This window comes from Microchirus variegatus (assembly GCF_963457635.1).
Source record: "Microchirus variegatus genome assembly, chromosome: 18".
Classification (NCBI taxonomy): domain Eukaryota; kingdom Metazoa; phylum Chordata; class Actinopteri; order Pleuronectiformes; family Soleidae; genus Microchirus; species Microchirus variegatus.
Window position 1 is genome coordinate 20,749,201 of NC_139819.1, and position 144,179 is coordinate 20,893,379.

A 144,179-nucleotide genomic window follows, 5' to 3' on the forward strand; every position below is an offset into this window, starting at 1 on the left:
AATAATAAACACAGTGAAACTATCGGGTGTGCACTACCCGTATCTATAATAAACTCTGAATAAACTATTTGCCCAGACACAATTGCCGCTTACTATGAGTCGTCTTCTGGGCAAGTCAGGGGCTGCCGCTTCGCCGTTACGATCCTCGGTCGATGCCGGTATTGGGGAGAACGAGCGGGCACTTTGTTGCGTGCCCAGTGTGGCTGTATGATGCGTAGTCCAACGACTCACGACAGGGACAGCTGGGGCCTGTTTCAGAAAGCAAGTTCAACAAACTCTGAGTTAAAACCTTAACTCTAGGTTGACCAACTCTGAGCTGTCAAACTCTGAGTTTTCGGTTTCAGAACAGGTGAAAACCCTTAGTTCAATCAACTCTGAGTCAAAGTAACTCTGAGTGAAGCTCGTGCATGTGGATATAAAAAGCCCTCATCGATGGATCCCAGATATCATGATTCACTATGGAAAAAATTGAGAAGAAGTCGAGAGCCTCCTACTTCTCCCCTGTAGAGTTGGAGATGCTCATGACTGCATATGTAGAAAGTGCACAAATATTTAAAAAAAAAAGCAATACTGCAGTAGCAGCAAAGGAGCGGGAGCTTGCGTGGCAGAAAATTGCTGACCGAGTCAATGCGTGAGTATTAATTGGAGAAAAAAAATCAGAGTTTCATCTTGATTATTCCACTTCAACAATTATAATCCTTTTGTGTGTTTGTGTGCACAGGTGCAACCCAACAGGCACCAAAAGGACTTGGCAGCAACTGAAGATGAAATACAGAAATATAGTTCAAACAGGTAAGGTGTCATTTAAGTAAAAGCAATTTTGTTTAGCCTGCCCTCATTAAACAGCATTTAGTCGCTATTCAACATTTGATAGATATATTTAATTAATTAGGGAAATATGCTACACAAAGAAAAATCACTGTCAATATTTATTTTTGTCCATATTAAAGCAACACCTAAATGCCTTCTACACATACAAGTGTCCAAATGTGTATTTTCTGGATATGTTTGAATTTGATCTACATTATAGCCAACAGAAAAAAGCCACCTCCACCTCTCACAGCGGCTGAAGAGATGGCCCTCAGTCAGAACAGTGGGCGACCCATTGCTGAGGGCATCTCTGGGGGGAGCTCCTCGGACCCAGCCACGCCCCAAGACACAGGGGCCTACATAAGAAGTAAGTTATTCAGATGATTGGCATGTACATTGATCCTTTTCCGAGTGTTCGCTCAGTCATGTCCTCCCATTCATCTAAGACACAACTTGGCACACTGATTTTTCTTGTAGCAGTAGGCTACAGTTCTTTGTAATTGGCTGCTGCTTCTTTCCAATATCAATCTATGACTCAGAGTTAGAAAATTGTGATTAACTATTGTTTTTATATATGAAAAAAAATTTAATTAGGTGGGGCACTTTTCTTGGTATTCGTCTAATCTTCATCTTCTGTTTCCAGTTACTGATGGTGTGATCTGCCTGGTGGAGTCCTCTGCCATAACAGACCTCCATGCTATTGTAAGTACTCTTAATATTACACAAATTTGTCATAATGGGAAGAATAAAACTCATGCATTCTGTTTCATTACATGATGATGATGAAGACACATTATCAGCTGCCACAGAGAGGGAAGATGCAGAGAGGCCTGTTGAGGTTTACACCATTTTTTTATATATAAAAAAACGTTGGTTTCAGTTAATAGTGTTGTTCCACAATACAACTTCTTTCTCTCTAGCAGAGCAATGCTGGACATTACATTGAGGAAGAAGGCACATCAACCTCCACAGCACAGCTTACCTCAGTAAGATGTTCAGCATTGACCCACAACTTACAATGACACTAAGTGGACAAGGCACTGTGAAATTCAACATTTGTTATGTTCCTACAGCTCCCTGTGTAACATCTATACAAAGTGTATTTAGAGGCACAAATCCAAAAATCACAACTGGAAATGGAATATATAAGGCTGCAGATCACCAAAACACAAAAGGATATACAACTGCTGGACCATTAGTTAAAGGTGGGTGACGTGCCCATGGGTGGATGATTTTTAATTGTTTCAAAAACAAATGATAAACAACTGTACAACGTTTGTCCTTGTAGGAAATAAAGAAGACCTCATAAAATGAGAGGCATATTGTCATTCTTTGACATTGGGGAGGTGATGGGTCAGAAATGATTGAAGCATATCATGTCTCTCACAGCTCTTCCATCTTGTGCATCAGCGGGGGGGTCAGGATGAAGATTTGCATCACTGGCGGAAAGAGTAGGACACTGTTCTCCTCTAATAGTTGCAAAGTTGTGGAGAACCACACATGCCACTATAATATCACATGCCCTTTCTGGGGTGACCCTGAGCCTACGAAGGCACTGGAACCGGGTCTTGAGTATTCCTATGGTCATCTCCACCCTGGCTCGTGTCCTGCAGTGAGCAAGGTTGTAGTGTTGCTGTGGGCCAGGTTCAGGTTCAGGTAAGGGGTCAGCAGATACTGTTGGCAGGGGTACCCTCTGTCTCCAAGGAGGTAACCATCGAACTCTCCTAATACAAGATACAGTTGAATGCTTCAGTTGCAATAGGAGGAAACGATATTGATCATAGGATATAGCTATATACTGTATATAAACTCACCACGGGCAAATCTGGCACTCAGTGTAGACTCACGAAACATCCGTGAGTCATGCACAGACCCAGGCCACTTCGCTTCCACATTGTTTATCATGTGGGCTGCATCACATATGATCTTCAGTGGAGAAAAAAGTTAGCTGTATAGTGAAGTATATTCCATTTGGATTTTTAAAGGCTATTTAGGCCTACCTGTACATTAATGCTGTGGACAGATTTCCTATTCACATAATCTCCTTCATTTATTGACCCACCAGACTTCTCAAAGAAGAGTTCCACAGAATTGCTGTGGAACTCTTCTTTGAGAAGTCTGGTGGGTCTGTGACTCGGGAACACTACAAAACTGTAAAGTAAGCGTTTCAGTGCAAGTGTTACATTTCTGACTGTCCAAAATACGGTTGCCTTAGACACATGCTCTGCATCACAAATGTTGTATAAAAAATGCACCGCAGTGGTTTGTGGGGAATGAGTCCATCACAGACTGGACCCCCTAGTGGGTCAGGATTTTCCTTTGTCTTCAACATGTGGTTTTTAGGCTATTATGATTTCAAACTTTTCACCAGGCCTGAGTTCAGGCTTTTACGACCCTCACTTTTCGGACCAGGCCGCATTTAGGCTATATAACTTTCCAGTAGGCCTCAACAGTCTACAATGGCTAGGCCCAACAGGTAGATAAGAAATGTGGATGATGGCAAAGAAAAGCATAAAATCCAATACATTATTGTCAATATTTGCTTAGAAATGACTGATAAAGGTATTGTTTGATTAAAATAGTAAATATATCAATTTGAAAGGAACAAATTGAAATTGCATAGTCTGCTAAAGGCAAGGCGAGGCTAAAGGCAAGGGCTACAAGCCCACTGTTACCTAGCTTGCTGCTAGCTTCTAGCTTCCCCACCAAATTTTTGTTTTTTATTCTCTAACAGGAGTGGTAGAAGAGGTGGTGGGACTGCAACAATTATCTCAAATTCTATAATAACAAAGAACATTTCTTTTAACAACTATACATCATTTGAACACCATGCCGTTGTTTTTAGCAGTCCTCCGATTTTATTTATATTTATATTTATAACCATCCCTCTTTTATCAGTGAGTTTTCTGAACTTTTATCGATTTTACACTCAACTTACATTAGGGTTTTAATAACTGGTGATTTTAACATACACACTGATAATAATTCAGATCCCACTGCGACTGAGTTTTTAAAATCTTTTAAACTACCTGGATTTTAAGCAGCACGTCACACAGCCCACTCACAACAGAGGACACACCCTGGACCTGGTCATACCATTATGGCCTGTCCACTGGTGTGTCCTCTGTTGTCGACCTGGCTGTGCCTGACAATTATTGTGTGTTTTTTAATATCTCCTGAAGTGGCTGCAAATTTTATTGAAATTTTACACAATAGCACTGCTCACGTTTTACCTACACCCTGCGATTTTATTGTCAGCCCTAGACTCAGTGGCCCCACTTTCCACAAAAACAATATCAATCAAACCTACACCACCTTGGATAAACACCTTAAATAAAACAACTGAAAAGAAACTGCAGGAGTGCAGAGAAAATGGAGGCAGACAAAATTAACAGTTCATTTCAACATTTTCGGGTACAAACTCAAAACCTACAATAAAGCAGTAAAACAGGCATGAACTTCCCGTTTTTCACAACTCATCTCAGACAAAAAGAATGTCCATAAATTTCTCTTCTCCACAATCGCTTGTTTAATTAATACTGATTTTAAGAAGTCCTCCATAGTTCCAACAAACAATCAATGTGAGGATTTTGCAGACCACTTCAGAAGTAAAATGTTTGGCATTAGATCCACTCTTTTAGAACAAAACAAGGTTACTTTTAACAGACCTGAACCATTGCTTTTATCTGTGAAGACAATGGACCATTTTGTCCTGGTTGATGCAGAAACACTCGGTAGAGTTAAACCAACAACCTGCCTTTTAGACCCAATCCCCACATCACTTTTAAATCAATTGTATGCGTTCATTGAGTCTGAACTTTGGTGGTGAGGCCACTTCTGAAGAAGAGCAATTTGGATCCTGACATTTTTACCAACTACCGACCTGTATCCAACTTGCCCTTTTTAAGTAAAGTTTTAGAAAAGGTGTTTTTTATCCAATTAAATTATTTTTTAAACAGCAACAATATTTTAGAACAATGTAAATCTGGTTTTAGGACGAGCCACAGTACCAAGACAGCCCTCGTAAAGATCATTAATGATCTCAGGTGTAACATGGACTCTCAGAAACGGTCAGTCCTGTTGCTACTTGATCTAAGCGCTGCTTTTGATGCATGATCACCACATCTTGTCAAATAGACTCGGAAACCTGGTGGGCCTCTCTGGTACTGTTCTTAACTGGTTTGGATACATGTTCTTCAGGGACGCAGGAACTTAAATGTGGGGTGCCCCAAGGGTCAATTTTAGGTCCAATACTTTTTAGTTTATATATCATCCTGCTTGGGGACGTCATCATGGGGCATGGCATCAATTTTCACAGCTACGCTGATGATACACAGCTTTACGTTGCCGTGTCTCCTGATGACATGGGACCTATTGGTTCCCTTTTAAACTGCATCTTAGATATAAAGTCATGGATGGCAGAGAACTTCTTACAGCTCAACCAGGACAAAACAGAGGTTTTAATTATTGGTCCTGAAGGCAAGAGAGAGAAACTTTTAACAAAACTAAATGCTTTTAAACACTCACATTGTGTGAAAAACCTTTGGTGAAGCCTCATTTTATTATTACGGCCCTCACCTGTGGAACAGCCTGCTGGAGGGCCTCAGGGCCACGGAGTCTGTTGATGCTTTTAAACGCAGGCTCAAGACTCAACTTTTTAATGTAATGTGTATGTGTCAGTGTAGCACGTGTGTGTATGTGTGTTACATAAGGGAGGCATTCTATTTTAATGTAAAGCACTTTGTGCTACATTCCTATGTATGAAAGGTGCTATATAAATAAAGTAAATTTGAAATTTTAATTTGAAGTGTTTCCAGAGGATAGTCATGACCCACATCAAGAAGACCATCCCAGACACCTTGGACCCTTTACAGTTTGCATAGTGCATACCGTCAGAACCGGTCCACCGACGATGCAAATAACACGTACGTCAGACTGCTCTTCATACTACAGACTACAGCTCAGTTTAACATGGTCATTCCACATAAAATCTCTGCTAAGCTCCTCACTGACTGACACCTGGTCTCTGTAACTGGGTGCTGAGCTTCCTCAGAGACTGACCCCAGTCTGTCAGAGTTGGCATCTGTACATCTCTAAAAAGAACTGTAAGCATAGGGACCCCCCAAGGTTGCATGCTGAGTCCCCTGCTGTACACTCTCTTCACCTACGACTGTGTGGCTACCCAGAACAACAATAGTATAGTAAAATTACTGCAGTCATCGAACTGATCACTGGTGGGTCGGAGACGGCGTATAGAGAGGTGACAGAACTTGTGGCCTGGTGTCAGGACAATAATCTCTCCTTGAATGCAGAAAAGACCAAGGACATGATCATTGACCCAAGGAGGAAGAGAGTGCGGCACATACATCGGTACATACATCAGCGAGGACTTCACCTGGTCTCACAATGCACAGCAGAGGATTAAAAAATCCCAGCAGTGAATGTTCTTCCTCAGAAAACTGAGAAAATTTGGCATGTCATCCACAATTCTCAGCAACTTCTACAGATGTACGGTCGAGAGCATCCTCACCTTGACATGGATCTGTTCTAAGATTCCATTTTTATTTGACATTTCTATTTTTATACTTCAGTCAAGTGTTTGCCAAGTTTATATTATTAGTCTGTACATTTTAACTTAAATGGAGACGTGCACAGTAAGAGTGCAGTGTGACATCTGTGACAATAAACATCTTGAATCTTGATAAAATAATATAAAGTTCCTCATATACAAGGTGTGTCAGCTTTTATGTGGTTTGCTCTAAAGGCAGCAAGTGCTCCTGTGTCATCAAGCACTGCAGATTTAATATTGGTGCTGCTGATAAAATATTCATCTGCACTGCATGGTGAGTGGCCATTTAAACCACGAGAAGATGAGACTCACCCTGCCATTCCTTTCACCCAGGTAATCAGACCCAAATTGAAAATATCCGACCACCAATTTCAGTCTGAGTCTCAATATCTCTGGCTGCCAGTTTAATGTCACATTTCCTGCAGATCATGCTGGCTGTAAAAGTGGATACAATATAAGAAGCTTATGAATGAGATTTGAATTTCATGGCTCAGTATCATTTAGAGTCAGTAATTGGGCAATATGTATTCTGTTTCCCTAAAAGGCATCGTTTGAGCGGTGAAAGAGTTAGGTCATAGCAATGGCATCACACAACACTCATACATGTGTCCCCATCAACTAGGATATTGCCCTTTCATTGTAGATGCCAGGTCCTATTCTGTCAGGGGAAATGAGTTGAAGAAAGATTGAACATCATCCCAGAGGACTTAACGGCAGGCTTACAGCTTGACACCTCCTGTGAGCCTGCACAACTGCTGCTCACTGTATTCTGGGGAATATTTTCTTGCAGTTGCTGCATATGGAGAAATAGCAATATAGGTGGTCAATGATGGAAGCTTTTGCTAAAATAGCTTAGAATATTGTTGCAGTTAAGAGACGAATTCACCCAAGTACATTTTCACCACTGATCCATGATTTATTGATGTATTCATCTCAAATTTAGATTTCAGTCCTAAAGAAAATGAGGACAGTGTTATGAATTTTGCATTATTGTCATTTAGAATGTGCTTTTAAAATAACTGGTGCTATCATATTCAAGGAAATGAACCAGTCTAACAGGTGTTTATCTGGAGACCTGGCCAAATGAAATTAAAATTGTCTGCATGGCCCAAATGATATAATCTTTATTATAAACAAATCCAATTAAATCACATAATCCAACATAGATCCCGGTCTGTTGCTCTTGGGGTTTGAATTGTTTATTTGTGCTAATCAAATGGAACATGCATTCTGAGGAAAAGCTGCAGTGCAGGCAGAGGTAATGCTCATCTAAGTGGCTCGACTTGGAAAATGGAACTGTGCAAGCTACAGGGTGCAGGTTTTCTTTGCAATGCTCCTTTGCATTCACTCCATTCACTTGTAATATATATATATATATATACAATTTGTCATAAATTGGCACATGCAAAATTTTCAGAATTTGCAAATGCTTCAGAAATAAATAACCTGTCAGTACGGTGAATGAAGAATGACAGGATATTGTGTTGCAGCCAGTGTAGAGATTCACCCTGATTCTCAGGCCCACCAGCAGCTTCCTTTACCTTTAAAGTTAGAATATTTATTTTTATACATTGTGAATCAGTCAGTATAACATCTTTTATACTTTCTTTTTTCCTTCTGCTGCACCCTTTTTTAAATTATGTTTCGATCTCTAGGAACTTTATAGATATGTATGAATTATTTAAACTGATAATTCTATTCTCTCGTTTGGAGAAAAAAGTGTGTCTTTCTGGTGTGATCTGGCAGCACTTCCTCTGTAGGCCAGTGAGTATTTACAGCAGCAGGAGTATGTGTGGGAGTCAAAATACAACTGTACATTCCATGTTCAGCATGAGGAAGGAACTGGTCTCGAAGAGAAATTATCTGTAACAATGGACGTCTATGGAAGAAAAGGAATAAGACACGGTATATCAAAGGAATCCTAATTTCAATGTATTATTGTGGACTTATTGAGATTTCCCCAAAAAATATGTGATTTTTTTTATTTATTATTTTTTTTTTTTAGATTTGTTGAAGAAATTGTTTGTATTATTTGTCCTTTGACTGACGTAACTTAATTCTATAGCCATGGCATGCACTGTTATCACACTTAATTTAAGCCAAACCACAACAGTTTGTAAAGGTAATGGTTATTTACACTGGGTTACAAAAAAAAGTGTCTATGTCTTATTTTCAACTGAATACGGACCATTTTGCACCACTGAATCCAAAAATGACATCCATTTTTCTCAATCAGGTCAGGTTTTTATGCTAATTTGATTCTGAAAAATCATCTCTTCTGACTAAATTGATTACATTTAGCACATCTTTATCCTGGTCACCAAGTTTAATACCAAAATAAGCATGCTTTATGAAACTTGTGACTAGATTCCTGTTAGGAACAACGGCGTATTCACCACAGATGTAGCAGAATACGTCAGGCTTATTTTTGCAAGATCTTCTCGTTGAAGCCATTTCATTCACTTGTAATAACATGCAAATTCTACAGAATTTGTTTATTGCAAGAAATATAAAAGAATATTGCATCAAAAACAAATATGTAGCTTTGTTCAGAGAGTTGACCTGACTGAGCAAAACCAATGTGATTTTTGGATTCACCAAAATTAGCGATTAAGGTCCCTTACCAGTCACGTTTTGCATGAATCATTCGGCTGCACCCATTCATTTTCTTAAGGTATTGCCGAAGAAGAAACACAAGTTGAAAGAACACATTCAAGAAGGGATGTTCGAAAGCAACAATATGTTTCTTACTAAGCTTGAGAGAGAACATTATGTCCCCAGATTATACAAGGCTATGGTTCAGCACAAGAGAGGCAATGTGATGAGATACTAGGTGTGATGAGGTACTTCAGAGTGTCTCCAGGGGCAGATTCCTATTCCTTTTTAGTTAATCCTCTTCCTGTCCAGAATGAAGCTGAATGGGTCAGAGCCTCTTGGTTAATGTACACACTTCAAAGAATGAAAGTGTGAAAGCAAGACCTGGACACACAATTTCTTTGACTTGAAAGTTATATGATTTGACATTTTAACACTATTTCTGTTATCCTAAAAAAACAAGCACACATTATATTTCTTTGAGGAGAAAATAAACAAAGACCAAGGAGCGTTAAGAATAAACATTAATATGACACAAAGATTAATTTCCCATGGTTGGTATAGTGGTTAGCACTCTCGCCTTTGCAGCTAGAAGGCCTGAGTTCCTGGGTTCAAACCCTGGTTGGAACAACTTCGAGCCCCTGTTGGAACTGCTCAAGAGCAGCTGTGGCTACACGTAGCTGCTCTGGATGTGTTCTTTCAACTTGTGTTTCTTCTTCGGCACTACCTTAAGAAAATGAATGGGTGCACGGACCAGTGAGAATGTGTTAATTAATAATAGCCCATTTGTAAAGCGCTTTGGGTGTCCTAAAAATCGCTCTAGAAATGTAATGAATAATAATAATAAAAAAAAAAATAATAGTCAATGGTATAATTACTGTCAACAAACAAGAGCACGGTTGAGAGGATCACAGCTGTACCCGATGCCTGCAGCTTCAATAGAGCCACTGTTTTTCAAATTTACGCGACACTTTTATTTATTTGCCAAAGAGGCACAGAGAGAGCAATGAGAGAGTACAGCCCCCACCCCAACATCCGAGCCGTCCGCTTCAACTATAAAGTAACGGGAGGGGTCAGGTTGGCTTAGGATCGGAGCTGAATTGAAACAGCTCTTCAGGTCATTAAACGCTGCTTCAGCAGCTGGTGACCAAGAGAACTTCACTCTTGAGGAGGTTAGAGTGGTTAGAGGAGCCGCAATTGATACATAATCGCAAATGAACCGCGGTTAAAAGTTTGCAAACCCCAGAAATCTATGTAGCTCCCGCTAAGTGACAGCTCTTACTTTATGGCAGTCCATCTGTACCTCTCCTGTCGTGATGACATATTCCAGGAAGGCAACAGTCTCTTTGTGAAACTCACATTTCTCCGCTCTGATGAACAGTTAGTTCTCCAAAAGGTGCTGCAGGACACTACGGACATGCTGGAAGCGCTGGAAAACAGATGGGGAAAACATTAAAATGTCATCCAGATAAACAAAAACAAACTTATTAAGCATATCTCTAAGGACATCATAAATAAGACCCTGGAACACAGCTGGACATTTGGAAAGGCCGAATGGCATGACTAAGTACTCATAGTGACCGGAAGGAGTATTAAAGGCAGTCTTCCATTCATCTACCTCCCTTACTCTGACAAGGTGATAAGCACTCCGAAATTCCAATTTGGTGAAAATCTTGGCCCCCTTCAACAGCTCGAAAGCTGAGGATATCAGAGGCAGAAGGTAGCGGTTCTTCACCGTGATGTTGTTTAGGCCCCTATAGGCTATACAAGGATGCAGGGAGCCATCCCTCTTCCCTATTAAGAAAAACGAATTAACCCAGCCGCTAGTGATTCCCCAATGTATCTACCCATAGCTTTGGTCTCGGGAGGAGACAAGGAGTACAGGTGGCCCTAAGGAGGTGACGTACCGGGTAGAAGATCAATAGCCGGGTCCTAGGGTCGGTGTGGTGGCAGGGAGGTCGCTCGGGCTTTACTGAACATGGCCTTAAGGTCCAGCCTAGGATGGTGTTATTAGTCCATTTGTTATGTGGATTGTGCCTTACCAGCCAGGGCCAGCCAAGGACAATGGGAGCAGCAGGTTAGTCTAACATATGGAACACGAGGTGCTCTTGAAGATTGCCAGAAATGAGTAGACCCACTGGGGGCGTGACATGGATTATTCTGGAAAACCTTGCTCCAGTTACTGCTCCTGCCTCCAGGGGTGTCTTCAGTTTGGCTGGGGAGAGGTGTAGTTCAGACGCCAGAGAGGTGTCCATGAAATTACCATCAGCTCCAATAAGTGCAGAGACGAGGTCGCGCTGAGCTCCTGTAATGAGTGTGGTGGAGACAAGGGTACGGACGGCAGAAGAGGGATGAAGAGGAGTGACACTAACCTGTAATCCCTCCTCTACGGGTGAGCATTGCCTTTTGCCAGACACTGAGCAGAGTAATGGCCAGGTTTACCACAATACATGCAGGAATTGGTGTTCCTTCTTCTTTGTCTCTCGGCTAGAGAGAGATGCGTACGGTCCACCTGCATGGGCTCTAGCACGCTGGGGTCTGCCAGCACTGGCAAAGAGAGGGGAGTGACTCCAGAGGCGAATGATCTCGGAGAAGGATGGAACTCTCGTTCCCCGGTACGCAACTTCAGACGTTTGTCCACTCGGATCGCCACTCACGGGGTCATCAAAGGTTGAAGGTAGTTCACGGGTAGCGATCTCATCCTTGATGGCCTCAGAGAGTCCATTGAGGAAGGCATCATCCGTCCGGATTCCAGTCACTGGTGATGGTGAGGGTGCAGAAATCTATTGCGTAGTCAGAAGCAGACCTCCTGCCCTGACGGATTTGCAGCATCGCTCGGACGGCTTCTCTCCCATGCACTGAGCGATTATAGACTTTCTTCATCTCATCTATGAAGGCCTGATAGCTGAGACAGACTAGAGAGTTGAGTCCCAAACTGCAGTTCCCCACTTTCTTGCACGGCCAGTCAAGATAGTTATGACATATGCAACCCGGAACTGATCCGATGGGAAGGTGGCGGGCTGCATCTGGAACACCAGCGAACATTGAGAAAGGAATGATCTGCAGGTTACTGTTCCCCAGCATACATGGCTGTCGGGGCTCTCGGACTGGATTACCAGACGGACCGGACGGGTTGGGCCATGGCTGCAGTTGAAGCTAGGGTGGTCACCCCAGGGCCAGTTGGATCTGCTGCAGCTGCGAAGCCATGTCTCTGATGTTGGTTGTGATGGCTCCCAGAGACCTTTGAACTGTCTCAAACTGGGCTTGATGTCGACCGAGAAGCACTCCTTGCCTCTCCAGCACAGCCTTCACTATCAATGATCAGGCAACACAGGAGCACGCAAACACAACAGTTGGAACAGGAGCAACTGGAAACTGACCTTAAACCTGTGTGGAGTCAGCAGGTTAATAAAATCAGGCCATTAAAACCCCGGTCCTGGGGATCCAGTGCCCTGCATGTTTTAGATGTTTCCCTGCTCCAACACACCTGATTCAAATGGTCAAATCATAAGCAAACTACAGAAGCCTGAAAACTACCCATTTATTTGAATCACCTTTGTTGGAGCAAGGACACTTCTAAAATATGCAGGGGCACTGAGATTGAGAAACCCTGTTCTAACACACCTGTCCTGTTGAGCACCATGTACATTATGTATTTACTAATCTAACATACAGTGTCACAACAGTAAAGCTCTAAATAAGACCAAACACAAACTATATTTTCCATAGAAATTGTTTTTGTGCAAGCTTTGAAGATTTTCTTCTTTTTTTATTTTAGAATTACACATCATTTGGTGCAGTATTTAGCTGACATACAAGTCTTTCTTTTTCCTCTCGGACTTTGCCTACAGGTTTATTGTATTTCATCAAACCAAAACAAAGCTGCCTTATCAATAGTTCTAGTGGCAGTTTCTTACATTCTGCAAGCTCAGCAGAATCCAAGACAAATGCGGCATCTGCCACTGAAGTGAAAGAATACTGGCATCATTTAAAACTAGTTTGGTCCCTCTCTCAAATTGTAGTCAAATTTTAACCGCTCTCTGTCTTCAGGTGTTCTAATCAAAATCAACGTACCTTTTGCAGCAACGTGAAATCATTTGTATCCACTACCATCAACTTATACATCGAAATAAATTACATTACATTCACCACTATAACCATTCTCTGTTTTCCACGAGCAGAGCAGCAGCCACTGCAGCATGTTGTTGCATCACATTCACTGTCTCTCTCATAACCAGCAAATCATTTCTCATTAACAAAGACACAATGAACAGACCGAGAAATGCTTGTCAAATGTCATTTAACATGTGAGAAATCATTTTACATCAAGAAATAATAATAATAAAAATAAAACGGTGGAGACGAAGTGAGAACACGCATAACCTTTATTCCTCTGCCAGAGGCTTTCCTGAACAGGACATGTGCTGCATGATAATCTATTCTCATTGGAATATGCAGCACTGTGAAACACTTCTTATGGTCACTGACTGCCACTGTGTGGTCATAAATATTTCACACACTCTGCTGCATTTGGGTTAAAGCTTCTTTTTTTTTTTTTTTTTTTTTTTTAATTGAATGAGTACTTTTTTTTTACATTTAGAGGGATGATCTTTTTTATGTCAAATAATAAATAATAAAGGCTTCTTCCTGATCTAGATCTAGTGTTGGCTAGTGACATTGATCTCTCATTCTCAGGGGGTCTACAACAGTTTATCCAATCAGGAGCCAGGCCTCTACAAAGTAGCCGTCCTCTATGCTCATGGGATTGTTTGTCAAGAATGAATGTACTGTTCTGTTAACAAACAGAAAGGTTAACAAAGGATGACATTGAGAGTACATTTCCCATAGGTCGGACAGTGAGTGTGAATGTTTTCGTGACCCATCCAGCGTTTACCGTGCCTCTCAGCCAATGTCCTTTCAGGTTAGTTCAAGCTCCAATCAATCAATCAATCAATCTATCAATCAATATTTGTTTATTGATATAGCCCACAGTTTACAAAACACAGTTTCTCTCTAGGGGCTTCACAGGGTTGGTAACATCCTCTGTCCTTAGACCCTCGAGACCCTCAGGGTAGGGGAAAACTACCAGGGAAAAAACCCCTTATAACAGGGAAAAAAGGTAGAAACCTTAGGGAGAACCACAGGTGAGGGATCCACTCCCTGGATGGACAGACGTGCAGTAGATGTTACCCAAAACATACAATACACAATTACAAAGAATAAAGAGTAAAAAGTCTTTAAATGCCAGGATCCATGTGGATCGCAGCCTGTAGTGAAGGCTGACTTACATTCATCATTTATAGTAATAATATTAACTTATATAATTCATGAATAAAGTGTTAAATTAAAAGTACATTGAACGAGTAGCCTAAACTCCAGTGTAAGTGAGATGTATTTTGTGAAAGTTTAAGTACATGGTGCAGTTTTAGGAACAGGAAGTATTTGCTGTTAACAAAACAAATCTTCTTTCAGCTTCTCTCTTTAGGCTTTGCCCCAGAGGATCATCTCACCTCCAGCTCACCCTATCCCTTGTGTCATCTTCTGTTACACCAACTCTCCTCATGTCCTCTTTCACAACATCCATGAACCTTCTTTGTGGTCTTCCTCTTTTCCCTCCTGCCCTGCAGCTCCATCTTCAACATCCTTAGTCCATTATAATCTCTATCCCTCCTCTGCGTGGTACCAAACCATCTGAACTTTGGCTCTCTTACTTCATCTCCAAACTGTTCAACCTGAGCTGTCCCTCAAAAATGCTCATTTCTAATCCTGCCCAACATGTTCACTCCCAACAAAAACCTCAGCATCTTCAGATCTGTCTCACAGCCAGATACACATCATATCTGGCCTCACCACCGTCTTGTAGAGCTTCGCTGCTATGCCAAATTAAAAAAAAAAAACTTTTTAGGGAAATATATGATGGGTCGGTGACACAGGCAGCACACTTCGATGGTAGGGCAACCCGTAGACAGGGCTCATTCCTGTGTGGCGGAAACTCTCCACCTTGCCAAACTCACGCAGATGGAAGAGGAGGGTGAGCTTTCGGGTCATGGTCCTGAGTGCCAGGAAGGAAGCCAAGATCTGAGCAAGAAGGAAGAGGAGGTAGAGCAAGTGGAGAGCTCTCTCCAGAGGCAGGATGATAATTCCTTCATCAGTCAGGAAGAAGAGCAGCACGGGCAGCTGGAACATGAAAGACAGAAGCCAGAAGGCTGCTAGCTCTGGCACCTGATGACAAACAGGGAAGCAGAGAGAGAATTTGGGTTGGTAGAAGGCAATGCAAATATATAGCAGTCAGGCACACACACACACACACACACACACACACACACACACACACACACACACACACACACACACACACACACACACACACACACACACTCTTGACTCTATATTACACTTCTTTGCAGGAGCTACTTCCTCTGAGACGAGCCGATAAAATAGCTCTGTGGCATAGTTCAGAGAAAATGTGTGGCTTGAATCACCTTTTCCTTTAGGTTGCCAATGTAGCCCAGATAAAGTCGGACAACTTCAATCACTGTGAGAAGGATCATACCAGTTATAAGCAGAGCCTGGTAATATCCCGGCAGATGATAGAACTGCAAATAAAGTACAGGAAATTCTATTTTTGAAGTGAGAATTCATCAATAGGTGGCACCAAAGTCTTTCAGTTTTAATGTTCCAATTTCACACGGCTGGATTCACCAGAAATGAATACAATGCTACTAAAATACAGTAAAATATATATTTTTTGGAAAGAAGTGTGGTGTGACAAACTATCTCTCACCTTTACTTCCAGCATGAACACAGCAGAGAACCACCAACAGGGGAAGTAAAACATGTTGAAGTACAGAAGCATCTGCAGGGGAAGGTGAGTGACCGACTCGTTCACTCCTTCACAAAAATATAATCAACAAATCCATGATTCATATTCTCTATATATATCAGAAGTTTTACAGCATAATCAAAGGACGCAACTATATTAATAAAAAAAACAAAAACACATTTTATTCTCTGTGCACCTATCAGCTTGAACAAGAAACGGCATGGTTTTATTGCTGTAGCAGACTAAAATGTAATGAATTTGAAATGCATCATTCATCAATAATGTGACTGTTGTGACTCATTTCGTCCATGGATTCAAGGCTTGACTGCAATATATTCCACGGATCTGCTTCAGCAAAGAAACTGCTTTATGGTAGAAAATTATGTAATAATAACAAAAATTCATCTACTACACTCTTAGAAATAAGGGTTCCAAAAGGGTCCTTCTACAAGGGCCGAGGTTCTACCTGGAACCATTTGCTTCTGAAAAACCCTTTAAAACCCCTTTCCTGAATAAAGGGTTTTAAAAGGGTTCTTGGTGGAACCCTCCAAAAGGGTTCCAGGTGGAACCTTTATAAAAAAGGTTCTACCTGGAGCCAAAAAGGGTTCTCCTATGAGGACAAGCCGAAGAATCTTATAAGGTTCTACTTAGCACTTTTATTTCTAAGAGTGTACAGCTTTAAATACATGTATGGTGCATTTCCCACACTCCCAAATGAATCCTATGCAACACACACTAGACAGACAGCAGGACAATTATCAGTGACGAACCAGATATGTCCTCCTGCTCCCTGGTGAAGTCACTATCTGCTGTCCTGTTGTTGGTGAACACTGAGCCTCCCATGTAGGCCAGGCTCACCTGCAGGTTCTCGGGGACAGGTGAATAAAAAACAGGCATTGTGGATCCAGATCTGCTAAAGACTGTGTTTGTGTTTCAGTGTCTTCTGCTAATCCTGCTCGTCTCCTGTCACACAAACGCACAGTTGCAGGCGCAGAGACACATATAGACATATGCACAGACGTGCTGGCAGACACTGCAGATAATCAGATTATTGGGAGGGAGGCGGGTTTAGGATTAGCAGCGTGGCGGTCAGTCAGTCAGTCAGTGGCCACTTATTCTCACTAACTGCATTCATCTAATCATCGTTTATATTTATTTTCCATATGGAGATGAAATGTGGATGAAAACTAAACCGTGGATAATGTGTGAATGAAAATCTGAATTTTACACGGGCATATATTGTGTTTCTGCTGCTGATAAAACTTGGTCAAATGTCTGTTTTCTCTGCGGTAGCACTGTGTTTTCTGGAAACCCTCTTCTCTTAGTAGACTGTTGTTCAATATAAAGTGACATGAAGCTGACACACATGAATACAATGAATACACCCATTTTAAATAATGCTTCAAGGATATAATATGTGATTTAAGACTTATAATCCTGTTCTTTACAAATTCAGAGGCAATACAGTTTCAATAAAATAATATCATGTGATTTGTGGAATCATATGTTTTACATAAGATAAATCACACAATTCCCCATGGTTGCTTTGTATTGTATCTTGTATAATAGAGAAATAGTCTTTGGCTTTCGACCCAGTATGAGATGTTGGTTTTTATCTTTTTTTTTATATAGTGTTATTATATGACCGGTTTATTTGTGTTGTTTTTATATTTTCTACAGTATTTTTCATTGTTTGTTCTTAGGTCTATTAGGTCACACATTTGAATGTTTTATTTGTTTATCTCTGATGTACAGCACTTTGTTTCAGCTGTTTTTAAAGTGCTTTATGAATAAAGTTGGGATGGATTGGAAAAGGAAAACAGTTCTACTACTGTGAAGTAGTTAAAGTAGAGTGAATTGCATTTTATTTTTTATTATCACCCTAGACATGAGACATCCTGTTTTGGAAGGGCACAGTTTGCATAACACACTAATAAAAACAGGCACCGATTAAAATCTCATTCAAATAATTATTTTATTGTTGTTAGTATTCAAGTTATTTCCAGAGGAGAATGACACAGTTTTATAAACCCCTCACAAAGCACCTAGCCAGCAAGTCTTCAGAATGGAGCCTGTTTTTTTTTTTTAAAACCTTGGGGTCCCACACGTCATTAATGTGACCAGGTGCAGCTGCAGAGTTTGGCCACAAGATGTCGTCACAGCTCATCCCGTGGGGCTGGCAGGGGGAAATGTTGGAACTCCTCAGGCACCTCTTCCCCTTTCTGGGACCTCTTGTAGAAACCCAGTGAGTCTAACAGGCTGCTGATCTCATCTGCCTTCATTTTCTTCACTGGAACAGTCTGACGTGTCGGGGTGAAAAGCATATGTTTGTTTCTTTTATTCCCCTGCTGCCTCCTGCACTTTTAGTTCCATATGTTCAGGAAGTGAATCCCTGATAGGATTCTTCATTCATATTAAAATTATAAAAAACAGCAACAACAAACACGAGTTTGTAGGGAAAGCAAATGCTCTAAATTCAACTCAAGAAGAGTTTTATTGTCCCATAGTGCCCTAAATGTGGATTCAAGGGCTTTTCCCCACTGACAAAAATAAAAGTCTGTGGGAAACACTGAACTGTAATAATTTAAGGGCATTAAATGCATATCAACATTGTGACCACATATCCTGTTTCTGTATAAAAGTTAATACTCAGGTGTCTAAATGTTCATGCATAGACCTTTATCCTCCCTCTTTTATGCCATTACTCTTTCAAACACTCTTTTTTGGGGTGAGGGAGGATCTGACATCAGATACGGCAGTCTTAAAACGTACATGAATCTGTCTCAGTGTTCTGGACTAAAGCACTTTCCATAAACCCCCATCACCAGGTTGTTCAGTAAAAAAAAAAGAAAAGAAAAAAGAGCCCACATCTCACCTTTACAACCTCGTCCTTATCATTGTACAATATCAGACGTGGATTCTTCTGCTCTGATGAATCATATTCCAAGTTGTGGCTACATAGGAAGCAAGAGATCAAGGGAAAAAAACAAGAAGGAAGAAGTGTGCAAAAGTCCTCGGTACAATTAGATTTGTTGTTCTAGCAATGCTATTAAGTGTAATTATTTTTTTTATCACATTATTGCCATACAAGCGGAAACATGTGACCTACCCTTACACTTAAACTATAGCACGACGTTGTATTTCCTGAAACTGAGAGTAAAAACCTAATATTTTCTGAGTTGCTAACACACAAGACCAACTTTCAGTCACATCATTAGACACACTTAACATTACATCCTGGTATTGCAGAGCTGCGTTTTTGCTGACAGGGGCGACAACTTGGCAATTTTACATGAAAAGGTCACGAGAAAATGGTTGTTCTGCTTTTTTTTTGTGAATGTCACCAATGCATCACCAGGAAGCCTGAGCACAAGGATACTACAGAGCCCATCGCTCCATGAGAAAAAGATGAAGCTCTGGCATTTTCTTTATGTCTCATCCAACCACACTGGGAGCCTGTTAGGACGACAGCAAGATAGTTGTTAAAACAGCATGACAAATGGCTTTGTGTGCGCTTTGTTCTGTATGTAATCAAAGCTGCCACAAATGGGTTTTATATCTCTGCAGAATACAGTATACACTGATACGACAGCATGAGGCTTATCCCTCATATTACCAATGTCCCCACATGCTGGTTCTTACTATATTGCGTCAACGTTTGACTTAACGTGAAAAAAAAACAAACAAACAAAAACAGTCCCTTATACCCATTTTAACCAATTACCAAGTGTTAACCAAACAGTTTGTCAATGTACTGCAAAAGTAATAAAAAAAACACACACTAATAATAAATAATTTCTTTAAAAATCCCTCATAAATATAGTCATATTGTGACTGGTACTAGTTTGCCTGTCTCTACACCAATATTAAAATAATCTTCAGAATTTTCTAGTTGATACAAGTAATCCAGATTACAAATATGTTTATGTTGTGTGGATTTCAATCTGTACTCACCAGCAGTTTACCTCTGGCTATAACAAGCTTTTCCTCAACCATTGCAGTGTCATTCTTAGTTTCTGTTGCACAAACAATGAGGCTAAATGTAAGCACCAAAATGGGCCACATGGTATCTTTAAAGTTTTTTCCAACAATATGTGACTCTTTCACAAACTTGGACTATTTCTCAGAGTGGACAAGACCATGCGTTATTCCAGCAGGGGAGCAGTGCACACCTGGGTTCCATTTTTTCTTTCACTTACTCTTTTAAAATACCTGTTAATCTCTGCACTCAAGTAAACTGGTCTGCATGCTCTTTATTCTTTGTCAGTTCTCATTGTTGTATAGGCTGTTTTTGATTTTCATAAGCCATGCAGGGACCCCCTGCCTTATGGTTTATAGTTTCTTCCACATTAGATGTCATTGGGGGTCCACGCAAATTGCACAACATCTGGGCTCTTATCACTTTTTCCCATACAATAAACCTGCTGATACTTGATGGCCACTGAGAGCCACCCACGCTCACACTGCTGACACACACACAATTCAGCTACATAAACCTACATACACAATGTCTTTGACTTTGTGTATTGAAAACAAGATGGAGAGTCAGCTTGAAATCTTCTTCGCTTTGACATATATTCTGTAAAATTGATAAAAAAAGTGGAAGTAATTGATATATTGACATACAGAGAGTATAGCCCCAATATTAAAACTAGTAATTGGGTGATCGGTGAATATCTGTGTGTTCTGGAGGATAATGCTCAATAACAATATGATTCATTCTGAACCAATATTTTTCATATGAAGTTAGGGTTAGTAACTTTCCCAAGATACTGCACTTTCAAGATTTATATATTTTTCTATCATCTTCCACTTTTCTTGAAATTCATGAATAAACACAACCAATCTATTCAATCAGATCCCATGGAATGATCAGCTGCCGACCTGAGGCAAACCAGAGAGACATACAGTACACCACTGATGAAGGGGAGACTGGGGTAAGTTGAGCCACCCCTTGTTGCTAGGAAACGGTGAAAAACATTGATCATGTGACCAAATATTTAGGAGGAAGGCACCATTTCATGGAGTCTGTGAATGTCAGAACCACATGGGTAAAGTGGTTAGACATGTAATAAATAAAATAACTAAAATGATTCTCTCAGATGGCATCCGAGTCTGAACTTGCCAAACATATTAAGAACCCTCGCAAACCAGTTTGATGGGCTTACTACCCTCAAATGCGGAGAACTTGCCTAGGAGTTTGCAAAGCAAAACAACATCCCTGTGCCAGACAACTGGTCAAGAGAAGAACGAGCAGGTAACCTAAGAGATATTGAATATAGAGATCTATCTAAATATGCAAGGTTCTCTCCCAGAATTACTGCCAACCAGCCAGCTGAGAAACAGCCAACACATCCTTGGCAAGGGACACTGTCTTCAATGAACACAATGTCATGATGTTCTTTGATAACCTGGCCTCAGTGATGAACAGGTATTTGATGCTTGATGTCAGAAATATTTTTTTGTAGTCTAATTTAATTATTAATTTGTCCTCCAAAATGTAAAATCTGTGCACTGTCTCTTCAGATACAAGTTCCCTCCGAACATGATCTATAATATGGACGAGTCAGACAACAAGCCAAAGCAAATTGTTACACAGATGAGGAAAAAAGCATGAGCATCAGGAAGGATGAGAGTTTCAGTTCAGATTGTTCAAATGTGTTACTAGTCCATAACTGACCTTACTGTCAGCAAGGACATCAAGAAACTATGGTTCTGGAGCAAGGATTCAGTTCTAGTGTTTCCTTTCAGCTGTTAATGCTCTTCCCAAGCGCACTTTAAGGCATTCTCATGTTAAACAATGTTACAAAACAGCTGTTTAGCAGTAATATGCAATAATCATAAAAAAAGGTATTGTACCTGTTGAATTATTTATAATAAATAAAAAATACAAATGAATGTGAAGAAGTGACTGTTATTTAGGAAGGGTGGGGTGGAGGTGGAGAGGAGGGTGAGATGGGAATAGGCATACGGCTCAACTTACCCCGCTCCTATGCTTTACCCCATACACGGGGTATATTGTGCCATGAGACCACTGGAAATGAGATATTATCGAAACAGTTGTGTTTACACTCATTCTGTTTGTTTGAAGAGGTTCACAACATCCTGAAATATATGCAGATATATTAGTTAGCGACAAAACTATGATTGCCTTGATGTAGTGATCCTAACAATGGAAAATGGCTCATCTTACCACGGTCTCCCCTACAGATAAAAGCAAGAGAAGTTCAGCTAAAACTCCCACTTTCGAACAGCTTGTGTTTTAGGTCAAGTCAAGTCAAGTCAACTTTATTTCTAGAGCACATTTAAAAAACAACCAAAGGTTTAAGATTTAAATCACAAAATCAATAAAAATAGAAGTAAAACAGAATAGTAAAATGGTAAAAAACGAGTGTCCAGGTTGACAATTTTTATCATAAAGTGAAGGACAAGGAGAAGACGTGAGCATATAAAAGCGATTTAAAATGTTTAATGGTGGGGGCAGATTTAATTTCAATGGGTAACGGAAAAGGGGGCAGATTTCTTGACAGGAGAGGGTTGGATGTATTGTTTTTACTTCAATAGCAGTCTGTTAGTGCAAGTTTTTTCAAGACTTAGATACCTGCCTTTAACAATCTAACACTCACCAGAGAAGTAAATAAGCTTCCTCCAAATAAATAAGCTTCCGTTTAAGTTTTGTGTACGCAGGCCTCCTGTAGGGGTCGCCACAACAGGAAGTGGTTTGTTTTATGTCAAGATGGGCAACAGCAACATTGCACAAGTGAAATGAGTCAGCAGCAAAAAGAGGTTGAAAGACTGAAAACACAATGAAGCACCGACAAAAAGTTTCAGAGGTGAATTCTCGTGCACAGAAAAGTTGTTCAGCAGTAAATAAATGCTTCTTGCCTCCTCCTGCCACCATTGTCTTTGTGTACTTGCAGCAGCAGATTTGCAACACTTCTATGGAAGTTGTCTTGTAAGAAGGTCACCACAAGAGGGTGTGACACCCACATGTGCACTTCCTGGCAGTTTGGCGGGTAAAATGTAAATACTCGCCACAGACAATTATGTTTCCAACAAAAATAAACCATTCCTGCCTGGAATGCTGCAGCAAAGCCATCTCTCTGTATCTGTGTTTTCCAGGCTCAGTCCCACACTCTGCTGTTTGAGATAAAGTGTCAAATGGCAGTAAAACAGTCCCTGCTTTAACAGGGTTTCCTCCCCGTGGCAGCCATCATAAATCCGTGGGCCTGTACGCTCCCCTTGCTGGAGATTTTACGTTTACATTTGTAAGTTTTACAGGTCCACTCCTGTTTCTCACAGTGTATTTGCTACCCACAAACAAAACAGTGCTGAAATATCTGCGATAGAAAAAAAGAGAAAGCTGATGAGGTAGAGGAGAAATCACAATGAGCAGATGGGGGTGGGGTGATCTTGCTGTGCCTGACTCCACAGTCTACATGTGTGTGTGTCTGTGTGTACACCATATGTGTTCGGCATCAGCATGTTTCAGCTTACATCACATGGCGCCTGTCAAAAAGAGTACGCTGTTATTATAATTCGTTGACAGAGGGGGAAAAACACAACCATTTTCAAAAACATTTGCAAAACATGCATGTGCTGAGCTTTTTTTTTTTTCTTCTTTTTTTTTTTTTAGCCAAAAGCAACACTTGTATTTGGCCAAAGATCAAACGATGAAACACATCTCTGTTATCCTCCCTCCTTCTGAGAGCTTACTATAAGGACACACACACACACACACACGCACACACACACACACACACTTCCTGTCTTTCCAAAACACCGGATGCAGCCTACCAGCCAGCAGGACATTAGTGTGTGTGTGTGTCTGCTCTGTTATGGAGTCCACAGACAGAAAAAAGGCTCTAATGAGGACTTTCCCTCGTGAATGGTTGTTTGCACATTTCAAGACGAGGATAGTCGAAAAATCTCGATATGTTATTTTTATGTGTGTGTGTGTGTGTGTGTGTTTTCCTGTCAGGAGCCTGTGGGGAAGTCTGTTGCATGTCTGCCTGCTGTGGTCTAAAGCCCAATTTATACTCCTGCGTAAAGTGCTCTGCGTAGCTACGCAGAGTCCTCTGCGTCGACGCAGAACCTGTCGAAGAGCCTCTGCGTCGTCTCCGGGTGCACGAAATATTTTTTAAGTGTCCGTCACTCCGTCAAGGGACTACGGAGACGGCAAGAGCTGCGATTGGTCCTCAGGACAGGCCGAGCTAAGCTGCTCTGTGCCGGCTCTCAGTGCGCTCCGGGCGTCCTGACAGAGGCGGAGCTGATCCCCGCCGATAACGCCGCTGCCGAACTATAAATACGTCATATCTTAACACACACAGCACATGTTTAGACTCTAAATGGCCAATTTCTCGCCTCAAATTATCTTAAAACTGCGTTCCGTGACACAGAAAAGTGAGAAACGGCCACTTTTTCAACAACAACAGTCTTTCTCTCTCTTTCTTTCTCGGACGCCATTGCTCACTGTAGCCAGAAGCACAACAACCTTGCGCAGCGACCCCTACTGATCGGGCGGGAAATTGCAGCGAGTGTCCGTCACCACGACGCAGAAGTATAAATGCTCGAGGCGTCTCCGTGGTGACGCAGACGGATAACGCATACGCAGTCGGAGAAGTATAATGTGGCCTTTAAGGCTGCTCATAAAGAGGGGGCTGCACTGAAGAAGGTGAAGGCCATGTGGGCTCCATTCATTAACAATATCATTCAAACCAATTAGGCTTCTCCACCCTAAGAATGGGTTTAACTTCTACAGCAAACAGTAGAATTAGCAGGCAATGATATAGTCACAGCACAAATTGCAATTAAAATGCAGGGGCAGCAGTTGACAAGTTGTGGCGTCCCCCTGTTTTGAAGCTTTGAGATGAGCGACTGGAAGCTCATAGAGATCAACGGCATCATCACCCACAGCGGTGTCCATTCATATGTGCCATGCTCTAATGTCTGTTGTGCTCTAAATGCGTACATCATTTACAAATATTACACCCTGTTATGTTTATAAACCTGATATGATCGATTGAGACCATCGACTAGTCAGGAAAATGTTTACTGACATTGTAAATCAAGTGAGTCACACCCTGCGGTTATTCAGTTTATAAGATGTTTACAGTCCATGGTAAGTTAATGATCAAATCTTCAAAATGGGCTTATAGATTAAATACATTAATGACAAAACAACAACTCACAGTTAAGATTAAACAACAATGATTGGTTAGATCAAAAATATGTAAAGTAAAACATATGATAGTTTAAGGCAATAAAAAAACAGGGCCTCTATGCAACATTTACAAATGTAGTGCTCATGCAGTAAACAACGTCAATGAATTTGATTTAGCTTGTGGTTAGCTTGAACCTATGACCCAAAATGAGGGTGCTAACCCTTTTCTCCATGCAGGGGCCACATAGAGCTGTGCAACACTGCTGATCTGTGATGTACAGGCAAACACGGAAACCTGTGTAACGTAACAGGACTGGACCCAGAAAACCACTAATTGACAAAAAAAACCTAAGACGAAAGCCTCGAGGCCAAAAAAGTGCACATAGAGCAGTTGACAAACGAAGACCAAATGCACAACAAGGAAAAGGGTGTGATTTAAATACACTGAGGAATCAAGGAGACGACAAACAGCTGTGATGAACAAAGGTGAAACAGGTTTGGGTAATCACAGAGAGGAAAAGTAAAGTGCACACAGGCAGGGACAAGAAAACTTAAAATAAGAGGGATTTTCACACTAAAATGACATATACCTGTATAATATACAGGTTGTACTTATGCAGTAGGCACTAAAGTTGCCATTTTTGGTGTTTTACCTCAACAAGCTGCAAGAAAAGTAACATCTTCAATGGTTTATGCAAAACATTTTTGCACTTCTACTCAAATGAATATTTTGGAAAAAATATTCAGTGTTGTTGGTCTGTTTGTTTTTTACAGGTTTATCTCCAATCTACATTTTCCATGCTAAACATAGATGTGGACATGCTGCAATCATTTCTCATTTACATCTTGTGAAAGGTTATTAATATGGAGGAAAAAGAACAGGAGGCTACTATAGGACATTTTATGTGTGTTATCATCATCAAAGCAGTGACCCTTTCATGTAAACATCTATTTAACAGTCTGCTGACTCTCATCTGACTCATTTAAAACTTAAACACATACAAATCACACAAACATATTGAACTGCTAACTCTAAAGTGCTCATTTACAAAAGTGCCACTGTCCTCACACTCTGTGGCGTTGCCATTTGACCTCGCCTGGAGGGAGGGGATCAAAAGACCATCTTAAAGATAAGCATCACGTGGTTGAAGTAACAACAGAAACCATACTTTTTTTTTTTAACAGTCACACTGCAGAGCCACAACTGTGTTTACCGTCGTCAGTGGTCACATTTTGAAGAATGCAGCGTGATTTGTAGGTCAAGCACGGCTAATCTGAGTAACAAAGATTGCAGTGTTTACATGTTTTTCGATGGGGAACAGGATAAGGTGATACCATTGGCTCAGTATAGTGACATCATGGCGGATGTGGAGGTGGGAAGGCGGTGAAAAAAGTGAAGGGATCTTCCCCCGGTGGTTGTCCAGTTGCTGGCCACATCAGAGCAGCTGAGGGGCGAGCAGACCGCAGCCGCTGCTCCCCTCCCTCTAATCCAGGGGTCACCAATGTGGTGCCCGCGAGCACCTGGTAGCCCACAGGGAGCCAATAAGGTGTATTGCATTGCATGTATCCATATGATCACTGAATTAATGTGTTTGCAGTTGAATGCATAATATTAATTATTTAAATTATTTTAAAAAAATGTGAATATGGTAGCCCTTCATATTATTCTTAACCCTTCAGGTAGCTCTCGGTCTCAAAAAGGTTGGTGACCCCTGCTCTAATCTGTGCTGGGGTAATCAGAAACACATGGCTCCCCATAATGACTCAAGTGTTGTCTTGCAAAGTAGAACAGGGCTGCGAGGGTCATGCACACACTGACTCACAGCCACAGTGAAGCTAAAGAGCTAACACTTCCCTTCACATGCTGCCGCACTACACCCACATACAGCTAACTAAACCACTGATAAGAAGAGTGTGAATAATCCTGACCCAGGCATCTGAGTCACAGAGGTTAGATGTTCTTGCGCGATAAACATGAGGAATCCTGCATCAACACGTATTTCTGTAAAAAGAATGAAAGGTTACATCTCTAACAACAAAGCTGACACAGTTTGATGGCCGCAGACATTAAGGGTTCAGTGCATAAAAACACACACCATCTGTGTATTTTCCCTGGGTTTGAGCAGACATATTTACTCTTGTGATCGTTTTTGTTTTCCATCCCACAATGTGGAATAATAAAGCAGCTCCCTCTCTCTCTCTTTTACTCTCTAGTGTTCCAGAGTGAGAAGCAGGAAGAAAAAGAAAGAAAAAAACTTTGGGTCAGCCTGTGGAATTATGTGAAAGCTGAAACCTCAAGCCACATTATGAAGTCTGAAGTCCCACTTTACTGCAAAGATAGCGGATGGATGGGTGTGTGAGGGAATGAAAGATGAGGGAAGATAAGTGGGTTACAGAGAAAAACAAAAGAATGAAAGGTTTAAAAGAAAGAAAAGTAGAGCAAGGCAGAGAGAGAAAGAAAAAACAGCATCTGATCTGCTTCCTATTAGCCATCAAAATCTTCTCCCCTAATACGCCGTTCCATAAAATTATGCTGACAAAGAGGGAAAATTTCAGGGCAATTTGAAGCCCCAGACAACGGCTCGTAAACCCTTCAATGTGCAAGAAGGGAGGGGAAATATAAAATATATAAAAATATATATATAAAAACTCATTACATTTCTGTCTATTTATATTGATTTGCATTTTCACATTTACGGAACAACTGAACACGTGTCTTTGAGAAGTGTTGTCTCCTAACACTGCTGGAATAACAACATGTCAGTCTGGCTCAAAGTAGTCGGGGATGTGACGGATGCAGCAAAAAGTCAAGTTAATAGTAGGTTTTAGTCTCATACGCCAACTTTAAAAACAGGCTCTGTGAGTCTCAAGAAGCGAACTTCAGCATGCTGCACTTTGAAAAACAAATGCAACCGATAAGTCCCGTCCTCTTTTGACAGCTCTGCTTTCAAAGTTTCACCCACCAAAACATTGAAAGTCATTGTCTGTGGTGGAACTTGGTTTCCTGCTCTTTCTTTTCCTTCTTTTCTAACTGGGTGTTTTTTGTCCTCAAAGTGACTCAGGTCAATCATGTGACTATTGATACTGTACATCTCATGCATATTGTCTATTTGACTCAAAATGGGACATATAGTACATCTTATATTGCATTGGAGAAAACCTGAGACTAATTATTGAGCTTATGGATTCCTCGGAAAAAGTCATTTTCTCACTTACTGACAATCAAGCAACCTATTTTTGTAACTTGTGAAGTTGCACCAAGGGCCATTCAAGAGTGCACAGGTGTGTAAATACTTTCACACCCTTTGCAAGACTGGAGAAAATGTATATGTTTTGTCTATGTGACTGTTACTTTTTTTAATTCCATTCTTTCAATTGTTCTTCTGAGTGTCTTTTTTTGGTCTTTAGGTGGAGTTACTTCTAACTTGTCAATTTACACATTGTAAGTCTGTGCAACTGCAAAAGGACTTTTGTCTATATTATAATGACAGTCTTAACTCACAGAGTGAGTAGATGTCACTGGAAATCTATAAACACACATTTGATGCTGGCATTTCCCCCGTCTTCTGGTTGCGCGCTGACCTCAGTTCTCAGCGGTTTTGGCTTGAGAATAGCACCAGCTCCATTTCCAGTAAATGTCATTTCATAGTTCCATTGGATTCTGACATTTCCACAGGGCTGAGAAACAACACTGAACATGTAAGGGGAACTGCAATCAGACGGCGTTCTTCATAAACAATGCGTCGACAAGGATAACAGAAGAAAACATAATTTTCAAATCTCGCCTGGCCATGTCTGGTGGACAGTAAAACAATTAGAACAAAAAGTTGTTTAATTTTTCTTATGAAAACCTCACACTCTACTTTTACCGCATGACCCATTATTGCTTGATCAATATGCTAATATAAGTTGTTATTTCCTGAATATCTCTTAAAAGATTATAGCTCAAATGGAGTGAAGCTTAATCCACGATCATGAATTTACGTGGGCACTGAAAAATTGTCGTCAAGTCAGTCCACACAGGAATCAATATTTTCAAGCTCTTTTAAGTGTAACTAGACTCCGATTTCTTTCTGCTTTGCATTGCAGAAAATATTTGTCTTTTTCCCCCTCACTCATAAATTTCTTTCTTCCTCTCCTCGCAGGGACTGAAATGGCTACCAGATGTGGTTCCAATCTGTTCATGTTGCCATGGGAACACATGGAATGGAGTAGGATTTTGGAGTCCAGAGCTTTTGGCTGACTCATAGGGCCTAGGATTTTAAAGCCTTGTTTCTATAGATTTGGCACAACAAGGGTGCACTAGCTCCAAGTTATGTTTAGACTGGCAGCTGAGATGTCATCGAAACCCCTTCCCACACTACTCACCCTGACTTCTTCAACATGCATTGTGTTATATTGTATAGTCGCTTTTTTGTGTTCTTTTGTGCCACCATGTCAAAGCATGTTCATGTTTCACACATCAATCTTCAATAGCAAGTCAATAAAATGAGCAAAACATGACTCTCAGAATACGGCAGAGGGGATAATATGAAAAGGCCAAGTTCCAAAATTACACACAGACCTCCTCCATTTAAAACAATTTAAAAGCAGCAGGCACAGAAATCCATCACAAGCACTGACACGTGATAAATCAGCCGGGTTTATCCTGAAATGCTGTGCAGTGTTGACACGCAACAGTCATTTCCAAGCTGTGAGTTTCCCACAACATGTCAGGGATTAAAAAATAGAGCATGTGTTGGTCGGATCTTCTCCATCTGTGAGCTGAGGATGGGCAGATGAAGGCAGTTGTGTCAACATTCCTCTACGTCTTGGCAATGAGTCAGACCTAAAGTCATTGTCACACTCAAAATTAGATGATCCACGTTGAGCTTTTAATATGGATTTTTATTGAAAAAAAAAACAAACTAAAAACTATAGGATTAATTTGGACCTAAACCAGATCAACTTGTAACCTACAGTATGCAAGTACCAATTCAAAATCTACAACCACTCTAAGTGATGCAGCATGTTCTTATTGACAGTATTACCATATTGTCATGCAGGTCCTGTGTGAGGTCTCTAATGGCAAATGCAATTTCTTTGTCTCAGAGCAAGAGCCTTTCCTAACACAAGATATCAGGTGCTTTTGTGTATTGAAAATAGGATGTCTAGACTCAACTTGCACCTAACTATAACATCCTGCAGGGTGTTCCTTAGGTATAAAAGTTTAGCTCTCGAAAGACATGGGCTCTGGGTCTTTCTTCAGCTATGACCACTTGTGTAGATTGACCTTTTCTTTGCAAAGAAGATAAAATCTTGTCGGCCAGCAGAAATCTCCATATCATTCTTCACCAGCAGCAGCAGATAATTTCCACAACAGGTTTGAGGAAAACTGATGGAATTTAGATTCAAAGAGGTAAAATAACAATATCAGACTAAAACATGTCATAGACATTAAGTGAAGTATTGACAAAATCACATAAAATTAGGAGCACAAAATGAAGACTGGTTAGTCAAGATCTCTTTCTCATCGAGACAATCATAAAATTGTCAGGACACAATATACACCACTTAGTAAATGTATTAGACCACCCAATACCATAAAAAAAAATAATAATGTGCTTTACTAGGTAAATGTTACGTGCTGGTTAAACAGAACGATTAGAGAGAGTTGGACCCGAAATGCAGAGGAGACAGTTGTAAGAGTTTAAACAGTATTTAATGGTGTTTACAGAGAATAGTGTGAGGCTATGAGGTAAGCTAACAGGGGAATAGGAGGAACGCCGATGCAGCCGAGTCGGGAAGAGTGTGAGATCAGGGCGAGAGTCAATGCTTGGGAAAATGTCCAGCAGAGAACGAACTCACTGGTTGTAGAGAAGGCAGGGAGAGGATCTAGATGCTGAGTGAAGCATAGAAATCTGTGGCACTTGGGAAATCCATGAAGTCTGTGGATTCCGTAGCTCTCAGGAGGCAGGAGATGTGGCGACCTGAGGGCAGAGCAATGTCGAGTCAAAACCAGGAGGTCAGAGTTGAGCAACAAGAGAGAATCGCAAGAACGTTACCGCTAGAGATGCAAGAACAATCTGAGCAGGTGGGGTGGAGCCGCCACAGGTGTAGCTGATCACCAGCGTTCTCAGAAAGTAGGTCAGCCACGCCTCCTGCAGAGAGGGGAGAGAGAGAACAGTACGGAAAAACCCACAAATGCCAGAATAATAGGTATAGTGTTGAGGAAGAGTGAGATTGTGACAGTACCTCCCCCTCAATGGGTGCCTCCTGGCGCCATGCCAGGTTTCTCGGGGTGGTTCCAGTGGAAGTCCCGCAGCAGGTCCTTGTCCAGGATGAAGTGGCGAGGAACACACAACGTCTCCTCAGGACCGTATCCTCCCCAGTTTAAGAGGTACTGGTGACCTCTGCCCCGGCTGTCCAGGATGCGGCTGATGGTGTATGCGTTCCCCCCATCGATGACCATGGGCAGAGGAGGGGGATTGGAGGGAGGGACTAGGTTGGACTCGGTGACGGGTTTGAGCAGGGAGACATGGAAGGTGGGATGGACGTTGAGAGACTAAGGAAGCTTGAGACGAACGGCAGTGGGGTTGATGCGGTCGAAGGGGAAAGGACCGATGAAGGGGGGGCCCAGTTTCCTCGACTCAACTTGGAGAGGGAGGTCCTTGGAAGATAGCCACACCTTTTGACCAGGTTAGTAGGGGGGAGCAGGGGTCCAGTGACGGTTAGCCTGTTTCTGTGACTGTAGGGAAGAGCGTTGAAGGGCAGCCTGAACCTGTCTCCACACCAAGTGGCAACGGCCGAGGTTTGCCTGGACCGAGGGGACGGCGATTTCGTCCTCTTGGAAGTCGAAAAACAGGGGTGGTTGATAACCCAGGGAGGCCATAAAGGGAGACATGCCAGTGGATGCAGATGTGAGGGAATTATGGGCATATAGGTCCAGCTTGGAGAAGACATGCGCCTTGTTGAGACGGCTTAAGGCAGTATCAAGCAGAGGCAGGGAGTATTTGTTTGTGACGGAGATCTTGTTGAGGTACACGGCCACAGAAGACCATCCTTCTTGGAAACAAAGAAGAATCCTGCTCCAACCGGTGACGATGACGGTCGAACGAGACCTGCTGCCAGGGACTCATTAAAATAGTCCTCCATACTTTTACGCTCTGGACATGAGAGGTAATAGTGTCAACTGGAAGGAAGAGTGGCCCCCGGGGAGCAGGTCGATGGCGCAGTCGTATGGCCGATGGGGCAACAAGGAGGAACGCCGATGCAGCCGAGTCAGGAAGAGCGTGAGCTCAGGGCGAGAGTCAATGCAGGGAACAAACTCACTGGTTGTAGAGAAGGCAGGGAGAGGTTCTAGATGCTGAGTGAAGCGTAGAAATCTATGGCACTTGGGAAATCCTTGAAGTCTGTGGAGTCTCTACCTCTCAGGAGGCAGGAGACGTGGCGACCTGAGGCAGAGCATTTGTGAGCCAAAACCAGGAAGTCAGAGTTGAGCAACATGAGAGAATCACAAGGACGTTACTGCTAGAGATGCAAGAACAATCTGACACTGGTGAATGGGCGGCTCAGGCTTAAGAATCCTCCTGACTGCAAATCAGGAGCAGGTGGGGTGGAGCCAACGCAGGTGTAGCTGATCACCAGCGTCCTCAGAAAGTAGGTCAGCCACGCCTTCTGCAGAGAGGGGAGAGAGAGAGAGCAGCACGGAAAAACCCACAAATGCCAGAATAATAGGTATAGTGTTGAGGAAGAGTGAGATAGTACATTTGAAAATGCATGGCCCATAATAATAATGAAAAATTTTTACTGCTACACACTGGTGATTAAACCTTATTATTATTTTGATAATTACCAATGCTGTTTATTTAGGGCAGCTGTGGCTTTGGGTGGTGGTCTATGTTACACACTGTGTATGAAAGACCAAATTGTCTGCAACATTTTCTGCCATGAGCCAATATGAGAACAAAGTGTCCTGCCCCCCAGCATGTTCAAGTCTCCTGCAATATAAAATATAGACATACAACTGCACTCATCATAATATGACAACCTCTGAAAAATACATCTGTGAGCTGTGGGTCCAGAAATTAGATGTTTCTCTTTGTCAGTACTGCAAAGTGTAATATGTATGTGATCAATCATTTGTTTGCTAGACTACTACTAGAATGATCGACCTAAGACTGGATCAATGCAGGCATGTTGAATGAATTTAAAACCAGATTTGGAAACTTAACTCAAGACCTAATCACATGAACATGCATGCCTTCATTCCAAACGTAGAATACCATGTAGAAAGACAGTACAATCCAAAACAAAGCTTTGTTTTCTGCTTCCAATTTCCAATCACATGACCTATCCAGCCATCCTTACATCCATCCATGCTCCTTCATAGCCTTGTGGCCTGATCCTGGCTATATACATCTTCTCCGCTAAAAGAGGATGCATATGTGGCATGTGATTAACTCCTCAGCACAGAGTTTCCAATGTCTTCGTCCTCTGAAAGGGGCTCTTGTCATCATTGCCCCCCCCCCTACAATCCACCAAATCAACAGTCCCCTGGTTCCTTCAGGTTCTTTGACAAAACACCTCCATAGGACTCCTATGCCTTGTCCAATAGTTCAGTCGCCAAATGTTAAAGCAGGCCCTTCTTTATAAAAATGTTCCATAAGCCTATGAAAAAAGGCACAGGCCAGTCAGACTGTTCATACTGTAACAGTAATATTATGCAAAGTTTTGGTAAGTGGTATCATAGTAGTACTGTGCAATTATGTTTGTATGTTTTTTTAATGTGAGGCAATAACAATTGACAAAGAAAACAAACCAAGAAAATGACAGAATTCCTGCGCAGCAATTAATTCCATATAATTACACTCTGCATCATGGAGTTAAGTGTTACACAAACAATTGGATCAACAGAAAAAAACTACAAAGCTGCTGTAAACTTCACAGGAGGAAGGTACTCATACAGACTTCAAAAGAAGTGACATACCAAACAACAAGCAAATGCAAAAGAAGGCCAGTTCAATGACACCAAAACCAAAAAGAAAATAAAAGACAACAGTGGAACCAAAAAAAAGTCATATAAGCACAGCTTACAAGGACAATAAAAAGTACACAATGTATACAAGTAGAAAAAGTTGAAAAACAACACAAAACTTAGAAATGTGATGAATGTGATGTACCTTGATAAAATTATATAAAACCACAGTTTATTTTGTTCAAATCAGCCATGTTGTAAAATATAAATTCGTCCAAAATACTACCTTTATGTCATTTTAACCTCCTGTTTGACGCATTGCCAAAGCTCATGTTGTAAGTGTTGCATTTAAATAGCTTTGTCCCACTTAAAACCTGACTGGTATTAGAATAATCACTTAGTAAAGACATTTAGGTCAACTCCACTTAAACTGGTCCACAGTTGAGGCAGATTTTAACACTCAATGCACAGTACCATCTCGTCTCATAGTCTATAAGGGCAACATTGAGATAAAAGCACCTTGTTACATTGGCATAGGTTTACTACCGTAAGGTCATGTGATCATTACTGGACAAAACATCTTTGACATTTCCTTTTTTACTTCAAAGTCTATTTGCATATACCAATACATGTCATATGATCACACAGCTCATTATGTACTGACCTACTTTCTTTTCTTAAGTTAAAATAGCAACAAAAAAATGTCGGTCTGCTCCTCACCTGTAGAACAATACTAAAACAGCCACTACTTTGCGTTTTACTGGATTATACTGACCTGTATATGCAGCACAGGGGAACTGAGTTGGCTGTAATTCAGAGAAATTATGTAACTTCAAAGTGATTTATTAGAATGGCATTAAGTGAGGGCAGAGATAGCGTGGGTATCATTTTTGGTCTTAGTGGTTTAGCTGACTGAGTAAAAACATACAGTAAGAGCACTTTCTGGAGATTTGGTGTTAGCAAAAGTATGGAAGTGGTTTCAAATATCAATTTTCTGCAGAAACATGAAAACGCTTGTTTGGCCTTCAACATGTGTGATGGAACTAAACAACAGAGACCTAAGAACCTTAAATCTAAAATGCTATTTTAGTTTACGGAAGAGCCTTGAACATACCAATGGAGCTGAAAAATCAAAGAGCTTAACTTGTGCAGTTTGGAGTTTAACATTTCCGTTGATCGAAGAACATTTCTAAGAACGTGAAGTAGAATTTTCAAAAGCTGTTGTGGTAGCAACAGGGAGAAGGGGATAGAATGCGTTTTATTTATTAACCCTAACCCAGACAAAGTTCTCCAACAAATCACAATGACTGTTTGAATGTGTTGTGCTCAACTGACAATATTTAAGAAATCCTTCCTCTGCAAAAAATGACCTTGACATCAAAGAATTGACATTGCTGCATGTTGGTCCAATGAAATTAGAAAAAGTGAAAACACAAAAGTAGCTTGTAATCCTTAGAGGATTCAAATTTTCCTGTTACTTTTAGTACCTTTAGTACCTGTGGAGAGCATTCATAAAAACTCTGACTCCTGCGCAGCAAATCGTATTTATGCAACCTCAAAAGGAATTCATATATAAATATAGTGGTGGACATACTGCAGCGGAATGGAGATGAATAATGACGTATAAGTGCCACTGCTTTCACAGTTGTGTCCGGCTTGGCCACAGGATGTGATGTGGAATTGATACATAGTAAAAAAAAAATGAAATGAATTCTTGAAATGTAATATAATTGTGTATAGAGGTCATTACAATACAACTCACCAATATGCCATCAATTTAAAAGCATTTCTCTCTATTGAGTGGTCTTGAAGTCACAGCACACTCGCATAGGAAAAGTTTAAATTCCTTGTCTGAAAAACGACAAATTCCAACAAATCCATTCAAGTTTTTTTGAAATTTGTCACAATCTTCATGCCGTTTACTTCACTATCTGTGGTGGCATGATGGCTGTCTTTTGCTGTGGTGTTTTGATTTCAGGTGTATCCAAAGTACCCTCCTTGCCTTTCTTTCTTGGTGGCTTTTTTATTGGGGTTTTCTTTGGTGTAGTATCCAACGTAGGGTCCCCTGACCTTGAGCCATTCAAGTCCTGCTTCTCCGGGCTCTTGGTTTCAGCAGTCCCCATGTCAGAAGAAACAGGCGTCACCATTTTCTGGAGGCTGTTTGAGGTGGGCAGCAGGGGCTTGGAGGAGCACTGTTGGCTCAATCCACTGGAAGGGTTCCTCTTGGCTTTCTGTGGAGGTGTCGGCTTCTCCCGGGCTCCCTTGGGTGTAGAGAAACCATTGGTCTTCGTCAAGCCTGTCCCCTCATTCCTGTTGATGCTTTGGGTTTTTTCCTTGAGCTGGGCGGCCAGTAGTGTGGCAGCCTCAGAGTTCATATGGGGGTGGATTACCTTGGGGCTCTTGGGTGGCTCCTTGGAGGTCTCCTTAGGATTGTCATTTGAACTTTTCTTCTCGGACGAGGAACTGTGGAAGTTACTAATCTTCTTCAGGGCATTCTGAACTACACCATTAATGTGTTCCATGTGACTGGGACTGCTGTGTTCGTCCCCTGACTTCTTACTTCTCAGAGATTTGTGTTTACCGGGGGAGTCATTGGCATCTGCTGCCTTTCCTTCCTGTTTCTTCTGTTGCTCACGGTTTCTTTCCTTCATTTTCTGCCGCTCCTCACTCTTGGCTGAGCCATCGCTTGAGCTCCTGTTTTTCTCCTTAGGCACTGCAAGTGCCTTCATGCCCCCCTGCCCCTGCTGTTCTGGCTGTGGAGACCCTGGAGTATTTCCATGTATCCATGATATCTTGGGCTTGGTTGATGGGTCTGGTGGACGTGGTTTTGGCTTACCAGGTGAAGGTGGTGGTTTTCCATTGCGCTTGGCCTCTGGTGTAGGAGTTCCATCCCAATTCTTTCCACTTCCATCATCCTCTTTGGACTGCTTGGAGAGGCGAGCTATGCGGGCATAGAGCGCTGCAGTTGTGGACTCAGAACCACTGGTGGACCCTTCACTGTCAGATGACTTGATCGGGGGCTGCTCATTGCCTTCTGGCTTTGTGATACTGGTGTCTTTCAGAGAGGTATACTCTCCTGCATCATGCTCATTGGTGGTGGCTTCTGGCTTCTCCATTGCTGGGCTGGGGCTGCACTTCTCTTTGCTGTCATTCACAGATTCTGTTGGTTAGAGGTAGATCATTTGGTATGAGTCAAAGATTATACATGCAATATTCAAACTTAAAGTCAATTGAATTTACCTTTATAAGTAAATAAAACAATATCTCAGACATGATAACAAATACATATGCAAATTATATAATAAATTACCACACTGTGACAATTAATATTCAACTTATTTAGGACATTTTAAGCTGTTTTATGTCGTTTACTTTCGACTGTTTTTGACTGAACAGACATAAAATGGAGAGGGAGTAGCCATCATTCCTAAGCTAACGGCTAATGAGCATTAGTAAATATATGTGTATCACAGTGCTGTTGTGCTTTATCTTGCATTCCTCTACAATAGTCTCATTCACATTTGATTTTTGTGATTACCACAACAGCCCAAATGGATGAATCCAGATTTCAAACATATTTTCTACTCTCAATCGCTCTTTTCTTTCTTCTCTCTAATCATTAAAAGATTCAATTCGAAAACTTGTATTCATTATTTCAACTTCTCATTCATACAAATCCAATACAACATACCCGATTGGTTTCAGCTCAGACAGAAGGTAGCCATCCAAGTGCAATTTCATCGGAAATTGCTTTCTCTATTTGTGTTACCGTTATGGTGCATGGTCCATGGTCACGTATTTTCTAACTGAAGTATGTTGGATGCTATACAGATTGTTTTTATTTCCGCATTGTAAAATTATTTAGTGTTGAATACAAGTCATACACTTTCAACACATGTGTTGTTATAGTAAATACAATAGTAGGAGATAAACCTACAGTGGCTTCTAAAGCTGAAACCTATGACAATTTTGTCATATATTTGGTCCACATAGGTGGCAGTAATTTTTCTCTGCTAGGAGACATTATTTTGTTCCCACCAGAAAATAATACATGTGCTATTCAAAATATAATATCTGTATCACTTAATTTAATTTATATACAGATTCCTAAGAAATGGAGGTTCCAAGACAAAAGGATCCTATCTGTGTTAATCCAAAACATTTTCATAATGTTAGAGTAATTATTTTGTGCCAAAGGCATTTTGCTGAAAGTTAATTGTTAAAAGTCCTTGAACCACTCATGGAGCTGGGAAAACTTCATCACACTGCTAAATCAATCAAACACATACTAAAAAAATCTCCACAAACAAAACCTCACTTGCAGTCTTTCAGAATAGAAACTGTTCAAATGGGCGTTTCCCAGCCAACTTCAAGGAGTTAGTCAGTGTTTGGATTTGTTTCATATGCTGACTTGACTATTCCATTTCCTGTTTATACTCTGTGTTCTCCAAGCAAAACATGGTTCTAGATGGAATATGATAAAAGGTCCGCTATCTCTGATTACAATTCCAGGGATGATGTCATTGTACGCAGCATTTTGTGGATCTTGAGTGTCAATTAAATTGTTTATGTATTGTTAAGAGTGACTCACCTTCGTGGGGTAGACAGTAAACTGGCCCCTCATCTCCACTGTCAAAGGAAGAGAAGGACTCCTGGGATGACCAGGAGGTCGGGGAGGGCTGCTCGGCCACTGAAGGGGGTTCGATGAAGCTGCAGTTAAAGGTGTCTGGATCATGGTGGGCTACTGCAAACAGAAAACAAATGCAGAAGCTAAAAGGTCAGCTAGGGGCTATTGAACAATGTTACAAGAACAACATTCATTCTCACAACTGCTGCAGAAATACTGGTTTAAGTGACTCTGCAGAAAATGAAGGTTTTATTGGTTTGGCGTGTGGGTTAACAAACAAAGAAATGTTATGGGTTTTTGAAATCAAAAGCTTTTCAGAATAAGCTTTTTAGTTTCATCCTGTCAGGCGAAATGATAGAAAAGAAACAGACATTCTCACTTAACACACGATCAACAGCATTGTTTTGATGGACCAAGTGCTCATTGTGTCTTAAACTACCAGTAAACCAAGAGATACAGTATGTAAATGAGTCCTTTAAAAATTGCAGGATGTCATGGGGTGGTTAATTCACAAAATAATTTATTCATGTCCAAAAGAAATAGCCTTCACAATATATGAGATTGTAATAGATGCAATGTTTTTGCATTAAATGACATACAAATATCCTCCAAGCTCAGGTCCTCTTCCAGAGGTTCCACACTGGGGTGGCTGGGGGTAGGGGCTACCCCTGGAATATGATCGGCCACCCCCCCACCAGAGCTGCCAATCAAGTTTATCCGATCAACATTTAAAAAATATACGGGATGCACTACTCTTTGCACTTCAACTCTCCGGACAGAATCCAGATCACCACAAAGTCGTTAGCACAGTGCGCTATCTTAGCATAATGAATTGAAGTCTATGGGAAACATTAGCCTGCACCAGCAAAGGTGGGAAAAAACAAACGTCACAGCAACCCAAGATAAACGACTATAAAGACACACTGTGTGCACATACTGTGTGTGTGTGTGTGTGCGTCTCTTGCCTTTCAAACAAAAGTTACAAGCTGCTTCATCAAATACAAGTGTGGAGGCTTTTCCAAATACACTCTTTGTGATGATCTGGTTGAGGGGGCCTAAATCAGGCCTAAATGCAGAACAGCAAGGATAACAGAGCATCTCCATGGTATATTCCACATTTGATGTTCACTTGTGTGTTGGGCCTTGAGTTGGCCTCCAGAGGGGGTCATCATGAGGCATTAAGTCATATACTTTCTGGTCAGCCCATGTAGTGCCCAGGTTGGTTTTCCTGGGCTTACAGTCCTTTGTGACTGCCCTGTCATCTAGTAATTGGTGCTTGGCTCCCCGGTGATACTGCCAATTACTTTTTGGGCTCTGTTCTTGTATTGAACCATGTGCCTAGTCACCTTAGTTGCAACAATGCCTGACATGATCTTTCATATTGTGCTGTGGCAGGATATTGGTCCTTCATGATGAGGACTGTCCAGCCATGTCTGGATGTGGCCGACAGCTCTTTCTTTGCCACAGTGTTCTGTGCCCAACTTCTCTTCGTGTTGCCTTGATATTAGCTTCCTCTTCCTCTCATGGAGAGTATTGCTCCTTAAAGGTGAAGTAAGTAGTTTATAGTGCCATCTAGAGGAGAGGCTGAAATTTACAACAAAGAACTGCTGCTCTGCTCACCCCCTCCCTTCCCTGAGCACTACGGTATCCGCAGCTGGTCAAATGTCGTCCTCGTCGTCTTTCTCCGTGTCAGCAGATGAGGTTTGTGAGGCGAGGGTTTGTCCTTACAGGCTCCGGTAGAAACATGGCGTCTCGCTGCTAACAGTGGCTATGCAACCGCGGCCCGCGACCATGTTATTTTACATGACTTTTTGAAACACTACGAAAATGAAACAAAAACTATTATACAGCGACTAGACAATGCAGGAGCACATAATATGTATAAAGAAGTGGATTTTGGGTTATATAAACCCATAAATACTACACATTGTCCCTTTAAGGCTTATGTTGTTCATCTTGTAGCCAAACATCAAGAGGATCACTGATGCTGCTGCATATATCAGCTTGTTGGTCTCAGTGATGTTGTCAGTAGGGAAAGTTAGCAGTGCTAGGTTCAAGTCCTCTAGTAAAAATTCTAATGATACTTTGTGTGGGGATGATAAAATCTCCCCCTGACCTGTAAGCCTGGCTCCACATTGCCAAAGTAGTTTTGTGCAACTGATGTACCATTGATTGGCACACATTGGAACACAGAGCTGGCAGTTGTTTCTTGTTTATATAGACAGTATATATACATATATATACTTCATTGAGGGAGATGAGAAGATTTATAACAACTCAGCTCTGCATTAAAGACACATCGAACAACTCGTGTGTCTCTATAGCGGTTCCACTTGGTATTATTGTTTCATGACTAACATAAACACAAAGACAGCAGCAAGGTCAGAAGTCATCAGGTCACAATAATCAACAATATACTGTATCAACACACTATCACTGTTACAATGTTCTTATAGTTTTATAAAAAGTTGTGTATTTCAGCTTTAAAAATTAGGCTAATAAAATGTCAGCTTTGTAGACTGAGCTAATGATATGGTTATCTTATTGTTATTTTGTTCAACTCTAGGATGCAGATGTTTAGGGAACTGGGCCACAAATGATTTTCTTTCACTGTCTTCTTTTGCAGTTAAATGTAGTTTCATGTCATGTTTCTCCCTCACTGTCTCCATCTTCCTCCCCCCACCTTCAGACACAGCAGGATTGTGCTGACCCGTCAGTCTTGCAACAGCTGTGGTGTCTGACGGACACACATGGTTTCATCTTTCCATCTGGCATGAACAGTTCTCGCCCAAACTCTCAAAGCCGTTAACTTGCGTTGACCGACCACATCAGATAATTCTATATGGCTGATGACACATGGCTCCATCCGTTAGTTTAGACCTCAGATAAACTCTCCATCTGTGGCAGTGACTGACTAGGAACAACATCTTGCTCCACGGGTGTTGTTGACTGTTACTGAGATACGTGAGGATGTCTGAGGCACAGTTTTTGCAGATTTTGGTGATTTTATATGGAATTATTGATATGTATTTGTATTTCATCAATAATATCATTCTACATAAGGCATCTTTCCAGAGCTGTTTGATATCCATGCGCCTTTGAAGTGCTCTAGAACAAGAACATTAAAACAATACTGTGTATCATTAGCAGATGACCTATTTCCTCTCTGTTAACGCTCATCATTAAGCGCAAACTGAACAAGACCGATTTTTTTTCCTGTCTCGATTCCCTTGCCCAGCTTTCTGCCTACCACCATATGAGAGTGAAGAGATTTTGTCTCTGGAGATTTTTTGTCTCTCTGAAGTGTTGGTGTGTTTGGATAATGTCAAACCAGTTAACATGTGTCTGAAACACATACACACACATATCATAACAAGTCTGTTGGATTTGTATATGGAGGGTTGCAACATTTAAGGGCACCGTCATTTATGTGTTACAGTGTGTTCCAAAGCAAGTAAACTAGGTACCTACTTGTGTGGCTGATGCTGCATGGCTGCTCTGAGCAATGCAGGAATGTAGAGCATCTGACCTTTGTTAAGTTAAGTTAGTCGACAAGCTAACACATGGGCATTTTTCAGCATTATGTCCATGCAGTGATGAACAACTGCTACCCTTGAAAGCATCTCCCTACGGACTGCAGGTCTAGCACATATTGCACTGACTGGATGCCACTGTGATCCATTCCTACTTTGGAGGCCACAGCACAACAGGGCATTATTGACACGTCCCAGCTGCAGAACTCTACCGTCACAGTTGCTCGGTGGGGGTTGGGGTAGCAAATGCATTTACAGACCTGCGGCAGTGGAAGTCGAGAGGTTTAAGAGCTCAGTTGCAACGCGAAGGCTGCTAGTTCAAATGTCTGGTCCAGCAGTGGAAGTCATGGGCATATTAGATGCCAATAGTAAAAGGCCTGAAATAGCCCATGACAATGTTATTAGTTTGTCTGTTTAAACACAACTTAAACAAAAGCATTACATATATATTGTTATACTTTGGTAATACTTTTGTAATAGTAACTGTAACTGTGGTAGTTCAATTACAATACATTTCTCTACTGGTATCCTGGTGCCCTGCATATTTTTGATGTTTTCCTGGCCCAACACACCAGATTCAAATTGTCAGCTAAACAACAAGCACTGCAAACACATGATAACGATCCATTCATTTGAATGAAGGTGTGTTGCAGCAGGGACACATGTAAAGTGTCAGTGGGACATAAATGAAAATTAATTTCAACATTATAACATAGAAATTGCCAAATCTAATTATCATTACCAAGCTATTACCTGGATGCTAGTACAGTAACAGCAGGCAATAATTAAGTTAAGTGTACTAAACATGATCATATGATTGTTATTGTTTTATTGCTGAACTCTACACATTGAAAGCATGTTTTTTTCCTAAATATTTTTGTACTTTCAGTTTTACATATATGATCTACATACATAATACACTTTGGATTCTTTCTTTATGATTTAATAATTGCTTTCCAAATGCCACTGTGGAAAAGGCCCACACAAGCCCACATCTGACAGGGAAGATAGCCAATACTGCAGGGTGGCACCTGGGGTTTGTGAAACAGTATTGCGCAACAAATGGGCGATGGGATCCCCCCACCCCCCAATTATTAATGGATATTTCGCACACTGGTTTTGTATTTTTCAGTGTGTCATAGCAAATGTGTTTGTAGAGCAAGCCAACTTTCCCACATGGATAAATAAAGAGGAAAACAAGCAGGTTGTGTGTTCTTACCGCCTGACCCAGGGGCAAGCATTTGGATTCTGTGGATGCAAGGAATGCAGAACAGACATGACTTTGTAGGACATGTAGTAAATATGTTTAGCATGGAACGCCAGACTACACACAGTCATAGTTCTGCTCAAAGGTAAGTTGGTGACTTTGTTTTCATTTGGCGGCTAACTATGCTGACAAAAGAGCAAATATTGTCAGGATCCTCCCACGCCTCCCTCCATTTATTTTTTTTTTCATTTGTTCTTGCCACATCTGTTGCCACTGACCCTGGTGTGGATAAATCACCATTGGCTGGGGTAAATTTGACCATTTCCTGTTTCCAGCCTCATCGGGCCCCCTCTGGAATGTGTATCTGTGCGCAGGAGTGAGTATCCCTGGTCAGATTTAGACTTTCTTAAAACTGGCAGACCTACTGTGGATAAATCAACAGAAAAACAAAGTAACAAAAATATATCTAAGGCAACATAGGAAGTAGAAGAAGCTGTAAGTAATTTGTTGTAAAAACCTAGATTTGAGCTCTATTGTGTCTAAGTATCTTCTTCCTTATCTGACAATTTTGACTTCATATTATAATTGACTTAAATTTGACATTGTGCCTGTGGCTGACACATTTATTCACATGGTCAGGCTCTTACCCCATACTGTCATCATAACAAAGGCAACTCTGTCCTTGTGTATTTTGCAGTGAGGCATAGCGGAGACAGACTCGAGCTTAAATATTCAATTGGACGACTGAGGGGGCATGTGCTGCTCATGCAAGGAAAAGAAACCATGCTTCCTTTCACTGCATTCTGACTTCAATAAATGTCAATTTAATGTTGCTTGTTTTGCCTTAAGATATTCAGTTACAATGATAGTCATGTCTGGGGAGTAGAAAGCAGAAAATATGCAGCATTTGACCATTCTTTTATAAACTGATTTTGCCCTTTTAATCAAATTCCTTGTCTGGCTTGGAATGTATTATCTATTTCTTCGTGTTATGGTTAAGCACTGTTCATTGTTACGGAGGATGCACTATACATTTAGTTTGTTATTATATTAAAATATCATAAGTTTATTTTGCACTATTGTCCTCTCAGCTCTTAAATGCTTGTACAATAAGAATAATAATTGCTCAAAATATTGTACATTTAGCCTTTATTTAGACTGCATGCAGTATTCAAATAAGAATATTTATTCATATTGTACAGAGATTAAAGAGATAGAATAAAAATAAAATAATTGATTTGTGATTGTATAATCACGTGTAGTGGGGTTAAAAATATCAACATGTATTTTCTTTCTTTCTTTCTGTCTACTATGTAAAAAAAATGGATAAGACTGAGGTCACAGACATATCTGTCACATACCACAAGTCGTCCAAATGGGGCAGGAGGGCTACAGTGTCCACCCAAACAGTGCTGCCTTTGATAGCACATCACTCAGCACCACCCGAGGCCCCTTGACAACTACTGGGCTTCCTTTAATAACACAGCCTCCTCCTTAGCCCCAGAAAAGATGATGGAAATGAGCAAAGAAAAAGAGAAGAAAAAAAAGCCCCAGTTTGGGGTTGTAATAACATGAACACATGGCATTTGAGGGTGCCAAGAATAATAAGGGGCTCTAAAACCAGTGCATTCCTTTCAAATGAAAGCCCACACTCGCCTGGCAGTCACCATACACTTTTCAACATTTTTCATCATCTAAGAAGCAGACAAAATTAGCACTCGCGTGAAATGCTCAGTCTGATTGCCATTCATCTGTGTCATACACTTAATTCACTGTTATCATAGTCGACGACATCCCCAGTGTGATGTCATCATCTGTTGTTAATGTGTCAGCTTTTAAAAAGTCAGGGATATGGACTCCAGCAGCCCATGTTGCACGCACCCAAGAAAAGATCACATACGAAGGCAGCATGCAGCAGCACTGCGGTGGGGCATGAGAAAGAGTTTAGGGGCTTACCGACTACTTTGGGCAGTTTCTGTCGCCTTAGTGGAATACGGGGAAGTTTAGTGCTGATTCGGCTGAATCGTCCACACAGGATCCGCTTGGCTTTTTTGCTGTTGGTAGAGTTGTCTTGGTTAGGACTGTAGAAAGGATGATGCTATGGAAATCCAAATGATTCACAAAGAGGGATATTAAACCTGGCCCTGTGCCTCTTTTGAGGGCTCGCTGGCTATGTCCCATTGCCACTAAGTGTCAATATTTAACAGTACTTTAGGAAAATATTTTCTAAAGATATGTCTTAAATTACATATTCAAAAAGAATGACGACCCCTGTTATCTGTCACTTACTTGTGGTCATCTTTATGTCGACACAGGCAGCAGCAGCACACCATGGAGAGCAGGACAATCAGTAAAAAGGAGACCAGCGTTCCAGCCGCAATCACACCCATCCGCTGGTTGGGCTCTGAAAGATGAGATGTTGAGAATTCTGGGTGTGCCACATTGGCACAGGGAAACTCCTAGTGCCAGTTTTAACACCCCCCCCCCCCTTATCATCACTACATATAAAGTAAATTATAATAGGGTAAGGGTAACCCTAACCTCAACTCTGAAAATACATTGGGATGACGAGCATAAGGTTTAGCTCACTGTATGTTTTTGTTAACGTGAAAGTTGCCGCATATTATAACAATAAAGCATTATACCGGATTTACAGAAGCTGCTATGACACGAGGCATCTCAGGGCTGAAATTCACTCCAGATAATTCACTATTAATCTTATCTCTCACAAGACAAAAGACCGCTTACCCTTTCATTACTGATTTCTTGCAAGCAACTTCCTCCCCTCAAAGCCCTCATTACAACACACCCTTCACCATAAGGCCATGATTTATTAGCTCCCCGCCCACTTCGAGTGAGGTACACCCCTGATAAAAAAGTGCAGCATTGCTAAATGATTATAAGTGCTTGCAAGATACTGGAGAAGAGAAAACCATGACATAAAACTGGAGATGGTGGATTTTAAAGAAATGCCGTAAATGGTGAGTCTAAAGTCTCAGGTTGTAAATACTAACATTTTGGGATGGAGGCCCCCCTGTCCTTTGTCCATCCCACAAGCCTCATACACGGCAGACCTTTCCATCAAAGATGTGAACACAGTTGCTAACAGCCAACAGAAGGGTCTGCTCCCTGATCTGCCCTCTGATTGGTTTCTCTTTTAACCCTGGTTACTTTACATCAGAGCCCAAATCAAACTAGTTATTTGAGCTGCACTGTGTTCGTGTTACCCTGTTCCCTTAAACCCTCTTAGAAATAAAAGTGCTAAGTAGAACCATATAAGGTTATTCGGCTTGTCCTCATAGGAGAACCATTTTTGGGTGGAACCTTTTTATAAAGGTTCCACCTGGAAGGCGGAACCCTCCAAAGGGAGGGGTTTTCAGAAGCAAATGGTTCCAGGTAGAACCTCAGCCCTTGAAGAAGCCTTTTGGAACCCTGGAAGATCCATTCATGCTATCTTTAAAGTCCTCTGTCATGGGCTGGATTTCCTCAAGGCTGTAAAGAAAGCTTATAAAGGGGGTGGATAAATCTAGTTCTCTCTCAGATCACTTGCTTTATATTGTGTTAGAAGATTATAATGAAATTAGTGCTCAAAATAATGTTTCCCACCCACTTATAGGTTAAGTCGTGGATACTTGCATATCTTTACTTTGTCACATCAGGCTGAGATGGATTGTTGCGTGGTGAGTTTTGTAAATGTGGTAAGCTAAAAGTGACGAGGCCTTGAATGAACCACCTCCTCATTATGTCCTTGCATAAAAAAATCCCTGCTACCTCTGCATCCTCAAAAATCATATTCTTCCTGCCTGGCTGCCTCCAGTCATCTATTTCCAAGCCATCCACTTTTTTCTCTATTCTTTGTCTCCCTTCCAAGGTCTCTTTTCCTCTCCATTTTCTCCATCCATCCCCCTCTTCTTTCTTCTTCCTTCCTTTCCTTCTCTCTCTCTTTCTCTCCCCTCCCCTCTCTCCCTCTAGCTGGACAGGAATAGGGCCAACAAACACAGCCATAAAAAGAACGCCGGTCTGGGTCTGGAAACAGTATCAAGGACCCGCTATGTTAACTTTCCCACTACACACACTGACCTGAATAGATGTGTTTGTGGGTACTCGGTGTACACGGCCAACTATTAGACATTTAATACACAAACTTCACTCGTGCTGTCTGGCTTTTTGGACAAACACATTCAGAGGGTTCGGACTGTTTCTGTAAAACAGATCTGTTTTGTCTTATAGAAAAAAGACTGGTTTCTGTTTCTGTTCACAGAAAAACCCTGAAAAACATCGCGACCACAAAGCATGTGCTGGCTCTTAATATAAAAACATTTTCTTACGAAGATAGCAGGCCCCAGACACAGGATCACAGTCCCTGTCATGGCAAGAGCAAGTTTGATTGCAGTTCACTCCGTACTGGCCAGGTTGACAGGTCATATTGCAGCTTGAATACAGAGAAGAGATAAAAAAACAACATCTGTTTTATGTCTGTTCCAAGCGTCAGATGTGTCAAATGAGAGAGAGAACGAATGGGGGATAAGTAGGGTCACATGATTGTTTCAACGTTTTTTTTACTCTCCGATGGAAGCCTTAAAGAATTTAACAGAAAGATTTCAGAAGATGGTCCTGTGACTTACTAGGTGCCATAAAACCCCGGGTCACAGAGGCACTCTCCGGTGACCACATGACAGATGCCATTATAACAGTGGCTGCAGTTGTTCTCACAGTTCTCTCCATATGTGCCATTGGGGCAGCGCACCTCACACCTATGACACACAGGAGAGTGAATGTCATAATCATAGTCTTTTACAAAAATGTCGTCACACATTTTTCAAAAATTCAAAACAGTACAGTGGTGGTTCAGACAGTGTTGAATAAATACTTTTTAAGAGTCTAAATTGTAGCAGTTAGCAATGTATGTTAATCAGTGCTCTTGCATCTTCCTAAAATAGCAAAGTAGCAAAGTCCCTTATAAACACTCCTGACAACATGCCTTTATCTTCTTGATGATGATATAGCTCTCATGATGATATAGAGTCTCACTGCACATGCTATGCATGCTTCTTTCTGAGTGTGTGTTTTCTTACCTGTCCCCAATCCAGCCAGGGTTACAGTGTGAGCACTTGCCATGAATGGGGTCGCAGTGGTGACCGTCCTTACAGGTGGGACACACCTCCTGGCAGTTGTCGCCAAAGAAGCCCTTGGTGCAGAGCTGATCACAGCGTGTCCCGTTCCAGCCTCTGTCGCAGGTGATGCAGCGTCCCTCTGTGACTTTACAAGGCTGCTGGCCCTTGCAGTGTCCACATCTGTGGTGAGGCGAATTTAAAAAAAAAAACAGGATTTGTCTTGTTTGTTAACACAAACATTCTTCTCGGTCATCTGCGTGTAATAAAAACAATTTAACAGGATGGAGGACATGTGTATTTACATGTTTTATATCGCTGCTCTAATGACAATTAAAAGAGTGAGATAAACAACAATGTTCTAAGTCCATGGAAACTTGAATCACTGTACATACCATCATGGTCAGATATTCTAATAGTTATCAGCTGCAGTTTATATTAAATCTTAAATCTTCATATCAAAACCACAAAATTGCCCCATCATATGGATCAGAGAAGGGTCCTTAATGTTAGGCATCTGTAAAACTGCATGTTTCCTGTGTTTTTGAAATGGTATATTTGCTCTCTGCCAATTTCACCCCACCTGTTCCTGCAGTTCTGTCCATAGAATCCAGCAGGACAAGGTTCCCTGCAGAACTTTCCACGGTAGCCTGGAGTGCACGTACACGAGCCATCGGCTTGGTTGCATTTACCGTGGACACACTGGCAGTATCGCTCACACCGCGGGCCCCACAGCCTCTCGCGGCACTGGCAACGTCCCGTGAACTGGTCACACGGTGAGTTGTTACAACTACACTGGATTGCGCAGTTCCTCCCCGTCCAGCCCGGGTGACACTGGCAACGACCTGTCATCGCATCACAGACGGAGTTGATGCTGCAGTAGCAGTTGTTGTTGCACTGGGAACCCCAGGCGCCAGAGTGGCATGTGCATTTGCCTGTCTCTTGATCACATTTGCCCTTTTGGCACAGGCACACATTCTCACAGTTTGGTCCCCAGCGGTTGTGGTTGCAGGTACACTGGCCGGTCAAGTCATCGCACTGTCCGTTTGGGTAGCAAATACATTTCCCTTTGCAGTCAGGACCCCAGAACTGTGCGGGGCACTCTGTTAAAAGACAGGGTTGTCATCAAGAAACAGAAAAATCTTCTGATTTGTAAAATATTCTTAAACAAGAGAAAGAGGGTCTGTCAAAGGGTGTGTCTGAAAAGTAATGCTGACATTTTAGAAGGTATAAAGTTAAATATGGACTTAAATTATATATGTATACAGTGGTATGCAAAAGTTTGGGCATCATCTTGCTGCAGATGGCGTCACTGTGCATTGTTCAACTATTCAGCCCACTTTACCCAAGGAGATGCTGTATGTAAGAGTAATGCAGAAAAAGCCTTTTCTCTGCACCCGCCACAAACAGAGTCGCTTGAGGTACGCTAAAGCATATTTGGAATAAGGTGCTGTGGACTGATGAAACTAAAATAGAGTTATTTGGGAAAAACAAGGGCCGTTATGCATGACGGAATAAGAACAGATGTTTGGAGATGTTTGCATCTCTCACACTGCAAACCCTGCAGGGCAGGATCAGAACGTAGTATGAAGACCAGTGATAACGTCACAGTAGTTACACTTCTCGCTTTCACTTTGGGCCCTGCTTTCAAACTCCGCAGCCACTGAATGATTTTCAAAACAGCAAAAGTACAGTACAATGGATGTTATGACATCATGCCAGTAAAAGCTCAGAGACAGAATCTGGACTGCCATCTTAGACGGAATGGTAGAAAAACAAATTTGACAAAGGCAAAGGATAATTGTGGATTTAATAGTAAAAAAACAAAACAACAATCTCTTACTGGTGTCACAGCTAGCTCCAAAGTATCCATGGCGACAGCGACATTCATTTGGCCTGACACACACCTCATTTTCCTTGCAGGTGAAGTTGCCTTCACAGAGAGCTTTGGGCGAACAAGAACAGGCCACATTATTCAACTGGCTCGCAACAATAAGCAGTGTGACGTTAGCAATGTGTAATGGTTACATACGTGTCAGGCATTCGTCCCCTAGCTGCCCCCATCCGCTGCAACACAGCAATCCTGATGACCTGCGAGAAAAATGATTATGATATCCAAAATGAGAGGGGAGAAGATAAAACACGGTCAAAACAAACGTATCAAGGCGGCAACATCCACACCCAGCTCATGCACACTTAATCTCACAGTTCTTATTGATGTGGTTTACGTGTGTACAGAATCGTACGAGACACATATGCTTCACACATGGTTGCATCATGTCGTGAACAGGGTTCATTTACAACTAACTGTGAATGGTAGCAACTGTCAAAATCTGCAGTTTATCAGCTCCTCCAGCCTTCTAGGAAAACTGAAGAAGCAGTATTAATATTCAAAGTAGACATTTTGCAGTTAAGTTTGCGGCCTGTCGGGAAAGGATTTATGGGTCTCTTCTTCCTCCCACTCCTATGACCTCTATGGGGGCCTCTGCTTTACATCTGCCTCCCTTGCAGCATCTGGAGAAGGAAGGATGCCTTCTGTCAATGAACAGGGAGCTTTTTTATTCTAAAATGGGCACGTGGACGATGTCACAGGCTTAACCTCTACATGCTTCCACTTATTATGAGGGAGCAAATGAGCCTTTAGACAAATTTTTGCACATAAAATGTCTCGGGACTGAACTCTGCGGCTTCATATTTTGACGAAATGCAGTTGAAAGTATTGAGTTGATCCTTGTTGACCTTTAACATGCAGCAAATCACGTCAGCACTCGCTTCAATGGCTGGTTTTTATACTCATTCAACTAGGTCATTTCTGCATCACAACTCTAAGCATTTTTGGGAACATTCGACTCTAAAAACAATCAGTGTTGAGAGGTTGAGTTGGGACGTATGCTTCCATTCCTGCAAGATTTCAGCAGCTGATTTTGCAAAGTGAAACAGTTTGAAAAAGCTGAGTAGTGATGATAAATTCTGAACTACTTCCTCCTATTCATTCAGTTGAAAAAAATATAAAACACTATACAATACACAAAAATAAAAAGACAATGGGCATAACGGGAAAACAAGCACTGCAGTGAACACTGAATAATGGAAAGAGGGCAAAATGTCAAACTTGTAGAGCAGTGGAAGCAACTGCTAAAAATATTCCAATGAAAAGTCCACAGTGCACAGACATATGATATGAAAGGCAAATCAATGACATGACAGCTTCATCTTTTGTGTCAAAAGTAAGTGGCTTTTCACACAAAGTTACACTTTTGCTCCCAGAATGTTTGAATACACACGGAATATAGCTTTTTTTTTTTTATTGCATTTGTGACTTTTTATTTCCAACCATGTGCAATGGAGGTCACAATATAGTATAACATAATATACTTTGAGAAACTGTGAGGACAGTAACACAAATGTTCCTGAAGCATATTGAAAAATAATCCCTTGGACTATTTTTGCTGCTTCTTTCCAACCATTTCTAGTCAGTCAGCAGTTGTGGCCTTGGATGTTTTCCTTTTAAAACTAGTGACATCCACACGCAGGCCCTGACTTTGTACAGAAATACTATTTGGATAACTTACACTTTGATGGGAGACACTTTAAATGTATGCAAAAAATATAATCTGTTAATGTATAATCATACAATATTTCAAAACAATAGCTACACAAACGGTTGACATAAATATCAAAAACATGATAATAAAGAAGCGAATAGATAGCTGTTCCAGTGGATGTTCATATTATTGTACATATATCCAATGTGCAGAAAATACCGTTTAATAAACTTCCATAAGCTCTCCAAAAAAAAAACTATAGTTTCGCGTAACCAAATGGTGCCACGAAAGCTGTGAAAGTCAACTGGTGCGCCCCCTACCGGAGGATAAAACACTCTAGTTCCAGATGTACACATCTGTATGGCTGCTTTCTTCAATGGACTCCTCCTCCTCCTGCATGCATGCATGCTGTACAAATAAAATGTAGGAAAACTAGGTCAAAGTAAAATATATATATATATACTGTATATATATAAATCAGTGGTTAAATTCGACTGAACCTATTCGTGCATGTATAATCTCGATTATCTCGAGCCAGTGAAAGTACGGAGGAGATCCGACTTATTTGAATGTAAATACAACTCTGAGTCTACTTTTAAAATGTCCTACCTTGACATACAACAGAATAATACCAGAGTGTTACGCGTAAAAAGTGATTTTCATGCGTAATAACTACTGTTTTTTTTCCTGTAGTGATGCTTACCCCGGTGCTTTGCATACATTCTTGCCTTTGGGGTTGAGTTCTTGGCTGAAACTGGAGCAAAAGAAGAGACAAACCACCGCAACGACAGCAAAAGAGTCCTTCACTTCCATTGTACAAGCAGCAGCATCCTTCTAGACGCCGTTTTCTCTCCGCATTTCGTTCCTCCTAAAAAAAGTCCTGACGCTGGGATTTTCCACTGCGTTTCAAAGCACATAATCCAGATGCAGTTTCTTTATAGACGCGACATCCTTTTTGGTTATCGAAAAACTCGAAAAAAAAGGACAAATAAATCCGTTCAGCTGCCGAAGTCACCAAGACAAAACTGGTGCGTTGTTCTCCTTTATTCCAGGAAAGTTTCTAAAAGTCGACATCGTGCAAAGTTGATGGCTCCAGGATTAAACCACTTTGTAATGTCCTGATGGGAACTATGTGATAATACTTACAAGACGACCTAACAATGATGACTATTATATTATTATTAATAATAATATTTATATAATAAAAGAGGCAAATTAGCTGCCTTCTTGCTTTGTCCTCTCGGAGGAGAAGCGCTTAACTCGTAACGTCTGTCCTCTTCTTCGCTCTCAGGAGTGGCAGGAGGGAAATTCCTGATTTGTTACTCTATCTTTGGCTTTGTGCGCCATGTGTGCGCCACCAAATGTACATGCGCCTGTGTGAGCAACAGTAAGGTCCTCGGTTATGATGATGATGATGATGTGGCCTAACTTTCCATCACACACAAACAACATGTAACGGGGTTAATTATTAGAATAAAGAATATTGCTCTTTTATGTTATGATCCTTCCAATTTCCATCACACACAACTGCACATTTTTACGTTTCTGAGAATTATTCTCGGAAATCTTGGATATTAAGTGAAAATATGCGCTTTTTTATTTCTATTTAAAACACTATAGTAATCGAGCTTTAGGTTAACGGACACAAAGGGGGTATTGTGAGTGTAGGTGATAAAGGAGGCACATCTACCCGTGAAACAATGGCTCCCCCATCTGTTAGAAGGAACAAACTCATGTTTAAAATCCTGCTAATGCTTATGAACCAGAAATAAATGTGATGACTCTATTATTAGATGAATGCTGACTCGGGCCAATCTACAAAATGGAATGACAGGTTTGAGATTTAGTTCTACAAATGTAATCTGTGATTCTACCAGAATCCATTACAACACAAATGCTCTGACCCCACTTTGACAATTATCTGAATAAATGATGTTTTTTTCGATGTTGTGAATTGAATTCATTTACACGAAATGGACAGATAATTGAATGTGCAGTGCCGTGCATGACAAAACAAATTGTTATTAATCAAGCATAAGATTATTGGCATCATAAAAGTCTGCTGAAAATATACCCAGAGAATCATTTGTATACTTATTTATGTTCCAACATGTGAAGGCCAAAAAATAGGTAAGTAAAGGCAAAAGGGTCACACAAGTAAAAGTTAAGTATTAGATAGCAAAAAACAGTGTATGCATTATCTTAGCGCTATAACCTCAAATGCAAGTACTTGACACATGCACTATGTTTGTCCACCACATTTTGCATCATATGGTTGAGCAGTGGGATGCACATGTGTGGGGGTCCCTGGGGGTGGGGGACCCCTTGCCCTAATGGACAAAAACCCTGCCCACTTAAAGGGACACTGTGTAGTATTTATGGGTTTATATGACCCAAAATCCACTTTTGTATACATATTATGTGCTCCTGCATTGTCTAGTCGCTGTATAATATTCTTTGTTTCATTTTCGTAGTGTTTCAAAAAGTCATGTAAAATAACATGGTCGCGGGCCGCGGTTGCATAGCCACTGTTAGCAGCGAGACACCATGTTTCTACGGGAGCCTGTAAGGACAAACGCGAGAGAACAAATCAGATGTCGCTTTACTTGTAGCGGAAGTCCCGCCTCCACTCTCTCCGCTTCGTCTGCTACGGCCGCGGTAGCTCCGCCCTCTCCCTCGCCTCACGAACCTCATCTGCTGACACGGAGAAAGACGACGAGGACGACATTTGACCGTCTGAGGATTCCGTATCGCTCAGGGAAGAGAGGGGGTGAGCAGAGGAGCAGGTCTTTGTTGTAAATTTCAGCCTCTCCTCTAGATGGCACTATAAACTACTTACTTCACCTTTAACAGTCAATTTGTATTCAGGATAAAGTGTGATGCATTAAAGTGACAGTGCTACACCTGATGTGCAACTCTGAATTCTCTCTGCACTGCAATATTAATGATGACATAAGTGTAAAGCTTTGTTTTGAAAAGCTCTTCAATTAAATTAAATGTGGCTTTTTGCCCCAGTTTGAGTTCTTTAAATGTGGTTTATATAGCCCAGTGTTAAGAAAAACATTTGAATTTCTTTGCCTGTGACATATCAAGTTTCGTTTTTATCCGTTGTCCGTCATATATCGTTTTCCAAACATACACTCTCTGTAGATTCATTCAATTATGCATGGAATGAATTTTAATGATTCATAACGAAGCCCTCTCTGTAATGTCTTCTTCTTGTGTTCAGTTCAGGTAATGGATCTAGCTAAAAAGCTTCTGGGCCAGAGAGCCTTCAACCAATTCATGAAAATAATATTTTATGGTCAGTTTGTGGCCGCTGAAGACGAGAATGCTATCAGGCCACCGATCCAGAAGAATCGGGCCTTCCGTGGTTGCTCCATACTCGACTACAGTGTGGAGGAAGATATCAGCTAGGAGAAGTATGAATGTCACAGTATTACCATACATTATTGTATGCATTTGAGTTTGATTTTATCAAGCATGGTGATAAAAAGCACCGACAGTAACTCTATTCTGGTGAATTTTCATTATTTGGAGACCATGAATGGGGGGAATGTATTAAAGCTCACATAGAGTGGTCCTGTTGCACATATATGTTAGTTATGGAGGTCTACTTACATACATTAACTTGTTTTTATGGTCAAAAACCTCCTAGTTGCTGGAAACGAGCTGATAGAAATATGTCTTTTTTGAAGCACTTGTCAGCCGCGCTATTTCAGACATAAATCTTTCCATTCTATATATATATATTGACTGGAAATATGTATTTAAATTAGTCACAAAGATATTATGTGCAACACAAAATGATTATTTTCTTTACCATCACGTAATTTTCTCTAGCGTATTTTTGTTTGGTATTTCGTATTTTCCGGGGATAATCTTATAATACAATTGTTTTTCTTCCCATGCCTATTCAGTGTTAAAATTAGTTTTTTTTAAATGCAAAAGACACTCATCACAACATGATTTGTTGGCTCAAAAAAAATTTTTGGTCACCGACCATACTTGAGAGGCCCATATCTTTGCTTCTGTTATAGTTACAATAACACATTTGGTGTGAAAGTGTACATTTCTGGGGTCAAGGAATCCAATAAAATAGGTTCCAAGACTATAAAAGAATAACTTTCTCCTTACCATGACAATTGGAGGTAAAATATAGCATTTTTATTTAAAAAACGCATGCCAAAAACACATTCCATTTACAACACTAAGATTTTTATTTATTTATTTATTTATTTATCATCTCAGGACAATGCACACTAATGAACATATACAAAAGTACATGTAAATGCGCCAGATTATAGCCCCGGGGCTAATTTCCATCTGTAGTCCATATTAGGCAGGTTGATGTTGGAATAAAAAGAACAAAATATATACATAATAAAACTAACTATACAAAACAGCAAGAAACAAAAAAAAACAAAAAAACAGGACGATTCATTAGTATGTTTAGTGGTGATTGCATGTTTGGTTAGTTCTAAGCCACACTTTAACGTGGCCCTTGTAATTGGCCAGAGTGGCACATTCCCTTATAGTTGATGGTATTGTATTCCATAGTACACTACCTTTAATAGATAGTACACTATGGCTGAAGGAGGTTTTCCTAAATGATTCCCTAGATGTCTATACCACTGTGGGAACATGAGCCATGACATCCACAGAGAGACATGCAAGGCTGCCTCTGATGCACCGATTGATTGGCCTTTGACCAGAATTGGCCAATTTTCAGGTCCCACCTGCCTGAGGTGGGACCACAACACCAATCTGCTCCAGTGACTGATCACCGAATTCACTAACTCTATGCTGAATGTTTTCAAGCCGTCATATGGTCCTCTTTTATGCATGGTCTCCACCAGATATCTACTATCACTTTGCTGGTGTAGTTTCATTGCCAGATATAGCGAAGCTGGGTTCTGAGCTGCATCTTGCAGAGTTGAAAATTATTTGCTGCCCAATGAAAGTTGCATCCTGGGATTTCTCAGGTCCAGGAGGTGGCTGATCAATACCCGATCTCAGCATGGGAGGGATAGAATCAGCTTCACATGAAGTTGAGAAGGAACCTGTAAAAGCATGCTTCATGGGGAGATACTCTTGCCAAAGGATTTTGGCTGCTTGGAAGATGATGGAGACATCAGTAGATGTGTTGTTTTTCATGTCAACAACAGCTCTGCTCAGGTCATCATCAAATACAAGGGACCAGACACAATTAATTTGCACTGATCTGATGTCAGGAATCAGGCGTTCAATATCCTCCAGAAGGCATGTGGTGTTGCATTTAATGTTTATAACTCAGGCAGATCCCCTCATGCCTTCAGCTCCTGGATGTTGTCGACAGCTTCTTTGTTACACAATTGCAATCTTTCAGGATTGTTTCGCAGCTTGAATGATGAAGAGGGATCTAATGTTTTTTCCATCTGTAGGGTAACCCTTACCCAAGCTAACTAGTTATTAGTTATATAACGTTAAACACATGTTTCTATTCAATGAGTAAATCATGTGTCCCTCAAAGGGTTAACCTTTCACCTCAGACCTTGAACAGCTGTCACAGCTGCCACAGCCCCTGGTGCAGATGGGATGTGTTGTCGCAGGAACTGATGCATAAGCTACTCCTGACTAGTCAAACTCTCATGCTACTTAGGGCAAATGTAATCCTACAAAAGTAGCTGCACTGCTTAAATACACAATTAATGTTTTTGAAGGAAAAGATAAATAAAGTCACTTTGATGACACAGTTCGATGACACAATGTGAAATGTGCGTTTTTACCCCCAATTGTCATAATAAGAGGAAAACTGTTGGTTTCTTAATCTTAAACTATTTTATTTCTTGACCCCCAAAATGTACACTTTGACACCACATTTGTCATTATATGACAGAAGCAAAGATATGGGCTCAAGAGTATTTTCGGCGCATTGGCGGCCATTTTTGAAAAAACGTGTTTATTTGTTTTTTTGGCCTTAACCTCCTTACTAAATTGGTTTGAAGCTTTTTTCATGATTAAAACAAGATTTGTCATTGTTTTAGCTTCGTATGTGAATATTTTCTTTATTTCTTTGCTCCACAAAACAAAGAAATCATTAAAACTGAATCATTTTGGTTTGTGGACAAAACAAAGACGTTTGACAACATCATCATTTCTAGGTTTGACAAACACTGATCTTTGTGATTTTTTAACATTTTTTTTAAACCTTTTTTTGTCCTGCCCAGTAACCGGGACATGTAGTATGGTTGACTGCATGCCCTGTGGTGTAGGGCAAGTCTCTGATACTTGGCCTGCAGTATTTGTATTCTTATTTATTTGTTTTATGATCATGGCAACCGGACCGGACAGGGGGAGAGGGGATGCACAGACAACAATAACAATAACTAGACAGTGTCTAGGTGTGTAGCATTAAACAATTAAAGTAATACAAAACAGACAGAACATAAACAACATTTGACTGCCATTCATTTGTATAATAGGTATGGTTTCTAGTAATCGTTAACGACCATATCAAGAGAGGGTATCCAGGTTTACAACAATTATATCAGTTCAGATTTATCTTATAATGTAGTGGGGTGCATTTGTGTGTGTGAGAGACAGAGCAAGAGCGCGCACATGTGTAAATGTGCAGGTGTTGTCATTAGATGTGGTTGGAATCTGAGTGGGGGACCGAGTCATTGTCCGACCAACCCCCAGCAGCGAGCCAATAAGGACTCCGACGCCCGGGGCACCCAGTGGCCACACAGGGCAGGAGGAATCCCGTGGCCACCGACCCCAGGATAGCTACGCATCCACCCCGGTGAAAGCATTTTTTTAACATTTTCTGACATTTTATGGCCCAAATGATTCATCGATTAATCGAGAAAATAATCGTCAGATTAATCGGTTACGAAAAATAATAATTAGTTGAAGCTCTAAATGAGTTATTTCTGTATGTTTTTTATTACTATGTTACATTTGCCTCACAAATATACGTTTATATTGTCAACGTTTTTCATTCCATATCAAAACAATCACTTTAATGTGAAATTTCATGTCTTTTTCTCAAAAAATTGGCTTTGTTTTACTTCACCGGCCCCTTACTGACCAAACTAGACACTCAGTGGCCCCCAGGTCATTGGAGTTTGAGACCCCTGTTCTAGAGGGTATTAAAGAATCAAGTTTTGAGTTCGATCATGCAGAGTGACACCTGATTGCAATGAATTCATGAATACCTGAATGCAGTTCGGCTTCATTTCTAGCCCTAAGGAAATTTGGCCCATGAAGATAGATTTTGACCAATGACAGGGCAGCTTTGATAGAAAGGGTGCCTCCGATTGGCTGTTCTACTTAGCAGCTGCACATACAGTTCCCTTGAGTGTGTATTTATTGACTGTAATAAATACACATGAGATGATGTGTTGTGAGGAATTGCCTGTGGTCATCTGTCACATCTGTCCACGCTCAACAATCAACTATTTTTCTATGACTGCTTAAACTTCCCAACTAGTAATAAGATATCACTTCTTTAGCTTTGCATTGTCAAGGGGGATGCCTCCTGCTCATCAAACCTCAGGCTAGAGAGCTTTTATTTGGCAGACATGCACCTACACACCGTGAGGATGGAGGACAAGGTGCATTAAGTCAGTCTGACAGGGCCTCTCTACTCGTCTGTCAAGATGGCAACAACACCATAAGTCATTCCCTTGTAACATAATGAAGAGATCAGGAACAGAGGCAAGACTTGGTTTGATGTTGAGAGCAGGGTATTCGCATGCAAGCCTTCAGACGCACAGGCTGTAAATAATAAACCTTTTACAGTTTGGATTTCAATAATGCAGGGCTCTGTTCTGACATTATTCTGAGCAAGCAGCCAATAATAATTATTCATTTCTTACATGTGAGGCTAGATTGCACTTGTATTCATCACCACACAGTTTAACCCTTTCCCAGACACTAGCTATGCAAGGTTACTTGGAACTCTGAAATGTGGTTTGATGCTGCAAAAATAATTGGTGACTAAAATGCATGATTTCAAGACAAATAAAAAAGTGACCATCCGATGTTCCCAGAACCCAAAGTCTTCTTCTCGCTGACTGACCAAGATAAAAGATGATCAGTTTCGTCACGAATAGAAAAATCCCAGATGAATTTTTTAATTAATTGAGAAAAATGACTTGATGCTGCTGTTGAGATCATTGTGAGTATCATTATATCTACAGTCGTATGGCTACCACTGAAGAGAGAGAAACTTCCCTTTAGATTATTATTGGGTCATCTAAAAATGTTTATTCGTTTTCTGTCAGCTCAATTGACAAAATCTTCAAAGGTTCCATTCAGCTATTTCAAATCAAAAGCAGAGTATACTGTAGTTTAATCTGCACTTCTGTCAAATGGCATGTTATGTTGAAACAAAATGTTGTTTTCTCAGCTTTTGAAACCCGATGGAATCTCTGATGTTCTGCATACTCACTGTTCAGTCATCTGCTCAGTTACATGAGCACCCTTAGCGTGACTTATTCATGTGCTGAGTGAAGCTACAGCTGCCCTCTCTGTAGGGTCAGCAGACTGACAGCAGCACAGTGGCTGATCTTTATGTATAGGTTCAGTAAACACAATAAGTGCCTCTGACATGCCCTAATTTTGAAGTTGAACTCTGTCACAGTTTCAGCAAGATGTTAACAAAGTACTGTACATCTGTAATATATACGCAAGCACAGCACGTTCACTAATTTCATCCTCCTGTATTCCCTTTAATTTAGCTCCTGTGAATCCTCTGCAGCGAAAGAGAGCAGGTAAGCTGCCTTGTTTTGTTCTCATTTGTGTACTCGGTGTATGATGTAAGTCGAAGTAATAGGTGCGGGAATGTGTTTTCACCTTCAGGCAAAAACAACACAGAGACACATTTTAAAGAGCATAAACAATCCGGGGACCGTCGTGGAGGAGTGACTGGAGTCTGCAGCAATGAGGGCAAATGTGACCAGAATATGGAAATCTTCATCATTTGCATCAACGCATCTAGCAAGTAAAGGGTAGGCAATGTGTTTTTGGTGTAACTGATCAGTAACTCCATGATAAGCCCTTAGTGCAGGGGTGTCAAAGCCAAATGAACTGGGGGCCAATGAGCGTCTCATGTGGTCAAGACCGGCCTAGAGAACTTAGATCTGTCTAGCTCATTTACTGTATATATTTGGAGCAAATCGACAAAATGGACACCAAAATTTGAAAAGGCCGACTTCCTGTTGAGTTGAGGTCACGGTCTTCCCGCCAATTTTCGGGAAATTCGGTGGAACTCAACCTTCTCAACTCGTGCTTCTTTTACGGATATATTTAACAATATATTTGCATTCATTCTCCAAACAATGTCAAACTTGGCACTGCATTTACTTGTGCCCATAGCAAGACTTGTTTGAAATCAACAGACACACGTTATAGATAGATACCTAAATGGCAGTGGTGTGCACAGGGGGGTGGTGGTGATGGGTTGCTTGTGCCCTAGTACTAAAAACATGAGGAAGTTCCCTCCTGGCTGCCATTCACGTGGCCTTAAAGCAACATATTAATTTAAAAAAATCACTTTTTCAAAAGGAGTGCCTTTCTCGTGATGCAGTGCTCTATAAGATGCCCTTGTAACTTGATTTCCTATGGGTGCCCTTCCAATCAAAAAGGATGATGTTATGAAGTTCCCTAAAGTCCCTACATGACAGTGTCCCAAAGGGTGTCCATAGAGGAAATGATATAAAAAATTGTGTGTACAAATGAATGAAACAATAATGTGTAGAGGTCCATGTAGAGGTCCACCTCTTCTATGGCTACTAGTGGTGCCTGTCACAGTTGCTGCCCTTTAATTTTCACCCCAAATGTCTGTGTACACCACTGCTAAATGGTGCAAAGCAATCTAATAAAGGAAGTCATTCTGGAGCATATGGAGTGTGTGCTCGGAACACAGAGCCTTGATCCCGAAGCATAATTATATATAAACCTGAAGATGAGAATCAACAGCAACAGTTAGCCATTTTTTTTTATACAGAATGAAAACCTTTAACAAAGTAGATTATACTTTGCTCCATAACTATTGAAAAATATTGTTTTCTGTCAACCATCTGAAAACTTTCATTTTATCGTTTTTAATCTTTGGCTTTTGAACCAGTATGAGAAGTTGTTTTTATACTTTCTACAATATTGTATTGTTTAATAATATGTTTTATTGCTTGTTCTTACACAAGGGTTCTTCTACAAGGGCTGAGGTTCTACCTGGAACCATTTGCTTCTGAAAAACCCTTTCCAGAAGAAAGGGTTTTTCATGGGTTCTTGGTAACACTAATGGTTCAAGTAAGAACCATTTTGATCCTGAGAACCCTTTAAAACCCCTTTCATGAATAAAGAGTTTTAAAAGGGTTCTTCGTGGAACCCTACAAAAGGGTTCCAGGTGGAACCTTTATAAAAAAGTTCTACCTGGAGCCAAGAAGGGTTCTCCTATGAGGACAAGCCAAATAATCTTATATGGTTATATTATATGGCTTACCACTTTTATTTCTAAGAGTGTAGGTCTATGCAGTTTTTATATTTTATCTATCTCTGACTTTGTTTCTGCTGTTTTAAAAGTGATTTATGAAAAAAAGTTGGATTGGATGTGTATTGCAGCCCATCTGTTACATGCATAAAAGTCCCTAGATATGTATTTCTCATCATGTTGTCTTTATATGATTGACTTTTAGGTGGGAGTTTGATGGGCAGTTTCTCTGCCATCAAAATGACTGCTCTCTGACAACCTCAGGTTCTGGTATGCACTAATTTTGGATAAAATGTTCTTTGTGGCAGATAAGACAGTCTAAAACTTATTATTGTTGTTTATACTTGTATTTTATTTAATAGATCAAATTCTCAGAGGTCTACGAAGCCCCTAAAGGGACATGGAGGAAAAAAAAGAAAAACAAAACATTTTGAGTGCTCACGTGATTGTTTCGCGTGCTCACTAGATACTTTTGCGTGCGCACGTGATCATTTTGCATGCTCACCAGATACTGTTAGAGGCTAAGCTAAGCTAACCAACTATGTGTGTGCGTGCGTGTGACGTCAGTGAGTGAAACAGGAAGTGTGTGTGTGCCGTGTTGTTTATGTTGGAGAGCCGCAGCAAGAGACTGTCACGCTTCATACTGTTGCTTGGTTATGTTCTCTCCTTTATGAGAGAGTCTCATTGTACCCAGAGAGGCTGTGCATCACCCTGCAGTAATGAAATAAAGTGCCGTGTTCAACGCAGACGGAGTCCCGCAGTTGTTGTGTTGTTGTGTTGTTGCCGAACGAGCTAACCCAAGCTAAGGAGTTAGCGGTCCCTTTACTACGGTTCGGGGAACTGCCGGATTGGCGTCGTTAACAATACTTTCTCGTGCTCATCAGAAAGTAATTGCATGCGGGCATGATGTCAGTGAGATCATCCACTGCAGTCATTTCAGTTTGTGTTTCTGTGTGAAAATGACAGTAGCTACAGGAGTTAGTTAGTGTATTTTAGCCTGGGACTCTACTTGCTCTCTACGTCACAGTCAGGTTGTGTCTGAAATAAATTTAAAACTTATTTCGCTTATTATCTTATTATCACTTTGGATCCATTTCATTCATGAACAGTTACAAACGCCAGCCACTCCAACATTTCGAGTCCACCTTTTCTGCCAACACTATGGTAAATACTTTGAGACAACTGGGAAAGTCAGCCCGTTGGTTTGCTTACTGCAACGTGTAGAAAGTGCGCGTGCCAAACTATCATTTGCGCACACGAAAGTATCTGGTGAGCACGTGAAACGATCACGTGAGCACTGGAAACTTTGTTTTTCTCCATGTCCCTTCAGGGGCTCCGTCCTTGTCCTTGTGCAGCGATTTTTCAACTTCCTGACATCGCAGCAGGGGAAATACAGTACGGAAGTTCTGGAGCAGAGCTGGACCTAAACCAACTACAGGTACAGTTATATGCAGTGTTATAGACCTAAACACACATACTAAAGGATTTGCTATTGTATGCAAAGTCCTCACATTTAAATTGAATGTCTATCCAGGAATTATTGGCCAAACTGGTTGCGAAAGGTGACTTCTTTGGCTGGTTTTCTAGCAGGAAAGAGGAAAACTCACGGTAAAAAAACTCATACAAGCATGAAGGGCTACTGAGTTATATATGCAAAAATGTAATCATGACTGAGTAATTAGGTTGATAATCAAAAAAACTACTACAGAGTTAAAGTTGAAGAACCAGTTGATGTTGGTTTTAAACGTCTTCATGAACAGAAAAGAACACAAATGTATAAATGTCATATTGATATATGTATTTAACTTGTGCTTTTGTCAAGATTATACTGAAATAAATGTTGTTATTGTTTTATTGACAGAATCAAATATATGAATATAGTACAATCATGTAAGTAAGTCAATCCTATATTAAAGCATATTGTTCTATTTCACATGAGTCACCATTATTTCTCCCTGATGGAAACAACATGCACAATATTGCTTTTTGAAGAAAAAACTATCAAGAGACTTGGAAAACATTTTAATGCTAGTTTTTTTTATTGCTAGCCAAACTTTGGCTGTTTAGTCGCTTTGATAACTGTTATTTATTACACATATTTTAAAGTTCAATTTTAAGGATATTTGATGCTGTAGAGCGATCATACAGGGCTGTATTCCTTTGTTGCTATGATACCGTTGTGTCCTTTCACCAACAGAATCATTGACATGCTTGACTGGAACAGCTTATTAGACGACAGAGCAAAGGTACCTGACCTCCTGGTTGTTCCAATCTAAAGGTCAGTCACATTACACACTGATTTAAGTGGAAACAACTGAGATGAAGTTAACAATATACCTATATAAGAATGAAACTGTGGAGATGACAACATTATGCAGTGAAAACACAGGTAGCAGATGTGAGGATTCAGCAGCACCTCATTTCCCAATGATGGATAACAGTGATGCTAAGTAATGGTAGATATTGGCTAATAACAGTGCTGGGTTTAACAAAAGGCTTGTCTTAATGACATGTCTGTTGACATGAGATTACAGACCAGTAAAGAGATATTAATAGGTTTCATGCTGTTTGATATTTGGTTGATTGGTGTCTCATAGTGTGTGTATTCCTCCTGGTTGCTTGCGCAGCAAAGGAAGCTGGAGACTTTGCTGCAGAATTTTACCACAGAGGAGAAACAGTTGAAGCAGTTGTTGCAGTGTATGGACATCTTAGCAAAGTAAAAAAAAAAAAAAAAAAGACTGATTGCTGTATGCTAATATACATACAGCAATATACAAACACATTTAGGCATTTTCTATCTGCAGAAAACTTAAGTTAGAGTTAATTCATTATTTTTAATGGAGACATGTTTCTGGCCTCATTCAGTGCACACAGCGAAAACGTGAGTGAGTTGATTCAAACTGCATAAACATTGACATGTCAAAAAGACAAGTGTGTGGAGCCAAGGAGCCTCCAGCCAGTAGTAGCCACATCCAGCCTCAGCAGGAGATCTGGACAACAAAGGGGTGAAGAGCAAAACAAAACCAAAAAAGAAGCCTTTTTACACACTGCATCCAAATTGTTCCTCAGCCTGTATTAGAGAGCAATGTTTACAATGTATAAGCCAGTGCACATCTACTATTTGTCTTACTACCATTCGTTAAACAATGCTGTAATCACTGCTCTGTGTTATTATAGAAATTAATCAGATGTTTTGTGTTTCGGCATGCCGTAGGGAAAGGTGTTTGCTTGCTGCCAGACGCAGAGCAAACTTACTTCCAGCCAGCTATCAGCAAACTGACATTAGATATGCAGAGGATATATAACCGAGAAAATGTTGTCATCTTTAACACATACCAGTCCTATCTGAAGGTAAGCGGTAAGAGGGGGAGAGAGATGCGCAGACAACATTAACAGTGACAGCGTCTAGGTGTTGTCTCATTAGATGAGAAACCTGTTTTAATATCACACGTGTGCACATGTGTCAAACTCAAGGCCTGGGGGCCAGATGTGGCCCGCCACGTCATTTTATGTGGCCTGTGAGTGATTAATTGGTCTTAAAAATCTGTGTTAAAATTATGTCAATGCTGCTTTGAGGTGTGCATTGACCATAAACTACATTTCCCATAATGCATGGTGATTGCATTACCTGCAAAGTGACAGCATCCCGCCACTAGATCGCAAGTGTATCATTGTATATGTATCACGCGACGAGTGAAATTGAGATTGAGACTGGGATCGCAGCAGAATGTGTTCAGAAATGCCACCAAAAACGATGAGGCAGTTAAAAGCTAGTTTTATTGTGGCTGAAGAAATCACCCGTGCTTCAAAGTCTTTTTCTGAGGGTGCGTTTTTGAAGCAGTGCATGCTGAAGGTGTGTGAGCAGGTCTGACCCGACCAGAAACAGACTCTTAAAACTGTTAGTTTGTCAAGAAACACCATTGCGGACTGGGTTACGTCTATAATGCATCCTATTTGTAACTTGTAACTAATAAATACAGAAAGTTATTTAGCAATATGTTACAGAGAATTTACCTTTAGTTTACATTATATCTGGATACATTTAGTTACATTTATTCTGTATGACAGTTACATCTGGCCATTTGAGGGTAATCATTATGCTGATGTGGCCCTCAGTGAAAATGAGTTTGACACCCCTGCAACAGAGTGGGCACATGATCTTCATTCATTAATTGTCTACCGCTTTATCATCCAGATGAGGGTTACAGGGTCACTGGTGCCAATCCCAGCTGACATCGGGCGAAATACCCCGGACAGGTCGCAGTTGATCCCAAGGCCACACAGAGACAAACACCCATTCGTTCTCACACTCACACCTATGGTCAGTTTAGAGTGTCCGATTGCATGTTTTTGGACTGTGGGAGAAAACCAACACACACACAGGGAGAACATACACAATCCATGTAGATTCATCTTATTACATTTCCTATTCCTAACGCTCATGTAGAAGAATATGAGACAAGGCTTATGTGTCCTATATTTCTCATAATTATATGCTGTGATAACAGATACACTGCTGGTTTGCAGCTGATATAATTCATAGAGACAAATTGTTGAGAATGCTGTTTTTCATTTGTAAGCAGAAACAAACCCAAACCAATGTCAACACAGTCTTGTTTGACTGACAGTGGAAGTACAACAATTACATAATCACAGAGACTTTGCCTTATATTTCTGTTTTTTATTCTTTGCTTGATTGGATCATGCTTGATGTTCTAAGGTGGAACAGATGGTGTTGGTTGACCTGATTGGTGCTGTGTAAAAATTGTGTAGTTAATTTAAACACTTGTTTCCAATTAACCTTTGCAGAACAATTCATGTTATTTCCATGTTATACATGATGTCGTGAGATCTAGCACTTTCTTTCAACAAACTTTCCACAGACGGCAGTCACCAGTGTTGCACTTAACAAAGTCGTCAGCAGATGCCGTATAATGTCTGATTGAGCTAAAGTGCAAATTCAAATAATGTCACTAATATTATGCTAACTGGTGCTTGGCAGTTTGGAGTCTTTAATACACTCATTATATACAGTTTTTGACCAAGCCTTTGTTGTTTCACAGGAAGTCTATCATAACATAACCATGCATGTAGAACTGTCACGCCGTGAGCGTTTCGTTGCGAAGCTGGTGCGTGGAGCCTACATGTATCTGGAGCGAGAAAGGGTCCAAAAGATTGGCTATGAAGACCTGATTATGAGTCTACTAATATAATGTACCACAGGTAGGAACCAGGACTTTGCTTATTAGTGCTGGAAATCTGGAAATTATACATTAATCATCACTGGAACACCATATCATTATCATTATTATGGCCCTACCCTGCAAGTTCAGCCCCTTATTAACTCTGAGCCTGTCCACTATATAGACTTTTGCAACTGATAGGAAACACTTTTGGAGTTTACTTTCTTGAACTCACTCCAAACAATTTATACTCTCTCTGGTCTTTTGGTGTACTGTCTGAACCAGCCTCCTTACAGGTACAATTCTGCTGCGGTGAACAGAACAGGGATTTAAGTTTCAAGAAGTGGTCCTTCAATTGGAGTTTCTCAGGTTTATCATCTTCATGTCAGCAACCCTTCACACCATTGAGTCACCTGTGTGCACGGTTGCAGAAACCATCTAGCTCAAGGGTTGATGTGTCGCTCCCATTTTTTCTGACACATCTACAGTAAGGCAACATCAAAGGCCTCATCCTGTAGATATCAATGTTTTGCACAAAAGGGTGGAAAGGCTAAGCTCCTCAAGCACTCAATCAGATTTCAGAGTAAATATCAACACAGGACATACAAAGTTTGGCTGATACTGTCCAGCATGACGTTTAATTAAACATTTGCTGAGCCTTCCAGAAGGGATTAAGTGTGCATAGTGTTTAGGAATAATTTTACAGTCTAGTTTTGTAAAGGGTAGTCCTCCACCAAACAATATGTCCTACATACTAATGAGAGCAATTTGCAATTTGCATTCACTCACTCACTCACTCAATCAATCAATCAATCAATCAATCGAGGAAGCAATCAATCAATCAAATTTTATTTATATAGCACACAGTTTACAAAACACAGTTTGTCTCACAGGGCTTCACAGGGTTGGTAACATCCAGGGTAAGGCCAACTACCAGGGGAATAACCCTGCAAACAAACAAAAATCACTAAAACACAGCCCCAGTTCGAATCCCGCCTCAAGCAAAGAACACAAACACTAAAGCAGACAACACAACGGAAATGCGTGTCAAAACGGAATCGCATATAAAAACCACAAAAATAAAAGGACAAAACATTAACAGAAAACATTGTTTTCTGTGTTTTTTGATTTCCGTTTGTGTTTTTGATTTGCGTTTGTATTTTGTGATGTCTATGATCATTTTCCTTGTGTGTTTTTGCTTGTGAAAGGTGTCTAGATTATGTGCTGGATGAGATTGCACTCCACAGAAATGCCAATGTCATGGTTGCTTCCCATAATGAAGACACAGTGAAACACACCTTAAGGAGGAACCGCTTCTGTTCTGTCCAAGGACAGTGTTGAAACCACTATTAATTTTCTATAGAGATTTGGATGTGTATAAACGGATAAAAAGGGATTTAATTATATCCCCCCTCACATAGAATGAATGTGCTGCGTCTCTTACCCACTGAGAACAAGGTGGACTTTGCTAACAGACACAGTAGCTGTTTCCCAATTCATGGGTCACATCACAGAACCTCGCCTCATCTTTTCCACTTCAAAGGCCCCTTAAAATATGCATTTTTGTTTCAATCTTTATGCATCAAGTGTTGTTAGTAGTCTGTAATGCACCTGGATGCAGCTCTGTTGCTAAGTGACAGTAGTAAAGATGGGTGACATGATAGTTCATTGCTCCATAGACCAGGCCATCAGATTTCTGTCTATGCAACTAATGAATCCCACTACTTTGGTAAGCTGCATAAACCATGTCCTAAGAAGGAAACTACCCCTGGAATGGGACACAGCCACTGACAATAAACAATATCACCCATCCTACTGTTGATTAGACAGTTTTGAGTTACACAGGTGCACCACAGGCCAACTGGAGCCTTTGAAGAGCACATGTACAAGTCAGACTGCAGCCCATGATGTGACATATGAACTGAGACACCTTCATATTGACAAGCTGTCTTAACAAAGCACTGCTGCCGGCTCCTGCCACTTTGTTTGCCAGCTAAAGACAGCAACTGCAGGTGTTCATCTGTCAATGAGAGACTCAAGTTAAAACCAACAAAACCACTTTTGATGGAAATAGACGTGTTTCTTTGTCGTTTACTCAAGAGATAAAGCAGTTAGAGCTTCATTATACAAAATAAGCATCACTATTATGTCTTTAGTATTCATTCAGTTTTCACAATTTGTTGCAAAATTTCATTGCTAAAATCAAAATCTCTTAGCAATTTCAATTATTTAAGCATCATTTTGAAATTTTGACTCCAGTAGTCAACTGGAAAAAAATGGCTGATGAGAAAGATTGTAGCTATCATTCAATGTTGGAAGCCAATTCAAATAGATGTTCAGTTGTGATGTGCTCTCAGGAGTTTGTACAAAGTGTGAAAGTGTTTATGCAGCATCTGTAATTAGCCTTGTCAATCAAATGTCACATTATAACATCATGACTCTTTCATATTTGCAGACAAATAGAAAAGTATTTTGCCAATGTTTATCCTCCTCATGCCATTCTACAAAGACCTTTTCTTTATGTGTTGTCTCCCATCCAGTCCACTTCACCTCTAGGCCAGGCAGGTTTACCTGTCTACAAGTATGTCCCCTACGGGCCAATGAATGAGGGTATGCCTTACCTTTCACAGAGAGCCCAGGAGAACAGAGGCTTCATGAAAGGCACCCAAAAGGAGAGAGAGCTGCTGTGGAAGGAGCTGAAACACAGGCTCGCCTCTGAGGAGCTTCACTACAGACCTATACTGAGAAGACTGAGAGGATAGACTGTTAACATGTAGATTTTTTCAAAATCTCTAGTGGTTGATAGCTGCTGCTGCTGTCTGTTCTGTATCTTCTGTGCTACAGGTCTTTCCGGAAATGTACCTACCTGTTGTGAAGGTTTCTAGCTCTTACTCTTTTTGTTTGCCACATGTTTTCCTCATCCCCCTCTTGTTCCTCACTGATTTTCCCCTTTCTGCGTCTGCATCCATAAACATCACTCCCTTTATCTTCCCGTTGTCTAAAGAACTGTGGTATCCATCAACTGGGCATCTTAACTGCTCCAAAAGGACTCACTAAAATGTCAACAAGACTAGGGTGGGCATCTGTTTTTATCACTATTGATCATCTAGAGGGGCAACAATAATAAAAATAAGAGCTTGATTTAAAAAGCAGTAAAGGAAACATCAACATCTTTTAACCCTTTGGGAGCCAGACACTACCCAGAAAATGCATGTTCCTATACTAAAAAAAAGTGCTTAGTAGAACCATATAAGAACCCTTTTTGACTCCATGTAGAACCTTTTGGAGGGTTCCACCAAGAATCCTTTTAAAACCCTTTATTCAGGAAAGGGGTTTTAAAGGGTTCTCTGGATCAAATGGTGCTTACTGGAACCATTAGCGTTACCAAAAATCCTTTCTTCAGGAAAGGGTTTTTCAGAGCATATGGTTCCAGGTAGAACCTCAGCCCTTGTAGAAGGACCCTTTTGGAACCCTTATTTCTAAGAGTGTACTGTACATTTGTGTGATGTCTTTGATGTTGTTGTGGCAGTCCTTTTGTGACTCAATGAGAAAGTATGAAGGGTTTCCTCTCAGCACATCTCTTTTCTTCTAAAAATGCATTTTCTTTGTTGTTGTATTAGCCAGGGTAAGTAATATTGATGGTCACTGAAGTGATACAAGTGAAAATACAGTGTTGGGTATTCATTTTTTTTTTTTTCAGCTGCCTGTAAGTCAGGAATGTTGTTTATTAATCACACGATTTGCAAGAGGATAATAAATTAGTGGGTTGCCTTTTGGCCCTGCATACTAATGAATGAATATTATGCAAATGATTTGTTTTAATGTTCAAAGCAGGTAATCCTCGTTTATCAATTTATAGACCTGTAATATTGATGACTAAATAAATTTAATTCTGCGTTAATAGCAAAATTTAAAGTGAAAATATAGTTCAAAAAAGTTGAAGAGCTAGATGTTATCGACAACAACATTGTAGCTGCGAGCTGTTTGCACAGCTCAGCTTGTTTCAGGTTTTAATTTGGTGACATTCCACTTGATTATTGATACACAATTAGTATTTGAGGCAGAGGGCAACCAAGCTTCATGATAATTACGGGCTTGTCATTTTATGAGAGCAGCGAGTCCTCTGTCGACCATCATTTAATTACCGATGATGCCACGCTCAGTGCAGATCACAGAAATTGGATGCATTAATCATTACTCAGAAGAAACTTTAGTGGCTGTTATGTTCTACTGAGGCAAAGCACCACTGAGCTCAGCTTAATTAAGCATAAAGTCTACTTTTGATGAAAGACGTGCCTTTGAGTGTACGTTTGCCAACAAATGTCTTCTTCCATGGCGTGGAATTTTTTTCCGGTTAACTTCAGCCACAAATGTGATTTAGAGGACATGTTACAGTGTGGAACTGTTCCTCCAGATTCCTCAAGATGTTTGACCAAACCAGCATGGGCTCGTATTCTTTGAGCCCTTATTATTACTTCTTACCTCATTATACCACACAGCTGAAGCAAATTGACTTTATGGAAATAATACTGACATTATATAATGGAAGATGAGAGGGACAGCATGGAATACAGATTTTTCCTGGGCTCCTTTGCTGTTGGCTGCTGTGGTCTGACTTTTGGGATCGTGCAGATTTATTATTTCTTTTTGGGCCCTTGTGATTTCAGCGAAACCAGGGAAGCAGCTTTACAAAGCATTGCTTTTCAGATTTGTAATTTTTACAGTGGCGCATAGAATGAATTGCCTTGCAGCTCTTGTACTCCAGCAGCTATTTAATCTGCAACCAGTGTTTGTGTGCCTGTAGACAAACCTACAATAAGGAGTACAATGTCTTTGAGGCAGCCAGGACTATTGTGTGTTTTTATCTTTCGATAGCAAATTGAGAGATTAGTGGCTCATAGTGGCAAATAAAAAGAAAATAAATGCTGCGCCTGTGATAAACCTTTATTTCATGCCAGAAGGGTGAAGCAAGGTCAGCAAAATAATGTTGCATGATTTCATAAAATAAAATAAACGTTTTGCAAAGATGTAAATGGAGTTTGTATCTGTCAGTAAAAATTATGTCATCAGTAATGTTTTCATTCACTTTAGTCAGAAGTTGAACAATTGACTGAATCGTCCATTAGTTACATACTGTGGCATATTTAAGTAGATTATATATCTTAAGATAGGGGGAAAACACTTCAACAATAGACTGCATTTGCTGACATTGCAGCACAGTCTCAACATCATTTCGGCATTGGGACTCAAATGCACTCAGTCAGTTTGCATCATAAATGCTGCAACTCATGTCAATATTTTATAACAGCACCTGGGGCTATCTTTGCTCTATTGTAGGATGAGGAGAAATGACTGTGAAATTGGTGCAAGACACAGAAACTACCCAAGTCAACTAATTAGCAATCCTTTGTAAAAGTTCTGCAGGAATGACGACTAAACTACTTGTCACAAAATCGCAATAGCGATAGATTGGAGGGGGGGAACAACACTGTATAGAGCCACTACAGATTTCCTTAATGAAATAAAGCACTAAATGATTAATTAAACCACAGCTGCCAAGCAGCTAACTCCAAACCAGGAGACCCAGGAAAACACAAAACGAAAGGCATAGGCTGCCTGTGACATTGTGGGCTATGAGTGTACATTGTTCACTTACCATTTCTGGTGATTGCCTTTAGGCTTCAAAATGACTCATAAAGGGTTAGGGACTGAACAAAATACTAATCTGCACTCTATTTAAGTGTTGTGTTTCATATCCACTGCAAAAGAAAGTAACACACAAACAATGTATTGTGCATATGTGTAGTGAATAGTACAAATGATGAACAGTTTAAAACATAGGTGAGGATGGTAGCTTTCACTTGACATTTCAAAAATGCTGGATCTGATCAAACGTCGGTCACCCTAACATTGGTTTTCTATTTATTAACTTAACTATTAGCTAAAGTTAGCACAAATAATAAAAACCAATTGGTGCAATCTGCACTACCTGTATTGGCACAATGTCACCTCTGACCACTAGAAAAACTGACCACATGATGAAGGAGAATTATACAATAATTAGCTGTGCAAGAGAGAATATTGGTCCGGCTTTCACTTCCTGGCATTTGATTTTGTTGTTGGGCTAGTTAGTGTAAATAGTTTGCTTGTTGTCTATATCTACAGAGCATTTGAACTTGTTGTGTGTGAGGTAGTGTTATTGAAATCCTCTATTAAATCTACTTCTACTACATCATTCAAGTGATTCAAACAATGAGCAATAGGGCATATAAGCCAGGCTGTAAATGCAAACACGCTAAAGCACAATACTTCTTTTGCAGGTTTTTTTCGGGGACAGTTTGTGTTTCTAATTGAACAACAAATCACAGAATCATATATTGTATAAAATGCTATAACATGAGTTACTGTACCTGATGGAGAATGCACTTTGCCTCGAACCCTGCCAGGTAGAACCTCAGCCCTTGTAGAAGAACACTTTTGGTACCCTTATTTCTAAGAGTGTAGGGGAGGACACACTGTTGGTCTCCAGGTCTGAAGAAGTAGGTTGACTCACTTCACCTCAGGTTGAATGACTCAATTAACTCCACACGACAGGTAAATGTATGGACGGACACCTTATACTTATTGTGTTTATAACAACAACCATAACCCGAACACTTCTTCTGGTAGAGTTAGCCGACGTACACATTGTACACACTTGCTCGGATCTATCTGGTTTCCAATGCTTCATATCTCACACACCTGAACTCCTTTACACCATCGCTCACACTGATGTCATCATGCATCGCTCTTCCAGCCTCAGAGGATTTATCTGTCCAGTGGATACATGTTATATAAGACGGCAATGTGCCTGCCAGAGCCTGACAATTATCACTTTTCCAAATGCTAACTGCCGTTAGCTCACAGCAGCCTCTGTGGCTGATGTCATTTCCTGTCCCTTACGTTTTGTTTGACTTTTTTTTTAAGGTGGACCTAAAGAGATACTACTAAACAGAGCATTCTGAATAGGGATTTTTTGGCAGGATGATTGAACTGCTGTGCAGTGTTGTTTTCGTCAACGATGACGATGACGAAATCTTTTCGTTGACGCCACTTTTTTTCATGACGATAACGAGACGGTGACGAGATAAACATGACTCTTTGATGACGAAAACATGACGAGACTTGTGTGAGTTGAGTGGCTACTTAATATGCACGTACCCCGCTACTGCTTCTGCAGTGTGTGTGTGTGTGTGTGTGTGTGTGTGTGTGTGTGTTCATCGTTGAATGACGATGGATAAGGAATCCCACAGAGGGACTGAACTGCGGCTGTACTTCTTCTAACCCGACACTTATGTAAGTGGACTCGTTAGCATTTTAAGCTCATTTTAAGCTAGCGATCTTTATGCTAACGTGTTGGCAAACAACAAACAGATGGATTATTATTTCTTTAGCAGCATGTTTAGCCATGTTTACATTCAGTGATGGTGTGGTTACCTCTTTGTGTGTAATAATAGCCAATCTGCAAGCTCACAGTGTGTTGCAGTGTGTTGAGCTTATAGATCTGCTGCTATTTTCACAACTTATGTGTGACACAATGTGCCCAACAACAATCCCAGTCCAATGCTTATTGACCTAAATAAATTTGTTAAAAGACTAAACTTCTTTTTTCGACTAAAACTAGACTAAAAACTCTTTTGAATTTTCGTCGACTAAAACTAGACTAAACCCCTTTTCAGTTTTCGTCGACTAAAACTAGACTAAACCCCTTTTGAGTTTTCGTCGACTAAAACTAGACTAAAACTATCACATATAGAAGTGACTAAAATGTGACTAAAACTAATAGGCATTTTCGTCCAAAAGACTAAGACTAAGACTAAATCTAAGATGGTTGTCAAAAACAACACTGCTGCTGTGGTGCTTCATCCTTATGGTATTTTGACCAAAGCATGTCACAGACATGTTCATTAGGACACCAGGGAACTAGGTTCACTTTGAGAAATAGGGTATAATATGTTCCCTTTAAGTCATTCAAAGCAGGGTATGTTATCTTCAACCATGATTGGAACTTTCAGTTCCAAAGGGCTTCTCTTTTCCCACAGTTGTCTGCAGTTGTTTTCCTTCTATTGTACTGACATGTTTTGCTATACTTCAGCCATGTTTGCAATGTAGCAGTGCATGTTGCCTTTATACTTAGAAAAATGATATAAGACAATATAAAAAATCGAAGCTTCCTCACTATGATCCAGAATTACCACAAGCTGGTATAAGAAATCTAATGCATGCGTGGGTTGAGAATCATGAGCCTGTGGAAGACAACCGGATGGAAATTTGCAAATGACTACTGCTGGCATTTGCTGAAAATCATTGTGGACAACTTTGCATTCTCAGTTTCATTTGACTGTGAATGTCTCCAGCTGTGTCGGCACTACTTGTGTAAATAATGTGAAACTACTGCAGTCGTGCTTCACATAACCACCTGTCCTATCAAGCCATGTGTCATTTTTGCACATAATGTTCTAAGAACAGAAACTAGAAACAATCCTGTAAAACTGTTTTTCTTCCTTTTTTTTTTTTAAATTCACATAACCATACAGGATTGTTAAAAGTTGTTGTGCCTTTGGCTCTGACATATGGCCTTTTTCTATGCATTTGTATTTCATTATGGGTGAGAATTTGTGTTGTTCATCATAGCTACTTAGTGAGAAATTAATGAATTAATCATTTAGTTTCAATGACCTCAGTCTGGATGCAGTTCTGCGATGAAGGAATCTCCCTCTGAACCAGCGAGTAAACAAATGAGTCGTAAACACAACAGATGGGACAGGCAGTGACTAATCTCATCAGTCCCAATAGTGCAGATGAAGGTAGCATAAATTATCAAAAATGCATGGGAGGGAAGGCGAGACATAGGAAGCTAGCTAGAAAGTATATATTTTCCAGTCTGAACACACTCTTAATTGAGCATGAGGAAAGACACTTCTATTCCACGCACCAAAGTGTCACATTGTGCCACCTTTATGTGTCATCGCTGTGCTATCAAAAGCAAATCACTAAAATCATCTGCCAAATCTTCTGAATCCATGTGCATGGCTCAGCGATGTCACTTATCGCAGGTTTTTGTGACGGAAAAAAAGAGTCCAAATAACATATCACAGTTGTCATACATCCTTGAAGTATTATCTTAGTGTGTCATCTGTGACTGGTTTGTGTTTTAGCAATCTCATTTGGAGGTGAGGAAAGCTGTCGAGCACAAATTTAAAGCAGACTGGCCATGATGGCACTCTTCCAATCCTAAAGGTGGATGACTTGATTTCTTCTGTTACCCCTCAACACATAGACTGAACCTTTTGTTCTGTGGCAATGAATGGCACCCATGTATTATAGATCATGATAGCGCTTTCATCTCATCTCTTTGAGATTCACAGTGCTCCCCCTTTGAAAGTGATAGGCTTGGTGCAGCACAAATGGATATAAAACAAGATGGGACTTTCTCAGTGAGGAAAAAAAGAGGAAACAACTCAAAGAATGTCACTAGAAAAGAGCAGAACAAATGATTTGATTTGTCACATCGACTGCCTCAGCAACCTTGTCCTTATAGTCACCCTGAAGGCTTCCCACTTTAGCCCCGACACACAAAATATATGACTGCATACACATGCATAACCATATGAGAACATGCAAACACAGCCCGCAGAAATCATGTTAATGTGGGAGCAACATGCACACACACACACAAACACACACACACACTCATCAGTTCTCATATCTATCAGTCTGGGAGCGAGAGATGATTTGAAGCGGCTCAATATTTTGATCATTAGTTTGGAATCACGGAGTGCGGCAGCAGTGAAAAATGAAACTGCTATCTCATGGCCACCTGTTCTTTTAATAAGAAAGAGAACAATCCTCTATCACAGGATAGATTGGCTACTTGGTGTACGAGTAAGAACATCATGTGACTGTGTGCGGCTGAGTGTGTATTTGTTCCTGAATGTGTACATGCCTGAATTCTATCCTGCATTGTCTGCTGTGGTAGTGGATATACTGTATATAGGCATTAAAGCCTGGTATAAAGGTAAGACGTAGATATACTGGAGCACAGAGATCACCTCATAGATATGTGTGAATATATCAGGTAGTGAAGTGCAGGTCTCTATTTCAACCCCAAACACCGTCAAGGTTTGCTTTTCAGAGATTGACCTGGCATGCTAGATGTGCTGCATGACTGTAGTAACAATGCAGTATCACAGTAACAAAGACCACATCAATTGCAGGTCAGAAAATGCACATCATGTGCGATTGTTTTATCTTTAATTCATGACAACTTGGATTTGTTGGATTCAATTGTTTAAAACGATTTCCACGAGCAACCCCACAATGCTGAGCGGTGTGAGCATTTGTCTGGTTGGTTATACCACCAAGTGTGCCTGCCTGAGGCTTCCTGTCTTTTTCTTTGCAGGTGTTATTCAGTGTCTGTGAAGAAAGGGATCATGCTATCAGGCAAACTCAGCATGGCACTCCTTAGTTTAGGGATCTAATTGTCATGCCAGAACAGTCAGAGGAACATCGACTCAACCAGCGATGCTGAGATGAAAGCAGAGTGAAACCACAGCACCCAGGTATGTCTTCTTCTTTTCATTTTTCTTCTTTCCATTTTTCTCTTCTTTTTCCATGTTTTCTATCTATCTATCTATCTATCTATCTATCTATCTATCTATCTATCTATCTATCTATCTATCTATCTATCTATCTATCTATCTACTCCTTATTTCTTGACATCAAATAATTTGCCAGGAATGGCAAAAGGCGACACAATATTTCAAGTCTTTAAGATACAATTAAGTTGAGCTGTTCAACAGAACAATGGACAAATACTGTAAATGAACCAAGTTTTTTTTTTTTTTTTTTAATTGTATTGAAACTATTTTGGGTATTAAACTATGCCACCTGTTACCATGTAGTGCAGCAATCGTAGGGGACTAAACTATAGAGTTTAAAAGGACAGCGATAGAATGAAAGCTGTGTCAGCAGTCGTAACTTATTTGATCCTTCTCCAAACAGGATATGAATAAATCCTTGTTTTATTCTGGGATGATGAGTCAGAACACGCCTTCCCATTCTTACACAACCTCGGGCTGGATGTGAAATGGCGGAGTACTAATTTTCTGGGTAAGGGAGCTTACATCTTCACTTTCTCCCTCTCCCTTGTGTTTGTGTGGGCTGTGACTCTCAGGACATACTGAAAGAAGGTGTTGGAAGCTGGAGTGATATCTCATCCATTCTCGTCTCCTGTTTTGTACACCTACAAGCCACAATCCGGATTTTTATATGAAGAAAGTGAACCCACGTGTTTCTGCCTTGCCAAATGTTCAGTAGGTGAGTCTCTGGACACAAGCCTGTAGGTATAAATAAAATACACATGTCCCAGTGGCAAACACTGGGGGGCAGTATTATTCTTCGTGGCCTTTCAATGAACCTCTACCCATCTGTGTATAAAAGTGTGTGAGAAAAAGATCCTCTCCACAATCCTCAGTCCTAAAAAGCTCTTTTAAAAAGCTGTATGAGAATCCATCATGCTTTTCAAACTGACCTATTTTTTAGGAGATTGGTTGCCTGGCTCCACTTAATTTTTTTCTAATTTCTTTCCCATATATTGCCTTATAGAGATGAGGATTTTAAGAAGACAGAGGGAATATTATTGGCATGTTGTTTGGGGGCAGATTTAAGGCACAAGCAATGGTTTGACAGGGTCTATGCTAAAAATAGAATCCTCAAAATATACTCTTGTTTTCCATAAGCAACATATTGCAGGATTACATCCACACACACACACACGCAGAAACAATTGCTCCTTTCTCTCTTTCACAAAGGAAGTCTTGGAAGTCCGGACGCTCCACCATCACTGGGTGAGAGTGCCCCATTTCCACAGCATGCACCGTGATAAACACAGTAATCCAGTCCTTCATGTTTAAAGGATTAATATCATCTTTATTCATAAGTGTAGTATGGAGACTGCTGCCACTGTTGTTAAGGAACACTCACACAGGCATGCGCAAACAACCATCGTGTCATGCGGGTTCGGCTGAAAAACATGTCCTTGTAGTTTCCGAGATGATCTGTTGGTGGCAGATTGATTTTGTCCAGTGAGGAGGAGAGAAACAATCAGATCAAAAAGGACGGTAAAGAGAGAGAGAGAGAAGCAGAGAGAATAAGCAAGAGAAGAGTTGCATGTGGTTGGCTGGGAGTGTGGGGTGGTAAGGGATGGAGGGGGAGGGGATACAGAGAGAGCTCTTCCACTTTGACTTGATGGATTTAGCCCTCATTCAAAAAGACAAGAGTTATGACATGAGAGAGAGATTCGCTTTTCATTCCTTTCATGTGTGGAAGTACGACTGTGTTTCAACTTAGTCGACGCTTTAAACTCACATGCATTGCTTCCGCCTGCATCTTTCCTCTTTCTTCTCTCTTCAAGATGGCTTCAGCTAACAACCTCAGGGTTTGGGGGTGGGGGGGGGCGGGGGTGCCTAAGCATTAGTACAGTCCTCGGTCCATAGCCCGCATCTCTGAGCTGCAGGAAGGGTTTCAGGGCACAAATATCTATCTGAGATTGTGATAAAAAAAAATGGAGCAGTTAGAGAGAGAGGAGGACTCGCTGTAGTATCATCATAACAGCCTATGAGGGTCCACAACTTTAGCTCCTGGGGGCAAGATTGTGTACTGATTTCCCTGCACACTTGGACTGATAACACACAGGCAGAGTGTGTGGGGGGGCTTCTTGATGTGTGTGTTGTGAGGTACCTGCTGGCATTTGCTCTGTGACTGTATATATGTGTGAGCATGTGAAACTGGTTGGTTTGTATTCTTGTGCATGGTCCCAGGCGAGGCTTTACTTAGCGCCTATTATCACTCATGGTGAAGATCATCATAACTCTATCTGCCCCACTTGGCTTTTCCTACACAACACAGCACACTGTAGGCTGCATCAAGCAGCAACGGGCACATTGTACATACAATGAGGCTCACTTGTTTCAGTAAACACTTTCCTGATGAGTTTGTGGTGTTAAGTGTCCTGTGTTTTATTTGGGCCACTTAACCTTATTGGTCCAACTTCCTGTTTATGTGTGGCACAGGTATTTGTTTCCTCCACGTAACAGTGATCAGATCGAGTCTGCTTACTGGACCGTGCAAATAATAATAATTGATAAATGGATAAAAGTATGGGCAATATATAACAATCCTACAGCTTTATCCTCCATAAGAGGATCATGGGGCGGCTAGTGCCAATCATGGGACAATATAGCCCTGTTTTAATTACACAACTATATCAATTGTTATTTTTAATCATGGATGGTTAAATAAACAAATGACATAAAATAATATATAATAATTGATTCAATAATACATTAATATAAGTTGACAATATAACCCGGTTTAACTACCAACTGTTAATTGGGATTCCAACTCAGACCAATTGGGTCTCAAAGCAGCGTAATCACTTCTCTGCTACCAGATGGTCTTCTGAAGGTTTATTTTCAACAAAGCGAAAATGAGCAGACATAGTCACAAAGGCTTTTTAACCACAGAATCTTCTTATTCCTTGGAGGAGGTATACATTTTGTATTGTGCTTTGCATCCCCGTTAACATCTTATTTGAGGCTGATGATCAAAAGATTCCCTGTTATAGCAATCCCTGACTGCACACATACCTGTTTTCTAGAAGTGATACTCTGGCAAAGTTGTTGTCTTGCCTGCTGCATAACGCTACACATTTACTGCCTGGAAATGTCAAACTGGAGGTCTCTTGCATGACTATGTCGGAAATAAGGACTATAAGACTTCCTGGCTTAGTTCGATTTGGATGTACATTTTGATGTACATACCCAAATTAAAGCTGAAAGTCTGCAGTTCAGGTGTTTGTTTCATTTCGTATACATTGTATATAATGTAATTTGGTCATTTGAGTGCAGCGTCACCACACATGGGTGGCAGAACCAGGCATAGCATTAGGCATATTAGTGGAGACATTGACAAATATTCAGAAATTGGTAATTAATGACCGAAGTAATGTCTCAAAGTAGGCTTTCAGGGGAGCTCCCCTTTGATTCCTCGTAATTTGAACCATGGTGGTGGCCAGTGACAGTGGTGTGAATGAGTGCCTGTTGTAACTTGACTAAAAGATTGTGGTGATGTGGCTGTTAACTGATTGAAGCTAGGGCGTATTATTATGGTGTCCTGCACAAACTAGTGCAGTGCTTCATCAAATGTATTCACACAGAGACAAAGAAAGGCTTTTGTCACACCAAGATCATTAATATTCTCCCCCTTTTTTTCCACAAATTGCCAAAATGTAATTTTAATAGGCTATAGGTTATCTAGTGCAGATCAAGCTGAAACATCCTCTAAATGTACAAGAGTAATATTATCCACGAGTGACATCCAATCACTTTTCACCAACATTTCAATGTCAACTGAGAGAAAATGGTGGGTTTTGAATAAAGTCATCTTTAACAGTGGTAGGTCTGATTATCTTGTTGCGAGCAGTCCAGAGAATAATGAGATCCACCAGCCCACATGAGCCCGACACAGAAATGCGACTAATGCTTTTCATGTGCTTTCAAACACAGTATAATGAGCTGTTAAACGTATTGTTTTTACATCCTGACGTGTAGCTGAGGAGATTGCCTTATACTGTAATGCTAAAGGGGTCTAATGGATGGACTTTAATCAGTGGTTCGGTAACGTCATTGTGGAAACACATTCTCCAGGGGAGAAAGCAAACAAGAAAAATAAAAATGTATTTTCTTCGGTCTTTAAATGCTAATTGTGTGCACTATTGTGAATGGAAAATGAAACCAAAAAGGCAAAGAGAAGGACGCGACAATAGTCATTATCTCAGTGTATTTGACATTGCTATATAGATGCTATGAGGATGTATTTAAGTACTGTTTCTTAGTTCTGCTAGAAAAAAGAAATGGCACAAGGAATTTCCCCTGCTGGCACAGCTACAGTGAGAAGCAGCTATTTCTAAATGTAAACAGAGACAATCATGATCACAGAGTTGCATATGTCTGTATCTGCAGATCTCCACACACAATCCTAACCCATCATCCCAATTCATGCTTCCTTTTAGTTATTTAATCACTGCGGAGGATTGTTAGACACAGCATTGATTAAAAAAGAATATACGTACACACACATACTGTGTATATATATATGTGTATATATATGTATATATAAATACATATATATATACGTATATATACAGTATGTATGTATGTTTGTAACAGAAGGCAGAGCATTGACTAGGCAGTAGTCTCTCTGCTCTCACAACCTGAGATGACCTTGAGTTGGTTTTGGAGCGAGCTTTAGAAATCTCTCTGCCTGACTAGTTCGGGAAGGTTCCCCCTGTTTCACTCCTGTTTCTCTTTCGCATACTAATAAAACACGCATACACACACAAACGCACACTTCCTCTCACCTACTTGTTTTATAATTTTCCTCCCTTAACTCCATCACACCTAAAAGTGTAAACACACACACACACACACACTTGTCAGAGTATTATCATCATTTAACACCATGTGGAAATAAGTCCCTCCTTGTCATTACCAGCTGCACGTCCCACAGTGTAATACGCATTATCCCTTCCTGGATTAATAATTAAAATGTACTTTGCATTCATCACTTGTGCTCACTTGGGGGTTGCTGTGCCTATCTCAGCTGACATAGAACGATAGGTGGGGTACACCCACATATAGAGACAAACAACCATTCACCCACAGTCTCACACCTACGGTCAATTTAGAGTGACCAATTCACCTAATCCCCAAATATGCATGCTTTATGACTTTGGGAGGAAGCCGGAGAAACCGGAAAAAAAAAAACATGCACACACGGGGAGAACATGCAAACTCCTTGCAGAAAGGCCCTTGTTTCAATGCATAAACCAAAGAGGGTGAAAGTGTAGACCGAGTTGTTAAAGAGTGTTTTTGAGTCTTTCCCTGGCGTGCTTAGGGGAGGGAGGGGTGAGTCAAGGAGTCCTTTGTTTGTTGCACTCTGACTGATTCACTAATTTGAATTAATATTCACTGGCCCTTTAATGAACAAGACGCAATGGACCGTGATTATGTTGCATGATGTCACAAAGTGACTGGGCTGAAAAAATTGGCGACTGTGATGTCATAATGGGTAATTATGGTAAAACTATGGGTCATTGTGACGCAGCATTAGGTGATGTCACAACTGTGATGCAGAAATGCATTTTTATAATGAAGCACATGTGCAAGCAAAATGTGATTGTTCCACACAACAATGGAAGATTAAGGGAGCTTACCATTTCTGTAGCCGAAGCCCTTAGCACAGCTTGAGACCAGCACCTTCAGGCTACAATACTTGCTACTAGCACAACACACACGGACTCTCTGTCCAAAATGTCAGTAGTTGAGTTGGATTGTGGGTGATGTAGGTGGCAGGTTGTCACTCAGAGGGAGAATGTGTGACATTGATTTGATGGCTTTTTGTCCGCGGTGAAATGGTGCAGCGCTGAATCAGGGACTACATCATAGGTGTTGAAAAGTGATGCACCTGCTGTTTACTGAAGCAACAGACAGAGAAATGGATCTGGATCTCCACGGCCAGAAACTCCATGTACAGAAAGTGAAATGGCTTGGTTTCAATATTCACATTAATGCAAAAAATAAAAATGGCTACACCAATAACCACCATCTACGTACTTTATTTATACATGTATGATAACTTATTGTTTGTGTGCATAGTGGATAAACTATACATATTAAACATTGTGTATTTCCATTTTTATCGGCTTATTTAACTCAATTAACTTAATTTAACAGTTGCAAATTAACCGTCAACTGTTTTGATAATCGCCATGTTTTTTCATAATTAAAACAAGATTGTTTTAGCGTCTTAAATGTGAATATTTTCTTTGTTTCTTTACTCCAAATAACATATAAATCATTAACATTTGGTTTGTCGTCAAAAACAAGACATTCGACAAGATCATAATTTCCAGGTTTGACAAACACTGATCAAAGTTTTCTGACATTTTATGGACCAAACGATTAATCGACAAAATAATTGACAGATTAATTGATTACAAAAATAATCGTTAGTTGCAGCTCTATTGGGCTGCTTTTTTCCACTACTATATTAATGGTATACTATAGAGAGGCTATAAGAATACGCATTATATAGTGTCTTATATCCTTTTTTTTCAGCACAACCTATAGGCATTCAGATGAAAAAGCCAACTAGCAACTATATAAACACACCTGAGCAAAAAGTACTCTTTTCGCTATAGGTCTAAAGCGTCCTTGACTCGTTTTAATGAACACAAATAAAATAAAATAAACGTCTGCACAATTATTGCTACTCCTGTTTTTTTATTTATTTATATGTGATATATAATTAATCATAACATTCGTAACGAGTTCTGACAATGACTAAAAACAAGTGGGAACATTGTATTTCTTCTTCATAGCTGATGCAGGTGATGATGTGATGGGAAAGTAAAACTAAACACAGAAAAAAAAATATTTCAATAACTAAAAAAACTCCTTGCAAGTCCTTGCATTCAGTGAAATCCTTGACAATTCACGTCAGCTCTGAAGAACAGGTCACAAGTTTAAAATGCTTTACTGAGCTGTGGCGTGTTAGAAAAAACATGACAGAAAATGACACAGATTAAAAGGTCATCTGTTGCCTCAACATCAGTGAAGTAGAAACCGCTGAAAAAATAATCAGAGCTGAGGAAGGGATTAACCCTCTCAGGACGTCAGATACTGTGCTTTCATGAGAGAGTGTGTGTTTAGGTTATGGCCTATCTCTATTCCTCTTCTTCACTCCACATACAGGATGCAGCTGGTATAGATAGAAGATGGCCTGACATTTAAATTTGACACCACATCACTGGCATTTGGGAATCAAGAGTGTGCGAGTATGCAAGAACGAGCAAAAGAGGAGGCTGAGCGAGGGATAAGGGTGGATGTGTTTGTGTGAGAGGGCAAGTGGTGGGGGTTGAGCCACGAAGCAGATGGTACAGATGTGTGTGGGTCTTTTCAGTTTCACCAAGGCCCGGTTTATCCGACAGCTGCGTAGAAGTCCAGAGATTAATCTCCATCTTGTTCTCCGATGACGCGTCCGCTTCCTACTAACTCCTTACCGACCCCAGGCTCAAACTGACTGTACACACAGCACAGCTGGCGCACTACCAGGCCACATACTGTGGCAAAGTTTAGCGTAAAGATAGCGGCTTCAAAGTCATGCATCATCATTTTGCTCTGCCCATTATGTCAGACTGGAATTATTTCCAAAGTAGGTGTGACTGTTAAAGTGTAATGTTGCACTATCACACATACAGTACAGCAATTTGAACATCGTTCTTCTATGTGCATGTAAACACCGGAAAGGCTTGTAAATAATTCTGACTCCATGATAGTCAGGGGGGAAGAAAATCATACCATTAATAAATGCATGAACTAATTACTCCTCAAATCAATTATTCAATTTCCCCATGAATTAACCATCCAAGCAATCACCCTTATATGAGTCAGTCAATCAGTTTTGATTCAACAGAAGCATCTAACTGCTTTCCTCCTGACACCATTCTGCCCTTTTCTAGTCTCAGTAGAGAAAAGAAAAGGCAGAAATTGAGGAGATGCAGTGTCTGATGTTCCTGCCTGCAGGGTAGCTGGGGGCTAATTTTCATCATTACTTCCATGTTCTTACAGTATTCTGTGGTGGCCTGTTCGTGAGACACTGGTGGCATTTTCATTATGCTGGGTTTTGTTCCCGCGACCAACTTTAATTGAAGACTTGTGTAAAGATTGGTTTTCTTTCCTATGAGATGTTTCAAAGGACTATGAACCCCCTGCCCCAACACTAACCACTTCACGAACCACACTTCATACACTTTTGCTTTTATACATATCTCTTCATGAAATGTTTTAATTGACACAGCAACGTGTGATTGCATCTATCTAATGGCCACATTACAACATAATACCCATCCCCACACACATCTGCACTCCATCCGATCTGCATTAGTGCGTGTTGCATAACTTGTGGCCAGCTTTATCAAATCCTCACCCTGTGTTCATTCTTTGATTTCCTTCCTTTAATCATTTTGGTCGTATTATACTTAGTTTATGTACTGAATAAACCCTCAGCATACATTGATCAGCCGCAACATTAAACTCGTCCTGTGCAATAGGTTAACGCACGTTAACTCATGACACGTTTCCATGACGACTGACCGGAAAAAGACACGTCATGTTTATGTGCCGCGACACCGGAGTCCAGGCACCGTTTACCATTTAGCTCCGTTAGCTGCATTAGCTCCTTTTAGCACCATTAGCGCGCCTACAGTCGAACTGGAGCGGTCTGTTTCTTAAATAAAAAGAGCAGTGCTACAAATAACCAGCGTACCTGTGTACTGCGTATGTGTCCCTCTGTTTTTAAAGCTCACATAGAGTGGTCCTGGTGCACATTATGTTAGTTATGGAGGTCTACTTATATACATTAACTTGTTTTTATGGTCAAAAACCTCCTAGTTGCTGTAAACGAGTTGACAGAAATCTTTCTTTTCTGACGCTGTTCCTCAGCCGCGATATTTCAGACATAAATCTCACACCCAGAAGACAGACTGTGTTGTGATTGGTCAATACCCATAAGTGACATAATCAGCACACCAGCTCTCAGAAGCGCAGCTCCCCCCTCTGGAACGGTGGATGCACTGCTACTCATCAAAACATTGTTTTAACAGTGTTTAAAAATAGCTTCTTCACGACTCCCTGCCGCAGTCCCTTTTATGACTTTGACCCGGAGTCAGACCCAGAGTCAGAAGACACTGTCGCTCGTGAAACACCTCCACAACGGACGTTCTTCTTCTTCTGCGGTTCAATGTACGCAACCGGATGTACCCGGACTAGTGCCCGGAGCAGGAGGATCTGCTGTTCAGGAGAACCGCTGTTTACGTAACTGGACAGGGTTTTTTCAGAGATCTCGCTGAGCCCGAGATTACAATAAAACACAGCGTTCTCAGCAGCGGTTGAACTGCTTGTTTAGAACCTTCAGGGCTTCACAGGTAATGATGCAGATACACACTAAAAAACAGTGTTAATTGGAACTTCCGGTCTAGGTCCGCTTTAAAGTTTAGCGTTGCTTTACAGACTAATTTTAACAATCCGGAGTCATGTAAACATGACGTCACGCGTGTCTTTTTCCGGTCAGTTGTCATAGAAATGTGTTGTGCGTTAACGTTGAGGCCGTTGACTCGCTAACTTTTGACAGCACTAATTTAACCCATTGACGCCGGGAAAGCATTGCTGCATTTCTACCATTAGAGCCGGGAGAGCGGCTGCGCGGTTTATTCTACCATAGACGCAGGTAAAGAGGATACGTCAATTTTCGGGGGTATAAGGGTTCCTCGCGACATTGTTTTGAAATTACTTCGAGCGACCATGGAGGACTTTGACAGCGGAGAGATTTCTGAAGGCAGTGATTTTGAGGAGTTACAGTCATTACATGATGTTCTTGTTCTTCACACTCCATCAGGACTAAATCAAGGCACTGACACAAGTTGATATTACTTTATTTTCTTACTATTTTTTAATTGAAACTAGTTATTCACTTTACTTTTACATTGTTGTATCTAAATAAACTAAATTTCAAAGGAAAGCCACAGGTGTGAGCTCTCAAATACTTTTTGAATTGTGTTCCTATATCTGCTACAGAGGCTGAGAAATCAGTCATTTAGTAGCCATTGAAGCTCAGGTTTTAGAGACATTTTTTCCAGGCGCTTCAGGCCTTAATGGGTGAAACCAGTCACTGTGTTAGTTTTGCCAAAATGACAATCAGAACAACCACGCGTGACACTCATATGATCCAGACAACAGCAGGAGAAGCCGAAGAGCAGAAATTTACTCGTACTGGTTTAACACACACAGTTGGTTGATCTGCGGCTGTTGAACAGGCCAGAAACACTGACTTTTATTTATTGGAAACACGTGATCTTCCACATTTGTTCAAAAACACTTCCTTCTTTATTTGCCTTTGTGCCGTTTATTTTCTTTACCAAATAGATTTAGCTGTGAACCAATACAGGAAGTGTGACATCCTTTTAACATTTTCGACGACTTCACACTGAGAATACATGAGTGGGCACATGAAGCACGGTGTTAGGATTCACATGTTGGATTCCTCGTATTGCAACACGAAGCTGCACAAATACATGAAAAAATGAATAAATGAGTGTGCAGGGAGAGAGACATCTGAAATACCTGTGAATGTATGCCGTGTCACATTGCCGTCATATATACAGTGGTATGCAAAAGTTTGGGCACCCCTGTAAATTTTCATGATTTTCCTTGGTATATAAATCATTGGTCTCTTGGATAAGAAATTTCAGTTAACTATATCCTATAGGAGACAAACACAGTGATATCTGAGAAGTGAAATAAAGTTTATATGATTTACAGAACGTGTGCAAGAATTATTGAAACAAAATTAGGCATGTGCATAAATTTAGGCACCCTTGTTATGTTATTAATTTCAATACCTTTAGCACTAATTATTGGGACTCAAAATTGGTTTGGTAACCTCAGTGACCCTTGACCTCCATACACAGGTGATTCCCATCATGAGAAAGGGTATTTAAGGAGGCCAATTGAAAGTGTTTCTCCTCTTTGCATCTTCTCTAAAGAGTGGCAACATGGGAGCCTCAAAACAACTCTCAAATGACCTGAAAACAATGATTGTTCAACATCATGGTTTAGGGGAAGGATACAGAAAGCTATCTCAGATATTTAAGCTCTCAGTTTCAACTGTGAGGAACATTGTGAGGAATTGGAAGACCACAGGCACAGTTCTAGTTAAGGCCTGAAGTGGCAGACCAAGAAAAATCTCAGATAAGCAGAGGCGAAGGATGGTGAGAACAGTCACAGTCAACCCACAGACCAGCTCCAAAGACCTACAACATCATCTTGCTGCAGATGGTGTCACTGTGCATCATTCAACTATTCAGCAGACTTTACACAAGAATATGCTGTATGGAAGAGTAATGCAGAAAAAGCCTTTTTTCTGCACCAAACAGAGTCGCTTGAGGTATTGTAAAGCAATTTGGAATAAGGTGCTGTGGACTGATGAAACTAAAATAGAGTTATTTGGGCAAAACAAGGGGCGTTATGCATGGTGGAAAAAGAACACAGCATTCCAAGAAAAACACTTGCTACCTACAGTAAAATTTGGTGACTGTTCCATCATGCTGTGGAGCTGTGTGGCCAGTGCAGGGACTAGGAATCTTGTTAAAGTTGGGGTCGCATGGATTCCACTCAATATCAGCAGATTCTGGAGAACAATGTCCAGGAATCAGTGACAAAGTTGAAGTTGAACCGGGGCTGGATCTTTCAACAAGACAACGACCCTAAACACTGCTCAAAATCTACTAAGGCATTCATGCTGTCGTGAAAATAACAAAGACACACACTTCGAGCTGGTGGTCCTTCACGCAGGAGGATTTCTTCTTCTTTTCACAATTATACTTCAGGTATCAAACATTGTACATTGCCTGTAGACAAACATCTGGAAAATTAATGGCAAGTCTTTGTTTTGTATAACAGCCATTCAGAACACTAAACTAGAGCATTAAAAATCGCTTCACATGTTCATTTAATGCACAAGATCACAGTATAACTCAGGCTGCTCGGGCCCTAAGCACATCCACTCCAAATAGTAATTCTTCCGATCTGTATTCTCATAAAATTCAACCATAACATTAAAAATAATAAATGCCTTTGTTTTAATGTCTCACAGAAAATGTCTTACATTGCAAAAATGTACTTTAAACTTTCAAAATGGCTTGGCAAACACATCTCCGACTTAAGCCAAAAACCACAAGTACATTCATATTATTACACATAACTTTATCAACTAAGTACATTCTGCATAAGGTGCATTTATTTTATTCAGGAGTCTTCCTGTTTGGAATTGCTTTTCCCGCTGGCTGATACACGCACACATACACACACAGGTCCGCTAGCATTAGCCAGTTAGCTTATAGTCCTCTATCTATGTTTACACAACTTTCTCACAACAACTTGTTACTCTAATCAACCTGTGCAAATGATCTCATCAGTTACTAGAATATTGCATATACACTCATTTTAAGGTATATTTAGTGATCTGTAGTTATTCTTCCTCTGTGCATGTCAGCAATGCTATTCTCTAGGATGACTTATAAGATGGGTTTTCAAGGCATTTTTTAAAAGTCAGAAAAGAGGAAATTGTTTGTATATTTATCTGAAGACTGTTCTATATTGTGACACATTTATATTTTACGGAGGACTGTGCTAATGATGTGCGGAAGAGAGGAATATGAAGTTGATTTCTTTGCCTAGTATAATAGTTATGTACAAGTGAATTAGGGTTTAGGAAATTATCAAATATATTGGGGAGATTGTTGGAAGGGAAGTTGAATGTGAAGATAATAATTTGTAATTTATTGATATCGTGGATAATGAGTATTTTCAATTTATGGAATAAAGGAGCCGTGTGAGCGTAGGTCAGAGGCAGTTGCTATCCTTGTGAATTTCTTGTTGTTACAATGTTACAGTAAGTCAAATATGGGTATATAAGGCTATTGTATATAGTTGTAAGAGTCTTTTGAGGGATGATGTATTTAATTTTCCCAATAACTCCAATTATTTTAGCAACTTTTTTTTCCTATGGCACTGACATGGGCCTTCCAATTTAATTATTATCCCCAAAAATGTATTCCGTCTCTCTTGCATAATAAGAACATTCTGTAAGAAAATGTTGGCCTTACTGATATCATATTTTTTATTTTTACTACAGAAAATAAGGAAATTTGTCTTTTTAGTATTTATTGATAATTAATTTACTTCTAACCAGTTGTTAGTCAAAATGAACTATACTTATGGATGCTGAACAGTCGAATAGTTTTCATTTCATTGCTTTAGTCATGACATACAAAACTGTTGAACTAGTTATCAAATTCTTTCAAGCAAATTTTATACCTTTCTTTATAGTTTTTTTTCTCGAAATGTCTCCTAAATTGAACAATTGCTCTCAGGAGAACTTCAGCTTTCACTAACGAGGAGGTGTGTGAAGTATTAGTAACCAATGACAAGCCACTTGTTCACAGTCACTCAGGGATGAATCCCATGAACCCTCACTTGGCAAGCATATACGAACCAAGCAGGACATAGTGTGTACCATTTCTACAATTCTGTGAAACATGGAAGGTCAGCATCGTGGAAGAGGGGTGAGGATGTGTGGAGGAAATGGAAGGGGACAAAACAGGGGAAGAGAGAGAAGAGACCAAATACATAGACAGATTCCTCAGGAAATTAGGGCTACAGTTATGGACCATGTTGTCAATCACGGCCTCACAATGGCTGAGGCTGGTCAGAGGGTGCAACCAAATGTTGGAAGAATTCAGTCATTCAAACATTTCATAGGGAGAACAGGTAGGTATAGTATTGGACAGTAATCCAATATAATATCTCACTTACTCCACTAACTACAGCAATGTGTAACTTTACTGTAGTTTTCAAATGGCTGTACAAGTAGTGTATAGGGCTGTCACTGAGCTTTTTTGTTGCATTGGAAAACACTGAGAGAATAAACTGTCATAATGAGACATGACAAAGCCATTTGACTATCTTGTTCATAAACGATGGTGTCATCAAACCTGACTGAACTGGAGATGTTTTGTTAAGAAGAATGGTCCAAAATACCTTCCACCAGAATCCAGACTCTGATTGGAAGCTATAGGAAGCGTGGTTTGTGGACAACACAATCGACAATATCATAAATTCCAGGTTTGACAAACACTGATCAATGTTCTTTTTAATATTTTCTTACATTTTATGGAGAAAATAATAAAGTTAGTTACAGCTGTAGTGAGCCTTTGCCGCTAGCCTAGCCGTTAGCCTTTGCAGCAAGAAGACCCGGTCGGAACCTGGGTCTCAACGTCTGCATCAAGTTTGCATTGTCTCCTTGTGTGTATGTGTGGGTTCTCTCATGCAATATGGGGATTAGTTAAATTGGACACTCTAAATTGTTGTGAGAATGAGTGGTTGCTTGCCCTGCCTATCGTCCTATATCATTTAAGAAACAGCTTCCCTCAAGTGGAGGATAAGGCGGTAGATAATGGATGGATGGATGGGTATTTAAAAATAAATAAATGCAATAAAAAATTATATACAAATTAGACAGACCTTTCAAAATTGTTTTTTATGTTTTCTTATTCATTTTGGAAGGCAAATCCTCTTACATTTCTTCTTTGATTCAGCATTTTGGTTAATTATCTATTACTTGTAATTGTTAAACACATTCACCCGAATTGAATATATTTCCAGCCCAGCTTAAAGGAACACACTGTCAGATTGAAAAAAAAAAAATGGAATGTAACATGCAATTCAAAACCTTTTGGTTCAGTTAACACCATAGATGCTTGCAGGCTCATCACATCTCTGTCAATAATGGCAGGTGGTGGAGTGTTCCGGGTGGCTGGAAGCGATTACCACATTAGTGCTGTGCAGCTGTGCTCGCCTCACTTTAGTGTCTTTGCAGAGGAAGTATGACATGCTAACATGCATAATCTGCCAATGCTGTACTATACATACTGTATCACATCACGCCACATGTGATTACTTAGGCTGTACGGGTGCATTGAGGACAAGGACTTTATGGTTGCCAAACACACTAAATGAGTGCACAGCTTGCCAGAGAAATGAACAACAAAGATTCAAAGGTTCCGTCCATTGAGAGCATAACTTCTACTTTTTAATTTGTCAGGCTGAAAGTACATTTCTAATTTAATTTCCAGTTTTTTGGCACCTTGGTCCCAATTAATATCATGGACAGACATTCTCCAAATGGAGTTTTCTTGATTTAATATTCATATCATGTCTCTCCAGCATAATACACGCCAGTGTGAGATGTTGATTAGTTGAGACAGTCACTATGGACATGTTTTCAGCCTCTGCCTTTGGTCTCATTCATGGATACTAATGCAGGCTGTTAAGTAGAGAGATGGTGCCAGTGCCAGTCTTCATGCATATCTCCACATGTGTTTTGATTGAAGGCATTTACATTATGTCAGCCCGCCAAATGTTTCCCGTTAGCTCCTGAGCGGACATAGGTTAGTGCAAGTTAACCCCTGTTTATTTGTTTCCCCTGTGGACCAAACTCATCCGCAGCAAGACTGATTATGCTCGAAAATATGCATGAATCATACTTTGTCGATTGTTGGTCCAATTCATTATAATCTTGGTCCCATATGGCTGGGGGGGATGCATTCATTCATACATACAATGCACAATGGGTTTGTTTACAATCAATTTTGTCCATACCTGAAAACCATTTGCATTTGTGTTTTTTACTGCAAATGCTAGCACTTATACATACAGTACATGTAAGATCACAGGGTAATTTCTGCGCGCTAGTGGTGTGTTTCTGGTGTTAAGCACTGCTTTGCAGCCTCACGTCTCACTTATGTCAGAATACACAGTCACACTTTCGTCCTCCGCACAACCCTCCTCCTCTGGAGAGGACCAGCGAGAGCTGAGGTTCCACTTCATCCAATTAAGCTGATGGGTAGCTGCTGTGCTAGCACAAGCATATGTTTATGATCTCATTATAAACATGCTTCCTTGTCCTGATAAGAGCCGCCTCATCGTTATTCCACACCAGAAGTAATACCGGTTAGGTGCTTAATTTGGCAACGTCCTGAAAACAGCAAGCTCACAAGGATAAGAGAAGTAAACTGAGATTGTCAGCACCTGTGTCTCAGAGGTGCTGGTAGCTGGCCATGCTTCAGTTGGTGGACAAAAGCAGGAGATGGGCTGAAGTAATGCAGCATTGTGGGAAATTCGTGCCCACTTGCCGTCGATAATTAAAGATTCTTGAAGGTGTGAATGTGAGTGGGAAACAACTCAACACCTATTATGATTCACTTCCCTTGAATTTGAACATCTAGTGTATTCCAGTAATCGTGTTCCATCATAATTCCCCCGTAAAAGTGCTGTGATTCTGCAAGACATTTAGATTGATTTAATAAATATGTGAAAAATGGTTTACATTAAACTGATGACATGGATGAACAAGAGAGGTTGGACTGTGGATAATGCTGCAGTGATAAGGAATGTTTCTGTTTGCCTTTAGCAACTTTTCACATCCACATTTCTTTACCAATATAGTGCAGATCTGTCTGTCCTCCAAAGACAGAGGGGTTGGAGTATACCTCCATGCAACCTTGGGCTTTTGTGTTAATACATTCGCGATGTCTCAAGGGAGTCACATAATCTGTGACTGATGATCCCTCTTCCTCCATGTGACAGCTATGCTTGCCACCTGGTTAGAATGGTTAGCAAGGGCATGAGTGAAAAATAAATTCATTTTAAAACAGAGAATATGCAGAAAAGCAAAAACACTCCTACAATATACACGTTTGTGTCTAAATTGTTCACTTATGAAAGAAAAAGGTTAAGCAACATCTTCATTTTTTTCTGACATAAAATGATGTAATTGTTGCTTTTAGTGTTTTTGCCAATGTGGAGAATTTAAACATTGGATGTCTAAAAACACACCATGGTGGGCGAGATGTAGTCTGCTGCTTTATGGATGTCTGATTCCCTTTATCGCACACCAGCAATGTGCCCTCCACCTCTGGGAAAGAAGTAAGCCTCAAATATTTGTGAACAGCATCACTATCTGGGAGATGATATGTTCCTTATGAAACATAATCCCAGAGTGCTGTTACACTCGTTTTTTTCTGAGACAGGTTTATCAGCAAATAACTATAACAGAAGCATCAGTGACATGACATGGTATGACAGAATGTTGAATGCTTATGCAACCCTAAGATGTTTTTTATGCCTTATGTACCTTGGCCACCACAGACATGAAACAAGACATGGACGTGAAGACATGTTTTCCCTTTTCTGTGTCTCTCACTTCAAACATGCTGACTTTGGGCTGAATGTTTTATTGACTGGAAGGAAGAGTTCTGCATGCAGCACGCTTGGTTCAAGTATGTAGCGTGCAGAAAAAAAGTTTGAGCTATCTTTGCCTGCCACTGTGGATCTCTCACCTCAATGGACAACTCACAGAGTGGATGCTTATTTGAAGTAGGACTATGAAATGTGTTTTGATGCTCGAGTGCAGGGGTCACCAACGTGGTGCCCATGGGCACCTGGTAGCCCACAGGCTCACTTCACTTCACCTCATGTGATCACTCAGTAAAATATCATTGATATTGTTTATACAAACTGATAATCGTTAGGAGTAAGCACTGGAATTAATGTGGATGCAATTGAATGCATAATATTAATATTTTAAATGGGGGAAAAAAAATGGTGCATAAAATGTTAATGTGGTAGACCTCAAAAAGGTTGGTGACTCCTGCTCTAGTGCATCATTAAGGCATCTGTTCCAGTCTTTAGGATGTTGAGAGCAACTTGTGGCATAAAAATATGCAAACATAGTGGACAGTAATGTGGAGAAATTGCATATGAACAATAATACTATTTGGGAGTAACACGAGGAGAAGAGGGTGGATTTTAGGGCATCAAACATTTAGTCAACAGGACTAAAAAAGATCAAATATAGCATGATGCATGAATATTCATGAGTATACAGTACACTGGAGTCCTGTGAAGCATGAAACATAACGAGCAGGAGAATTCATCAGTGTAAAAACATCCACATGATTTATGCACATATACAGAACTTGGAAATTAAGTGCCTTAGAACTAACTAAAACATGTGCCAGTCCGAAGTGGTTAAACGCGGAAATGACAGAGAGTTTAATCTTGACACTTTACTCATATACTGCTTTGAAGTGTGGAGTGTTTGACTTGCAGTGGAACTGGACCAAATTTCCAACCAAAACCCCACAGAGGTTTAGGGTGGGATCTGACAGCAGGCTTTCACACTGTCACCTTGATTGGCTCAATTGGCCGTGAAAACCAGCCAATGGCGGTTCAAATGCAGTCCTCTCCTTTCCGAGCATCAGCACTTAGCCAGCCGTCCGGTTGCTAAGTGAAAGTGAATCTCCATCAATAATGATTAGACAGTGCCAAGCACTCTGTCTCACCATTTCTCTCTAGCTATATGGATATAGATGGCTGTTTCTTTTCCACAAGAAAACAACATAATTACTTCCTGTGAACTGTCAATTGGAGAAAAGAAAGTTCAGGGAACTTAGTTTGAGGTTTTTGGGAGTTTATACACGGAACAAAGTCATGCATTGAGTGTGGTATCATTTCTGGAATGGATGGGATAGCAGCTAATTTGCTGGAGCTGTGTTTTCTATCCTCTGCCCTGCATCTAAAATGCATCTTCACTTCCCAGCAAGGTGGGAAAAAATGTGCATAACTCCCGAGAATGAAACTTTTGTTTCTGCAAGTCTTTTGTCAAAATCAAATTTCACCGCTGATAGCCACCAAGTGAAGTTTCCCTTAAGAGCTGCTGTCAGTTATTTGCCTGTATCCTCTCAGCTCCTTGCCTACCAGTAGATGAACAAGCTGTGCTTACATGGCTAACAGTGTGGGTGAAGCAAATAACTTGCTTGTGTGCTGAGCCCATTGACTGTGATTGTCAAGGTGAACAGACAGGAGAAAATTAGATTCTCCCCACCCACTGAGCTTGTCATACTAACCATTACAGATTGTCCATATGCAGAACATGACAAACGAATATGGCAGGGCTTCGGAAAGCCATCAAAGTTAAGCTGGAGGAAACGCAGTGAGGACATTTAAAAGCCAATAGCCTCATCAAAGCATATTTAGCATCTGAGTACCACTTTCATTTTTCTCATTTAGTTACATATATGGGTCACTTATGTTTGCAAAAATCAGGTTATGTTGCACCATGCTGTAGTTGCGCACATAATATAACCCAAACCCACATTGCAGCTCAAACGGAAACCAATTTCCCCATTGTACCTTGACTAAAAGCATTTGGACATTTTTTTTAAATGAATTGCATTAATGTGCATTGCACACTGCACGGCAGAATTGATTGAACCATTTATTTTTGTGGTTTCCCACGAGCAAAGATATAAAAAAAAAAAAAAAAAATGAAAGCAGCCAAGGAGTAAGTACAATGGCACATGTGAGAGCTACCTCCAAAGCCTACATTTGTAACCTTGATCCCTGTCCTGTGATACAGTGCAGTGGTCAGTGATGGACTATCAGTTTTTCCCTCTGTCTATCTACTGTATGTGTGTGTTTACCGAGTGCAATTTCTGATATGGGCCCCCTCTGTTGACTCTGAGGCCAGAGATCCCTAAAGAGATTGCATCCAATAATTCCTCTGAACAAATAGATAGCAGGTTAGCAAAAGCATGTCTGTGGTGGCACACGACCAACAGCACACGCAGCAGCCAAGCCTCCTCCAAGACAGGCTCAGGAGGATAAAGATCAGAGAGAGAAACAGAAAAATAAGACAGCATGTGTCAGAGACAGCACTGTATGCTGTGAATGAAACGAGGGGATGGAGGCCAACATGAAGATTTGTGTGGAAAGAAATGAACTGCATAGCGAACCTGAAGGACATATAGGAGAATGATGACAATGGTCCAGTTTGACTCTATTCATCCAAGGTAGAAGGTCCTGTATGTGCATCATGTGCTATTTCTATTCCCAGATCTTGCAAAAACACACACTGATTTAGATAAAAACAATTATTTGCATCCTTTCAGTCCTAAATACCAACACCATGACCTTTTCTTATCAGATTTTACCCACTTTTCTGTCAGTTCCGAGGCGGACAAACATTATAAGCATTATAAGACAATGTTTTGGAAACTGTATTTGTTCCACCTGACATAGACAGGAGACAACAACCACGCGAGGACGGGGTATATGCAGGAATATTGAAGTAAATTTCAATACCTTTTTAAGACTTTTTCAAGACCTTCTCAAAATATAAATATAAAGAAAATATAGAATAGAAAATACAAGACCTTGTCGCCACTTCAAGCTGTAATCAGCAGCACATCTTTAACTTACAAAACAGATTTAGTTTGCAATTAAATCTATAGAGCACAACCAAGGGAACCAAGCTTGAAAGAATAAATGAAACAAAAGGCAAGGTTTATTCAAATGAACAAGTAACGTCACACGCACGGCCCTGAGCCAAACTCACAGGGCGAGCATATAAGACGTTTTTTAATCATTTTTCTGGACCTTAATTTTCCCGTAATTGATTTGTCAATTTTTAATACTGTTTAAGGCCCCGCAGAAACCCTGAAAGGCATTTTGTTCACTTTATTTTTGATGTGTTGATTCGTAATCTTGAAATGTAAAGCACATTTTCAGGCAGTTAGGCATACATTTAAAACATTAAATGGGAAAACATTCAAAATTGTCCTAAAGTGAATTTTTTCTCTTTAATGTACCATTGTTAAAAGATGATGTAACGGATGTAGCACTGTCTATTGCACATGAGCTGTGGTGAATATCATGTACTTTCAACTAGAGCTGAAACAATTAATTGATTATTTATCGATTACTACATTAATTGTCAACTATGTTGATAATCGATTAATCTCTCTGTTATTTTATTATTAAAACCACATTTCTGATTGTTTTAGTTTCTTAAATGTCAATCTTTTCTTCAATAATTTGCTCCACATAACAAAGAAATTATTAAAACTGAAGAATTTTGGTTTGTGAACAACACAAGACATTCGACAAGATCATCATTTCCAGGTTTGACAAACACTGATCAAAAGTTTAAAGTTTTTTTTTTTTTTAAAACGATTAATCGATTAATTGTGAAAATAATGCAGCAATCCATTCATCAGAACCAATAACTCAAAACAAAATAAAGTTTTATCCTCACTAATTGTAACATTTGGGGATTACACTTTGTGTGTAACTAACAGACCTTATATAAATATATACTGAGACAGTGATATTTTAGTTGGTTGGTTTAGCGCATTTTATACACTATTCTTCTTTTTGCATTTCTAAAGTAAAAAAATATATTGCAAACAGTTCCATGTCATGCTGTTCACATAATACAAGAGAGAATGCTAACTGCAGGAAATCAGAAGAGTACAATCCAGCCTTAATTTAGGCTGATGCACTGAGCCGAGACTGTGGACTGCAGCTTTATAGTTGCTTAAACAGATGGGAGTCAGCATCTCTCTGGATCTTGTTGTGTAAGTCACTAGACTCACCAAAACAATTCTAATTAACCCATATCTCTGTTGGGTGAGTTTTTAAATCCTTATGCTCACAGCTGGGGACCACCACCTGCTTATTTTGGTGGAATGCATCTTCTCCAGCCAAGAAACACACAACTTAATCATTTGCCCAGCCATCTTCATTAGGACATGGCATTGACACATTGTGAATAGCCAAACCTCTCCATACCAACAGTCCATCCACGTGTGTTTACTTCACAGATGTCCACACCTCCCCTCTCTTCTCTCATTTAGATGAGGTAACTAATTGACCCATTATTATTTAAATTTACAGATTTTTGACCTCACAATCTATACATCTACCTGCGTTTGATGTTTAGATCATAGAATATATGGATTTTCTCCTGATGTGTTCTCACAAGAAACATTATTTTTATAAAATAAAATAAACAGAAGCCAACATTTTCTTTCTAGAGTCCGATAACTGTCCTTCCCAGAATGCAATGTAATAAATATGTTTTAATTAACTGTGATTGTCACTTGTACACTGAATTGAATCTCACTATTACCATCAATATTGCACCTTTTAGCTCAATAGTCTCTGGAAAGTTGCCTTTAGAAGCAAGTGGACACATGACTGAGTCATTACTATATTATATAGGATAGTATGATTTTAGTATATTTAATCAATAACAGATACATGTGACAATTAATGGCATCATTTTGCCACTTATCTTGGGCAAAAAAGCATTCTTGCCAATATAAAAAAAAAGAATGTTGTCTCTAATTCAGCTCTGAGGCCATTTGGACATCTGCTGTGCCTCTGTGCGACGAGCTGAGGTAAGATGTTTAGCACTTCTTAGTCAGCCAGCTTGCACAACTGAACACAGTGTGTCTTCTCCAAGCTGTGCGCAATTAAAGCCATGGCTACTTTGTAAGATGGATTGTTCTTAACCATTTTTCCCTCTGAGCTGTACACAATTGGAGCCATAAATGCTTTGCAAGATGCCTTAGCTTACCCATTCATCTTGCTACTTACAAGACTGTGTTTAGACACGTTCTTCTCACTGAGGACGAGGTTGCAGCAGCAAGTCAGTATATAGAGTAATGGCTGCTCTTAGCATGGAATTGTTTTCTGACTGCCCTGGGAATGAACTAACTTTGATATTTAAGTTTAAATGTTCTCTCAGTAGAGCTGAAACGACCCAGCAGGCAGATTGCAGATGTAATGTTAATGGGGGCCTCGTTTCAGTGGTGACTCAGTAAACCATACCTGAGGTTTTGGTGTAAACAATATTGGGGGACTGTCATTAACCGTGCTGAATAAACTACAACCATTTTTAAGCTTCTGACTCCTTTGAGAAGTGACCAACCTCTTTGACTAGCCACCAAGTAATATTGAGTAGAGTGGAGCAGTATGTGTAGTTATCTGAAATGTGTGCCATATGGCAGGTTGCGACCATAGCATGTTGTACATCTCATCTCATGCTGGTAAGATGAGACATTTTTCATATTTAGGATCACTACATCAAGGCAATCATAGTTTTGTTGCTAACTTATATATTTCCATATATTTCAGGATGTTGTGAACCCCTTCAACGAAACAGAATGAGTGTAAACACAACTGTTTCCATAATAAAGCATGTCCAAAAAAAGGTCTCGTGGCACAACTTACCCCGTGTATTGGGTAAGTTGAGCATAGGAGTGGGGTAGGTTGAGCCATATGCCTATTCCCACCCCACCCTCACCTTCTCTATAATAACAGTCACTTCTTCGCATTCATTCAGGTACAATACCTGTTTTTATTATTATTGCTTAATACTGATAAACAGATGTTTTGTAAAAAAAAAACATTTTAACATGAGAATGCTTAGGAAGAGAACATTAACAGTTGTGTTTTTATGAAAAGGAAACACTAGAACTGTATCCTTGGTCCAGACTCATAGTTTCTCGGTGTTCTTGCTGACAGTAAGGTCAGTTATGGACAAGTAACACATTGGAACAATCTGAACCGAAACTCTCATCCTCTCATCCTCTGTAGTCCTTTCCTCTATCTATCCTCTCTTCTCCATCTTTGTTTAATTCATCCCTCCATCTTCCTCTCGTTCCATCGATCCCCATCCCTCCCTCGATCCATCCATCGCCCACCTTTTAGCCTCTGCTACTCCATCATAGCCTGTCTTCTTCAAAGGTACATTTTCTTGTTAATGTATCTCTTCAGTGTCATTCTGTCTATTTTGGCATCCTTTGCTGCTGCTCGAATAGACTTCCCTTCTCTCCCTTCACTGGTGGCTCTTTCAAGAACATCAGTGGTGGCTCCCCTGCTTGTTTTGCGCTTATATACACAAGGCATCATGCAAATGCGCAATCTTGATTTAATATCTAAGACATAGGCTCCAGCCAAAATACCGATGGCTCAACTTACCCCAGAGCTGCCATTTTCACTTTATTAGTCCCCACTGCTAAAATTGTGCATTTTTATGCTAGGTTTATAGCCTAGTGTTGTAGCACATAGATACCACAATTGATGTATAAAACACATTTAAAATAATCTATTTTGGTCTAAACACAATTCTCATGAAACTTATGATAGACTAAATTCACTTTCAACAGTGAAAAATGTTTTTTTGGAAATAAATGTCTAACCACTTTACCCATGTGGTTCTGACATTCACAGACTCCATGAAATGATGCCTTCCTGCTAAATAATTGTTGTTGTTTTTACCGTTTCCTAGCAACAAGGGGTGGCTCAACTTACCCCAGTCTCCCCTACTTCCTGTGATTCTTTTCTGTATTCCACAGTTGCAGTTGCAGAAAAACATGACAGCTGGTGAAAATAAAATTCCACAGCAACAGAAGCTCTATTTGATGATATCAGTGAATACACAGGGCAGGTGGTGTAACTTTAAAGCTGCAAAGATTGATTGGAGATATAGTTTTGTGAAAGATGACATGCTTTGAAGCATATCAGTGCAGTGATATTGACATCAAAGTGATATATGCGATATGCTCTGTGGCTGATGTTACTGTTGATATATGGATACAAGAGTTCGGGCAACAGATTTTGCCTGACCCAAACCTGGCAGGCATTGTCTTTTTTGTCTGTGCCTACATGCAATTAGTGTAAGGTGCAATAGGTTTGTGATGGTGACGCAGCTATCAACCAACATAAAAGAAAAGAAAATATTTGTCCAAATATGACCTGAATCATCAGCACTTGGTCCAAGTGGCTATACCTTAACGGACACTAATATCCAGTGCTGTCAGCACTAGCATTGTGTTTTCTTCCTGTGGATTTGAACAGTTAAATCTATCTATAAAGCAATGTGTGTCTGTCTGAGTGTTTGTGACAGGCATATCTTGCTGACCGTTAGTCAGACCGCCATAAGATTTTGGATATGGGTTGATGGCCGTGATGGTGTGCATCCTTGATTTTCACATTTTTTGGAGTATTTTTAATTTTCACTGATTTATCACAGGCAGCAGCAGCTCGTCAGCAGCAGCAGCTGCACTGTCTGGAGTGGGGAGGTGGGAGTGAAGAGGCAAATGAAAAAAATCAGAAATGAAAATAAGGGACGCCCCACCGCGGCTCCTCTGGGCCATGACCACCACGGAGCCGACTAATGTAGGACATCTAGGCACGTGTGTTGTAAGGGTGTCGGGGGTTTTTCTAGTAAAATTTCACTATGGAGAGTACATGGCGAGGGAGCCAAGCGACCGAGCCGAGGCGGGTTGTTGTGGAGCATTTGAAAATTTGATGTAAAAATTGAGGCATTCTGAGGCTTTTTGAAGGACCATTATGATGACTCATGAAGTAAGGCCAAGTAACTCAAAACATTACAGAACTCTGTATTACAGAAAACATCTACTTTGGGAAGCAACTGGGGGAACACATGAACAAGAAATGTCTTTATTGGCAAGAGCAATATAACTAGGGATTTTGTAGAAGAGCTTTAGCGCTGTAATTAAGGGAATAACCGATTAATCAGATGAGCTGATGTCTTAAGTTAGTTGTGAGCAGCACTGATGTGTGGCGTCTGTTGCTAGGCAACCGTGACAGCAGCACGCGCACAGAGGACCAGAGCCGGGGCGGCCGGGATCCTGCGTAGATCCCGCCACGACAAGTTTGCTGGCCTTATTATTCCCTGCGTTTTATTTTCATCTTTATCTTTAGTGTCGATGCGTGTGTGACAGACATGTGGATTGGATATTTAAGGAAATACGGAACAAACCGCGCCCCGTATTGGTTCAATACGGGACGAAACATTTAATTGCCAAATAAAGGACGATTCCGTATTTTACGGGACGGTTGGCAACCCTAGGTGAGACATTTTCACACAGTTCAATGCAGAACATGGTGTTATACTGAAACGACGAAGTCGGTGTCCATTCACATGCTACTACTTTGCGGCTAACTTGGCGAACCTGTTTCCAAAGCTAAGCTAGTGAGGCTACGATTAGCATTAGCGTAGGGCTAACACAATACAAACACTGCAACCTCATTAGGCATAATGCAAATGTGGCCAAGCCACACCAGTGGCTGACAGTCACAAAACAGCAAGCTAGGGAGTTGCAGAGTGTTTGTATTATGTTAGCCTTTATGTTCCTTATCATGCATTACCATAACTGAAAAATCTTCTTCAGCTCCCACTATAGGAATACAGTACATACTTCCTACGGGCACTGCACTAGTGTTATAAATGTGAGAATCATAGAGACTACAGTCACAGCAGAGAAACATCTGGCATAATCACCCCCCAAAATCGTGGGGGGTTTCAAAACCTCTTCTTGCTGCAAAGACGATAGTGTTAACCACTACACCAACCATGTGGCCAATTATTATTGTTTTGTGTTACTGAAATGAATTGTGTGATTTTACATTTAAACATAATTATTACAGCCTTCAGTATGATTGTGAAAATAATGTGATTAATTGCCATAAACACTATGTAACATTTGCATTATGTGCTGTCACTGTAACACACCACAGTGAAGGCCTTTAATAACTTTTCTGCAATTCGTTTGAACTCACTGAGCCCGATTCTGGCAGTCTGAGTCATACCTGCTCACTAAACCTACTGAAGACAGGGGTTCAGAGGGAGAGTGGGAATGAAAGAAGCAGCATTCTCCTAATCACAAGTCAGTGACACATCAAAATTATTTTGAAATTGTTACTTGAAGATAAAAAAAAAAGTTTTTTCATGGAGCTTTTTCCACTCTTTCTAATATAGTCAAACTATAAGTAGCATTCAGGTTACATTGTCCCACTTTACTTCAGCAATGCATTTCCATTCAAGTGACTTTAATGTTGTCGTTCTATTGTTCGGGGCACATTTAAATGGTGATTCACTTGGCTTAGGTTCAGCACTCCCCTTCTACCAGGCACAGAAGACTGTTGCAGCTTTGCTAAAAAGCCTCCAAATGACACAGTGGCTTAATTCACTCAGGTTTGTGAGGCTGTGAGCCATATTCAATATGTCTCAGTGTGTTTAAGTGTTTAAGCACAACAGGAGGTGATTTGCAAAACCCCTGTGAGTGTTCAAAACTGACAACCACGGTGAACAACTCATGGGCTTAGCAAAAGCTGCAAACAACCTCGAGCCCTCTTTGTGTCACTCCATTAAGGAAGGCATTTCAGTTAATCCGAGTTCTATACTCATTTGAAGGCAGGGGTATTTTGCTTCAATCCATACTTCCCTTTCTTAAAAGTCTTACCTAAACACTTTATTTCTCTATCAAGCATATCTGATGGATAGCCGAGGGGCTTGTGTCATAAATGTCTTACTACCTTCATTTAAAAAAATTACTAATTAATCATTAATCAAATAATTAATTAATTACTAAATGATCATTTATGCTTTAAGGTTCATTGACTTATCATTCAATTAGCCTTGAAAATGTAATGTTGGTGAATCAAACTGTTTAATTGATTTTTGTTATTTGATTTAATAAATTGTTACTTTTGTTCACTTAAAGGAATGGTCTGTGTCTTTTGTACATGAATATTGTGACAAACGTGGGTTGAGAGGGTCAGTGCTCGGATTTATACCTTCATTACTGTTCAATTGGGATATCTTTGATTCAGTCAATTACAGTGATTATTTAGACTGATTTTGAAAGGCATAGCTTGATTGTCTTTTCCCTGATTTCAGGGTGGTGCCCTGATCTGAAGTATTGTTTATTACTTTTATTTTTATCAATCAAATTATTGCCACTATTGTTGAACCACAACATAATAGTGCCCCGTGCGAGGGTTTACATTTTTTTTATAACATAATTAATTATTAAAAATAATTATTCATTCGTATTCATATTTTCTCACCAATTACAAGGCTGGATCACAACACAATAAAAACAATTCTACCACCTGCTGTTTTAGCATACAGAGATCAGTGGATAAAGTGGCTTTTACTTAGTTTGAATCTCGTTGATATATTCACACAAATATGTGTGTGAGTGTGTGGTGTCAAAGACAGAAGTGTAAACACAAATGGCATCTAGTCTTCTATGCTCTCAGAGTAATTTAATGCTGTTAGTGCACTACTTCTGGACTCGGTGTTAATCTTTGTCAAAAATGGCACACCGCCAACCTCCCGAGCTCTGAGTAACCTAAATTGGGATTATGTGAACCATTTTTCACTCCATGTGTTTCTGTGGAAAAGGATGCCTGAAACCAATTTCTGGATAGTTTACCTGAAATAATAAAAACAATATACTAATAATTAAATCTCTGATGGGTGCAGGAACAGAGGTGCAGCTGTTGAAAAACCTCTGTCACCCTACTTTAAGTGCTTGGTCCAGTGTGGTGGAGATTGGAGGTTTGAGTCAGATGAACAGAGGTTGGAGGTTACAAGTGTGGTTTCAGGGCAGGTCAGTGAGCTAAGAGTGGGCAGATTATGAAGGGCTTTGTGTGTGAAGAGGAAGATTTTCCAACTGGATGCAATGTGGCATAGGAAGCAAGGACAGGGGGATTGTATTCTCAGAAGCTTGTGTGGGTGTGGTGACGGGTGTTAAACGTTTCTGGATCATTCTGGATGGTAGAAAATGGAATAGCACGTCAAATTTGACAAATGTATGGACCAAGATTGCAGCAGCAGCCAATGAGAATGAGGGTGGAGACCAGCAATGGCGAAATAATCAATTTGTATTGATATATTATTAGTGAGGTTTGTGTTTAAGATTATGCCTAGAACGCAGATTTGTGACGAGGGAGACATAATGGTGTTATCAAAAGTGAGACAGAAGTCTGATTTATTTGGTCAGGGATTTGGACCCAATTATTACAATATCAGATTTATTGCAGTTGAGTTGGAAACAGTTGGTGTGCATCCAAGATTTAATATGCCGTTGGTTAGAGTGGAATGGGTTACTGTGGTGATGGATTTTGTGAAAACGTATGTCTAGATGTTGAAGGCATAGCAGTCAAAGTGAAGGCCTTGACAGTTAATGATGTTACTGACAAGGGTGACATACAGAATGGATAGAAGAGGAACAGACACCGAACCCTGGGGGACATTTGTCTACATTTACTGATTTACTGAATTCATTATGTTCTATTTGAATGATAGGACCTTGACCAGAAAAGGACAGTAGCAGCTATAGTGAGGGAGGTTTCAAATTGGGGCGAGGCCAGCGATGTGGTTGATTGTGTCAAAAGCTGCAGTGAGGTCACGGAGGATGAGGATTGTGAGATGTCTCCAAACTGAGGAAGGGGCTTTGAATTTGTCAGTAGTGAAGGAAAGGTCGACATTGTTGGGTTTCAGTTTTTTGTTTACTGTGGGGAAGAGAGCCTTGGTGTTGTAAGAGTCCTAGTGAATTAAGTGTGACTGAGGTGTGAGTCGTAGTCCGTGTTAGCCTGGGGGTGCACAGCTAGCTCTGTTTTGTAATGAAGCCCTTCAAACTGGTGCTTGCAGGATTTAATTTGGCGAAGTTAAGGGGGTTATTGATACAGTTTTAGTTCTGATGGCTGCCAGCTGACTGAAACAGAGGGAGAATGTGTTGTTATAGTAACTGACGGAGGACTAAACAATTGTGGGGGAGATTGATTTGATGGGGGTGGGGATCTCGGCGTCCATGATAACTGCCAGGTGGTTACATGGTGAGGTTGGACCAGTGGAACTGACCAGATCCATAACATGTGTGGTATGTAGTTGGTGTTTACCATGCAGGAGAAGGATTGGCAGGAAAATTGGCGCAGTCTGTGAGAACAGAGGAGTTCGACTTGGGAAGGTGGTAGATGATGGAAGTGCAATGTAGTTGCGCCAGAATAAATAATAAATAACACGTTCTCATACCTTAAAAGTCCTATTGACACAAGTGCCCGACTCTTTGGTCTGTCTGTTAATATTTATTAATATTTATTTTTTTCCTCTTAAATATATATTCACACATTGCCCTTGCTATGAAGTGTAAGGGACACTGAATTTCTGTAAAAGCTCAGAATGTACCTTTTCACAGGATCACATTTAACAACAGGTGCAGCACTTGTATCCGTGAAACAAAATCTAAGAGTTGACACTTTGGCTCATGTAACTCCATATGCCATGAGTTGGAGGCATTCATTTACACATTTCCTCCAAAGAGGAATTATTTTCCCAAGAAACTACATGGAAAACACATCATCGGGCACATAATGAGCTGTTGTTGTTGTGGCTTGATTTGTCTAAGTGTTCTTGGGTATGCTAAATTATAAGATACCACATGGAATGATTTTGTCCAATGGCATCCTCAGCAATTTGCAATTTAACAAAAGCAAAGTTAAAATCTATTTTTAAAGCAAATATAAAAGCAACAGCAAACCAAAGGCAAACACTTAAATCTAGGTCATGGTAGATGTCCACTAGAGACTCTAAATTGACGGGGTTTGGATTAAGCAGAATGAAGGCTTGTGGTTAAGTAATGGTTTGAATATTATGTCTATTGGCATGCACTTCCGTTGCACAGAGGGAGAGATCCACTGATGTTTTATTTACATATTTTAAATCAGGGATCAACCTTCATTTGTCATATCTAGACAAAACAAGCACTTCCACTTCACAACAATGACGCTGTTTCAGCATGCTGGTTCTCTATTTTGTCTGTGATTCATTTGTCATTTGTCTGTGTAGAGCACTTTACTTGGCCAAAGAGCTCAGCTAGGTGAATGGGCTCTGTGCCAATAAAAGGTTGGTGCATATCATTACACCCCTACACCCCCAACAACACACCCATCGTTGTGTGCACTACTTGCCTTTAGCCTTGTTAGAGCCTTGGACATTTTTTTTGGCCTAATTAGTTAATATCTATTTTGCTTTCATTTGTAATGATTAATCATAACTGATATTTTGTTTTATCTTAATAAAATTAATGTTTATTGTCCAGTTAGATGAGGTTTATTATGCTGTTATTTTGTCCTGCTATCAAACTGATGCTGCCGTGAAGCACAGCTTATTGTAGTAAACTGTAGTAAATGAGCCATATGGGCACATGGCTCATTTACATCTCTGAAGTTATCAGAGCAGGACGGGAGCAGCAATTTTCTGACTGTAGCTAAAGGCATAAAAAACTTGTTTTTGCTAACAGTTGGTTTGAGGTGACAGACCGGATGCTAAGGATTTTGCTAAGTTTATTGCCTCACAAAAAGCACGAGTACAGAAACTTTGTGTCGTGCAAGAGCGGCAAATAGGTTGCCACTCCAAGCCTAATGCGTCAAAAAGCCAAGTTCACACCTCATGAGTTTTAACACATTATCCCAGTGCCAGACGAGTATTGAAACTCAGCAACAAAGGTTCCTAGTGTAATCTTCACTTGTCAATTGCTATGTGTGAACTCGTCAAAGATGCTATCACAGAGGCTTTGCTGATGCATTGCTGACGCCAATGTCATTTTCAGCTTGAAAAAAACAATGTTGTATTCACAATGTTATTTTTGAAAATGGAGGGGTAAAATACTTGTTTCTCTAAATACCCTGCTATGTATAAACGTGGCCTCAGTCCAATAATTTGAGTGACCCACTTCAAATTGCCTATCCCAAGGAAGTCCAGAACCTGTTAGGAAGGCGATTACACTGCTTGGACCCAAATGCACGAGACCGGAGGCAAGACGAAAGGTTCAAGAGTCTTTATTGTTCCTCTTGAAAAAACAAACAAAATATCAGGAGCTCGTTTTCAAAGTAGAAAACAAAACAAGACAGACCTGGACACAAGGTTTTCTCTGGTAGCATAAATGGCACTGGGAACGCTATATAGGGGAGAGGGCATCAAGGGCAGGTGTGAGTGATAACTGAGGATCTCCAGGTAATGTGCATGAGGGAATTAGGGGAGGTGTGTCAAGACAGATGAAGTGCCAGCGCGCATGAAGACATGAACGTTTACCAAAATAAAAGGAGAAGTGAAAACAAAACCAACACCAAAATGTGACATGAAACATAAACTTAACCAGACACTACTAAACAAAACAAAAACACTTAACCAATCTGGCGCCTCGTGACAGAACCTCATTACACATTCTCACGACTGCCATCAAATCAGATATCAGAAACTATGCCTTGAGAATATACCAGAGAGTTATAAGATAACTTACTTCTTAAACTTTCCGAGGGGGCTTCTTTGTGTTTTCAGTCATGTGAAGCTGAAACGCGTCATCGGCATTGTGTGAACTCATGTGACAGTGTTTCAAATGTAACAGGTATATATTGTTTATATCACACACTCAGTTTGAAGACATATTTCAAATAATGTATTTCACTGGGAGCAGCTATAACTGCTCTCAGTATTATGCGAGGGTAAGATCTGAAAAAGAGGGATTAACCTGCCCATGTTGCAATTACACAGAGCAGCAAATTACAACTCTGTAACAGGATTGACATGTTGCTCCATTTCCTCCATGATTCATTTGTCATTTATCTGCTTCGAGAGCTCAATAAAAGATCCCACTGAGGTAAATAGGATTTGGCAGTGATTTGTCATCAAAGCCCTACTCCTCAGTATGCGTGCACATACATTAACCCATGCATTTTCATCTCATTTTAGAAGTGTAGATGATAGACACAGAGCAGTGCACAATCACTTCTCATTTTCTTATCCATGATTTTAAAGATACACTCTTTCGCGTGTAGGAAACACAACATCATATCCAGTGCTCCTATAAATTGAAGTGTAATTGGTGTATGTTTATCTTATTATGTGTATTCAATAGGTGATCTACATGGGCAACACTACGCGGATGGTGTGATTACCTCATCTCATTGACTCGAGATGAGAGCTCTTGTACGACAGCCACTCGGGTCAGAATAAATTATCTCTTTGCTGCAACAAATACAGGAGCTAAACAGCACATTCACCACTCCTCTTATTTACCAGCCAAATAATCAAAGAAGCGGTGTAATGTATCAGCACATCCCTCTCACGCACCATCAGTTGCTTCAGTGGCACCCAGTAGCACAAACAGCATTAAAATCCATAGTTCCATTGGAGACAATAACCCAATGTGTAGGATTATTCATTCGGCAAATTAGGCCAAAGAAAACAGCTAATGTGTGAAATATGGGAGAGAAAAGGAAGCAAGAAAAATCTGTATGGGTGTAACAAGATACAAACATCCTGATAATCGGCTTTTAACAAGATGAGTGACCATGGCCTTTTGTCAGTGAGTTGAAACTACACAATCAATGGTTGTGATTTAGCCACACATGAGCTCCAGGGCTCCATGTAGCTGGATTCTGGAGCTTCATTTATCAGGTACATGTCTAGCACAAGACAGCACCCCCCCCCCCCCTACTTGAATGAGGCTGATCAGTAGCAGTGGCATCGAGGTGGGTGGGGAGGATGAAGGTGGAGGCAATTAGTGCAGACAGAAAAGGAAAGACAAAGAGGACAAGCAGGAGGAGGGATACATGGGGGATGGTGATTTGAAGGGAGTAGAAGCCTCTGCACTGGTCCACTGCCCTGCTGTCAGGTAAATGTCAGCCGGGTGTTTTACAGATGAGAGTGTAGCTGTTGCCATCCTCCTCCTCCCCGGTTCATCATTCTCCACACCATCTCTCCTCCAGAGCACCTGGCATTACCTAAATCTGCTGTGCTTTCAAAAATATCAACAAATAATATTTCTGGGAAGAAACATCACCTTTAGAGTTGCTTACTGAAATTATTGATCCTAAGGGATACTGTGATATGTTTTCCTCCTCATGCAGCTCTTTGTGTCATATAACGCAAAACTTGATTTTCAACCATTATGGAAAAAACTGTAGCACAAGCACCCAGAGAGTGGAAACTGCTAAGGCAGATATAACACCAGCAAAATCAAATCATTTATTCCTTTGGACATAACCTTCATCCACAGATTTTTCCTTATGCTACTCACAGTTAAACAGAAAAACGCCAGCAAACTATCACCAATGCCCAACTGTATCCTTACATTAAATCAGGCCCTATAGCCAACTCCTGTATCTGGCCCCTTATCAGTGTCTGAAACAAAAATCCAATCAGTTCTTCGTTGGCAACCTACTTTTCAAGGTTTTGTGAAAATCCAATAGGCCAAGTACGTTTTCTCTAATTCTACAAAATAAAATAAAAAAAACAGTTTGAGATCCGATTAAAGCCACATATTTTTTTTCTTTCACATTCTTCACTTGTTTACCTTGTTTACTTGTTTTATCTTTAGAATTCCCAGCATAACCTAACCAATCAACCAATGTTTTACCCATGGTGGAACAAACAATATAGAAGAAAAAATATTGTGATTTAAGAGTTTGATTTTGTTTGGTATGTGGTACTTATTGATTATTTTGTGCTCGTGGTTTACAGTTTAAATACGGTCTTTCTTTAGATTAAGAAGACATGTGCATGTTGTCTTTCAAGGAATTTCATTTTCCAGAAGTCAATAATGCTTTGTGAAGCCACTTTGACCTTGACTTTCCAAGTTAACATTATATTATTATATATAATATGGACTCTCTTAATGTGTTCTTAAGATAAGATTAACGGTTTAATGGACCCTAAAACTTAAGACCTCTAACCATGGGTTAGACACCAGCACAGAGAAAAGAAAACCTGGTTCAGTCATGCTGGTAACTGTTCACAGATATCTATTAAAAATGCTTATGTCAGTCTTAAAACTCAAAAAAACTGACATTAATTGACATGAGAGAGGCTTTTTCCGTGCAAAGTTAATAAATATAACCTTCGCAGCATACAATTAAAAACTATTGAAATTTTGCAATCAAGTAATATTAATTGTCTGTTTTGGGATTGTATGGTCACAGAAACCCAAAAGTTACTTTTTTTTAGCCATCATTCACATTACTTGTTCTTTCATGTGCAATTTAGCTTCTACCCTGAGGCTTACAAAATATATTAGTACACAGAAAACATTTGTGTACTACTAAAATGAATACTACCACCATAGCAATTCCCCCTGAAGGCCAAAGAGCTCTTGAAAAATTGATGTTGGAATATTTTTACTCTGCTCATAGGAGAGGAAAAACTAAAGTTGTATTTTTGAGACAGGAAATGCATGATAAAAAAAATAATTCACTCCATTAATATAAGATATTGTCCTGGGAGATTTGGGAGGAATGCCCACAGTTGGGGTGCCCTGATGACGTTGCCCTGCTTGCTCTTAATTCAACAATATTCTCTCTGCTATTGTTTGCCTCTGTCTGAGAATGTAGGTCATATTGAGGCTATTGACATTTTGCTGAAAGTTAGATTTAGACTGCTGCACATGCTTGTCATGGCTCCTGACTCACTGGCTGGACACAGTTTGCACGCAACCCCAGAAGACAAGCTTGAAATCTCATTTCCCTTCTTTAGTCTGCCTTCTGTTAGCCTCAGGAGAGCAAGCACAGGTTAGCTCTTTGCTTCAGGCTGCAATTATTAAAACAATAAAACTAGTGGGAAATATGTCCTTTTGCTCATTCTCATTTTATTTGCCCCTATGTGCAACTATACTTCAACACATGTCTGCATTGGATATTTACAGCTAGAATGAGGGAGTTGCATTAACAGTCATTTTTTTTTAACAGTCATGTTATTTGACAAAATTAAATGAATCCACTGGAACAAAGTGTGGCAGAACTGAATGAATCAGCAAATTAAATCTTTCTGTTCCACAATGATGTCAAGGAGGCAATGAAGACAGACTTTATTTATGGGGAAGGTGGGTTTTAAGAAACATTGAGGCAGTGGCCTTAACTTCATTCATTATATCATGTGGAAACCAGAAAAAACTATGCAGTGGTCACCAAACAGCTCCACCCACAAGACTAACCCAAGATAAAGGCCCTGGAAATGTAAGCACCTGCTATGGTTGTGCACACAAGATAAAGTGGTTCATTCACAACAACCAAGATTAGTATTTTATATTTGCCTAGTTATGTGAAAAGTAACATATGCACTACGTCAAATCCTTTCAAAGTGTTCAGTTTTGATCAAATTCTTAACTGCAGACCATGAATGTGGCTAAATTCGCTCTAACTTTGCAGGAAGAGATAGTTTAGACTAGACTAGACTGCTTTTTCATGAACAGTTAAATTACAAAATTAGACTCTTGACAAGATGACACAAGGTAAGACATATTTGGATATACCCTTTTGTGAAACAGTTACTTTTCTATTTCTATAACCTCGTGATTAATTAAGATGAGTTCAGTTTAAATATGTTACTGGCACAAATGATTCATCTTGGGGCTGAAACAATGTTAATCTTGAAATAAAAAGGCTTTATGTGAATTGCGCTGTAGATGTGATGAGATGCAGAATATTACATTTGCATTATACGTATTAATTACAAAAGCTTCTTGTTCTTAATGCTTAGTGTGCTCCATCATGCATGAGGTTGGATTACGAAGATGATTTGTAAAAACAGTAATAGAAAAAAAGAGAGATGAAGACCTTGGTTGTCAAAAACAGAGCATGAAGGATATATGAGTTTAATCTCCTGTTATGTCAAAACAGATTTAATTTTATAGCTTGAATTATCTTGGAAGTTGAAATATGTCCAATGAGGTGTCAGCGAAAGATGAAGATTTAACATGTTTGATAAAAAAAAAAGTCACTGATCCATTCCACCAGCCACACCTCAACTATTGTATTCGCCTGGATTCAGACCTCTGAATGACCAGCGATTTAATGAAATGACCATTCAGTCTGAATATCAGGCTAGTATTACATTGAAACAGCAGCCAAAATGTCAATGGCTAATTACTAATTGTTACCTCACTGTGGTTCCCAAGGTCTCAGCTAATTGGCCATTTAGACCCAGGGAAATGGCAGCGCCTCAAGGCCACTCACCCCTGGATACCTGGGAATGAGCAACCCGACTTTCATGAACAGGAGGAAAATTAATCAGTCAAGTGTGAGCAGACACGGGGGTAATGGGTTTGAAGACCTAGTACAAGGTATGAGCGCAGATTTAATGGCTCATGTTGAATGGTGAAAAGGGTTAATGGAGCCTGGCTCCGTGGACTTAAGTGAAATTATCTTGAGCTGTTTAAAACCACACAACAGTATAAATGTGTGTAATATAAGCAAGGCGGTCTAGAAGCTTGACTCAGTGATGGGAATCATCAAACCAAATGGGTAAAAAAAAAAAAAAAAAGAAGCTGCAGCTTGACAGTGTAATAGAGAAGAGGAAAGTGAAGTGACTGTCAGTGGGGAAGGTAATGTCAGCTATTTTTTCCAGGAACCTGACATCGTCTTCCACATAAGTGTTTGATGCGACTGCCAGCACTGATATCACAAAATAATTTAGCCTTGTTTCATTGTTGAAATTATTTTAAAGAAATCTAATAACATATATTCTGACAACAAGCGGCATGTGATGTAATTACTTCCTGCTCTGTGACGGGGATTATGGGTCACTATACATGTAAAGAATCAGCCATCAGTGTGGCGCTCTATGAAAGAAGTGCAAGGGGCTACTGTAAGGTTTTTATGACGACGCTGACTCGTTTTTTACTTTATTTTACATGTCTGATATGATTGATATTTCTCAGTATTTGTACCAGCCTACTCAGGGACCAACATACAGAGACAAATAACCTATAGTCAATACAGAGTCTCCACTTCACCCCATCTGTCTGTGTGGACTATGCTTGGCGAAAACCCACAAGAAGCGATATCTGACTCAAGGACCATAAACAGAGCATGTGGAATGTAATAGGAATGGTGGTCTAGTGTAAACATTAGATCATATAAGCTGACATAAGCCAGGACACACAACAAAGATGATGAAAATGAAAGTAATACAAGTTTCTGCGATATTTCCACCTGTATGTGTCGCACGTTTTTCTTTTGAAAATATAATATTTGAAGAGGTGGAACATACATATTAATATTTTTCATGTAATATTGGAAATATGTTATGTATAAAATAGTGATGTTTTGCCTTAGTCCCTTTTTTTGTGTTGCATAACCAAACAAACCAGACTAAATAATAGATTAATTATTCATTCTCCTGTCTCCTAATATCAGAGGGTTGTTTTTATTCGTGGCATGAAGAGAGAAATAATAAAGATGGCAACAGTCAGCACTACAGTATATGGGCTCTTACCGTGAGGGCAGCCAGCACACAGACAGTTCTATTTCCAGCCACATTCATTCTGCACTCTCCTGAGGTGTAATGTTATCCTGTGCAACAGAATGTCAGTTGAAAAATAATGTGTGCGGCAGTTTTAGCAGGAATGCAAACCAAATGAAGTGGCCGAGACAGTTGTATAGGCATACAGGAACAATGACCCTCACCTGCCCAATGCAGCCTCCCAAGACAAGAGGCTGCTGAGGTTAATCCCGCTGTTGAATAGATTCATGGTTCAGAGTTTGTGTATCTGTCATCTGCTGTCAGGTTCAGTACAGTGGGGTTCGGAGATGACAAATCCTTCAGGCAAATTGAACCAGGAAGAGGGTTAGACTGCGGACAAAAGCAATTTCCACCTTTAGAAACTCAATTCATGCGCGCACAAAAACAAATCAGCGCTTCAACAATGAAAACCCACCAATGTAAGTGCATGCGTTATTGTTGCCCTGTGACATTCATAGATTTTACTGGTATTTTCTTTTTTTCTTTTAAATGATTCACTGATGATTATGCACTTTAGTGCAGCTCTGGGTCAATCTTCTTACTCAGTATGTCTATAAGAACAAATCTGCAGGAAGGATAATGATGGTATAGTCATCACGAGGCACTTCAGCCTTGAATTGTTATTTAGCTTTCCTTAAACCTGCACCCATAGAACATTGCTCACATGCTGGGCAAAAAAACATTTGAACAAGTGGGCATGACAAAATAGGTATTAAGTATGCCTTAAACTACATGACGTTCCCTTTTAGAGATAACTTTTAAGTGTAGCAGGAGATAATAAAATACATAATACAATTAATCAATTGCATTTAATTTGTGTCCCAAGTTTCAAGTGCTATTGAGGTTTTACGTTGCAAAAGTGGTGATAACACACTCCTTGAAGTCCTTAAGCAATTCCAATTTTACTTTTGGAGAGAAAACATTTAAAAGTCAAGTCCTCATTCCACACGATCGTATGTGATTGTAAGTTTGTTTTGGTGAAAACATGAAATGTTTCATCAGGACAAAATGTTTCACCCTCCAACATGCAGGACCAGTGCAATAGTACTAATCTCTTTTGAAAACATTACCACTGATCAAACATCCCTGTAGGTCAAGTCATCAACAGTGGTTCCTTTTGGACCTTCTTCAGAGAAAATGGCAGGGATAAATAGAAACTATAAACCACATTTAAACAGATTGAGGAGACATACCCAATGTTAATGTTAATGTTTCTATTGCTACAATCTACAGGAAACAATAGTTAATGCACGCTGTTGTCTGCATGCACACAACACTCAATAATTCAAAACTTAAGCATCATAAAATATAATGTGACTATGTTATAATCACTACTGAATTGAATATAACTAGAGCTGACCTGGATATTGTCTTGTTCTTCTTTACTCTGCAATGTGTGTATTCATTGTTGATTCTTATCGCTTGGTAGAATACCATCAACATGCCAGTATTTGCATACTGTGGCTTCTCCAGACAATGATCTGGTCTATTCACACACAAACGTCAGACACACACAGGCTGCATTTAATGTCCAATCCAACTGATACAGTTGTTTGAATTCACACATACAGCTCCTGTGGGAAACTCCTCATAAGTTCAGGGCTGCAGTGCATGTGTAAAAGCGTTATAAGTGATGAAGGGGGGATATTCCCTCACCAGAGACATTATTTCTCACATTTGCGCTGCAAAATCTCCTATTATACAACATTCCTTATGTGTTTGATTGGATCTGGTGAAGAAGGAAGACCACTGAAACACACAAAAATATTCATAAATCCAGACTGCTCATAGATGATGTGACTGAAGTGCTTTCTCGCATCTCAAATTGCTAGTAAGATGTGTTTCATGAACAGATTCAGTCCATAAGGTTCAATAGTGTTTAATTTGTGAAGCTTCCATTTTTAACAGATGTTTAATCAGGTCCCCCCTCCAGGATTTGGCAGAACTTTTTCGATACCAATTAATCTAATGGAGGTTGATGACCCATTATTCTTCTTATATACATAAGGCCACAAGGGCATTTTAAGACATAAACAATGTGTGTTTGAGAGACAGTCGTCAATGCATTCTATTAACGGTATTCGAGCAGTGTGCACATCTTCCACATGTATAACTTACAATGCACTTGTTAAAATGGCATAGTTTGCTCTAAGTGTAGCCCCAGGCCAATAATGATTGGTTGTGTTTACTCAAATGATTAGTGCATGTACTGTAAAACAAACCTCCAGAAGAAAATAAAACACAACTTTATCTTGAATGCACTTATTTTGGCAGATCTATAGTTTCCATACATGCCAGTGCACAATAGTTCTCAAGACCTAACCCTTAGAACACAGAGCATTTTGGCTGCTTTTTCCATTATGTTAAAACATGCAGTATCTACAGAGGGTATAAGAATGTACGATATAGATAGAGTTTCGTATATCCTTATTTTCAGCACAACAATCTAAGTTTGTAAAGAGTTAATGTGTGACCTATAAACAAACACCTCCAGGATGTCCATACATGGAGTTGTGTATCATTCCCACGGCAAATTACCATAGGTGCACATAGCCGTGAGCACCAAGGGTTAAAGATTGTCATCTGTACCAATGTGGACCCTCATGAATGTTCTGTAAATAACTCTCTCAGTTGGCACAGAATGGGGAAATTATATAAAGATTAATGGTAGGGTTGGAGATCCTGGAAAAAATCAGTTAAAGCAGGCTACATTTTGCACAAAAAAGTCCAAGCGCCCTTTCTTCAGACTTCCTTCCGAAGCTACGCTTCCAGAGCACAAGAACGCGTATCTGTAGCTTTCGGTACCTTTCGGTGAAGCTAACTTTTATATACTACTAAAGCTATACTCTCAAAAGATCACAAAGACATAAAAATAACCTACCTGTCCACTCGAAACAGCACCACCATATCTTCACTTTGCAGCCCTTTCTGAGCTTTCAGTTGTCGCCACTGTTCAAACAGCACCGATGTTCACTCTGGGCTTGGTTCACTCTGGGCATCAGCCTTTTTCTTGGTAGTATCTTTCCCAAAAAAACGTCTTTCATTTGTTGTTGGCACCTTTTCTGCCATAACGTTGCTGCAACTGTCTTGTGTCTCGTTGAATGTTTGGCAAGCTAGCGTAAGCTCTGACATTGTCTTCTGAGCATGTGCTATTAGTGGTACGCATATCAGGGGGAGGGAGGCAGATGGCAGTTTGATTGATGTGGTGTTTTTACAGACTTGTCCATTCCACAAGTGACATTTATTTTTTCGTTTTTGTGACAATGCAATAGTCCTCTCATTTTATCATAGTATAGAACTACTGCTTGTTCTCTCATTTTTTCTTCAACTGAACATAAGATTATGACATTGACATATGACAATGCCTGCTCTTTCATTGTAAGAAGAAGCTGACTCTTCGGTCAAGTGTTGACTCACTTGAGAATTTAGCGTATGATAATGATTATCTGATTATGTTCTGTCGACTCAGTTTAGCTGAGACTCTTAGCCGAAACAGCTGCAGCGTACCGACTTAAAAGAGTTTATAATAAATGGTGGAAATCATTGTCAGTTTTGTTTTGATTAGTTACAGAAAATGTTTCTTTTTTTATTGTTAAAAAGTCTCCGTTTGATGCAAAGAAAGATAGAAAATTAACTATATATTGCATTAACACTTAAAGTAACATATCTATCTAACCAACTTCTGCCCTATTTGTTGTCCCACATCCCAGACATAGATCCCACAGTATGGCGCCAGCATGAATACCACAGGCCAGTCAAGAAGGCAGGGAGTTAGGGCATCGAGAGAACGCTCTGCATTTCAGCCGGCTGAGCAGAACCCGAGCCCTGGAATCTAGTGGAGCCTTGTATGGGGAAGAGTGACAACAGATCAATACCTGTGATTAATTAACTTCTAATGAGTTCATCTGAGCGTTGAGAGACACTGAAAGTTGGACACAACCCATCATCTCTCACTCTCTCACTCTCTCTCTCTCTCTCATGGCCTATCCTGTGCCTCATACGGTCTCTCCTGCTTTTCTGCATCTTATTGATATGATTTGAAGACAAATGAAGATCATCTATTGTTTTTATACATGATGTCACCCTTTCCTCTTTTGGGACTTTTTTATTTTATTGGATAGTTAAATAGAAACATTTGAATTTATAAGGAGTGCAATGACCTGGAATGGATTATAGGTTTCCTATCCAGGATCAATAGTTGTGTTGGGTTGCCACACAATACAGGTAGCTCATTGTTACCCATCCCAACCACATAGCATGGTGAAGATCGATTCACATTCAGCTGACCTGATTTCCAGTGGCCACTGAAGTTAAAGATGCATAGGTTACGGTAAAGTCAGTGCAACATTATTCCCACATGTGATTACCCGAAAAGTCAGTGTAATACTTCAGAGAGGGAGAGTGAAAGTGCAGAAGCAATGGAGATGAATGGTCATGTGAATCAGGAAGTGGAGTGGGGAGTCGAGGCTCCCCTTGTAGCTAGGTCTGCCATTTTCTCTCACCATTTCTCAGCTCTGAGGGCTCAACGTGGAGTTATTTGTCTCACAGTGAAATTAGTAATTGTGCCATCATCCATCATTGGCTGACCTGCTATTGATCGCCAGTGCACCTTTTCTTTTCAACTAAATTATATTATGGAAAAAAAAGAATAACATAGATCCATTCCCTGTGAATGGCCCATATTTTTGCTTACCTCAGCAAAACAATCAGAAAAAAAATCTGTTCACTTGTATGTGTCACCTTCTTGAGACAGGTCAAACTATTTTATTGAAAGAGATTAGAGAAGATTTGAGGATGACAAGTATGGAACAAGTTGGAACCAACACAGACTTGGCATGGCTTGTAATATGCCAGTGACACCTCAGTGACAAATGCTGGGTGCTGTTCCATTGTGCTAAACAATGTAACAGGGGGAACATGAATTTTAGCTCTCAAAATGCACCGCAGTGCACCAAAAATAGGTCAAGAGCAGCCTTTTTCCATTGCACAGTCAATAACAAACAGACACTGTGCACGCGATTAGTCTCCTATTGATCACTGATGCCTCGTGATGACCAAAACACAGTACATAGAGGTCACTTGTCACTGTCTATTCGCCGGTGTCTCTCACAATGGTATGACTTCAATAGGATTTGCTTCTGCAAGTTAGATTATGAGCTTAGTGGATTTCAGGCAGTGTATGATACAAACACTGACATGATACAGGCAGACTGAGAGAGGCTGGCATGTGCGAGATAAATGCAATATAAAGGGCAATGAGCATATTTTGACAGTGTCAATTACATCTTTCTAACTGCAGAAAATAAAATAAATTGTTGTAACTTATCGGTAAAAACTGGTTGCAGCTTCTGAAAGATAGGCAGATTACAGAAAACATGAGATGACCATTAAGTATGTTTCACTAGGAAAGGAGTTAAAACCAAGCGATGCATGACACACAACGTTTGCATGTTGCTTGTGCATGCGTGCTGGTTTGCGCAAAGTGACAGGATGATATCGCAAGGTTCATGTATTAAATCAGATCAGCACTACGGTAGGGCAGTAAGGTACACAGCTTTCTGCACAGAGCCCACTGTTTCACATCTGACCAACATGCTGCACTCACATTTTGCCATTTACAAATCCCTAATCCCTAACCTCAGAAGTGGGACACTTGAGCAGAATTCTCTACCTCATAATCACAGTACGGCAAATGGTAATCCCACAGGCTCCATGATCTCTTCAAATGTACTGTACATGTTATGTAAAAACAATGTTTGTCCTGTGGTGCAGTCTTGCAGTGGATATGCTCAGATTTATCTGCTTAGTTCAGCCCAGAGAATTGGGATGATGTTGCGTGGATGTTTTGTTGATTACACATGTGCACAATGTGCTATACAGTCCTGGAACAGGCATGCAGTGTGCTCTTATGTGCACCCTCATTGACAGGCACAAAGACATTTGACAAAGCAATTGCCCTGAACTGAGTGGGGAGTCCCAGGAAATTTCACTATTCCACAGCAATTACCCCACTTACATGCTACCATTGGCTGTGTACAGGAGATGGCAAAGACGCAATTGTTGGAAATCCTCGAACCAAGCTTCATGCCAATAACTTGCTGCCAAAAGTTTCATAAATTCTGAATGGCTTCATAAATTTAATAGAAGGAATTGGTTGGTGAGATTGTGTTGTTTTAGTTCAGCAGAAAAAAGGGTTGCTCAGTTTAACACTAACAACAGTTGGTTCTTCATCAGCTCCTGCCTTATAGCCCATATACATGCATGAATAGCAGATTTAAAACAGGGCTATAACTTTCACTTAAAGCTCACATAGAGTGGTCCTGTTGCACATATGTTAGTTATGGAGGTCTACTTACATACATTAACTTGTTTCTTTGGTCAAAAACCTCCTAGTTGCTGTAAATGAGCCGATAGAAATGTGTCTTTTCTGAAGTAGTCCTGAGCCGTGATATTTCAGACATAAATCTCACACCCAGAAGACAGTGTGTTGTGATTGGCGAGCCAGCGTAGAGCTTTCCCAACTGTCTTGTCATTGGCCAATACCCGGAAGTGACATATTCAGCACTCTCACACCCACTCTCAGAAGCGCAGCTCCCCCCTCTGGAACGGTGGATGCACTGCTACTCATTATCAAAAACATTGTTTTAACAATGTTTAAAAATAGCTTCTACACGACTCCCCGCCGCAGTCTCTTTTATGACTTTGACCCGGAGTCAGACCCAGAGTCAGAAGACACTGTCGCTTGTGAAACACCTCCACAACGGACATTATTCTTCTTCTGCGGTTCAATGTACGCATCCGGATGTGCCCGGACTAGTGCCCGGAGCAGGAGCATCTGCTGTTTACGTAATCGGACCGTTTTTTTTCAGAGATCTCGCTGAGCCCGAGATTACAATAAAACTAGTGCTGTCAAACGATTAAAATATTTAATTGTGATTAATCGCATTAATGTCATAGTTAACTTGCGATTAATCGCAATTAATTGCACATTTTTATCTATTCTAAATGTTCCTTGATTTCTTTTTGTACCATTATTTTTCCTCATTTTAATATCTGCCTGTGTTAGTTATTCCGATCATTGTGAGAGCCACACAATAATAATAGAGGCTGTGAAACATCCTGCAGTTCTGTGAATAAAGAGACGTTCTTCAACGCAGACGAAGTCCCGTGGTTTAATGTGTTGTTGTCGTAACGAGCTAATCCGAGCTGAAGGAGCTAGCGGAGAAGCGCACATCGCTCGCCATCCACTCAAAACGGAAAGTTTACTCTTACGCGAGCCGACTACTCTTTGACCGGCTCGCGCAGCGTGTCTGTTGTTTGTTTCCGGTCTATCTAGATCCGGTCTGGTGTTGTGCTGATTCTCTCCTAGAGCCAGAGCAACACCTCAAATTAAGCACCACCACATTCACTAATTCAATTAATTTCATGCATCCACACATGCATCTTATGGAAAGTAAGAACATTAGACCCTTTGTAACACAGGCAGATAATAAGGTACATTTATTGACGTGGATATTCACCTCGTTTTTTGGGTGTACACCTGCATTAAGCGTTATATCCACGGTAGTGTTTGTCGCGTCTTCAGACACAAGAACTTTCTCCCATTTCTGTTCCTCTATCATTATCACACCCCTCCAGTCCTCCTCAACATCCCAAGACCATGGGCCAATTCCATTTCCTATCTTAACCCTCAAGCTCAACCCTTAATCTTAACTGGCCCTCAAAACCAAGTGTTGAGGGTTATTCTGTCACTTAGAAATAAAATAGACACCCCTTAAATGCAGATACGTCTGCAGACTGTAGGGGGCAGAATAACGCTAAAGCTGCGTCCAGTCTGTCAACTCCAAAAAAGAAGAAGAACACATTCACCCCTCATCTCGGTGGATTGTGTCTCAAACATTCGATAGTCTCTCACTCATCCAGCACGTTGTGTCGACTTCAAGTGTCTTTGCACTGTGGACTTTCAACTGTGGATGCCCTAGGCACCCAGCAGAGACCTGAGAGGGCCTGTGGTTTGGCCTCCAATCTATCATATCTTGCCTGCAGCCATAGAGAGAGAGTGTGTGAGAGAGAGAGAGAATCTCCTTCCATCCACTTAGTTATTTGATGCAGTCACACATCAAGCACATATTTTTTTATTTATCCTTTATCTATCCAGGTTAGTCTCATTGAGATTAAAATCTCTTTTACAGGAGAGACCTGGCCAGGATGGGGAGCAGAACACAGTTAAACATAAAACACACTACAAAATACAAATTCAGTATTAAGTGCAGTAGTAAAACATAAAAATAAAAAATAAGATTATTGACTAAAAACATTCACAATTTCTGATGGAGTCCGACTTCAAACTCATGACAACAGCCTTAAATTCGTTAAGAGTTATTAGATCCTGAAGCTTGAGCTGCTTCAGCTTATTCCATGAAAATGGCGCATGGGGGACGCATTTTCGGGACATATACAATGACAAATAACAAGGGAGTTTACCTAAAATAGCCTTGTAGATAAAAACTTTAGCGATGGGATCGGCAGTTCATTTGGGTGTACTGAATCACTTGAATCAGTTCATTAAAATGATTCGTTCAAAAGATTCGTTCACCGAATCGTTCAGTGCTAAGCAGGAGCCCAGTGCCGTGCTACGTGACTCACGTCCTCCCTGAGTGCAGTACGTTCGCACCGCGGGTCATAGAGTGAGTGACAGCGCGGACGAGATTCATGTCCTCAGCGACAGTACACCAGCTCTGTGTGTCAGTTCATTCCTCAGCCACAGTACACCAGCTCTCTGAGCTGAGCTCAACTGAACTAAGAAAGGAACGAATCAGTTCATGAAGTGATCCCGGTCAGTTCGTTCACTTAAATGATTCGTACGTTCGAACAAATCACTCCTGACCGACACAACACTAAAAAACATACCAATGACTAACCCCGGATTTCCACTGGACGCGTGCCTCGGTTCTGCCAAGTCCTCTGCCCGGCGTCAATCCACAACGGGCGCGTTACAGCAGCGGCGTGGTGCCTTGGGAGCCAGTGGTATTCAGGGAAGATCGCGCGATAATCTTGAACGGACGCAAGTTCGCGAGATCCCACGATAGACTGTGTGTATAAAGTAAACATCAACAACAACAGCTTCTTTTCATTCTCCGACGTGGAAGAACTGTTGATCTGGTGTCATAAATGATTTTATGTTTCTCCACTTCAACAATCAGTCTCTCGTCGTACATTATGACTCTCCGAGACGCTCTGATTAATTGACTGTTAACCTGGTAGCACCGGTCACGACGTAATGTTGATGTGAAGTTGTGACAGGCTATATGACCTGCGTATTGTGTTTTATTTTAAAAAAGGGGGCAAAGTGGGAAATGTTTTACTTTGAGTCTGTGTGGCTTTTCCTGTCTGGTGCGATCTGCTCTGTTGAAATTTACGCGGTTCAGCAGCAGCAACGGCAAAAATAGAACTGCTACCTATCGATAGCGCTGCGGCGCGGCGAGCCGCTTCTGGGACGCTGCTGAGACGTGCCGCAGCGCGGCCAGTGGAAATGCTCTCATTGATAAGAATGGAAGCGATTTGCAACGGCGACCGCGCCGCTGACGTGCCGTGGCTGTAACGCGTCCAGTGGAAATCCAGGGTAAGCCGTCTCAGCATAAAGTGATGAGTTAAGGCTCTGCTGTTTGTAATGAACCTCAAAGCTCCATGATATACAGTGTCCAAAATATGTAGACAGTGAGCTGATGAATTAATGTACAACAGATCATCATAATCAAGAACCGGCAAGAAAGTAGCTTTGACTAGTCGTCGTCTAGCCTCAAGAGAAAAACAATTTGTTCCTAAAATAAAAACCTAACTGGAGTTGCATGTACGCAAAGCCTTATTGAGTGAGGATGCACAACAATAAATTCCAGTATCATCCGCATAGAAATGGAAAGCTGCATTTGGAACATTTTGTCCAAGGCTATTAATATACAGCGTAAATAAAAGCGGTCCCAGAACTGAACCCTGGGGAACTCCCTTACTCACTGTAAGCATCCCAGAAGTAAAGCCATTAAACTGAGTAGCCTGAGTTCTGTCAGTGAGGTAGTTGACAAACCATCCCACAGTATGATCAGAAAAAACAATAAGTTGCTGTATCAGAATGTGATGGTCCACAGTATCAAACACTTTAGATAGATCAATAAAGAGAGATTCACAATATTGTTTTTCATCTAGAGCTTCTATGATGTCATTTAAAACTTTCATGGCAGCAGTAGTGGTACTATGATTTTTTTCGGAACCCTGATTGATGTACAGATAATATTTGATGAGTATGGACATAATCTTTAACCTGCTCACTAACCGAGGATTCCAGCACTTTTGCTAACACTGAGAGGTTTGAGAGTGGTCTGTAATTATTTAAACATTTTGGATCCCCTCCTTTAGGTAGGGGTAGAACATAAGCAGCCTTCCAGCGCTTAGGGATTAAAAAGAAAAAAAAATGTGTCAATGGTTCGGCTATTAAGTCTGCTGCTTATTTTAAAAACCTTGGTTCCAAGTGATCCGGACCAGACGGTTTTCTAGGGTTCACATGCTTTAAGGCTTTGTGAACCTCGGCAACAGTAAAAGGGGTAAGATTAAAAGTGTGGTGTACATCAATAGCATTGTTACCCAAATTTACAGATTTCACTGCAGAAAGTGTGGCAGAATTGGACAAGAACCCAGAAGAAATAAAAAGCTCATTAAAACAGTTTAACATTTCAACCTTGTCATGAACAGTAATGGAATCTTAAACTATACAAGAGGGTGATTCATATGAGTTTTTAGAAGCAGATAGTGATTTAATTGCTTTCCAGAATGTTCACGGATCATTCAAATTTTCTGTGATAGTTAGATAATAGTCAGATTTGGCTTTTCTGAATAGAGAAGTACATTTGTTTCTCAGCTGCCTAAAGAGAAGCCAGTCAGCCTCAGTGCCTGACTTCCTTGCCTTTGCCCAGGCCGCATTACATTCATGAAGCAGGAAAGAAATCTCAGCTGTGAACCAGGGGTTATCCCGACCCTTAATTCTAAACTTCCGCATAGGAGCATGTTTGTTTAGAATTTCATGAACGGTCTCATGGAAAAATGACCAAGCCATTTCAACATCGTCAATAAGGTCAATTCTGCTCCGGTCAAATAGATATAGATCATATAAAAAACCTTGCTCAACAAACATCTTCAAATTACGCCTTTCAACAAAACGAGGTGTACACTTAGCAATCTTAGTGTCTCTTATTGCTGCTATCACACAGTGATCCCTTACATCATAAGGGAAAACACCTGTGGCAGAAGATTTAAAAGGGACATTACTCAAAATTAGATCAATAAGGGATGACTTCTCAGGACATAGGTTTGGTATCAGACACAGGCGTCAACCAATCCCAGTTAAGATCACCAACCACAACAATTTCATTATACTGCAATTGTGACAGACTTTTCACCAGTGTGGACAATGAGTTACCTATTGCAGATGGAGGTCTGTAACAGCCAACTATCTTCATATGATGGTCTTTTGTGACTTCAAAATGTAAGGCTAAGAGCTCAAATTGTTTACTGAAGGATTCAGTGAGCACTAAATTAACATTTATTTTTCGTTTGGTGTGAATAGCAACACCACCCCCCTTGTTAGGGCGGTCAGCTCGAAAAACATTATATCCATCAATGCATATATCCTTATCATGAACAGATTTAGTTAGTTAGTAAGTTCAGATAAAAAAACAATATTGGCATCAGTTGAATTTACCCAAATCCTTACCATGTCCAATTTAGAGATTAAACTCCGCACATTAAGATGTATGATACCCAGGCCTGACCTACATTTAAAGTCGGCAGGTGTGTCAGGACCAAGATTTGGCTGAACATTTCCAGAAGTAACAGCAGCATGACCATGAGTCTATGCCTTGTAGACCTGCCTGACATAGGCCTTTCATTTTTTTTTTTTTACATAAAGAGCTTGCAAAATCAGGGAGTGAATTTACAGAGATATTAAACCAGTCTTTCAAAATTAAAAGGCAGTTAAGATGGAGGAAATTCAGTGCATTATATGAACATAGGGATAAGTGCACAGGCATAATGACTTTTTGATTCGCTGCTCTCTCTCTCTCTCTCTCACTTTTTTTTCTCTTCGCACCGCACGTGATTGGTCAATATGCGTGTGTGCCTTGTATATGCGTGTGTGCCTTGTGTTTGCGCTGAGCAGCGGGGGGAGGGGCGGTAGTTACACTCGCAGCAGTAACACACGAACAGAGCAGGAGAGAGAAAGAAGAGACAACATCGACACATTAGAAAAGGTATAGTAGATACCTTTACCATAAAGGCAGAGTGTAGAGTCTGCAAGAAAAGAATATCCTACAGAGCCGGCTCCACAAACAACCTGCACAGCTGAGGCACTTGGTATTTCTTAATGCCAACCTCGACCTTAATTAAACATCTGGGTGTTCATTTTTTTTCTTTTTCTTTTGCATATTTTAATCTATATTTTATTATGTTGTGGTTTGCAGTGTTTTGTGTTGTTTCACATTAAATTAGTTTAAAAGGAAAAAGTTGAAAATTGAAATAGTTAAAAGTTGAATTGTAAATAGTTGTTTTTTACATTTTCTGTGGAGTGTATAAATAAAAGCATATTTATATAATAAACACATATATCATATATAACATATATATGAATAAAAAGCACGTTTTTTTACTTAGTAATTAATTTTGTGCATAATTTTATGTTGTTGATAAATTAATGAAAGCAATAAAACAACCTGAAGAGCCGTTTGGGAGCCGAAAGAGCCGGTTCTTTTTAGTGAGCCGAGCCGAAAGAGCCGGTTCTCTAAAAAGAGCCGGAATTCCCATCACTAGTGGACAACTGTAATTAAAATTGGTGCCAGGAGCCGTTTCGGCCACTGTTATTCGTGGCTCAGGCCGTAACAAGCTTATTTATATATGTAATTGAATGTTATATACATACATATATATATATATACATTTAATAATGGGGTAATTATGACCAAATGTCGTATTATTACTGTTATAAAAAACATTGCTAGCAAACATATATTATATTCTATCACCTCGCTGGCAGCTGTGCCTCAGCGCCACACTGTGTTTAAAAGACGGTGAGGTTGTGGGCCATGTTTTCATGATAACATGATATTAAGTGGGGGGCCGCATGTAATCAATTGGGGGGGCCGTTGTTTGAGACCCCTGGTTTAGAGTCTGCTTAATTTGCCATTTTACTAGTTTATGATAACTCAACACTAAATTAAGAAATACATAGTATCAAACATGTTTTTGTATTCTGTTTTTACATATAATGTAACTTGATTATATATATATTAGGGCTGTCCAAAGATTAAAATGTTTAATCAGATTAATCACAGGGTAGCCGTGGATAATCAGGATTAATTACCATTCGTAATATGCCAAAAAAATTCAAATTTTCTCTTTATATTGTTGTAGGAACAGAGAGATAAATAAAGTATGTGAAAATATAAATGTAAAGAACAATAAAATACTGTAAATAACTTGTAAAAACCTATACAAACTTAGTAAAAAGTAAACATTACATTGTAAAAAACCCACATTATAAGACAATATAAATAAATAGAAAAAATAAAATGCTGTAAATAACTTTAAAAAAAAACTATACATTGCACTGTAAATAACATTATAAACAAAATATAAAGTATAGAAGTTAAATAGTTTTCTTGTGGTACTAAACCCACAGCAGGAAATTCCTCATCAGCACCTTTGAAGCACTGCTTCTACTAGTTAGCGTTAGCGTCAGCTAGCATTCTGACGCTAATGTTAGCTGCTGTCTGTGTCCCCGTTAGTTAGACAGTGACTGTTAATGTTTTGATTATATCATTATCTTCACCAGTAGTCACTGATGCATTTAGGCTCCGAGTGTCGGGAGCCCCCCATCGGCTCGGGGCCCCAAGCAGTTGCCTGACTTGCCTGTTCATAAACTGCACGTCTACCCGTAGCGCGATGAAAGTGAGAAAGTGCGTTAATACGTTAATACGTTAAAAAAATTAACGCGTTGATTCCACAAATTAATCATCCTGCGTTAACGCGTTAATTTGACAGCCCTAATATATATATCCATATATATATATGGATATATATCCATATATATATCCGTATATATATACTATATTATATACTATAACTTTGGAGATCATTGCTATTCAATTAAGAAAATGTTATATTTCAGTGTTCATTTAAATGAAATGACTTTGGAAGTCAAACAATGTCAATAGCCTGACATTAAATGAATTTCTTTCATTACATGATATGATCATGACAGACTGACTGCACAGCATGATTCAGCAGGTCACAGCAACACAGGAATCATCATGTCCAATGTCCTTTGGGTTACAGGAGATTATGTGTCTCTTGCTGCATTATTGGCTTAGGAGTCCATGCACACAGAAAACATCCTCATATGAAAAAACTATTGACTTGTTTTAGTAACAACAGAGTTGTAAGCATGAGTTCCACAACACCACATCTGTGCTTTTGTCTTACACAATTCTCAAACCTCTCTTCAGTGATCAGAGCTTTGGAAAGCCAAGCCTCACCGCATTAAATTCCTCATCCAGGCAGTGCATGACGTGCTTCCAAGCCTGTCAAACCTGCACACATGGGGCATAGCAGAGACACCAGCATGCCCACTGTGTTCCAAGTGAGGAGCTCTGGAACACATCCTTAGTGGCTGTGCAAGGGCACTTGGAGATGGACGATACAGGTGTAGGCATGACCAAGTCCTTAAGACCATTGCTGAAGCCATCAGCACAGGACTGGAGTGGGCAAAGTTGTTCTAACCCTCCAAGAAAACCATTGCCTTTGTCAGAGCCAGGGACAAGCCAACTCCTGTCAGAAGAACAACATCTGCAGGCAGGCATCCTAATGTCTGCAAGAGACTGGCAGTTGTTGGTGGATCTTGAACATCAACACAACTGAAGTTTCCCAACCACATTGCAGTCACCACCCTGCGACCAGACATTGTTGGAAGAAGCCTTCGAGAGGAAGCTTTCCAAGTACGCAGGACTAGATAATGACTGTACAGGAGGCTAGTTGGAGAGCACGGTGTTTCCCTGTGGAGGTTGGATGGTATTGGTTTTGCAGCCCGGTCCTTGGCCAGAGCCTTCAGTCGCTGAGGCATCGAGGGAGAGAGAAAAAGGAGAGTCATCTGCAGTACCACAGATGCAGCGGAGACAGCCTCAAGATGGCTGCGGCTCAAAAGAGGGGAGTCATGGAGTCATGTTAACTAGTTAGCCGCCTGACTGGGTCACCTGGAGGAGAGCGTATGATGTTGAAAGACCTGAAATGCCCTATGATTCCAGGAACATCACTGAGGATGTTTCCAGACAAATGTATGTCCAAAAGTATTAACTCACGGCAAACAATGACACTGCTTTTCGCTTTAGCAATGCATTGGAACAATGAGTCTCTCTGAGAATGAATCAACCATTTTTCAAACCTGTTGGCAGAATCCCAGCTCTTCCCAAACAATGTCATGTTGACTAGGTTTATTCAATGGAGTAAAAATCTCTTTTTTTGGGTCTGAAAACAAGTCAGAGACACCATCCTTCACCCTTTCCCCCTGCCAGAGGAGCTTATAAATGGACTGTGGGCCTCTATTAGAATCTGCATATGTGATTTATTGAGCCTGGTGAGACCTCTGCTGTAACAATTGGACAGTCAAGGCCATATTTAGCTCAGGTATAATGGATAACAGCAGAAATTTGCTGAAAAGCCAGAGATTAAAACACTAAAGAAGAAGGCAGTTCTCTCAAATAAAAACAGCTCTTTCTTGTCAAGTTATACAGCAAGATGTACAACTTTGTTTCATTCCCAGTCAGTTTCTGATAGTTATATACAAGTGGAATTACCATGTTAACAATGATTTTAGATTTAAATGTCACCTTGACATTTTGTGCCCCGATCTATCACATTTTAATTAACATAATGCTGGAGATTTATGCCTATGTGACCGTTGGGCTGCTTTAACCACAAACTCCCACAACTCTGCAGCAGTTTTCAGATCATCCATTCTGGAGGCAGTGCTGGGCGTTTCAACATCAACTGCCCATAAACCTTCCTGACAGGAAAATGAAGACATATTTCCCTTGTCTGTCCATGTATCCCTGGTGATTGTCTGGGAGGAGGAGAATATCATCAATAACATAACTTTAGAACGCGTAGGTGGCTGTCGAAACGGCTACAATGCATCAGCATCATAGCAAAATGATTTCTTTTGATTCTATTTAATTGTACTGCATGGTCCCCCTCTCTCTCTCTCTCTCTCTCTCTCTCTCTCTCTCTCTCTCTCTCTCTCTCTCTCTCTCTCTCTCTCTCTCACACACGCGCACACACACATGATCAAATGTATTATTATAATTACACACACAAACATCATTTTACTGTCCAGCCTTGAGTAATAAAAGACAGAGAATCTATGAAGCACCCTCCGATTTCCAGATTTATAAGCAATAAGACACTTCTGTTTCCAGTCTCCCAACATACTAAGTTAACGTTTGCCTTTTGAAGGCATCCTCCAAGTCAATGCCAGCAAATTACAAAGAAAGAGAACGGCAGCAAGTAGAAGGCTCCATTAATTTCCCTGGAGAAAGTGTGCACTCTGCTTGGAGGGCCAGAGTGACCTTTCACTGACAAGACGGGAGCGACAGAGACAGGAGCTGTGGACAAATTGGATATTAGAATACAGCAGCAAGAGACGATGGATGAGAACACAGGTGGCTGGGGATCAATATATAATCACTAATCATGTTTTGTGACTCATATGTGTCCAAGTAGCATTATAACATGCACTTATATGTGTTTTTTTCCATGTCAGTAGTATTTTTCTCCTTTAAATTACATGAACTTTTCATTGTATTACATGTGCGGATGCTGTGTTTTGGACCATGAAGAAAGATGAAATCATGACCCATTTAATCTTACATGCTCAGAATCACCCCCTCTGTGCTGAAGACTAGTCTGACTGTGCTCATCATCATCACGGACTATATGAATTTCTTTAACTGAATTACAGTCTTCTTGGGTGGTGTTCATTCTAGAAGGCAGTGACAGCTCCCCTCCAAAATTGAGTCAGGGGGAAACAGTTTGATTATAATTAAAATGGCTTTTTGAAAAAAATAATAATAATTTCAATGTCAAAGTGAAATATTTGTGAAAATACCAACATATTGGTTTTGGGTGAAAGCAGAAGTGGTTGTCAAGCCTACAAAAAGTTAAAATACAAAGATCATTTACAGATCATTTACTGTAAATTGTAAAAGACAGGAAGTGTAAAGTAGGTGAATATCACAAAGATATGATTCTTAACTTATGTGATATCAGTACAATAATGATAACGACCAATACTGAGTACTCACCACCAGAGGCCAAACAATGTTAAAACAATGGACCTGTTGGTGAAAACTCTGTAATGGTAGATGGTCTTTATACAAGGGCGTAAGTTTGGTTACAAGACTAGAGGGGACACTCTCGTCTCCTCTGTGACTTGCAGTGATATTTCTGCTTGCCTTCGATGCGTTCACTGAAGCTCGTAAAATCCGCTCGCTCGCTCACTCTCGCTCTCCTCTCACAGCATTCACACACACGCAAACATTGCCCCATCTCTAATATTGGTAGTGACAGTCTAGCTTTCTCCAAATATTGGTGGGGGCATGCTGCATAGGCAAACCTATGCCCTTGGTCTTGTATAAAACTTGTCTAGTCTTGTCCAGTCAAATCTGCACATCCATCAGGAGCATCGTGGGGTTAGGTGTCTTGCCCAAGGACACTAGCAGAGGCAGGAATCAAATTCACAACCTTACAGTTGACAGACGACTCAAGCTGCTACTGAGCCACCAGTAGCAGCATCCTATGACATCACCTGTTTTAGCCCCAAGTCTTTTATTGACTGGTTCTGCAGCTGCTCCTTGACTGAAAGTGGCTGTGGAATTATTGGTAAGTACTTGAATTATAAGTTCCTGAAAGTGTTGCCAACAGTGTCTTGACTAACAAGCAACACATTTAACCTTAACAAGTGTATTTTTATTGCTGGTGTTATCCTTTCTTTTATTTTTACATACGTTATAAAAGGCTATACAACGTCACAAAAAATTTGCTTGACGGTGACAGCTGTTCCAATTGAGAACAGGTTTCTTAAACGTCCCATGGCATGAAAAGTTCACTCAGAGGTTTTTTAACATTAAGATGGGTTCCCTAGAATACATATGATCCCCCGTTGGCTAGAAATGGCGATATGTGTAAAGCAAGGGCTGGGTATCATAATCCACCTCTGAGAAAATGAAAGCTCAGCTGGGCCAATCTGGAATCTTTCCCTTTATGTTGTCATAAAGGGAAAGGTTACCACCCTGTTCTCTGCTGTGCCTGCCCCAGTAATTTGGCTCACCGCCTCACCAAACTTTTACCCTGAGTCCAGATGTGAAGAGACCAGTGCTGATCTCTTTTTATTCACTTTATTCCCAGCAGAGTAAAAGACGTGTTCAGAGCACAGTTAGGATCCGGGGACGGGAAGATGTATCTCTGCTTCTGCTTTACGCTGTGTATGTGCGACAGACAAGGCGCCGTGAAGCTGAGGGCAGACGGCAAATGCAGTGCCCCCAACCACAGACTTTTCACCTCACTCCCCTCCAGGCATTACAGGTCTCTCCACACCCAAACCAGCAGGTTGAGAGGAAAGTTCTTTCCTGCAGCTAGTTCTGTACTCCGGTGACAACCAACCATTATGCAACCATGTAGTTTTGCTGTGTAATAGTAACACTGAGCACTCAAACACACCACACCAACAATTGCTAAAAACACACACAAAAACAGATTGCAAGGGCAATTTCTACTTCACGTGATTCTCCATCCGGATCAGATTCTGGGTCAAACTGAAACAGTTGAACGACCCTGGTACATCCACTGTAAAAATGAGCGCCCATAGTACCGTTGCTGAAAGCCGGACAAGACCACACCCCCACCCTCCAGCTTGACCTGCCACTCGCCTCCTCATTTCCATATTTAGAGCTACAGGCAAAAACAATTTGTTTTAGGAAAGCTCATTTAGGGACTGGATTGTAATGGCTGATATTTTGCACCAAGGCTGAATTTCAGGAAAGATACTTCAAATATAGTATTAGGGGGCCAACATAAGGCCAATATAAAAGCATAGAAAAAGAAGCATGTCAAGGGATCTTTAATACTCATACCTGTTAAATGTGTATGCAGCAGTTAGGATGTGATCATGTGTTTGCTTGTCAGTCTGTCCTCTCATATTCTTGCCTTCTTTCGCCACCTGCCCATAATCAGGAACCTAAGCACCTGCCTGTCATCAAGCCATCACCAAGAACTTCCAACAGCAGCACCCTGCCTGATAGTTGAACACTTTTAGCTTTTTACATCAGATAATGACCCTGCCTTTCCCTGTCTGATAGTTTGTTTGCCTGGCTTCCATCTTTACGTTACACATGTTCCTCATGTCTCTACAGCCTGGTCTTGGCAAGCTCCGAGGAGAGATCGGTGTGTGTCTCTGTCAAAGTCTGTTGGTGCAGAAGGTGGGACTCTCTCCCGCTGTTAGCTTTTTCTGCTTAGATTATAGCCTGACGTTTTCAAAGCACAGGGAGGTATTTTCCTCCAGGACAGAAGCTGCTTCAAGCTGCAACACCCTTACTGTTACAAGTTAGTGATGAATATATGAGCACTCAGCTGATCAGGATGAGTCTGGACATTTATCCAGATATGTTCTATGACATAGAACATTTCATGTTAGTGCCTCTATTGTCTTGGCTAACGCTAACCATGCTCAGTCGCCCAACTATCTCTCTTTCTCTCACTTTACAAACATGCACAGACAAACCCCTCCTTACATTTGTAAAAGCAGTAATACAATAACTTATCAGATATTTAGGCAAAGTCTGTCACATATAGATGGAAATATACAAGTTTGTCAGCCTAGCCAGTAGCATGTCGCCATGTCCCCCTCCACCCCAGGTATGTTATGCTAGCAGGAACCCACGATGAGTCAGTTAAATTATGGAAACATGAGTAATATGTAACATTTTGGTCAAATTGTAGCAGCTGCAGTGAATCCTACAACAATTACCTTTACTTTTGCTGGTGGTTTGGCTTCTATAATTGCAGAAGATTTGGTACATTAACAATTATATTTATTTGGTCCCCACTAAACCGTAATTGTTTGGATGTGTGTGTGAATGCCCCTTTATTGGTCACACTCCCATAATATTACATCATTTCAAACCTAATTTTTGAACACATAGCTATTTTTAAATGATTTGCCTAGGTGGTTAGTAACACATTTTTTCTGTGAGGTGACAAAGTCCTGAAAATATGTCAAGCGGTAACCACACAACTACTGAGTGTAACGGAGGGAAAGGGATTCAACTGCATGTCCGTTGTGTTGCATGGTAGCTCTGTTCCGCTGTTGCTGCACGCGCTTGATCCATCAGTACCCACGACTCTGTTCACAGCTCCGCAGCTCCAGCGTGTAGCACAGCCAAAAAGCTGCAGCATTCAGTGGAATCCCAGTGTAATGTTGGCACAGAAAAGCCTCATATGGAGAATGCAAGTAAGAAATCCGAGCTTGAGGAGCCACTGAGCCCTGTGAATATAACCGGTACAAGGAACAAACTGAGCGCAAAATCTGTGCAAAAGTAGGTTGGAAAACATTTTTAAGGTTAGGGCTGACCATTACACACACACATGTCCTCACTACCCGAGGGCCAGATTGTAATTGTGCACTTTCACCAGTAAGATACTGTAACCCCATCATGCATTTAGCCAATTATAGCTACTAAAATTAAGGAAAACAACACAATATCGACTGATATTCAAGTTTATTTTACAAACATCTCTATTTTTCATTTTCAAATGCATTTAATAATGCATTAATTGAATCAATCAACTAATCAAAACCGCCTCACCTCGAAGGGTTCATTCCCTGCTTTGCGGACCTGTCCAGACCCATGACTGACCTCACCTGGAGGAGTGCCTCTGATCCGGTCCAGTGATTAGTAACGTGGAGCCGTCTCCAAATCTCCCACAGCCGCGACTCGACCACGTTCACCTCCACAAGTTGTAACACAGCAATTTTCATACGGAGATCAATAAATGTTTCTGATATATTAACAGTTAGCTAGCGTTAACATTACCCACCTGATGTATGATGCAGTGAAGTATCAGACAGTCAACGCCACTCTGTCTGAGGAGTCCGGCAAGTGCGTCTTCCCTGCATTGATGGCGCACTTGCCGCTTACAACTGCGGAAGGTTTGTCAAAGCCGCCATGCTCACTTATGACACTGTTAACAGTGTTGAAAATGTCCTTTCCTTTAGTAGTGACATGCAAATACGCCAGTTTTAACATCTCCTCCTGCACTTCAAATGGAATGTCAATGGTTCTGGTGAAAATGAGAAGCTGGCTAACATCCTTCACATCCGTGCTCTCATCCAACGCCAAGTAGAAGTATTTGCAGTGATGCATGATTAGCTTTCCTTCAACATGATTATGAATGTCAAAAATCCTTTGCGTCATGGTGCGATGGGACAGAGAGACTGTCTCAAAGTTGTTAGCCATGTTGCCATCTCCAAGCACACCGCTTCACTGTTTCCCCATCTGACAGGGACTTCTTTGATTTGGCTAGCTCAAGGGAAACGGCGTAAGATGCCTTAAGAGAGGACTCCTGTCTGGTCTTAGCTTTGTAAAAAATCTTGGTGGATTTGTCCTCTGAGGTCCACGATAATGGCAGCTCGGGCTGCTCCGGTGTACTTGTCGTACTTGCTTTGTGCGTGGTGTAGTGCTGACTCAAGTTGAAATCCTTCATTGCTGATTTGGTTTCCAGGCACACTAAGCACATAGACTTGGATTTAAATTCTGTAAACAGATAATCTGTCTCCCATCTTGCCTGGAAGACGCAAGTTTTCTTTTTAGACTGCTCATTTTTCTCTTTGTCTATGTAGACTCTACCGCAAAACCTCTACGACCTGGTAGAAATATTGGCGGGAAGACCAGATGTGACCTCAGTTGCCTGGCAACGAGCATGTTGCATTTGAGTCAGCGCCCTCTAACGTTGGACAGTGTCATTACAATTGGGATATGGTGGTTAAATACATTCACAACATGAAACCAAAAGTTATTGTTATTTGGAAATTGACTCGCAGGCGGCATGCGGGCCACCAGTTGCCCACCTCGCCCTAGACTGTTTCACGAAGACCCGCCCTTAAATTGGATGAAGGGATGGATGCATGGTCAGAGTATGCAAATGCGTGTATGTGGCAACTTTCAAAAATAACATTATATCATTTTTTATAGTCTTTAAGAGTCAACTTATTTGCAGCTTGCTGGTATGTTGAGGATTGAACTTTTATTCATCTGCACAGAATAAGAAGATAAAATGGAAAGAAAAAAGAGAAGAGATTTAAAAAAGAACCCGAGGGTGTAAAAATATTCAACACCTCAAAATAAACAAAGACACCAGCATGCCAAAAAAATTAGAATGAAAAAAAAAAACATCCCAGGTTGGAGTGTAGTCCTTATGGCTGGAGTTCGAAAAATACAAGAGTTACAGTTTTTCTCAGTCTGTTTGGTGCTTTTCTCACATCACTATTAACATTTGCACAGCAGTTAGTGCATTTCCCAAAACAATTGGTGCAAACTGCAAAACCTAACCCTGCAAAAGCATGTCACTTGCTCAAAATGATTAGTCCATTCCTCAAAAGCAAGTATTCATGTCAATGAAACTGCCAGTGTCATCAAAATGAAAAGTCTTGACACCATTGTTTATGATAAAGATAGTCAAATGGCTTTGTCATGTTTTCATTATGACAGTTTATTCTCTCAGTGTTTTCCAATGCAACAGAAAAGGTCAGAAATTGGGTGACACTACCTGAAAATGCTCAAGACAGCACTATACACTAAGCCATTTGAAAACTCCAGTACACATTGCTGTAGTTAGGGGAGTGAGTGAGATATTATGAGATGTTGGATTACAGTCCAATACTATACCTACCTGTTCTCCCTACGAAATGTTTGAATGATTGAATTCACAGTGGTTCTTCCAACATTTGGTTGCACCCTCCGACCAGCCTCAGCCATTGTGAGGCCGTGATTGACAACATGGTCCACAACTGTAGCTCTAATTTCATTAGGAATCTGTCTATGTATTTGGTCTCTTCTCTCTCTTCCCCTGTTTTGTCCCCTTCCCTTTCCTCCACACATCCTCACCCCTCTTCCAAGATGCTGACCATCCATTTGTCACAGAATTGTAGAAATGATACACACTATGTCCTGCTTGGTTCATATTGCCAAGTGAGGGTTCATGGGATTTATCCCTGAGTTAATGTGAACAAGTGGCTTGTCATTGGTTACAACTAATACTTCACACACCTTAGTGAAAGCTGAAGTTCACCTGAGAGCAATTGGTCAATTTAGGAGACATTTCCAGGAAAATAAAACTATAAAGAAAGATTTGCTTGAGAGAATTTTACTAGTTCAACAGTTTTGTATGTCATGACTCAAGCAATGAAATGAAGACTATTAGTTATAGGGAATTATTGGGAACGACTATTCAGCATCCATAAGTATAATTCATTTTGACTGACATGACATAAGCAAATGATACTGTTATAAAACAGCAGAGAAATGTATGAAAGCAACTGATACATGTCCAAAAGCATTTGCAGTTTGTTCACAGGAAGGAGAAATTGCTACTATGATGTGCACAAATGATTAAATGTTGTGGAGGTTGAACTAATAGTTCAGAGAATGTTCATTCTCTTTGGTGCTGATCTGAGAAAAGCACCAAAGCGACTGAGATAAACTGTAAAGCAGAAGAACCATACCATGAAAATCTGAGCCCTTAACTGTTTCTTGCATGAAATCATGCTTGTGATTTTATGATAGCATGTGTCATTTTGATGGACAAGATGACTTTGAACAGGATGCTGCCTTTTTTGCTACAGTTTTCTCATGTGAAATTGAGAGAAGTAATAAAGGTGAGAGACAAGGAGCCGTTGTTGGAAGTTATAACTGAGCTGAGAGTTCAGGCAGTGCTGTAGCTCTGCACTCTGGTCTCAAAGGTTTTTTATTTTTTAAGAGACCTGATTTCATTTAGACATTTCTTCATTGCAGACACTTTGTAAACAGAGTACTGTGAAGGCGCAGTAAAATAGCAACTTCAGTTTGATTCAATCCAGGTTTATCATTATCTTTAGGGTACTCGTTCAAGCTGGTATAGTAATAATGCATCCACAAAAATAAAAACAATAATAATAATTCAATTTAATATTCTTTTAATATGTTGTTGCAGACTAAAAGCCAGTTTTTGTACTTAGGAAATATAGTTTGTTAAAAAAAATGTTGAGCTAAATCTCCTGTGGTTTCCAGGAGTTTCATGAAAAAGGGACAAGAATTAAACAGTACATTATTGTTGTGTATAGATAAACACATATATATTTCCTGTGCTTCTGTAATAATGCACAACTCATTGTCCAACTTTTCATCTCAAACATAGGTTTCCCACACAACTAAACTGAATTCTTACATGAATATTGTGTGGAACATGTTTTTGTAACAGTATTTTGTTACTTATTTACATTTCTAGAGACATGCAAATCATTTGGATGGTGTACTGCCTTTAAAAAAAAAAATGAGAGTGGTGATAATTCACATTTCCTGGTAATGAATATGGTAATGTTAATGCACCTAAGGCACCTAGTAAGGGTTAAGAAGGAGACAGCATGTGGTCTCAAACATTTTACTCATAGCACTGCAAATAACAGCAACAGATCTTCCAAAGTTTGGTGTGGAAGTAGGATTAGGGTCAATGTTTTTACAAACCATCCTCTAACTCTCTCAGCCACTGTGTTATACAGTGTGCTCCTTATCAAGCTAAATTGAGAGAGCAATTTAGTTTTGTGAGAATGTAAATTTTGCGAAGCAGGGGGTGTATTTATCAAGTCTATATCGAGTGTATTATGAAGGTTCACAAGCAACGAATAACCACCAGAAATATTTAGCTTTAGCCATTAGGTTGCCTCATTTGTCATGACTCAGAATGGGAATCAATTGCAGATCCGAATTATTCACAACAGTCCAGAGTCCAGGTACAGGCAAGGTTCTTGAAAAACAGGCAGGCAGAAGACTTCATCAAAAACAGGCAGGGGTCAAAACCAGAAAAACATTAAACTTGTGAGTCTCTCAAAAGAGCTTCATTCTAGTCTCATTCACGTGGCAGTACATGCTGTGACGATCTGACAAGATTAACTGAAAAGGCAGGGCGTAAATACTCAAGTAATCAAAAAGGACATGGGCATGAGCCCGGATGCAAGGAAAACACATGACTACAAAAACAAACACAACCTAGAACTGTTACAGTTGTTGTTACAGTTACTGTTGCGGGAATCTGTTGCTGACATTATTGTCTTGTCTGGCTTTGGTTTAGGTTTGCCTTTGTGTCCCCATGTGTCAGCAATCATAGATGAACACAGCTTTAGCATAAACAAGAAGAAGAATAAGAATTTATGTTACAGCTCTGTCCCATGCCAAGTTTTCCCTATTCAGGAATTCCTCCCATCAGCATATTCATTTGAATTTGAATTGACGACTTGCATCCGCATTGTGACAACACACTGTTTTTGTTGCATAACACGCAAAATGCATGGTGACAGCAGGAATATCTCTCACATTACTTCTTCAGTCGATATTGCTCCTTTATGACAAAGGTCTACCACAACCTGTGACAACACAATAGCAGTAAATCATAAATCCTAAGTAGGCTTATCAAAGAATCAACATCATTTTTCATGATGTTAAAAAATTCAGCAAGCTGTCCTACTGTGTTAACTTAGGGTGTGAAAATCAGATCAATAATCTAATAATATACATCCCCTACCCATATCTGTGTTGATAGAATAATATTTGAAACATGCATCGCATTAATTTTTGAAGGACTACTTTCTCTGCTGAGACATAAATCCTTCAAATTGCAAGGTTGGTTTTATTTCAAACATTCTATCAACACAGATATGTACAACGATAGTCTCCCGTTACAATTGATTTGCCTCGGGTGCACTGTGGAGTCGGTATGAGTGTTTCTAATGCCTTGCTAGCAGGTACCATTGACTTGCGCTAGCCATAGCACCAGCAAACTCGGCAACTAGAAGAACTGAATGAAATTTCTTGAAAACGTCTCCAGACGTCTCCATCACACCGGCTGAGTTGGAAAATAGGTCTTATGTCCAAAATTCCGAACTATCACTTTAACAGCAATGCAGCAGTGACTAATGACCAACATCCACTTGCTTGGTCTAAAAAACACAGTAGCCACTTGATTTCAGTGAATAAGCTACAATAATGCACATTGCAACTAGAGCTGGGACGACCGGCCGATGTAGTCAACTTAAAAAATTCAGGGACATGAATATTTTGCGTCGACGAGTCGCCTCCCCGTTCTTTTTTTCTGTTGAAGCCCCGTTCCAGACAACCTAGATGAACCCTCACCAGAACGCTAGTCGGCAATCGTGTATACGCTTGAGTTTAAAGTGGAAGACAAATAATTCACAACAACAGCGGCGGCAAGCAGTAGCGGGAGCACCGAGGAAGAAACATTAGATTAGTCAACGAATCGAAAAAATAATCGTGAGATTAATCGTTTGAAAAATAATTGTTTGGGACAGCTTTAATTGCAACATAATGTACTGGATCTATATGAGAGAGGTATTGGTGCTGGAAAATATGTGAGCGGGACAGAAATGGCCATTTTTGGGCAAACAATAGCAAGCAATTACTTTAGGATTAGGGTTAGGGTTAGCACACATCGGTCCTGACCAAACCTCACAAAATGACTGGGATTAGGTAATTGTTTAAAGAGTCAGGGAGTGAACAACTGAACATACTCAAGACTATAATATGACTACTTGTTAAAGTCACTCTGGTGCATTAGACATTGTATTTTGTATTTTTATACACTGATTTCATCACGGTTGTGTCCATGGGCAGATCCACTGGGTGGCAATTATTTTGTCACCACAAATTTAATATATTTCTATCATTCTTGTCCATCTCAACTCCATGATATAAGATAAACTGCCACGTTCTGTGAATGCCTCGTGAAGTCGTTCGCCGACACCATCACTCACTTGTGAATCTTAAGCAAACGACGCCAGCCAACGTGTGCCGAGCAGGGAGGGACTAGTAAGAAGAACTGTCCTCAGTCCTGGAGGATGTGATTCTGCATTTTGCTGCTTTAAATTGTGGAAATGAACAAATCTGCACATGAACATAGATAAAGAACGAATGTCATGTTGTACGAAATGCGTCTATGAACTTAATGAAATATCTCTGGTGGTGTTTTGTTAAGGTTTGAAAGGGCTCCAAAAACTATTTAAATCAGATGGAAGCAGTGATATTGTTATCTCAGTCCCTTACATTAAAGTCCCTGATGCATAAAGTCTTGTAAATCTCAGACTTTATTCTCATTTCTGAGCAACTTGTAATCCAAGAAAATGTAGCACTTTGAGAGAATTTGAGAGAGTATGAAATTGTAATATTATAAATCAGGGCCTGCTTCCCATTCCTTACCTTCAGCGGTCCATGTATGCAGTTCTAGCACTCACTGTGCTCAGGAATAAGCCTTTAATTGGGTCTGAATGTATTGACCAGTGCCTGTGTTATGGACAGTCAATAACCGTGGGCAGTGGTCAAAGGTGAGACACCCTGCCCTCCAGCCTGCATGCTCAGTTTCATGTTTCTGCCTTAGGTTAGGGGTGAGTCTGTCTGTTTTTATGGTCTACTGAGAATACTTGTGGACTTAGA

The 144,179-nt window shown here is 40.3% G+C and overlaps 4 protein-coding genes across 4 annotated transcripts; 1 reads left to right on the forward strand and 3 right to left on the reverse strand.

Annotated features, from left to right (window-relative positions):
- Window positions 1-14,875: 14,875 nt before the first annotated feature.
- On the reverse strand, window positions 14,876-16,694 carry LOC310939813 (transmembrane protein 17A; the record flags this gene model as incomplete). The annotated part of the gene is made up of 4 exons (XM_083904657.1): window positions 14,876-15,196; window positions 15,457-15,570; window positions 15,759-15,865; window positions 16,568-16,694. The coding sequence occupies 4 exons, from the start codon at window positions 16,692-16,694 to the stop codon at window positions 14,876-14,878; spliced, it is 669 nt and encodes a 222-aa protein (XP_083760783.1).
- Window positions 16,695-17,953: 1,259 nt separating this feature from the next.
- selenoe (selenoprotein e) lies at window positions 17,954-19,862 on the reverse strand (the record flags this gene model as incomplete). The annotated part of the gene is made up of 4 exons (XM_083905429.1): window positions 17,954-18,097; window positions 18,673-18,751; window positions 19,177-19,253; window positions 19,752-19,862. 4 exons carry the CDS (start codon window positions 19,860-19,862, stop codon window positions 17,954-17,956), a joined length of 411 nt encoding a protein of 136 aa, XP_083761555.1.
- A 14,803-nt stretch (window positions 19,863-34,665) lies between these two features.
- On the reverse strand, window positions 34,666-52,882 carry scarf2 (scavenger receptor class F, member 2). Its single transcript, XM_083904438.1, has 11 exons — window positions 52,643-52,882; window positions 50,427-50,485; window positions 50,238-50,339; window positions 48,978-49,497; window positions 48,359-48,577; window positions 47,909-48,037; window positions 47,612-47,715; window positions 45,573-45,687; window positions 45,240-45,364; window positions 38,508-38,660; window positions 34,666-37,076 (listed from the first exon to the last, which is right to left on the reverse strand). Exons 1-11 carry the CDS (start codon window positions 52,750-52,752, stop codon window positions 35,836-35,838), a joined length of 2,877 nt encoding a protein of 958 aa, XP_083760564.1. The 5' UTR covers window positions 52,753-52,882; the 3' UTR covers window positions 34,666-35,835.
- A 2,294-nt stretch (window positions 52,883-55,176) lies between these two features.
- prodhb (proline dehydrogenase (oxidase) 1b) lies at window positions 55,177-70,361 on the forward strand (the record flags this gene model as incomplete). Its single annotated transcript, XM_083904658.1, has 6 exons — window positions 55,177-55,351; window positions 65,631-65,767; window positions 67,480-67,581; window positions 67,885-67,895; window positions 68,808-68,922; window positions 70,140-70,361. 6 exons carry the CDS (start codon window positions 55,177-55,179, stop codon window positions 70,359-70,361), a joined length of 762 nt encoding a protein of 253 aa, XP_083760784.1.
- Window positions 70,362-144,179: the final 73,818 nt, after the last annotated feature.

Bases quoted from the DNA above. Each gene is read 5' to 3' on its own strand.
- scarf2 (XM_083904438.1), bottom strand. From the start codon at position 52,752: ATGGAAGTGAAGGACTCTTTTGCTGTCGTTGCGGTGGTTTGTCTCTTC. The intron at 50,340-50,426 runs GTATGTAACCAT...GTTCGCCCAAAG, and splicing joins AGGGGACGAATGCCTGACAC to CTCTCTGTGAAGGCAACTTC. The intron at 37,077-38,507 runs GTGAGTCACTCT...TCTAACCAACAG, and splicing joins TTACTGTCTACCCCACGAAG to AATCTGTGAATGACAGCAAA.